We start from the raw sequence: 132026 nt of genomic DNA, 5'->3' as shown, positions 1-132026 counted from the left end.
TGAGTTCTGGGAGGGATCACCATCGTTTTAGTGCTTAATTTTACTTCATATATTCAGATATACAATTTAAAGAGTATTTAGACAAAATTGATGTGCCCACAATTACTGAACTGCTTCAAATTTGATTTTTTTTTAATTAATTGATTAATAAAATAAAATTAAAATTAATGGATATTTTTTTACTTGATTACATATGTAATACAGTTATCCCTTTTCAAATTAAGTCTCTATTTATTATATAATTATTTAGTGTAGTTATTATATATATAATCAATATAATTTTATTCATTATATTTAATGATCAAAATAAATTTATTATATATAATAATTATATTAAATATCAAATAACAAGCATATGATATTTCTCAAAGGAAAATATTACTTTTGAAAAGAAAATAAGCAAAATATGACACCTCTTTATCCTCCAAAACCTTTTTTTTGATATATTTGATTTTGATTGATATTTAAATTCAAAATTTTAAAATTTTAAAAATAATTTTAATATTATTGAAAAATTTTAATTTTAGAATTTAAAATAATTTTAATATATTTAATGTATATTTTGCAAAAAAAAATGTGATAATATGAAAATGACATCAAGAAAGGTAGAGTTAGGCAAGTGGAATCAACCAAACTAAATAAACAAATAAAGAAGCTGACTTTGTGGGGAGCATTACTTTCTATTCTTTTGCATATTCAGAAAAAGCTGGGAGCATTAAGCTCTATATAAAGCAGCATCCCTGCATAGTGCATACTCTGTCTAAGCATTACGTCTCATATCTGACACCCTTCACCCATCTACAGTGTAGCCGAGCAAGGCATGACACACTTGGTATCGAAGCACCCTATTTTATTTTATCTCAATTTATTACTTCTTAATTATCACATTCAATTTTCATTAAATTTCTGTAGAAAAACTAGCGGAGTTTCCCCTCATTTCTTAATAATTTGACGATTTCTTACCTGTGTGAAACAATTACAATTATCTTTATATATATTCTCAAATTCATTTTCTCATTCAGAACATCAATAAGTTTCACTCATATAAATACATAAGAAATTCAAATCATTTTCATACATACACAATTCAAATTTGAAATTTAAAACTGTATTAATTTACATCATGTGCATATTTAATGTACAAAAATACATAATTTACATTACATATCCAAAATTTAATTACAATGATAAAAAATAAAATACAAGCTTGTGGACACTACCAAAATATGCACTGCTGAGGAGGTGACACTCGGGACCTAAATGCAGATCAAAACTTATAATCTCCCAGTCTATGGTCTACTGAGTTCTTTGGCCAAATTTTCAGTACCTACGCGTTGCAAAAGTGATGCACTAAGCATAAAGTTTAGTGATGCCAATAATACAAAAAAATATAATATGCAAATAAAAGTAAAAATTTCCTAGTTATTGTGCATATAAGAAATAAATAATTACTAACTTATTGTTTAGTCGAAGGCTAACTACATCTTATGATATTAACTCTTCCTAGCATTTTATTAATATTTCTCATGATAATTTTGAGCCTCTTTTTATTGAAATTATTCTTGTTCTTTATCTTGATATTTAATTTCCTTACTTCCTTTAATAATCAATTCAATTACCTTTATACATTTTCATGCCCAAGTAACCTATACAAATTGACCGGATTGGATAAACGGGTAAACTAGTACTAGGTACTAGATACCTCGGGCCATCACACCATCGATCACAATGTGTCTCCCTGTGTGCAGACAGAATGGCTAATAAACCATAAAAGCAATAAGGCATAAAGCCAAGTATAATATCATAATCAGTATGGCCATAGGCTATCATATCATAGAATGGCATGAAGCCATACGCAGTGCTGCTATCAGAACCCTATTGGTATGCCAACCTATCCAAACCAATCAAACTAGGCCTACTAGGGCATATTAAAATTTTTAAATATGAAATTCTTTGCAATTGAAGTTCTATAGTTACTATTCATCCCATTAGTCCACTAAAATATTGACTTTTTCATAGACAATAGGTATATTGATCCTACTATCATCGATATACCACATTTTATATCCTAAAATTATTGGCATTGGTTCCCAATACCATTTCAAAGCTTATTGTTTGTTATTTGAAATTTTCAGATTTTATGTCTTAAGTTTATTGTTCCATTGGTCTAAGCTACTGTGATAATTTAGCTAACTTGTCTTCATCAAAGTTGTTCATTTATGTGTCTTCTTTAATTCTCTTTTTGAATCACTCCATTTAAAGTTTTGTAGCTCAAGTTATAGCCATTTTACCATAACTAGCCGGATTGACATGTACCCAAAATTTTTGGGCAATTCTGGTTATGCCAGATTTGGTAGGTCAACTTTGGCTAGCAATTTTATTTGGTTAAATTCAGAATTTGAGTTTGTGTTCTACATAAAAGTTGTTCTAAATTGTCTAAACTTTTTATTGATATAAATTTCAGATCAATTGGACTTTTCTACACTGAGTTATGACTAAATGAATAAATATTATTCCTTTGATCATTTTGCCCAGGCAGAATGTGTGTTACCTGGATTTGGTAAATTTTTAGGTCAGTCTATTGTGGTTTCCTGGACAGGGTTCCTTCATTAAAGTTGTGCCATTATGTATCTAATTTCATGTCCATTTGGCCTTGCACCAATTGAACCTACACAACTCTAGTTATAGCTGCCCAAATCTGCTAGACTCACACCCAGTACTGCATGTCACACTAGGCAGCATACCTAACTTCAATTCCCATGGCACAAATCACTTCACTTCCTAATTACACATAGCCAAATGGTCACTAATTGACCATTAGATCTTCCTTCACCAATACATGAGCAAATCTCAAATTTGTGTCCCAAACCCTATCTCCAACCATTTCAATTCTTCAAACATATACAATCAATGGATCAATTCATACTTCCAATGATGCATACACAAAGTTTAAAAGATTAATTTACACTAACCTTGACTTAGCCAATCTCCAAGACTTGAAAACTCCACTCTTTCTCTTTCTAATGGCTGCCTAGAGGTACTTTAAGGTGTGGGTTAAAGTTTTAATGACGAGAGATTAGGGTTTTGTGGTGAAATAAGGTGGGAACCAAGCTTGTGAAATGAGTTTCAATGGAGATTGAGAAAGAAGAGAGAGTGTAATGATCGAGCTCCAACCACTAAAGGAATTGTCCGCTTTGGCCATAAGCCTCACAGTTTTATCCCATAGGTGGAATGGAGAACTTCCCAGGAGGTCACCCATCCTAGGATTTCTCTCAAGCGAGCACGCTTGACCCTGGAGTTCTTCCAACTCTCCAGGCCATTCCACCAAAAGGCGCCTCTAGTGATTAGCTCCCCCATCTTATATATCATCACTCTTTGAACCCAAAACCATCTTCGTGCTTTTCCAATGTGAGATTTGCCTAAGGGACCTTTCTCCCCCCCTTTCGAGACTCAGTGTCCTCGCTGAGGTTTGCCCCACCATCGTCCAAGAGGACATGCGAGCGGCTCTGATACCAATTGTAACGATCGGGCTCCAACCACTAGAGGAATTGTCCGCTTTGGCCATAAACCTCATGTTTTTGTCTCATAGGTGGAATGGAGAACTTTCCAAGAGGTCACCCATCCTAGGATTTCTCTCAAGCGAGCACGCTTAACCCTGGAGTTCTTCCAACTCTCTAGGCCATTCCACCAAAAGGCGCCTCTAGGATGTTCCCCCATCTTATATATCATTACTCTTTGAACCCAAGGCCATCTCCGTGCTTTACCGATGTGGGATTTGCCTAAGGGACCTTTCACCCGTCTACAGTGTAGCCGAGCGATGAGTGCCACATTCGGTGCCGGAGCACTCTATCTTATCTTGTCATGTCTATTGTAAATTTTAATGTCATTTAAATCAGGTAATTTATGTGTAGAATTTTTTTTTATATATCTTATTTCTGTAGAGATCCGGATAGATCCTCCTCTGTTTTATTAGCATCTGGCTGGTTTCACTATCACCTGTTAACATATTCATAGTCATATCACATATTTCCATATCGTATTCTCTTTTATCGTATCATTCACAACTATTTATGAGATCTCAAAATGAAGTATCATCTATTGCATTCATATAGAAATTCATAGATAATAAATCACAAGTTTTCATTTCAATCTCAAAGTTTAATTACAAGTCCAAAATGAAATACATCATGACTAGACATAATGAACCAAAATACTAGTCTATACATGGGCCCTACCAAAATACAAAAGACCGGTGAGGTGACTCTGAACAGTGGCAGATCTGGTCAGAGCTATGTCAGTGCACTACTGGTGTTGCTGCTGCGGCTGATCTCTAGTACCTACGCGATGGAAAACCAACGCGCTAAGCATAACACTTAGTGGTACATAATTTATAATAAAAATAATTTAACAATTTAAATAATAATGGTAAATTCATAATTTTTGTGTCTTTTCCATTTTTATTTCACTTTGAGAACAATTTAATTTATCAAGATCTTTTCTATTTACTTATTGTATATTCAATCTTAATTAATCTTTTTCAATGCCTAAAAAACCTATAACAGATTATAAAAGCTAGATGCATGGGTGTATATTGGTTAGACAACCATATGTCTGTCCAGTGTACTTCTGTCAGACACGAGGCCAGTTGTCGGGCACAAGATCTGCTGTCAGGTTTGTAAAGCCAGAAATAAATTAGGCACAATGGCCAGTAAATAAGCATATAGCCTGTAGAACAATCATACCAGACATATATTGTTAGTTCATGATTTTCTCGGTAGGCAGTACTGCTATCTATAATCTTTAATTGATATACCAATTTATTCAAACTAAATAAATAAGTCTAGGTATACTATGGGCAATTAAACATTTTTAATTATTTTAGCACTATTCACTGTTACTATTTTCTGGTACTATTCATTGGTACCATTAATTTCATATTAATAGGACATTAGTCCCAATTTACATATTCATATCATTTTTAATATTTAATTATCCTTATGAGTATTTTAATTATCATATATAGCATTTTTCCCATGAACCTTTCTTTAGGTTCATTTTGATGTGTTATTTTTATCTAGAAATTTGACTAGGTTAGGATGTCTATTTGGTCACACTTCCTTCATAACAAATACTCCTCTATGTTTAAACTTAAATTTCAGTTTTTGAATCACTGAATTTGGGGTTATAGAACTCAAGTTATGGTCAAAATACCATAACTGGTCCCTTTGCCTCTAAGCTGTCCAGAATTTACAATTTCTGGTCAATAAAATTTGACCAGTCATTTGATCATTTTATTGTCATTTTTAGACTTAGGTTCCTTAACAAGATATATTCCTCTATGTCTTAGGGACTCCTAGGTACAATTTCATAATTTTTCAAGCTTGGTATAGTGAGTTATAGTCAGTGTATTAACCTAGACTTTCCGTCTTGTAAGGGTAATAACCAACTTCAGGGCAGTATATTTGACCCTTTTTTTAGGGTCTCTACACTTAGAATTTGGCAAAGGTGTCTAAATCAATGTTGTATCCCTAAGTATCATGTTTCTATTGATGTAATTTTAGGTTATTTGGACCAGTATAGAGAGAGTTATGACCAAATGTACATGTACTGTTCATTTGGTCATTTTCTGGGTTGGCAGTTTTAGTGACTCAACTTGTGCTAACAATTTGATTTGGTTAAAAGCAAAACTGGGTCAAGTGGTCTTCATGAAAGTGTAGCCCTATGTCTAAGCTTTCCATCAATGAAATTTTAGGTCATTTGGACTAGTATAGAGAGAGTTATGACCAAATGAACACGCATCATTTGGTCATTTTCTGGGTTGATAGTTTTAGTGACTCAACTTGTGCTAATAATTTGATTTTGTTAAAAGCAAAACTTGATCAAGTGGTCCTCATGAAAAGTGTAGCCCTATGTCTAAGCTTTCCATTGATGAAATTTTATGTCATTTGGACCAGTATAGAGAGAGTTATGACCAAATGAACATGTTGGTCATTTTCTGGGTTTTAGTGTTTGGTCATCCATATTTGGTCAGAGAATTGGTCGTGATTTTGATAGAATTTGGGCAGGGTTTCTTCTTGAAAAATGAAGGTTTGGATGTCCCAAAACACCTCCAATTAACCTCATACCAATTGGAGTCACACATTGTCAGTTAGGGTTCAACAAACACACTGGGCTCTTTGAGTCCCAACCTGCAGAAAATTTAACACTCTCAAAATTCAATCTCCTCCTTCTCCAAACTCCAAATAAGCATACATGTCACTTCTATTAGCATCAATCTCAACACAATTAGGTCAAATTCAAAAATGTCACAAAATCCTCAATTTCAAGTGCACAACCCTAATTTCAAACATCAAATTCATATATATAACTATGAAATCAATTCCCACGTATAATACCTTATTAATTAACTTCCCTAACTAAGCTAAAACCAACAAAATCCATCATTTTCATGGTTCCTCTAGGGCTGCTGAATTCAAGGGTTTCTTTCTCAAATTTTTTTTTTAATTTCATGTAAATCTTCACTTGGTTTAGCATGATTTTCATGCTTAAAGAAGAGATTAAGAGTTTTGAGCACTAAACTTTTTTTGTAACTTATTAAACTTCACTTTCCTTACTTCTTTTTGGTATCTATAGCTTCCTTAGGGTATGGGGAGTATTTTTTGTGAAGTGGGCTATGGGTTTTGAGTGGATTAAGCTTGAGAAATCAAGCTTGGAAGCTTGACAACAATGGAGGAAATGAGGGAAAGAGAGAGAGAAGAAACGGAGGAAGAAGATAGAAGTGGGTGGGAGTTTGTCCTCTAGTGCCTATTTATAATTTTTTTTGAATTTTCCTAAGCTTTTTCTTTTATTTTCTTTTCTCTTCTCATTTTCCTAATATATTTCATAAATTTTAATTAATGTTAATTATTTTATTCTCTAAATTTTTTTATTTTGACATTTAGGTCAAAATTCAATTTTGGGGGTGAAATAACCAAAATGCCCTTAGTAGTGCATATTGGGTTATTTTTATTATTTTTGTATCAATTTATAAATTCTCTAAACTTTAATTTATTTTTTTCTCTAAATTTTTTCTATATTTTTTTAATATTTATTTCATTAATTTATGCCTCCTCACTATAGTTTAAGTGTAGTTCCAGACATTTTGACTGTCCAAACAGACATTAGTCGTCGGAACAGTAAAATGTACGGACTATCTACGGTGAAGGTGTTACAGAGAGGCTGTCGATTCTTTTGGAGAAAAAGAACAGAATTTGTTTGATTTTTAACTCATTTTTCTTCCTTTTTAATTGATTTAAGTGTGGTTATTGAAAGGTGATTGGAGGAGCTCTTTTTAATGACATCATAATGATGTCATAATTCATGTTTTCCTTCATTTTCCTTTCTTTTCTTTTCTACTCAATTTCAATTTAATTTTTAGCAATATTTATTTATATTTTATGTCATATAAATTATTTATTTAACTGGACAAGTTGGCAAAAAATTATCTCTGAAGACGAAATGACCAAAATGTCCTCCGTTTAGCTTTTTGAGCCAAAATCGTATATACCGATCTAAAAATTTTTCTAAGCATTTTCTTGGTATTCTAATGCCATCGAAACGTCAATGACTCTTCTCTGGAGTCTCGAAACTTATTTCACAAATTTTCTCCCAATTTTAGAGCTTCTAGCTGTGAAGACAGAAATTTCCCGTTAGGTTACCTATCGCTAGCACTATAAGAATTTTCCAGAACAGAAACTGAAATTAGAAACGGATTTATATCGGTTTGTAATTTGAAACGGATTTTGAAACAGAAATTGAACAATATGAATCAAATATATTAGAAACCGATTAGCAACGGATTTAAAACCGAAATTAGAAACGGAAAATTATCTGTTTCTAAAGCATGCGCTGAAATTTGACGGTAAATTAAATGTCAGTTTAGAAATCGCTTAGAAACTGCTTTCTGAAACCGATTTTGGTCGGTTTCTAAGTCTTTACATTTAGAAACTGATTTCTTTCAGTTTCAAAATGTGAGTATACTATTTATTGAATTTAAAGACCAAATTAGAAACATATTTTTGTCGGTTTCAATTTATTTATATTTAGAAACTGATGATTTTCAGTTTCAAAAGTTAAGATATTTTACTTATTTAATTCTAATTCCTTATAATTAGAAACCGATTATAGTCAGTTTCTAATTCTTTATATTTAGAAACCAATTTATTTCGGTTTCAAAAATTAAGGTATTTTGTTTATTGAATTTTAAGTCAAATTAGAAACCGATTTTAGTCGGTTTCTAATTCCTTATCATTAGAAACCGATTGATTTCGGTTTCAAATATTAAGCTACTTTGTTTGTTGAATTTTAAGTCCATATTAGAAACCAATTTTTGTCCGTTTCTAATTCATTGTATTTAGAAACCGATTGCTTTCGGTTTCTAAAGTTAAGGTATTTTACTTATTAAATTTGAAGCTCAAATTAGAAACCGATTTTGGTCAGTTTCTAATTCCTTATATTTAGAAACCAATTTATTTCGGTTTCAAAAATTAAGGTATTTTGTTTATTGAATTTTAAGTCAAATTAGAAACCGATTTTATTCGGTTTCTAATTCCTTATAATTAGAAACCGATTTATTTCGGTTTCAAATATTAAGCTGAATATTAAGTCCATATTAAAAACCGATTTTTGTCGATTTCTAATTCATCGTATTTAGAAACCGATTACTTTCGGTTTCTAAAGTTAAGGTATTTTACTTACTATATTTGAAGCTCAAATTAGAAACCGATTTTGGTCAGTTTCTAATTCCTTATATTTAGAAACCAATATATTTTGGTTTCTAAAGTTAATATTTTACTTATTAAATTTGAAGGCCAAATTAGAAACCAACTTTGATCGGTTTCTAATTTCTTATATTTAGAAATTGATTGCTTTCGGTTTCAAAAGTTAGGATATTTACTTAATTCTAATATAATTTGTAATTTAATTTTATAATTTGAGTTTAATTTTTAACTTTACTTAATCTTATTTTTAATTGAATTTTAATTTTTATTTTAATTCCACTTTTATTTCAACTTTATAATTTCGATTTAATTTTAGTTAAAAAAAATGAAAAACGCAAAAGTTAATCTTAACCTTTAATTTTAGACTATTAAATCATAAAGCAATAAAAATTTCCAAATTAATCTAAACCTTTTCTTTTTATAAGTCTTTATTTTTATTTTTGTATAAGCTAATTAACAATATAAAAGTTAATATATTTTAAATAAAAATAATAAATTTCAATTATAATTAAATAAATTAATAATAAATATTTGTTAGCCCTAGCCACACAGTCGACAGTCCTCCCTTTCATCATTCATCCAGTTCTCCACTTCTTCTCCAATAGCTGTTCGGCCGCTTCTCTTCGGCCATTTCTACGGTGTTTCTTCGGTCGCTTCTTATTCGGTTTCATCAATCTCAACACAGAATCGTTCTCAGCAATCTAGCTCATTCTTAACAGATTTGGCTCGTTCTCAGCACATTCGACTCGCTCTCCAGCAGCTCATTCGCTCCAGAACTAAGGTGAGTTTATCTTGCTGCAGACTTATTTTTTTCATTTACTATGCATTTTGCACATTAGTGGGATTGAACAATTGCCGATGGAATGTGGGTTCATTACATGGTGTCATCTCTGAAGATCATTTCTTAAATTTGTCCAATTTGAAAGCCTTGTCTCTTTCCGGTAACTCCCTCGTATGGAATTTAAGTCTCGATTTGGTTCATCCATTTAGTCTAGATTACATATATCTTCAATCCTGCAATATGGGACCTCATTTTCCAAAATGGGTTCAGAGTCAGAAAAATTATTGTGAGCTTGATATTTCTGATGTTGGAATTTCTGATTCCGTCCCCAAGTGGTTCTAGGACTTTTCTTCTGCTTCGAACCATTTAAATATCTCCCACAACAATTTGAGTGGGACGGCGCCACATATTTCATTGCATCTTTATTATTTCCCTACCATTGATATGAGTTTGAATCGTTTGGAAGGTCCATTGCCATTGCATCCGTTTCCTTCAAAACTAGCATCCATCACAAGATATATGTCCTCTAAAGGTCAGAGAATAGTTAGGACATTGATACCTTGACCTCTCAAATAACCTATTTTCTGGAGAAATTCCTGATCATTTGATGCTTGTGAAAGATCTAGTGTTCTTGAATTTGGCTAATAACAATTTGTCTGGCAAAATTCCAAATTCCATAGGTTGGCTTTCGAAACTTGAAACACTAAAATTAGGAAACAATGCCTTATCGGGAGAGTTACCTTTGTCTTTGAAGAACTGTTCAAGGTTGAGATTCATTGACCTAAGTGGAAATAAATTGTCCGGAATCATACCCACTTGCATTGGGGAAAGCCTAACCCCTTTGCAATATCTGAGCCTGGAATCCAATAAGTTCCATGGAAACATACCGTTGCAATTGTGCCAATTAACAAATGTTCAAATCTTGGACCTCTCTGTAAACAATATCAATGGAACCATACCACACTGCATCAAGAATTTAAGAGCCATGGCTGATAGGACCAGGTTCATTGCTAATTCAACACTTTGTGATAATAATTTGTGTGCCCTTCTATGGATAAGCATTGGATTGCTTGTTAAATTTAGGTGTTTGAATAAATGCCAAAACCAATTTCCAAATATGCTCAACATAACAGGTTCTTAATTGGTTCTGTAAATATAGGTTGGATTAATTTTTTGCATCATTTGTCTGACTTTGCAAATGTGTATATTTGTATGATTTTGTAAGTTTACACAAAATTACAAAAGACCAATTCATTCAGAATTCAGATTTTGCAATTTGCATGGCTTCTTATTTTCAACAGATGGCCAAATTTACAACTGTTGACAATTTTTTGAAAATATAATATTATTCATCCCTCCATCCCCTCTCCTCTCTCTCTCTCTCCCTTTTTTCTTTCTTTTGACTTGTGAACTTCCTTATTTCTTTGCATTAATACTTTGATAGTCTTTTTCATCCGAGGAAATTGATTTTTCTGTTTAATGAAATTGGAGTGGGGTCAGTTCTTGTATTGTGAGTTATTGACTAATGCTTGATGTCAGTGATTCATCAAGAAAAGTGGATGATTTTCATTGCTTATGTTGTTTTTTAGTGCGTGTATATATATTGTTTGCAGGCTCAATTGCTCATAATAAATTGTTCACACTAGTAGATGTACATTTGTAACTTAGTTTTCTGGATGCCAGCTTAGAGAAAATTCTCCATTTTCTATGGCACCTCGCCACCTCCCAATAAATAGTGGTTTTAACAAAATCTAGAGTGGTCTTATTTGTGTATTTTGCTATATGTTTGCTTTGCTTATTCTTGAAATCTACCATTGCATTAATTGTAACAAGGACAATGGGAATGTGTAGGGAAAAGGAACAATACAAGAACCCAGAAAATGATAATGCTTGGAGATGTCCACCTATTGAAAAGGTCATAAGATATTACTGAATTAAAATTCATAGGATATTAAGAACTTTTTATATGGCTATATGCAGACCTTTTGAAGAAGCTGAGTTATTTTTATCTTCTGCTGGACTTTCCCTACAGGTCCTGGCAAAACTGACCACTCATTATTCCAGGGTACATCATAGGCATTGTAGAGATGAAGCTGAACTCGCTGAACATATTGTGGGTTTGACTTGCAGCCTGGCAACTTGCCAATATAGGTTCTTAATATTTATGTCTTACTGTCATAGCTTCATCTCAAATATTTTAAGAGTTAAAAATATCTTATCCATCTACTTTAGCTTATCAAATTTCTGAATCTATCTTATGTTTTATAATAATTGCAGAAATAAGTTAACGCGACTATCTGTGAACGCTAATGGTTCCCTTATCCCAAAGGACTCTATTAACAAGAATTTTATAAAAAAGAGTCCATGGTGAGTAACATTATTCCCAAGTATGTTTTTGCAGATTAGCACTATTGTAATATTTATTAAATACTCTTTATGGTAGCCATCAAGTTCTTTTCCTATTGTATCAATTGCTTTTCTAATTGAACATTAGTGGTAAGTTTAATGCCCTTCCAATTTGCATTTTCTGTTTGTCATGCAAACTATGTTATAAATCTTGACATGAATGTGCATATTGCTCATGTGCTGTTTTTTTTATGCATCCAGAAAAACTAATTTATGTATTTGAGAAAATTCAGATCATGCACACATTACTTTTGCTGTAATCCTCATCTTCCCTACTTTCCTTGACTTCCAAATTGCAAGAAAGTAATGAACCTTGCATTTGGGATATCTACCAGAAGTATTTTTTTTTTTTTAACAAAGAAAACCCAAATAGGGGAAGTGGGAAATTTAGGTGATGTAATGGAATAGAATTTCTTCAATTTCATAATATGATTAGATACAGATATGTACGCTCTACTTCTCCTACTTTTCCTATAATTCCTACTAAATACAAATACAATCCAAATAGAAGTAGGAATACACAAATATACTACACAAGTGTGTTTACTTTCAATAATAGGAGAGATCTGGAATATTTACAAGGAAAAAGAAAATGAATCCACTCTCTGAAGCTGAAGTATGGATATAATATCTCAAGTGTAGAGTTTTTTCATCTTTCATTTATTAAGACTCTAGTCTGTAGTAATTGTCTAATTTAAAAAATTAAGCTTGTAAATGGAGAAGGCTGCTCATTATATAACATTTTGGTATGCTTATGCAGAAGATTAGCCAGCTCTTGGTTCAGATTGCACAAATGAATGAGATGATATCTGCACTCAAGAAGATTCTGTTACGAGTTGGTTGATTAATCAGAGTTCTGCTTTGTGTGCTACTAGGTTCCCAACATCTTCCATTTTTATTCACAGAGAGAAAGAAAGACATGTATGTGTAGCTTTGTATTTAGACGCTTGTCTGTTAAATTGACGACTGCACCAGTTTTCATTTGCTCATCTTAATTTACTTTTTTCACACACACACCTAGGCCTTTCATAACCCCTTTTTAAGGATTAGGATTTCACTTATGAACCAAACCCTTTGTGGCTTCGTGTTCCGGATGAGATTTTCGTATGCTGTTGGCAACTTTCTTTCAATTGTTTTTGGCCACCTCCCAATAATCTGGGTTTATTTGATCAGCATAATAGCATAAAATAAAATAAATAAAAGCCTTTATTACAAAAATAATTTAGATCTTTGTGCGTTTTGATGGTCTAATTTAAAACTTTTTTTTCCTTAACATGTTAGGTGAGATTTTTAAATTTCGTAGAATTTTTATTCAAATTTTGAAGGAAAGTGTCTATCAACGTTAGGCCTGTTTGGTATTACTATTAAAATTATTGTTGAAAAAATAATAAGAGTGTTTAGTATGACACATGTGAATGAAATTTATTTATAAGTAGAATATTATAAGTAAATCCTTGTTTAATTTAAAAATTAAAAAATATAAAATTATATATATATATATATATATATATATATATTAAAATTTAACTAATATTTAAAAAACAATTTTAAGTTATTTTCTATGCTTTTTCTTTATAATAAAAGTCATATTTTTATTTGATTTACAAATAACTTTTTTTATAAATGAAATTATACTATATTTTTCATTATTAAAATTAAATAATTATTTGAAAATTTATTTAGTAGGCTATTAGTTGTGGATGAGTACACTCAAATAGTTCAGATGTAAATTAGCAACCAAACTTACATATTTAATTACAAATAAAAGATTGTATGTTTATTTTATTGCTATACTAATATCTATTTTTTCATGTCCTTTAATTTTAATGATTATTATGTTTTTTAATTTTATACTATTATGCCATATAGTGTAGTTATTTATTTATTTATTTACTTTTGGGTGTTAAATTTTATACAAGAATTTACTGACAGAATTTCTTTTTTTTTTTTTTTTGGAACTACAGTCTGTCTCACTCTCTTTTGGCCACTATCTCTCGTTATTTTGTCCTTTGCTTTCAGTATCACACAGGTAAGTAATATTTTAATATGGCGTTTTGATTTGTAGATGCATGCATATCAATTTTTGAGGTGATAATTTTTTCTATTGTTGGACACTATTCTAGATTTTCTATATATCTTAATAGTTTCTTTTTTTTTTTTTATCAAAGTTGTCACATAATAACCTTAGAAAACCCGTCCAATGTCCTACTGACAATTAATGTCAGTGGACAATGGATTGTCCTGTTGGACAAATTGGAATTGTATACTCTACATAGGAATAGGATGGATATAAATATGTATTATATATTTGTAGAAATTTCGTAACATCTCTCATTGTTCTCTGGGTGCAGACTTTATGTTGTGCACTTGGAGAACTAATGGGAGATGCTGCCGAAATTTTTACAAATATATGACATGTCATTATCTGTCTGTTATTGGTAGAAATGATACAATTCTAATTGGGTTAGGGCCTTACCTTTCAACGCATGATTGGGGATATGATGTAATTCTGATATCTGACATATCATTACTAATATTCACTTAATTATTACACAGCTATTAGCAAAATGGGATCAGATCGGAGATGGATGCATGATAGGTTAAAAGATGGCCTATTGACCTCAGAATTCATAGAAGGTATTGAACAATTTATAACATTTGCTAAGCAACATCCAGAGTGGATGGATGGGGATAAACTGAAGTGTCCATGTAATCATCGAAAGTGTCAGAATCGTAATTATGTTGATGAGAATACAATTCGATTACATTTGATGAAGCATGGATTCGTGCCATATTATTATAAATGGATTCTACATGGGGAACCCCGCACAAGTAATATTGATAGTCAAAACATAAATGTTATGATAGCGGATTATGTTCAAGAGGATGAAAATAGCACAAGCAATACATATGAGCAAATGGTAATGGATGCAGAGTCCTAATTTCTTTCAGATGTAATGGAGGAGCCTCCAAATCCATCACCAAAAATTGTATGACATGTTACAAGCTGCTAATCAAGAGGTGTGGCCAGGTTGCGAAAGCCATTCGCAGCTCTCAGTTGTTGCAAGGATGTTGAACATCAAGGCAGAACATCATTTGTCAGAAAGGTGTTTTGATGACATTTGTCAACTTATGAAAGAGGTGTTACCGGATGAAAATTTAATGACTGAAAACTTTTACAGTACAAAGAAGTTGGTCCAAGCATTGGGCCTACCTGTTGAGAAGATTCATTGTTGTACTAATGGATGTATGTTATATTGGGCTGAAGATAGTGAGTTAATGAATTGCAAATTTTGTGACCATCCACGGTTCAAACGACATAGTCGAGGCTCTTCTAATTTTCAAACCAATGTCCCACATAAGAAAATGTACTACTTTCCTCTCACACAGAGATTGCAAAGATTATATGCTTCGAATGCAACAGCGAAAGAAATGAGATGGCACGCTGAGCATGACCATGAAGATGGGGTAATGCGTCATTGTTCAGATGCAACTACATGGAAGCATTTTAATAAAACACATCCTTCATTTGCTGCTGAGGTTCGGAATGTAAGGCTAGGACTGTGCACCGATGGGTTTCAACCATTCGGTCAGTCTGGACAACAATATTCATCTTGGCCAGTCATTGTCACTCCTTACAATTTGCCTCCTTGGTTATGTATGAAGGAAGAGTATATGTTCCTAACGGTAATAGTTCCTGGTCCGAGAAACCCAAAAGACAAATTGGATGTGTACTTACAGCCCCTTATTGCAGAGTTGAAACAGTTGTGGGAAGTTGGAGTTGAGACATATGATGCATCAAAGAAGAATAATTTTAATATGAGGGTTGCGTTATTATGGACAATAAGTGATTTCCCTGCATATTCAATGTTATCCGGTTGGAGCACAGCAGGCAAGACTGCTTGTCCATATTGTAGGGGCGATTCAGATGCATTCACATTGACAAAGGGTGGTAAACAATCATGGTTTGACAATCACCGTAAATTCTTACTAGCTAACCATCCTTTCGCATTTTAATAAAATTGCTTTTAGAAAGAACAAGATACATAAAAAGTGCTCCCCCCATTCTATCTGGTGAGGAAATTTTAGAACAAATAGAACATCTAGGATTAATGTGTGTCACATATATGGGTACAGATGAGAATAACAGTTGCAAAGCAAAAAACACGGGTTGGAAGAGACGGAGCATTTTTTGGGATTTGCCATATTGGAGTACTAACATGCTTCGCCACAACCTGGATGTCATGCATATAGAGAAAAATGTATTTGAAAATATTTTTAATACTGTGATGAATGTTGAAGGGAAGACGAAGGACGATGCAAAATCAAGGGAAGATTTGAAAGAGTTTTGTCACCGACCTGAGTTAGAGAGGGATATGGCAACAGGAAAGTATCCTAAAGCATGTTACACATTAGACAAACAATCAAAAGCAGTATTGTGTGAATGGCTTAAAAATCTTAGATTCCCAGATGGTTATGTGTCAAACATGGGTAGGTGTATAGACATGCGAAAACTAAAGTTGATTGGGATGAAAAGCCATGATTGTCATGTCTTTATGCAAAGATTACTCCCAATAGCATTTAGGGAATTGCTTCAAAAAAATGTGTGGCAAGCATTGACCGAATTGAGCAATTTCTTTAGAGAGTTAACTTCAACAACACTTAGAGAAGAAGCCATGTTACAGTTCAATGAAGAGATTCCTATAATATTATGTAAACTTGAGCGTATATTCCCTCCAAGTTTCTTTGACTCCATGGAACATCTCCCAGTGCATTTGGCTTATGAAGCATGGATTGTTGGTCCTGTGCAATATCGGTGGATGTATCCATTTGAGAGGTAACTAGTTTAATGTATCGTTGTATACTATCATTACATGGAGAAATAAAAACTTTGTTGTGACTAAATAGTAAATGGTGTAGGTACCTTAGGAAGTTAAAAAATAATGTGAAAAATAAAGCCAAAGTGGAAGGTTCCATATGCAATGCATACTTAGTTGAAGAAGCATCGTCATTCTGTGCTCATTATTTTGAACCCCATGTCAACACAAGGCATCGAAAGGTTCCACGCAATGATGATACAGTCGAACATATGGATGAACATCCAGGGAATCTATCAATTTTCACTCATTCTGGTAGGCCACTAGGAAAAGGAAAGGTTAGATATCTCACAGAACAAGAATTTCAAGCAGCACAAATGTACATCTTGTTGAATTGTATAGAAGTAAAACTGTACATTGAGTAAGTTTTTCTAATATTCAATTATTATAATTGTTGCAATGCCATTATTGATTCCAAACATGTAATTAACTATTTTCATTGTGTGCAGCATTTTTGTTAATGAGTTACACATGGCCAATCCAAATATCAATGATAAACAAGTTGATGAGAAACTAGAGCGTGAATTTGATAAGTGGTTCAATAAATATGTTCACAATCCCTCCAAAAATATATCAAGCCAGTTTTTAAAGGATCTATCAAAGGGTCCATTAAGAAGTGTTATGTTCTACAATAGTTATGTAGTTAATGGTTATAAATTTCACACTAAAGGTTATGGTTCGCATAGGGCAACGATGAACAGTGAGGTATGTATCAAGGGGACTAATTACAGTACTAATGAAAGTGACTACTATGGATAATTAATTGAAGTGCTACGATTGGAGTATCCTGGATTACCAATCAAAAGAACTGTATTGTTTAAATGTGATTGGTTTGATCCAACACCAAATGTGGGAACAAAGATTCATCCAAAATATAAACTTGTGGATATTAATCATAAAAGATCCTTCAATAGGTATGAACCATTTGTTCTTGCTATCCAAGCTGCTCAGGTGAATTATTCCATATATCCAAGCTTAAAACGTGACAAGGATGATTGGTGGGCTGTGTTCAAAATCAAAGCGAGATCTGTTATTGATCTTCCTGAGCAAGTGAATGTCACAACCCCCCCTGCACGGGAAGAACCATTTCAAGAAGATGAAATGGAAGTCCCTTTGATTCAAATTAACGATGATGATGATCAACAACAATATTTGAATGATCAAAACGGTGTACTAGTTGAAATTAATGAAGAGGATGTTGAAGATGAAGAAGAGCTTGAATTGGACTCAGAAAGTGATGAGGAATGCGATGATCTATATGATAGTGATACTAATTAGAATTAGGTATTTCTCTTAATGAATTTATATTTCTAAACTTGAAGTATAAACTCTAACTAATTTCATCTGTATTATGTATCATAAGTTGAATGAAGCTAACTAATTAATACAATTATTTATGCAGGATGCGAGGCAACGGTCGCAGGGGAGGTTTGTTGGGTCATTCACAGTCAAGCGATTACATGCGGGATGAGCCCAATGATCAACTAGACCAATCTACACAGTCACCTCGGGTTCCTTCACGATCCATCGGGAGGTCGACACGGATCCGAGAGGGTCTCATCGCTTCAACACAGCATCGAGCTACACCTCCACCTCCACCTCCACCGCCACCACCTATTACCCCATCTTCTGAGCCTGCAATTGGATCAACCTCTGGTCATGAAGGTCATTCAGTTGGGGCAGCACCAATATCATCGATGGATGGCCTATCACTCACTACATTTGTTAGAAAGAAAAGAATAAAGCTCATTAATGGCACGTAAGTATTTAAAATTAATTAACTTTATCTATGATTTGGTATTATATATCATTAGCAATTGAAGTACCGTGTTTCTACATTTACATAAAATCAATATATTTGCTGTCTTTCTTTTGTACAGGTTACATCCATCTGAGGAATGTCCTAAGAAGATGAAGAATATCTTCAAGGAGAGGATGGACCCAGAGGGGCACTATTGGAAAACTATCACGCCTGAAACAAAAGAGTTTTACTGGGATGAATTTCAAGTAATAAAATAAATATTTAAATATAATTAGCTATCAGATAACTAATTTGCATAGTTTATGAAACCTCAAAAAAGAATGTTATGAACAAATATCATTTAAGTGATGAGAATTTGTGAATTAATGTCACACCTTACCCCTCTGTAAGGCATAACATGATCCCGTAGAATACCTAATGAACTACCGAACTTCACCTACCGATAACTCATTAAGTACCCTACAAGGGATTTTAAAACAATTTTCTTATCTTTGACAAGTGGTGAGCATTTCTAATAAGTATTTAAAACATTTAGTTAAAATTAAAACTAGTTAATATTTTTGGTCCATTTTAGTTTTCCGCAAATTCTGTAAAAATTTTGACAGAGTTTCCTCTGTATTTTGAGAAAACCGTTCTTCAAATACTGTAAAAGCACTTCTAAAAGTTTTCTCAACCCCTACTTCGGTTTCACAATCAAACTCAATCAATTTCTCAAAATACTGTCAATCAATATCATTCATATTTCATTAAAAACAAAATAATTTATACACAACCTTACAAATTTATATCAAAAGAAACACAAACTAAACTTTATTACAAACTTCATACAAATTTGTGTACAAGCTGCTCAAGACCCATTTTTACATGTCCATACATTTATGTGCAATATATACATCAAAAGAAGTATTTACAGTTAGGGTATAAATTATACCCGAAAACTTTAGGCTGGTAGCTTCTCACACCTCGTGACTCGATCTGCTGCTCCTCTAGTTTCAGATATCTGCGGCAAAGAATAAAGCTATCGCTGAGTACTAGGACTCAGTGGTGCACAATATACTAAAATAATCTTTATGCAAAGCTTAAAGCACATTCATTCAAAAATTTGGCTAAACCTGAAAATTAAATACAATCATGCATTGTGAGATTTTACATGTAAACCAAGTTCATTTCAAAGTATCAAAACACATTTCATAAAACCCACAGTTAGATCACGCCATTCGAAACAAATAGAATCTCAATAGCCAGAGGCTAAAGAGAACTCATATCACAGGCTAGCTAGCTCAAATATATGGATATCCATTCACATCCTCTTCTACTGGCACACCTCAACACTTCTCCAGAGAAGGAATCAAAATTCAAAACTAATTACCCCCACTAGTCGTGCTAGTGAGGTGTTCAAATATATGGTCATGACACTGTGGTTTCAAAACTTATCTTAACAATTTGCTAAACATTGTCTTTTCAAATATACAAAATAACTTTCAACAATTTAGATCAAACATCATAAGAATGCCATAATCCAATATTTCATATTATTCAAAACGATATGCAAAAGATGATTATAAAAGTATATGTTGTGCACAAACCTCAAACAGTCGCTGTTGGCCTTGACTCGACTCCTCGGGTTCTGTCCCGGTATTCTTTTCCACTGAAACACGAAATTTTCCAATGTTTCAGTACTAAAACTTAAAATAAATCCAAAATAAACTTAACTTCACATTTACCTAGCTCTAACGTGTTAAATTCGACGTTCTCGAAATTTTGTGTTTCGGGTTACTATTCACTGCACTATTCAAGTCAAATTATTGACTTTCTAAGGCTTAATGGGTATGGGAACTCCAACTTCACCCACATACCACATTTTGGTCACCAAACTTGTTGGTTTTGGTCATTTGTTTAAAGCTTAGGTCATTTTGGCAAAATTGCCAATTTTCGGTTTTGGTTCTCTGAAGTTGCACTGTTCCATTGGTCGATCTACTGTTGGAATTTGACAAAACTTCCTTCATAGAAAATGTTCCTTATTGTCTTAAGTATATTCTCATTTTTGGATCACCTCAATCGGAGTTTTGTAGCTCAAGTTATGGCCAAAATAAGTTTCTTGCTCACGATAATCGTTCATACTGAGATTTTGGTGCTGGCAGATTTTTGGTCCAACTTTGGTTAATAATTTGATCAAGTTAAGTTCATAATTTGGTCTCACTTTCTTCATATGAAATTTTGTACTATGTCTTAGGTTCCATCGGTTCAAGAATCGCCTAAATCCGAGTTTTCTAGATAGAGTTATAGCCATCCAAACATTGCTGCTCAATGAAAATTCTGCAGAATCTCAGTACAGTAAATTTAACTTTGCTCAATGATTTGAATGAGTTAATGGCCTAATTTGGGTTGGTGTTCTTCATGAAAGTTTTAGGTCTATATCATATCTAATTGCTGGTAAAATTTCAGGTCAATTTGACCTACCTAGCTCGAGTTATGACCAAATGAACAGTTACTATTCATTTGGTCAGTTTAGTGCAGTGGCAGCCTGCTATCAACTCACTTTGGTCAATTGTTTCACCAAGTTTTGGTCAGTTTTTGGCTATGGTTCCTTAATGAAAATTGTGCTCTTTTATGTCTATTTTCATCTCCAATTGGTGGCATATCAATTGGACTTGTAAAATTTGAGTTTTGGTCCTTCAAAGTGGGTTTGGTCATGCTGCCAGCAGCATGACCATTGACCTACGAATTTGGTTTAGTTTTCTATCATTCCCACACAAGTTATTTGGTCATAATTGACCATTATTTCACTTCACAATAGGTCCAAGATATCATTTATGCATTTCTCCAAAATTTTGCCTCAAAACCCTAACATTCAAACCCTAGCTCTTCCATCTCATGCATTAAATCACAACTAGTGCACTTAACCTTAACCATTCACTAATCAAAGCTTTTAAACTTATTCTAATGCATCAAATTCATGTAAATCATACTCCTCTCAAGCTGCCCAAATTTCAGTTTGGTCCTTCTCCCATGTTTTTATTTCATTTCATAACTTCTAAGCTCACTTTCAACCATCACATGTGCATTTGAATGGATAAATGAAGAGTTTAGCATACTAACCTTTGTGTAGCAATTTTCTTCCTCCTTTCCTTCAAATTTTCCTTCTTTCTTTCTTGCTCAATCCTCTTCTCAAGTTGCCTAGATAAGCTTTAACTATGGTGGCTAATTTTTCTATGGTGAAATCTTATGATTTTCAAGCTCAAAATTGAGCTTTAATGGAGGTTTTGGGTGAGGGAGAGGGTGAGGGAGAGAGAGTCACGTTTTTGATGAAGAAGATGACTTTATTATATATTTTTTTTCTTTTCTTTTCTTTTCTTTTATGTCTTAGGAAGACCAAAATTCCCAAATTAACAAAATAAATCAATTAAGCCTTTATGACATCATGCATGATGTCATCACTTTGACTTTTCCATCTTCTTTTTTTTTTTTCTATTAGTTCCTTAATTTAATTCTCGATTCCGAAATTTTCTTTTCTTCGATTTTATTTAACAGTTAGGTCAGGAGTCAGCTCTCAGGGTCAATTAACCAAATCGCCCCTCTCCAGTTCATCCCGGTTTGCAAATAATCCAATATTTCTTCCGGTTCCCTGACCTAATTATTTGACTGACTTAACAGCTCTTTTTCGTGATTTTCTCTTTTCCATTGTGTTCATAAGGGTCCTAAGGACCGCAGCGTCACTTTTTACGGTTCGAAATTTGAGTTTAAAATGACTTCGTGATGCGTTCCGAGGAGGTCACTCATCATTTGTGACTCTCGGCTCGTTTAACCTCTTATGTTCTGTTTTTCTTATTTGTAGTTAACTAATTAAACATTACTAATTATTTGTGTTTATGGCTTCTCATGTTGTCTTAAGTGTGGCCCTAATCCCATTAATTGTCCGGACCGACACCGGTCACCGGAACAGTGAAATATACCAGGCTATACAACGGGGGTGTTACAATTCTCCCCCCCTTAAATAAATTTTATCTCGAAATTTTACCTGGTATCAATCTCTGAATAGCTGTGGGTATTGTCTCCTCATGTCCTCCTCTCGTTCCCAAGTAGCTTCTTGGCCCGAATGATGGTTCCACAGCACTTTTACCAACAGTATCTGCTTATTCCGTAGCTGCTTCACCTCATAAGCCAAAATCTTTATGGGTTCTTCTTCATATGTGAGGTCTGGATTCACTTCAATTTCTTCTACTGGTAGTACATGAGATGGGTCTGATCGATACCTCCTCAACATAGACACATGGAAGACATTATGTATCTTCTCCAACTCTGGAGGTAGTGCCAACCGATATGCCAAAGGACCCACTCTTTCCAGAACCTCATATGGCCCGATAAAACGAGGACTCAGTTTCCCCTTTCTGCCGAATCTCATAATTCTCTTCCAAGGAGAAACTTTGAGGAAAACTTTCTCACCCACTGCATACTCAATATCCCTTCTTTTCAAATCAATATAGGACTTCTGACGGTCTGATGCAGTCTTAAGTCGATCTCGAATCACCCTGATTTTCTCTTCAGTTTGTTGAACAATTTCGGGTCCAATCATCTTTCTTTCACCCACGTCATCCCAACACAACGGGGTTCTACATTTCCTGCCATACAAAGCTTCATATGGAGGCATCCCAATGCTTGATTGGTAGCTGTTGTTGTAAGCAAACTCAATCAAAGGCAAGTGTGTATCCCAACTACCCTCGAACTCAATCACACAAGCCCGTAGCATGTCCTCCAATATCTGAATTACTCTCTCAGACTGGCCATCTGTCTGTGGGTGGAATGCAGTACTAAAGTTCAATCTAGTTCCTAGGGCTCTCTGAAGACTACCCCAGAATCTAGAAGTGAACCTAGGATCTCTGTCTGATACAATGGATACTGGCACTCCATGCAGTCTCACAATCTCATCGATGTATAACTTGGCCAATCTTTCTAAACTGTAGTCCATCCGGACTGGCAGAAAATGAGTAGATTTAGTCAGTCTATCAACAATGACCCAAACTGCATCATGACTCTTCTGTGTCCTCGGAAGTCCCATCACAAAATCCATCGTTATTCTCTCCCATTTCCACTGCATGCGGTAGTGGATGTAACAACCCAGTAGGTACTTGATGCTCTGCCTTCACTTGCTGACAAGTTAGGCATTTGGATACAAACTCTGCCACACCTCTTTTCATACCCATCCACCAGTAATGCTCCTTTAGCCCTCTATACATTTTTGTGCCACCAGGGTGCATGGCAAAAGGAGACTCATGTGCTTCTTTCAAAATGATCTTCCTCAATTCAACATCATTAGGAACACATATTCTGCCCTGGTGTAGCAGTAGACCATCATCTCTGATTGAGAATTCTGGTTTCTTGCCCTGCTGGACTTCTTCCAACAATTTCTGATACTTCGATCATTACGAGCGACCATTCTAATCGATCAATCAACACCGGCCGTACATGCCATGCAACCGCTGTCGCCCCCATCATCACTAATCCCTAAGGCATGCAATGATCTTAACTCATGTACCAAAGACAAAGGAGTAACGTAGACTTGCCATAGTCTTGCGACTTAAGGCATCACCACAACATTAGCTTTCCTGGTGATAGTCTATCAGACAATCATAGTCTTTTATCAACTCTAACCATCTCCTCTGTCTCAAATTCAGCTCTGTCTGGGTGCCCAAATACTTCAAACTCTTATGATCTGTGTAGATGTAACATTTCTCCCCATACAAATAATGTCTCCAGATCTTAAGAGCAAACACAATGGCTGCAAGCTCCAAATCATGTGTCGGATAATTCCTCTCATGCGGTTTTAGCTGGCGTGATGCATAGGCAATGACATTTCGATCTTGCATCAACACACAACCTAACCCATTGTGAGAAGCATCACTATATACAGTATATTCTTTACCCGGAGTAGGTAAAGTCAGGACTGGAGCCTCTGTCAAACATTTTTTCAACTCATCAAAACTTTGCTGGCATTTGTCCGTCCACTGAAATTTCTCATCTTTTCTAAGCAGCTTGGTCAATGGAGATGCCAACATGGAGAATCCCTTCACAAATCGACGGTAGTATCCAGCTAAACCCAGAAAACTACGAATTTCTGTGACATTTCTGGGTGGCCTCCAATTAAGGCGACTTCAATCTTACTTGGATCTACCTTGATGCCCTCTTCTGATACTACATGCCCCAAGAAAGATATTTCTTTCAGCCAAAATTCACACTTCGACAATTTGGCATATAACTGTTTCTCTCTCAAAGTCTGCAGTACAATCCGCAGATGTCTATCATGCTCTTCTGCATTCCTCGAATAGACCAATATATCATCTATGAATACCACAACAAACTGGTCGAGGTATGGTCTGAAAATAGTGTTCATCAGATCCATAAAAGCAGCCGGAGCATTAGTTAACCCAAATGGCATGACCAAGAACTCATAATGGCCATAGCGGGTTCTGAAGGCAGTTTTAGAAATACTCTGCTCTTGTACTTTCAGCTGATAATAACCTGATCTCAGGTCAATTTTGGAGAACACAGCTGCACCCCTCAACTGATCAAACAAGTCATCAATGCGGGGCAATGGATATCTATTCTTTATTGTCACCTTATTCAACTGTCGATAATCAATGCATAACCGAAGAGTGCCATCCTTCTTCTTTACAAACAATACTGGCGCTCCCCAAGGTGACACACTAGGGCGGATAAAGCCCTTGTCAAGCAACTCTTGCAATTATACTTTCAACTCTATTAATTCTGCAGGTGCCATTCCATATGGCGTTATGGAGATTGGGTCCACACCAGGCATAACATTAATCTCAAACTGCACCTCTCTTTCTGGAGGTAATCCTGGCAATTCATCAGGAAATACATCCGGAAAATCACATACAGTAGGGATGTCCCTTAGTGCTGGACTCCCCACTTGGGTGTCTATCACATGTGTCAAGTATGCTTCACACCCCTTTCTGGTCATCCTTCTGGCTAGTGCAGCTGAAATGATGTTTGATGGCAGTAAATGCCTCTCCCCATGTATTACCACATCACTGTACAAAGGAAGGCCAAAAGTGACTGTCTTCAGTCTACAGTCAATCATAGCGTGATGCCTGGCTAACCAATCCATGCCCAAGATGATATCATACTCTCTGAAGGGCATTTTAATCAAGTCTGACAGGAAAACATGTCCTTGGATCACCAAAGGACAGTCTCTATAGATTCTGTTGACCCGGACCTCTTGTCCAAACGGACTAGTTACTAGCACTTCAAAACCCATTTGCACACATGGAACAGCAAGTGAACCGACTATGCTAGCACTAACATATGAATGAGTTGAACCCGGATCAAACAATACAAATACTTCTTGATCAGAGATAGAGAATATACCAGCTACCACGTCAGAAGTCTCAGCCTCTTCTCGCTGTCTCATTGTATAAATTCTGGTTGAAGCACTTCCTTGTCCCGATGACCAATCGTGCCTCGCTCAAGTAGTGCCTCTACCTCTACCTCTTCCTCTGCCAACTGACTGTGAACCTCTGAGAGCAGGACTCTGAATAGATCCCTCGGTAGTAGTAGGAGCTGGACTATATCTCGGAGCACTAGTACAGTCTTTAGCTATATGGCCCTTGCCACCGCAGTTAAAGCAGGCTCCAGTGGCCCAGTAGCACTCCCCCCCATGAATCTTGCCACAAGTCTCACAGGGGCGGGCAGAATGTGAACCCCTGCTCGACTGCTGACCAGACCTAGGGGGTCTCTGTCCAGAGAATCGGCCCCTACCAAACCTTCCACCTCGACCCCTGCTGGGTCCACTAAACTTCTTTTTCTTTCCAGAGGTAGTACCAGAACTCTGTTCAACTGATTTTTCCCCCTTGTCTTTTTCTAATTTCTCAACTTTTTCCTTCACTGGGTTTCCTTCTGCTTCAACTCTCTCGAGTTCAAGTGCTTGGGACATAAGTTCTGAGAAGTTGCTGTGTCGAAATCCCACAACTTGCATCCTTATGCTGGGCTTCAAACCCGTCTCAAATCTCTTGCATCTTGCTTTGCTGGTAGTAAGGAGACTCTCCGCATAGTGACTCAGGCGGGGGTGTTACAATTAATGTAAAAGAACACAATTGAAGTATATTAATGCTTAAATGATCTATATGTACAGCTTGTGTGATATTGAAAATATGTATTGTTGTGAGTTGTTGTAGTTGGGGTGGATGTTATTTATTGTTGAGAATATATGAAGCGTTTTTAACAGGTGCAATTAATACCTAATAACTAGGCTGGATTGTCCAAAATTAAGGGGAAATGCTGTCAATTTTTTTCTAAAATATTATCATACTAATACAACTGTCTTAATTTTTATTTATTTTATACCAGAAATACTTTGATTGGCAAGAGGTGACTCCACTAGTAAAGGAAGCTTGGAGGCGTAAGGCTGCAGAGCGCTATAAGGCCCTAATGTGCAATGTCAGGAAAGGAAAATCCAAGGTCATCGTGCCTAATAGTACAATGCAAAAATGGAAGGAGGCATGGAGTAGCCCAGAGTTTAAAGCCAAGAGCCATCAGTTCACTGCTAACCGTTGTAGTGAGATAGGGGGAGTTGGGGCAGGCATCTCTAGACACACAGGGGGTTCAGTTTCACATGCTACTCACGCAGATAGAATGGTAATGATTTCATATTTACTATAGGATGGTAATGATTTCATATTTACTAGTTTTGTTATTGTCTGTCTACATATTAGTAGCAAATAATCGAACATTATTATAAACATCACTAAAATCATTATATCTTTTCAGGAAGCCCAGCTTGGCCGAAGACCTTTTCCTTATGAACTTTTCCATAAGACCCACACTAGGAAAGGCACCTCCGATATGGTTGATTCACGAGCGCAATCAATTAAGGTAAGTGAACAAGTATTTTATGTCTTTCAATTATATGAAAAAAATGAATAAGTGAGTTTGTTTATTCAATTGCCAAGAAAAATAAATTTAAAATATGTGTATTGACTTATGCAGGATGCATTTTTGGCGCTTAAGGAGCAGTCGTCTCAACCACAAGAGGGGTGCAGTGACCCTCCTATTGTAGATGAGGTCGCACTATATTATCAAGTTGTGGGGGGGGAGAAGAAGAACAGGGTTTATGGCATTGGATCTCAAGCATCAATTTTTTACCCTAGCTCATCACATGGATCATCTTCTACTGCATCCTATTGTGCTCAGTCAGAGGCAATGGAGGAAGAGATTCAACAATTGCATCAGACTATTGCAACGCTCAAGGATAGTTTGGTTGCAATGGAGGAGAGAGATCGACAACGCGAGTTGATGCTAGAGGAGAGATATAGAAAACGTGAGCAGACACTGGAGGAGCGCATGCAACAAATGATGCAAAACATGATGGCACAAATGATGCAGGGTACGCAGTTTACAGCCCCAACTCCACATGCGACTCATCAAGATGATGGTAGAGAAGCTGATAGTGGTGATGAGTGATTATCTTGTTGATGACAAGTAGCTTGTTTTTTTGTTATTATGATATTTTATTTTTCCATACAGTATATTATTATCATAACCCTTCACTGTCATATTTATATATAATATTGACTGATATTTGATATTTGATAGCCTGATATTATAAATATTATGATATTGAGCATTTAAAATTAATATTATATTATATGCTTCAATACAGGAAATAATATATTAAATAAAAAAATAAAAATTTTCTACTAGTAATTTGAAACGGATTAAAAACGAATTTTTCCGTTTCTAATCCAATAACACAAGGATCAGTTTCAAAATTTAGAAACCGATTTGAAACGGAATTTCTGTTTCAAAAAAATTGAAACCAAAATTTCAGTTTTTAAATTAAAACGGAATTTGAAACCGAACATATGTGGTTTCTAAATTTGAAACGGAATAGTGGTTTGAAAATAGCTTCAGAATTTGAAACGGATGCCATTTTCCGTTTCAAATTTATTTAGAAACTTGCGGATTTAAAACTGAATATTTCGGTTTCAAATCGGTTTCTAAATGTATTTAGAAACCGATTTTCACTGATTTGAAACCGAATATTCGGTTTCAAATCTCCTTTTTTCTTGTAGTGTAGGGTATCGGCTCATTTAACTTGTTTGTATTTTATTTTTAAAATTTTTCTTACTATTATTTGAGTTATTTTTGACTCCTCACTCTAATCTAAATACAATTTCAGACATTCTAACTGTCCAACAGACCTTGGTCACCGGAACAGTAGAACGTACGATAAGGCTTAAGTGAGGGTGTTACATATCATCATCTCTAGATCTCCATATATTGTCTTCTTTGATCAAATATCAAAAATGGTGGTAAGGGGTCTTCTCGCCATTAGACTACTTGTGGTTTTCTTCTGCAACCAGTGAGTCTCAAAATGAGTTCTTTGTGTATAAACATATGGTTTCAACTTTCTTTCTTTATTTTGTTTTGATGATTATGTCTCAGGTCAATAATTTTATTTGGTATGCAGGAAGCCTCAAATCAACTGAAGAAAACCCATCTTCTGTCCAAGATTTTCTAACTCAGGTAATAAAAAGATCAAGATTAGTAGGTCTTGTGATCGCCTATCCACTGGCATGCATGCCCATTCTTTCTTTATATTTTTAGTTACAGTTTCTTATTTTTCACTTTAAAAACATAATCCTGATGAAGTAGATTTATTAATTAATTTCAGGATGCGATCTGTTTGAAGAGTGGAGAGGAACTAGTTGATTTGGGAGAAGGATATTATATTAATGGAAGGATGTACTTGGAAAACACGTACAGATTATCAAGGAACTGGAGCAAACCCTCACCGCGATCCAAAAACTCCAGGAAGACCTTAAGGAAGTCCAAATTAATTAAGATTTGATTTGTATGTGCAAATTGATCAATAACCTAAAGAAGAAGCTGAAGATGAAGCTCTCTGGTTGATGGGTTTGGTTTGTATTTGTGAGCGATATTTAATTTGTTTGCCTCTGGACTTGGAATGGAATATATCAAAGTGATGTTTGTCTGTTTGCTGTTAATTAAGATTAATAATCTAACCTTACCAGGCTAATGTGATTTTTTTTTTAATTATTTTTTAATTCTTTGTTAGATTACTTGAGTCTTGAGTTACATGCATATCTGGCTACGTTCCAAGTTAAAAAATAAAATCAAATCAATTAAATTTGAGACTAAAATATAGTATACAATTTTCAATTTTAAATCGAATTAAGATCTAAAGATAAATAAATAAATTATAATTTTTAATGTATTATTAATTTTAGCTCATATTTTTAACTTTTATAAATTTATTTAATGGCTAACTTTATGTTTAGATGCGACAATTAGAAATTTGCGATTAAAATTTAATAAAAAATATATGTTTGTTCAACTGATTAGAGTCATGAATATATATTAGCGTTATAGATGTGGAGATCATGTTATTAATGTAACACCCCTGATTTTTTTATATATTATTATTGGGCTTCGTGTAGGTATCCTCAATTCAAGGAAATTCGACAGTTGTCCGGATCTGTGAATTTCCGGCGCATGCACTACTAGGAAAAGTCTCCGAATTGGATCGAGGTTTTGGCTACCCCACCATTGTCGTGCATCCCAGCGTTCAAGTCAGAATCGGCAAAGGTAAACCCGAACCTTGCTTTTTCGTAATTTTCTAGTGCTTAAATAGGATTAAAAATCCATAAAATATTCGTGGTAGCTTAGAAAATTACGATTCTTTTTGCAATAGCTTAGTAATATTTCTAAGGACCGCGGGGCAGAGTTTTATAATTTTTAGAGCTTATTTGAGCAGTTTTTGCAAAAATGATCAATTATAAGGACTAAATTGAAATTTTACATATTGTGATGAATGATTGATTTGATGGGCCCAGGAGGGGCTGTGTGATGTGATTGAGTTGTGGATATATGGATTGTGGATATAGAAGTGTGTTTTGAACCCTTTTGCAGGTTGGGTAAGTCCTAGGTATAGGGGAGACTCTGCCGGATTTTCGGCACGACTTAGGACGTATTGGTCTTTTTCTTTGTTTGTATTGAGTCAAATTTATTAAATGATTGTAATAAAATTGTCAGGTGAGCCGGGACAGCCTTCTTCCTCCGCCCAGCCGCCACAGTGATTGTCATCAAGTCTGTGAGTAAAATATTAATTTTAATTGTAATTTCGATATTATTATATGTTCAGCATGCCCATGCATCACTTATATGCATATATTTATGTAGTTAAACTCTAGGCACGATTTATGTTGCATTGATTAATGTAAAAGTGCCATGGATGTTGTTGTGGTAATTTGGAGCAGTGTGCGTGCGTTGGCGTGCGTGTGATGTGGTGTGGACTATGGATAGGACGGGTAGTCACGGCTTGAGTTCTTCGCTGGGACCCGATCCTTCGAGGGGTAGTCACGGCTTGAGTTCTTCACTGGGACCCTCGATTTGGTTTATTAAGCGAAAGTCCGGCTTGAGTTCTTCGCTGGCACCAGGTTGGATTTAAGAGAGTGTATAGGGATCGGCTCCATATGTTATGATTGATGCTACAGGGTGCGTGAGTGCTCCAAATTACCTTTTTGATGTTATGATGTGAAAATGTTGTTGATGTTGCATTTCACTCTACAGGGTGCATTAGTTTTAGATAGTTATAGAGATTATGGTTAAAATTGATATTTTACTCTCTGAGTCGAACGCTCACTCCTGTTCAATATTTTTCCAGGCCACAGGAGGATATTTTTGAGGTTAACCTGCTTTCTCCCTCGCAGGTCGATTACTAATGTTTGTATAAACTGGTTAAATCTTAGAATTTCCGCATGTGTTAGAATGTTTATTTGATTTGGGCCTGTAAACTAAATTATTATTTTGGACCTGTAAACTTAATATTCTATGCATGTTTGATGGATTGGATGAGGGAGCTGAGCTCCCATTTATTTTTATGTTGATGAGTATGTGGAGGGTGAGCTGAGCTCCCCAATTGAGTATTGACTGTGTTTACAGGTCGGGTGAGTCAAAAACTCCCCGTTGGTAGGTCCATTTTATGGCCGGACTCTGTCCGGTTGGTTTCTTGAAATTGGGCCCAAATGGGCCTTAGAGTTGGGTAAATGAACAGTTAGGCTTACTACGGGCCTCGGGGGCTTTAGGCTGGCCCAGGTCCTAGTGCCGGTCCGGCCCATAGGTTGGGTCGTGACAAATGTGGTATCAGAGCTTAGGCTCCAGATTCATAGGGAAAAATTATCTAAGTGTAGGGAAGAGTCTACTAGGAGTCACATGCGGAGTATAGGATTCTGTTTCGTCTTTTCTTGTAATTCTTTGTTTCTAGATTCTACGTTAGACCTCGGGAAATATAAGATTACCTCAGTTAGTGTCTTGATTTTTCGTGGAGTACATAGAAACATGGAATAGATTTAGCAAACTTATTGAGGTCTTCGTTGGAAACACGTACTCCAATAAATACTATATTTTCGTCAGTATGGGTTTAAATGGTGTGCCCATTTCGTGCAAGGCACGAGTACATAAAAGTGAGTCTTGAAAGTACAGTTGCTCTAGATAAGGATGAGGATACCATTGCTGGCAGTCATCAGTGGATGACCCAGACAGAATAAGTTTATGATAATAGAAGATTCAAGAGAGATAAGAGATTAAGAGACCTAGTCTGCCAGGACGTATCGTAGTAACTATACAATATTCTCGATGTCCTGCTCGTAGTCTGCAGATTACGATGCGACATGAGATTATTGTGTAGAGCTGCGTACTTCCCTGTAGTGCTTATGATGAGGATGTTTGCAGGCAGTCTCTGTTTTGGTACAGTAATACCATAACAGAGTTCTATATCTGCAGAGGAGTTGGGAACTCCTAGTTAGGGGTCTAGAGTTAGAATATTGAGAGGTCATAGTGGGGTGATAACTAGAGTCAGTGACTCAGTTACCCTAGCATGAGCTAGAGTTACAATAAGAATTGCCATCGGACCAGAGGTTTCGGATTAGTTGCAAAGTAAAGGTGACACCTATAGAGTGAGATTATCTAGTATTCAGTATGGAATTTTGGATGGTTTTTGCAGTATGACAAACATTTGGTTAGAACTTAGTGAGAATAGTATACCTTGTGTGTATCAGTATGAAATAAAGTACAACCCTACTACCTAGGGAAAGTCGAAACTATGAATTGATGATTCACAGAGCTATAATATGATAGGAGAGTCATTAATTTGACATGGTTTTGGGCAAGGTGGTAAATGTAGTATCTTTGTTACAGGAAGTTAGGGTATAGTCCTATCTTTTCAGAAGGGATCGAAAGTTATTACTAATAATGGTGACCAACAAAATAGTGCCCCAGATGGGACTGTAGAGTGTGGTAGAGAGAAGTTGGCTCAGGTATCCTGCGGAGGATGCAAGTTCTATTATAGGAATCATATATAATCAGATCACGATGGATGTAAATCCTTTGAATTGGATGACGGGTTTGGGTGCCCGGAACCTTAAGTTTTGGCTAATTGAGTAAACATGGATAATAATAATAATAATAACAAATAAATAAAATTACTACAGAATCAGTTCTCGAGGTGGTAAGGGTATTATGTAAGCTAAAGGATAAGAATAGAGATCATACAATAAAAGTATGACTGTAATTTGCTGAGTTCCTTTCTAATTTCAAATTATTCAAAACAATAGTATAATCTAATTATAATAGTGTTAAGAGTAATAAATTAGCGAAGATAAATCACAGAAGGCCAATGGATAAAGAAAGTGCAGAATGAAAGTTTGGACAATTGATTGCAGATGCAATATAATCTAAATGCTAGTGGAAGTACTAGCTAGAGTGGTCAAAGGACCAAATCTGAGTAGCACAGACATATGATAACGCGATAGAGACTCTGAAAGATATAGTTAGCAAGTACAGCTATTATGTTAGGAAGAAGAATGGAACCAGGGATAGAATAGTCAAGTTCTATTTTGGGTAAGACAAAGGAAATAAATGAAAGGACAACCTAAAGAGCGCATAATAAAAGGAACAAAGTTAAGATATAGGATAGGCTAAGTGTTATTCTTGGCAAGGAGAATGACAAGGATGGAAAATCCAAAATGGGACCACATTAGTGAGAAAAGTGATGGAGGTATGGAATACAATAATAATGAGTAAATGTTAGAAGGTGTGCGATGGTATTGCGGACTACCTAAATAGGTAGAGAAAGAGAAGTTAGTAAGCAGTAAGTTGAATAAAAGTCAGTCTAAGGGATCAAATAGGTATGATGAGAGGAACAGAATGATAGATAATGACACATAGGTTTTAGGTTAGACTTTTGAGATAGTGAGAAGGTAGTTAGAGGTTCGTTATGAATGTCAGGCAAACATTTTTAGTGTGATCAATAGAATCACTTTGCAGTGAAGCAATAACGACAGAGCAACAGTAGGGGTAGAATAAAAAGTGACAAGTATGGATGGTAATAAATCACTAGAAAGTTTAAGGATCAAATTAATGACCATAGATAAGGGTGGAATTAGTGTTGGAAGAATCTATTAGCGAGAGAAATCTTTCAGGATTCAACAAGGGTTAAGGGCACAATATAAACGATGATAGATATGAATCATAGGTCGAGTATAAGTAAAGTTAATAAATTATAAAATATTATGTCAGGAAGGACGATGGTACAGTAAAGGGTTCATGCAGATGATACCTTATAGGTAGAGCACAATTGTGCTAGGAGATGATGAAATTTGAAGAGAAAGACTAAGAAACATAGGTTAAACGTTATTATATGGACAATCGGGCGTAGTTGAATATAAAGGATATTTTTCTTTCTTTTCAAGTTTAGCTCGTGTTTTTGATTCCAGAGCGTTATATAAGTAGCAGAGACTGAGGCAAGGAGACCTAGTTATTTGAGATTTTGATAGGCACCAATTCATATACAATTTCCTGATATGAGAATGACAGTAAGTGCATACCTAGTGTTAAGTATGAAAGGACGATCAGAGTAATGACAGGAGTTAAATTGAGTTAGCTACTAAGGCTTGCGACTGTTTTAAACTATGAGCTAGATGAAGTACTATTTATGGATGAGTTTCAATAGATGAAATTGTTGCTGATGGGTAATTTGAGGTTGAAGTTTAGAAAGCTATGGGCAGTATATATGATTATATTAAGGAGAATGAACACGTGAAGTATCTTGTTTGGAATTAAGGCATGACACATATTTCCTACAGCCGTGTTAGTTCAGATGGAACTTATAGTTTATGGGGCTCATATTCATCCAGGATAAGCAATTTCCTACTAAGACTGGTAGGAAATGATAATGTTCTGATAGTTAAGTTGGAAAAAAAGGGGATACAAGAAAAATTTTCTATGGGTAATTATAAGTGTTACATAAGGTGAAGAATGTGCTGGTAGGAGTAAATCATAGGGTTAGAATTCTCGAAGTAATGAAACTAGTAATCAAGATAAGACTAAGAAATAAAAAGAAAGTTAAAGTTGATGATGGGATAGACATATTTGAAGGAAAAGGTGTAAGGATGAGATATGACTAAAATTAAGGAATAAGTACAGCAGGTTGAAAAGATACCAACAATACCAAAAATAGGAAAAGGGAAGTGGATAAGATGCAAAGGACAGGAAGAGAGCTAGATAGAGTCAGTTATAATGATGAGGATAAGGAGTGTCTAACCACTGCCCCTGTGTTAACACTACCTATGAGCGGTGAAGGATATACCGTGTACTGTGACGCCTTCAGAGTTGGCCTAGGGTGTGTTTTGATGCAGAATGAAAAAGTAGTGGCTTATGCTTCAAGGCAGCTGAAGAGGCATGGGCAGAACTATCCCACCCATGATTTGGAAATGGCGGCTGTAGTCTCTGCACTAAAAATCTGGAGACACTACTTGTATGGTGAAGTGTGCGAGATATATACCGACCATAAGAGTTTGAAGTACATCTTCCAACAGAGGGACTTAAACTTGAGACAGAGGAGATGGATGGAGCTTTTGAAAGATTATGATTGCACCATCCAGTACCACCCTGGGAAGGCCAATGTAGTAGCAGATGCTTTGAGCAGAAAATCTTCTGGCAGTTTGGCGCACATTTCAGCAGAGAAGAGACCGTTGATTCAGGAAATACATGAGTTGATGGATCAAGGTTTAATCCTAGATCTTTCAGATGAGGGGGTATTGTTGGCTCATTTTTCAGTGAGGCCAGATTTGCGGGACAGAGTTAGAGTTTCCCAGCACAGAGACCAACAATTGATGAAGATCATAGAAAGAGTACGGCAAGGTGAAGGTGGTGAGTTCAGATTTGCCAATGATGGCGCCCTAGTGCAAGGTTCTAGGATATGTGTGCCCGATGTGGACAACCTTAGGAATGAAATCATGCGAGAGGCACACTACACACTGTACAGTGTCCACCCAGGTTCCACCAAGATGTACCATGATGTGAAAGATAGCTATTGGTGGAATGGCATGAAGAGAGACATAGCAGACTTTGTGTCCAAGTGCTTGACTTGTCAGAAGGTGAAGTTTGAACACCAGAGACCGTCAGGGAAGCTGCAAGAGCTCCCTATCCTAGAATGGAAGTGGGAAATGATCACTATGGATTTTGTGACTGGGTTGCCTCGTACCATGCGAGGATATGATTCGATATGGGTAATTATAGACCGCTTGACCAAATCAGCTCACTTCTTGCCTGTGAAGACTACATATTCTGTGGCACAGTACGCCCGACTCTACATTCAAGAAATAGTCAGATTGCATGGAGTTTCAGCTTCCATAATATCTGACAGAGGGCCCCAGTTCACTTCTCGATTTTGGAGAAAGTTGCAGGAGGCACTTGGCACACAGTTGAACTTTAGTACGGCTTTCCACCCTCAGACAGACGGACAGTCTGAAAGGACAATCCAAACACTGGAAGATATGCTTTGCATGAGTGTCTTGGATTTTGGAGGTCAATGGGATGAGCAGCTAGCTTTGGTGGAGTTTGCCTACAACAACAGTTACCACTCCAGCATAGGGATGGCACCCTATGAGGCATTATATGGAAGAAACTGTAGGTCTCCTCTGTGTTGGACGGAAATGGGGGAAGCGAAGGTGCATGATGTAGACCTAGTGCAGTACACTTCAGAGATAGTTCCTTTAATCAGGGAACGACTGAAAACAACTTTCAGTAGGCAGAAGAGTTATGCAGACCCTAGACGGAGGGATGTGGAGTTTGCAGTGGGTGACTATGTATTCCTGAAGATTTCTCCAATGAAGGGAGTCATGAGATTTGGAAAGAAGGGCAAGTTGGCACCTCGGTATATTGGACCTTTTGAGGTTACTGATAGAGTTGGAGCAGTTGCCTACCAGTTGGAGCTACCACCCAACCTTTCTCATGTTCATCCTGTGTTTCACATCTCTATGCTCAGGAAATATATTCCCGATCATTCTCATGTACTACAGTCGGATGTAATAGAACTAAAGGAGAACTTGACATTTGAGGAGCAACCTGTAGTCATAGTGGACTACCAAGTGAGACAGCTAAGATCAAAACAGATCCCTATGGTTAAGGTTTTGTGGAGGAGCCAGTCAGTGGAAGAGTGCACCTGGGAGTCAGAACGGGACATGCGTAGCAAGTACCCTTATCTGTTCAATGTGTAATCATGTACTTTATTCTGCCTTGTGTAAAATTCGAGGACGAATTTTCTGTAAGGGGGAAAGAATGTAACACCCCTGATTTTTTTATATATTATTATTGGGCTTCGTGTAGGTATCCTCAATTCGAGGAAATTCGACAGTTGTCCGGATCTGTGAATTTCCGGCCAGACAGACCAGCTACCGGAAAAGTCTCCGAATTGGATCGAGGTTTTGGCTACCCCACCATTGTCAGGCATCCCGAGCGCGTTCCCGAAGTCAGAATCGGCAAAGGTAAACCCGAACCTTGCTTTTTCGTAATTTTCTAGTGCTTAAATAGGATTAAAAATCCATAAAATATTCGTGGTAGCTTAGAAAATTACGATTCTTTTTGCAATAGCTTAGTAATATTTCTAAGGACCGCGGGGCAGAGTTTTATAATTTTTAGAGCTTATTTGAGCAGTTTTTGCAAAAATGATCAATTATAAGGACTAAATTGAAATTTTACATATTGTGATGAATGATTGATTTGATGGGCCCAGGAGGGGCTGTGTGATGTGATTGAGTTGTGGATATATGGATTGTGGATATAGAAGTGTGTTTTGAACCCTTTTGCAGGTTGGGTAAGTCCTAGGTATAGGGGAGACTCTGCCGGATTTTCGGCACGACTTAGGACGTATTGGTCTTTTTCTTTGTTTGTATTGAGTCAAATTTATTAAATGATTGTAATAAAATTGTCAGGTGAGCCGATGCCTTCGTCCTCCGCCCAGCCGCCACAGTGATTGTCATCAAGTCTGTGAGTAAAATATTAATTTTAATTGTAATTTCGATATTATTATATGTTCAGCATGCCCATGCATCACTTATATGCATATATTTATGTAGTTAAACTCTAGGCACGATTTATGTTGCATTGATAACTGTTAAAGTGCCATGGATGTTGTTGTGGTAATTTGGAGCAGTGTGCGTGCGTTGGCGTGCGTGTGATGTGGTGTGGACTATGGATAGGACGGGTAGTCACGGCTTGAGTTCTTCGCTGGGACCCGATCCTTCGAGGGGTAGTCACGGCTTGAGTTCTTCATTTGGGACCCTCGATTTGGTTTATTGCGAAAGTCGGCTTGAGTTCTTGGCACTGAGTTGGATTTAAGAGAGCTGTATAGGGGATCAGCTCCCATATGTTATGATTGATGCTACAGGGTGCGTGAGTGCTCCAAATTGCCTTTTTGATGTTATGATGTGAAAATGTTGTTGATGTTGCATTTCACTCTACAGGGTGCATTAGTTTTAGATAGTTATAGAGATTATGATTAAAATTGATATTTTACTCTCTGAGTCGAACGCTCACTCCTGTTCAATATTTTTCCAAGCCACAGGAGGATATTTTTGAGGTTAACCTGCTTTCTCCCTCACAGGTCGATTACTAATGTTTGTATAAACTGGTTAAATCTTAGAATTTCCGCATGTGTTAGAATGTTTATTTGATTTGGGCCTGTAAACTAAATTATTATTTTGGACCTGTAAACTTAATATTCTATGCATGTTTGATGGATTGGATGAGGGAGCTGAGCTCCCATTTATTTTTATGTTGATGAGTATGTGGAGGGTGAGCTGAGCTCCCCAATTGAGTATTGACTGTGTTTACAGGTCGGGTGAGTCAAAAACTCCCCGTTGGTAGGTCCATTTTATGGCCGGACTCTGTCCGGTTGGTTTCTTGAAATTGGGCCCAAATGGGCCTTAGAGTTGGGTAAATGAACAGTTAGGCTTACTACGGGCCTCGGGGGCTTTAGGCTGGCCCAGGTCCTAGTGCCGGTCCGGCCCATAGGTTGGGTCGTGACATATTAGATTATAAATTTAAAATGATTTATAAAATGCTTATTTCAAATTAACCCTAAAAAGTTCTTACTTTTAAAATATATAATTTATCAATAATTTATACTAAAATTAAATTAAATCCCTCTATTTCAAATGATGATATCCAAGATAAAATAAAATCATGATATTAGGATGAATTAATAATATTTAGTCCCTTATTGCAATTATTAAAATTATAACAATCTTAATTATAATCAATGTTAAATTTATATTAAAATTTATTTTATTACTTATTAACTAAATTATCAAAATTCTAATAATCTAATTCTATATGTCTTTCCTCCTCTTTCTTTTTCTCATCCCTTTCCTAGCAACCTTTGATCCTCTCTTTCTCTCTCTCTCTCTAAACATGGATAATTTTACTGTTTTAATTCATAATAAAATAGTTATTTTAAATTAATTATATATTAAATAAAATAATTTTAATATAAAGTATAAATATAAATAATTGTATAAAATAACATTATCCTTTTTTGAATATTTTTAATACTAAAATAAACAATATATATACCATAATTTTATTCTTTTAATAATAAATATAAATATAAAAAATGCATATCATTAATAATAAATTAATCAAAATTTTAAAAACATTAAATTAATGACGTAATATTTTCTATATAACATATGTAATTGATATTTAAATTTTCTTTTTTGATCCACATCATTGTATATCTTAGGATCATGAGTCTGGTATGGACATGATATTAAATACCCATTCATTGGTTGATCCAATGCCTGCAAAATCAGAGAATAACCACACACTAATGGAGAATGCAAGGAAGAAACACAGATGCAACAGTTACTGTTAAAGGCATGCACTCTGAGCTTCCTAATGAAGAATACCACTAAACAAGAGCATTATTCTACCTGGTAAGGGGGGAAATTAAAAGTCCAGTTTTAGTTAGTTCTGAGCAGTAATTTTGGTATTCTAAATGATGATGATGATGATGATAGGACATTGAAATATTAAACAATCATTCTGTTTTCTGTTCATCGGACATATGATCAAACTAACATTTACAGTGGGATTGAAGAATTGGCTTCTTGTAAGTTTCGTTCTTGAACCATTAACTCTTGAAGATGGTTTTGGTCGGATTAAATCTTTTGGATTGTTAAGCATTGTTTTCTTGCCAATATCTTTACATTCTTGGAGGTGTTCTTGAACCTGTAAACTCAAGACTGAAGTTTTACTGCTAACAGCTTGGGAGAGGGCCTGCCATTGATGTGAAGTAATCATGTGGTTTTGGGTTCTATCTACATACATGACACCCACCCACAAACCCACAACACAATATGGCCACCCACCAACCATTAGGGGGCACCTGAAGGCTCAAACAAGTACATTTTTTGATCATTTCATCTTCGTTATAAAATGCACCATGGAGCCTTAATCAGCACCAATAATGAGCACTAATATTCTTATAAAATGCCAATTAGTTCAATCTAGCTAGTACTGACACATTTTTCAAAGAATCTAATAGAGAAATTTTGCCTTAGGGAAACCATATGGGAATTTAGATAAAAGTAATAGAGCAAAAAATGTTGGTTGAGTATTTTTCAGTGCATGAGGATAAGATTGGGAGGTTAAAAAATGTCTCTAATTAATTTTTTGTTATAAATTTTTATCTAGATATGATTTATTATGAATTTAAAATATAAATATGTGAGACTTTGTATTCAATAAACGAGTCTCATTATTTATCTTATATTTTAAATCTACATAAGCTAAATCTAATTAAGAAAAGAGGAGTCACCATCATTTTAGTGTCTAATTTTACTTAATGATTCAAATTTTTGTATGCAAGGTGGGCTCAAAACTCCCTACAATGCCATCGTCCTTGAATTTGTTTTGGAAATTTTCTATTGATACATAGGCCAAGACTTCATCACCTTCACAGGTCAATAGTACTTGTACCAAAAACTGTCTGCCAAGATGCCTGCAACATTCCATTAAACTAAAATATAGATCAAATTCTAAGATTTTTTATATATATAAATGCTCCACATAATTCATAAAACTATAACAATATTAATCTTATTTTTGGAATGCATAAAATATTTTTATTATTACCAAGGAAATGATACAGAAAAAGTTGCAAAGAATTTAATATACTGGTGTAACACATTATATGCACCATGTTGACATATTAAATTCACAATATATGTACCATCCATATTATATATATATATATATATATATATATATATATATATATATAAAGTTATTTTTTTATCAAATTAAGTCTCTATTTATTATATAATTATTTAGTGTAATTGTTATGTATATATATATTTTTCCATGGCAATTATTATGTATATAATAAATATATTCTTATACATTATAATTTATAATGATCAAAATAAATTATTATTTATATAGTGATTATATTAAATAATATATAATAAGCATGTGATATTTGTCAAAGGAAATATTAATTTTTGAAATAAAAAGAAGCAAAATATGAAACCCCTCTTATACCCTCCAAAACCTCTTTTTTTATTTAATTTGATTGATATTAAATTTAAGATTTCATAATTTTAAGACAATTTTAATGTAATTGAGCTAAAATTAATTGATAATAAATCCCATTATATTTAAAAAATAAATTGATAACATGATATTAAAATGACATCAAGAAAGATAGAGTTTGGCAAGTGGAATTAACCAAAATAAATAAATAAATAAATAAAGAAGCTGACTTTGTGGGGAGCATTGCTTTCTATTGTTTTGCATATTCAGAAAAAAGCTCAGAGTGTTAAGCTCTATATAAAGCAGCATTGCTGCATACTCTAAGCATCACTTCTCCTATAATCATCTCTAGATCTCTATATATTGTCTTCTTTGATCAAATATTAAAAGATGGTGGTAAGGGGTCTTCTCGCTATTAGGCTACTTGTGGTTCTCTCTCTTGTGCTTTCTTCTGCAACCAGTGAGTCTCAAAATGAATTCTTTGCACATAAATTTATGGTTTCAACTTTCTTTCTTTATTTTCTTTTGATGATTATGTCTCGGATTACTAAATTTATATGGTTTGCAGGAAGCCTGAAATCAACTGAAGAAAACCCATCTTCAGTCCAAGATTTTCTAACTCAGGTGATAAAAAGATCAAGATTAATTCACAAGAACTTGCACTCTCCGTGTCTTTCTTTTGCATATATAGTTCTCGTGATCACCTTCCCACTGGCATGCATGCCCTATTCTTTCTTTCTTTCTTTACTTTTAATCACAATTTCATATTTTTCTCTTTAAAAACATAACCTGATGAAGTGGATTTATTAATTAATTTCAGGATGCAATGGGTTTGAAGAGTGGAGAAGAACTAGTTGATTTAGGAGAAGGATATTATATGAATGGAAGGATGTATTTGGAAAACGCAGATTATCAAGGACCTGGAGCAAACACTCGTCATGATCCAAAAACTCCAGGAAAACCTTAACAAAGTCCAAGTAAAATAAGATTTGATTATATCTAGTTATGTGTGTGCCAATCGATCAAGAATTTTTCTTTTTCTGGTGGGAAAATTGATTAAGAACTTAAACAAGAAGTTGAATCTTGCTAGTTGTTTGTTTGGGTTTGTATTGTGAGGATATTTAATTTGTTTGCCTCTGGAACTTGGATTGCAATATGCCTTTTGTAAATTATCCTATCAAAGTTTGTTTGTTTGTTTGTTTGTTCGTTCATATTAATTAGTATTTAAGATTGATAATCTAACCTTTTAATTATATAATTATCGAATTAGGATTAAATCTTTCAAATAATAATAGATTCTTCCAACAATTTAATTCGGTTTAACTAAAAAAAAATTAAATTATAAATTTTGTGCCCTAAAAAAAATTAGATTTGATTATAATTTGGGTTCAATTAAGACCTGAAGATAAAAAAAAAAAAAAATTAAAGATCATTATTTTTGAATATATTATTTATTTTAGCTCCTATTTTCAATTCTTATGAGTTCAAAATATGATGAGATAAGCTATTATACTCTAAACAAGGATAATTTTAGTACTTTAATTCATAATAAAAATAATAATTTATAGTAATTATATATTAAATAAAAATAATTGGAACATAAGGTTTAAATATAACTAAATGTATAAAATAACATTATGTCCTATTTTGAATATTTTGAGTTTATTCGGTTCTATTAACTATTCTAATGGCTGATAGTTATTTTAATAGCAGTCACTATCCGTTAACCGTTAGATATTAGTTATTAATAATTAATTGTTTATATGGTAATTTAAAGCATAAATACTTAATAAAAATAACCGTTAAATTAGCTATTAAATATAAAAATATTGATATCTCTAATCAAAACATACTTTTAACCTATAAAAGTTAAAAGTTAAGGTGCATTACTTCCTTAATTTCTAAATATTAATATAAATATTATAACACCAAATAATATAAATAAGAAAGATAATGTTTTGATTAGGGTCAAAAACTAAACGGGAAAAGGGGAAAAAAAAGTTAAATCAGACCAAACGAATTAATTTTGATCCGATTCAAAATCAATTTTCGAGAAATCTGAATTTAACTAATTTTGATGCGATTTTAATCAAGAATTGAACTGTTTAGGCTGTGGCCATTGTGGTCGAGGCCCATTAAAAAAATAAGCCAAGCCCGTCAACATAAACAAAGCGACTAACGGCACAAAATAAAGCGGCTCATAACTTTTACTTACCGTTGCACTTCATGGTCCCACTTTCCCACCTCTAGAAATTAAAAAATATCAAAAAGCAGCAAAAACCTGTCTCTAACGGCTCCTGCCATTTCAAGAGCCACTACCAGCACCGGGAAACACTATCAAAAACCCTCTCTCAATCCCCTCATTTTCTCTCAATCAAAATCCCATTTTCAAGATTCAAGAATCCGCTCAAAATACTTGCGTTTTATAAGCTTCTCTGTAAGATCTTGATTGAAATCCCAAAAAATCTGTTATTGTAGCACACAAAGTGTTTACAAATGGATTCAACACCTTCTTCTTATAGATCAAATCTTAATTCTCAAACCAAATCAGCTTCTCGTTTAGCCCGAATCACCAATTCCATCGACAATGAAGAACCACCACATCTATCTCTTGACCTCATACCCTCACCAGCAAAGAAGACTCCATCAACACCTTTGAATTTGTCTCTCAAATCTTCCACCAATTCTCTTCCTTTCCGCGAACTACTTCTCCTCTCACCATCTCCTTCAAGAAAATCAAGAACCCGCCTAGCTGATCGCCTTGAGGTGGGCGAGGAGGCAGCTATGGAGCCAACTGGGTCTCGCAAGAGATGCAAAAGTAGGGCAGCTCAATTAGGTGCTCTTGGTTGTGCTTCACCAAGGCATAGCAGAAGGTCAAGGAGAAGGTCGGAGATGGAGAGTAGAGAAGAGAAAGATTTGATAGGCATGGTGGAGGAGATTGGCAAGGTGCGAAAAAGAAGGCATAGCGGCAGGTCTAAAAAGGAAAAGCTTTCTTTGGTCCCTTCATTACCTTCTTCAAATCCTTCTCCAAGTATGTTTAAACAACTTCTGTTTCTATTCTCTGGATACTCTTTTCGCTTTGATTTTCCATTTTAGGTTCTTCAATTGATTTGTGCTTTTTTTTTTCTTTTTGTTAATGGTGACTTGGGGAATTTAGAAGTTGATGATGGTGATGGAGGCAATTTGGATAGAATTGGGATGATTATTTATGATCTGATAATGTGGAAGGATGTTGCAAAATCGAGTCTTTGGTTTGGTTTGGGGTGTCTGTGTTTCCTGTCTTCTTGCTTTGCCAAAGGGATTAGCTTCAGGTGTGTACCTCTTCTTTGTGTTTGATTTTATTTTATATTTTTTCCAAGGTATCTAAATCTTTTCAATTTTACGTTTTAAGCATTTTCTCTGCCGTTTCCCAACTTGGTCTCTTGTTTTTGGGTGCTTCTTTCATCTCAAATTCGATATGTCCAAGGTATGGTTCCAATATTTCTGCAATACAATGTTGTTTTCAGGTTTGTCAAATCTGTTTTCTAAGATTTGGTAATTTAATCACAGAAATAATGTTGAGAAGAGATGTAACTTCAAGCTGAAAGAAGAGGACATCTTAAAACTGGGTAGATTAATACTACCACCTGCGAATCTCGCAATTTCAAAGACAATAGAGCTTTTCTCAGGAGAGCCATCCATGACCCTCAAAGTAATTACCATTCTCACTAAATACTTAAAACAAATTTCCATGTTTGATTCCATGAGTACTTAAAATGGGCATTTGTTTTCTGGCTGTAGGTCATTCCATTCTTGCTTCTTGGAGCTGAGTATGGCCACCTTGTAACTCTGTGGAGACTTTGTGCAATAGGTAAGACCACCAGAATAATTGCAGTCATTGTCAAATTGCTAACCTTTTAAGGCTGTGTACATTTTTACCCTCCTTTTTTATATGTTGAAATCTTTTATCTATGAATGGGTGGATGAGAATATAATTGTTTGTTTGTGAATTTGAGCAGGGTTTTTCATTGGTTTCACTATCCCCAAATTATATTCATGCTACTCCTATCAAATAAACCAGAAAGGTACATGGAACCCGCAAGTATAATTCAAATGTAAGGAGTTATTGTTGCTTTATTGGAATTTAACTTGTTGAGGGTTACAGTTCATTTCATGAAATGCCGGGTGATGGAAGCATGGGAAGCTTGTTCTCACAAGAAGATTGTGGCAGCATCGGCAGTCACAGCCTTCTGGAATATGTCCAGCATCAAAACACGCATTTTTGCTGGTAATTTATCAGGCCTGGAGATTGTTTCAATGATATCAATTTCCAAACTCCAGGCCCTGCAATACATAATTCTGCAGGACTTAGCTTAGTCCATTCCCTTACAAAGCCAATTATTCAATAGCACACATGAAACTACCCACAAATCTTGATTCTTACATGAGATATGGTACATGAGATATGGTATTGTTTTGCAGCATTTATATTTCTAGTGATCCTACGTTGCTGCCGGCAACGTCTGGTACCAAAACAAGAAGAGGAAGAAGGAGAAGGAGAAGGAGAAGGAGAAGGGGAAGGGGAGGAACAAGAACCTCAGCAGTCAAAGGCATTGGTGGCTGCAGAGGAAGTGACCGCCCAGAAATAATCATAAAAGTGACACATCTATGTTCTTCAACACGAACAAATAAAGGAGTGTTTGCATTTCTTCTGCTTTGAGTTCTTGTTTTTTCCTTCAACTATTATTCTGATCAGAAGTCCTTCCCATCTGAGGAAGTGACCGCAGAGGAGTGTTTGCATTTCTTCTGCTTTGAGTTCTTGTTTTTTCCTTCAACTATTATTCTGATCAGAAGTCCTTCTCCCATCTGAGATGAAAAAGCTTCTTGCCAACTTTGTATATTGTAACTTGAAAGTGATTGGAATGCAAAGACTACTAACGACAGTCAAATCAATGAGCTTTTTAACTATCTTAAATGCAATCAAATCTCGTAATTCAAACCCAAATTTGGATTTTGAGGAGGAAAACTGATGTGGGTTTTAGCTTACTAGATGAGAAATGTGCCTGTGGTTAGGCAGAGAGTATGTTTCTTGTCTTCACATATGGTTCGCACTTCGCAGTTCGCTTTATCGATGCCTTGCCTAACTATTTCGGTCATAGGGAGTATGTTTCTTGTCTTCACATATGGTTTTCCTTTTCTGTTGGTCTGCCAGGCTAAGGATGGTAAACAATTTATAATTTTTTAAAATATAAGATTAATATTTTATTAACAAAAATATAAAAAAATTATTTTATTTTATTTTATTTTATTTTTATAAAAAGGAATTTATTTAAACTTAAATACATAGATCTAAATTTATTAAAAAAAATGAAATTGAGCCTAAATAAGGATATTACATTAATTTGTCAGGATATTACTTCAGCCATGCCTACACTATTATCATTATTTATCATTTATTTTTATATTTTTATAATTACATTAATGTTTCAGGAATTTTATATTTTATCTACAACAAAAGTCTTTTCATTTAACTTTAAAGCCTTTTGTCCCTATTTAAATTAAATGAAGTCTTTTATTTTTTTTTTTAATCAGAATACTCATTTAATTTAACTAAAGCAAAGCGAGTATACACTAGAAATTTAACTAAAATATATTCAAACTTCCAAATAAATAGATTTTAGCATTCTTAATAGACTTAATATTTATATAGATTGAAAAAGAAAAATAAATCAGATTAGTGATACAATGAACCACCTAAAATTAGGTAAAAATACAAATTAAAGATCATCTGTGAGTCTCAAAAGGAGGTGAGGCATACAAAAAATCTCTAAATAGACTGAATCAACTTTCTGAGACTATTAGTAAACTAGTAGTCTAAGCCATTTGTATATTAAAAAAACATCAGTCACTATGATAGTAGATTGAACATCGAGTATATCGATTTAAAACACCATCCAATCTTACGTTCTTTCTCTTTCTAAACTCAAAAAGCTCCCTGTGTAGGCTAGAGTTGAACTAACAAAAGAGGTCATAAAGTCATCACTAAAATGGGTAAAATCCTTTTGAAAAATAAAGAGACAAGAGAAAGAAAGACAAAGGAAAAGGAGAAAGAAGAAGAAGATTAAAGGTGACGGAGGTGAGAAAGAAAGAGGAGTAAGAAAGGGAGGGAGGGCTTGTCACCAGGGGAAAAACCCTTCCCTAATACCATTTTTGTGTTAAGAGAATTTTTAGTGACAGAAAATCTAGAGAAAGGTTCTTGTGTGTGTGTGTGTGTGTTTTTTTTTAAGCCTTTTACCTTCACCTCTCCCTTAGGTCTCTCCTCTGCATCTCTCTACCATTTGTGTCTCTCTCTTTCTTTTCATTTGTGTCATCCTTTATCTTTTTCCTACATCTCACACTCTCTTTTACATTTTTGTCCTCCTCCTTTTTCCTCTGCATTTCTCTCTCTCTTTCTCTCTCTATTTTTGGCTTTCTCTCCTTTCTCATTTCTCTCTTTACCTGAAGACATACAAAATTAATACAAAATTTATAATTTTCTACCTCAAATCTAGACGATGGAGCAACTCTAGAAAAAATGATCTCCTCCCTACCTGCAAAAATTTGACTAGTTTTGTACTTATAAGATAGAAAAACATAGAGATACAACAAAAAGGAAGAGGAAGTCATATGTAAGAGTCTTAAATTTGATTATGTTGGAATTCATTAACCCATTACTAAACAAAGCATGTAAAGCCACCAATGTTACATGACCACAAACTTGAGCTATTTCTAGAGCAGGGGTGAGAGTATGGAGGAGTTATGTAAGGGTGAAGGGAGGGAGAAATTGGTTTTGTGATCATGGAGGCAATGACAAGAGAACATTCAATTTGGGGTCGTGTGTGAGAAGAGAGAGCAAAGGGCTAAAGAGAAGAAGAGGGTTGAGGAAGAAAAAGGACAAAGAAAAGATAGGGAACCTAAATAAGGTAATATAATCTTTTCATGATGGCCTATTGATAAAAACTTTAAAATGAGATCAAATGACTAAATAAAAAAATAAAAATATACTAATTTAATTACAAAAATATAAAGACGAATCAATATATAATGGTGGTGACGAACTAACGAAGAATGACATTTACCCTTTATTTGGATGATGAGGAGAAATAAAAAGAAAAAAAAAATAATTTTTTTTTCTATTATTTAGATATCTTATTGAAATAAAAGAAAAATAAAATTTATCTTTTAATAGAATTATTTAATTATCATGAATTATTATTTTATTACTATATAATATTAAAAATATATGAATAATTTTAATATAAATAATATTTAAATAACTTTCTGGCATTTCTCTCAAAACATAGACCTCATATTAAATCTTTATTGGTCCTCGGTCCTAACCCTTTTAGTCCCAGACCAACCAGAACTTCCAAATCAAAAACCCTAACCCCCATTTCATTTTCTTCTGCGAAGGGAGAAACTAGGGGCTGCTAGGGTTCAAGAAACCTCTTGATCTTGATAATGGCCACAGCAGAGAAGAGAAAGCCCGTTTTCGTCAAGGTAGAAGAACTAAAGCCGGGCACCACTGGCCACAATCTCACCGTCAAGGTAGTCAACTCCAAGGACGTCCCTGTCCCTAAGCCCCGCCGCGCCCCCATGTCTATCTCTCAGCGTCCTATACGCCCCTCTCGTATAGCTGAGTGCGTCGTCGGCGACGACACTGGCTCTATCGTCTTCACCGCCCGTAATGAACAAGGTGTTGCTTATGTCTCTCGCTTGTTCCTCTCTATCTATTTATTTGTTTTGTAGCTTCATTAGTCTACGTGGGAAACTAAACGAACAAGAATTTTTGAGATTTTTTTCCCTTTTCAATATCATGAAAGTGGAATTTATTTAATGCTTTGTTCGTAAGGTGTCTTCATGATTGGGTATTATGTCTCTGATCTGTTTGGTTTCTAAGTTGAACTGTTGAAGAGCTGGGAACTTGAGCCTTGTGCTGTTTCAATGGGTGTAAATGTAAAGTATCATTAGTTCATTTGTTCCTGTTTTGGTTGAAGTTTGTTGAGCTACTGTGGGTCTCTTTCTGTAGTGCAAGATCAAAACTGCATTATGGCCTTGTGAATTATATCGCTATTTTCTGTGTCCATGCATGCCCACATATTTGCAACTTCCACTTAATCATGTCTGAGCAGTTCCTCATGTTTTGCAGTGCATACTTACATTGCGTACTTGTAATTGTAAAATTTACAAATGCTAATTCATAGCCTGCTTTGATTTATCTGATAATGTAGGACAAAAATGAATAGTTCTTGTATTTGCTTTTCCTCCTTTCTTTCTGTGGCAATTGAAGGGGAGGCCTCAGCTTCCGAGTTCTGACTATTTGGGGGCACATAATTTTTTGTTTTCTTTTAAACTCAAAAACCACATGCACCTTGGATATAAGAAATCATAGGTTGGTTGATTTTCATCTGTTTCTCCATGATCCTGAAACATTGATTCTCACATAGAATGTTAATTTCACATGGTGTTGGGGCCTCTGGTTTGGTTTGGGTGGGTGTTGGGGTTGTGGGGGGTTTTTTTTTGGTTGGGGGTGGGGGGTTGGCGGGTTGGGGGGCGGGGGAGAGCAAGAGAGGGGAGATTTGGCGGGGTTTGGAGAATTGTTTTGTTTTGTACTAATGGACACTGGACTCATTTAATTGGTTTGAAGCTGGACGATTCCCTTTTGGAGTTTAGAGTTTAGACTGCCTCTACATCTAGCTAGGACTGGATCTTGTCCTGGCACTCTATACTGGGAAGATTGGCATCACTCTGTTTGTGCATAGATTTTAGCTATCTATCAGGTTTTTTTGGTAGTAAAGTCTTCTAGTTTGCAGGTCTGTGTCGATTATAAGGGTCTTGGTGAAACGATGTTTTACGGCATGTTGTGATACCAGTCCAATATTTTGCAGTTGATCTTATGAAGCCTGGCAGCACTGTTATTCTGCGAAATGCAAAGATTGACATGTTCAAGGGGTCTATGAGGCTTGCAGTGGACAAGTGGGGACGCATTGAAGTTACTGAACCTGCAAATTTTGTAGTTCAAGAAAATAACAATCTTTCTCTGGTTGAGTATGAACTGGTTACTGTTCAGGGATGATTAGTATCTTCAGGAAGTGAATATTGAAATATATTGAAGACATTATAATTTTTGTTTGTTGTTTGTGAACTGTTTGACTAAGAGACAGCTTTTAAATATGGTACAAAGTTTTGGTTCAGATGTAATTTTCATCTCAGTACGGGAATTGTTAATTGCAAAATTTGACTATCAGGTTGGGTATGAGATTTATCTGAATGTGGGTAGTTAATCCTGCCACTACATTTCTCAAGCTGGGTTAATTTGACAATCAAATTATTGTGAAATTTATGGGAATCCTTTTCAATTTGTTTCATGTGGGATTAATTCTGCGTATTCTCTTTGGCAAGAATGATTATTGGTCTTGAAATGGAATGGTTGTATTTGCTCAAGGTGGGAAATTTCTTGATGATTTAGTACTAGAAGATCATTGCTCCGTTTTGGAAGAAGCTTCTAAACTTTAGAGGCCGAGTTTTAGCTAGAGAATTTAAAAGTTTTGTTGAAAAAAAATTATGTTTCCCTTGTTATTTTCTTTTTGTTTTGTTAGAATATTTTTTAAATATAATTATAAAATTTATTTTCTTATTTCAGAGGACTAAGCCTAAACCTCCAAAATGAAACGAAAAGGGAGAAAGGAGTACCCAGCAAAACAAAATTCCATTGAAAACAAATTTTATTTTCAGAATCAAAATTGAAGAATTATATCAATAAAACAAATTTTAAGCTTAAGTTTTAGCTTAATAATATTTAAGTCGCATTCAGAATTGTGATATCTCACATTTCATAAAAACTAAAAAAATAGGGAACATTATAATGGAATCCATACTGAGATGGGTAATTCATTTCAATCGGGAATCTGCTTCAAAATTGTGTGCTTGGCTCATTTTGTGAAGCTCTGCCATGGTCACCAAACGGGTGGCAAGAAATCAGCAAGAATAGCTCAAGCATGAAGTAGACAAAGGAAGCTTGCGGTTGAACCTCCACATTCTAATCATAAGCTTTCAGTAAAAGATTAGCAGTAAGCATTAAGGTTCCAATTGAGATCATTCCCAGGAAAGAAGGAGATGTTCAAGGTAGTTGGTGAAGGGCGAATTGGGTAGAACAAGACCCATAAAATTTCTGTATTACAACCTTACAACCAAGAAAACACCTAGCCTGAAGGAAATATAAGCCATCCAACAGTCAACTATAACCCAGATTCTGTAGTTCAATTTTGAATTCTCTCCTAATCTAATCAAACTAAAGCTCAAATAGATAGCAGCCACCAGATTACATGGCAACAAGACTTGCAACCAGTGCATATCACCAGACAAACATAATCTCATCCATCTACAATACAGAAATAAACATGTATAAAATAAGTAAAATGCAAAAACAAGAGTAGAATAGGGACATGTAATTTATAAAATACTGGTACTGATACACTTTATTGATAAACAAAACATATTGCCATGCAATCAAGATAAAACAAGTTAAAGGAGGAAAGCTCAACAAATCCCTTCGCCAAGCCAGCCAATAATAGATTACAGCCCTAAACACACAAAAGATGAAGTCAGATACAAGTAGAAAACTCTCGAGGTTGAAATGCAACTGCCCAATATCCAGGGCACTGTGAATAATCTACTTGTCAATAAAGCATATAATCCTTGCTTTATGTGGAATCAAAAGTATCATTAATAATATTCAGCACAAAACTACGCAAGATATCATGCAGAAATAACTACCATGATGAAGTTAGTCAATGAATGATTCCATTCATGCACTCTGATAGCAAGCCTAAAAATTTTGATACAATCAAAACTTGTGCCAAAACCACACATACTAATCAACCTAACAGACAATGACACAACTCACACAAGGATTTGGGGTTTCAAAATATGACACAAATTCGCAATAGGATCTCCTCACTTCATCTGATTCACAATTGATTTCAAGGAAACAACTGCTCACAACTGATTGCTGATGATAAATACAAACATTTAAAACCCTGATTCACATGGTTCACAACCATCAAGGTGCATAAAGTACCTATGATGGCAAATGACACCAATCAAAATAATGTAGTTCCCAATTTTGTGTCCAATTCTGGCAGTCTTAGCTAATGCCAGATTTTTAAACAAATATATGTCAAACAAGAAAATAAATTTTTTTTGGAGAACTTTCTAATAATCAGGCCATTCAACAGTTCTAAATTGGCAGGCTGGAGGCATGCTTGATGAAAGCAAGGACTAAGGAACATAACTGTTCCCAAACTCATTGTACATCATTATTGAAGGCAGATTAAATACAAGATATTAGCAGGTGCTACTGGTCTTTTTCATATCACCAGGACAATGGTTTCGCAAAAGGAAGCAAATGAAAATATTAGTCAATCTAATATTAGTAATACATCTTCCAACTGATGTTTGAGAGATACAATTAAGCCTCCAAAGTCATGGAAAAAGAAAGGTGGTATGTCAGAAAAACCTAATAATTCTATGTTTGGAAGATCCATAAATACCAACTTGCTCCTCAGCAGCCCATTCAAAACTTCTAAAAGGCAGAATTTTGTACTAAAACTTGCTTGAATCCTCTGTTTCACACATCATCATTGCAAGCTGATTAAATGAAAATAATCAGTACATTCCCATAATAGTCAGGGTGATTCTTTGCTTAAATCAAAATTAATCAAGAAAAATGATTAAAGTCAACCATTTAAACATTGACTCACAAGACATTAACCATTTACAATCACACATTCATCACAACTCAATTATTGAAAGGACCCTTTATGCAATGAGAGGAAAATCATGGTAGCTATAAGGAACATGGAATGTTTCAAAATATGCTCAGTGAAAAAACAGCAACTTAAATGCATTATCTGCTGGTTACCAGACAATCCTAACTCAATCATAACACTTACAAACAATTTAGAGAGTTAAATTCCTTTCAAACAAATTCTAAATACAATTCATAAAAAAATCCATTTTTTGGAATTACCATTACTCCTAGCCTATCCAACCACATGCGACCATGCAACCACATGAAACTGTTAGGCAAACATAATAGTTGCCAAGTTGCCAATTAATCAACTTAGCAGTTTCTCCAATGAAACCAGTCCTATTTAGTAGCAAGATCTTTGAACTACAACCATAATAACTGAATTATTGGCCCACAATTAGCGTCCTGCACCGTGTGAGTCTTACATTATTCCAATTTGAAAGCATGCTCTCATATTTGCATAAATGTTCACGTATTTAAACCAGAAAATCAATTATGTTACATGTTTATTCAATGAGGAAATGGATAAGTAACAGCATACAACTATAACTTGATCCAGTTAGATATATAATGGACTCAAAGGGGAGCAAAATTGATATTACATTCAATAGAAATTCTTTCTAAAACGATATAAAACACAAAGATCACTGAATGAGATTTATTAAGAATCCTTGGGAAAAAAAATTTCCAAGGAATCATTTTCTAATGTTGCTGTCATTTTACATTAAGTCACAAAATTACTTCTAACAATAATCTTGCCTAGTCTATAAATGATGACACGCCTTAAATTACAAACTCAGAAATATAAATAAATCCAAGTCACTCCATCTTTGCTTCCTGATCTTCATCTAGTCTCATCTTGTCCTACAACAGGAAAAGAGAGGTACATGCACTTATTTAATATAAAGTAGGAAAAAAAATGGCATTCTTCCTATTCTTAAATACAAAAATGAAAAAGCAGATAAGGGTTTGAAGTTCTGCCATTTAAATGAACTATATGGCCTAAAATATTCATCCATGAATAAAGGACTCAAAGGTATAAAATAACTGTGCCATTTACGATATCCTGTAACCATAACAGCACAATATCAATATTATACAGTATCTCGCTTCCATCACAGATCTAATGGCCTAAATCCAGAAAACACTAACTCACGAAACTAAAAGCAAAACATGAACATCAACAAGGATTACAACCGCTGCTAAATACCCAATTCAAGAAGAAAAACTAACCAATTAGCCAACCAACCCACAGGCAGAACCACCCTTCTGACAAACACAATGAAACAGAAAAACCATAGTTACACTCCTACCCAAAAATTTTATTTCTCTATTCCAATAAGTTGCGTTTTGACAGCAGTTTCTTGAAAAATAACGCAGTCAATACTCATTAATACATTGAAATTTTACCTATTAAGAAACAACATTTGAAATACAAAATAAACCGAAATATCGCTCCCAAGGGAAAAAAGGGAACAATTCGAAACTGATGTATCACAGATCAATTATAATTCAATAATAAACTCATCAATTGTGATTCTATTCACAAACCAATAATTCAATATGAGAGAGAGAGAGAGAGAAAGAGAGAGAGAGAGAGAGCATTTTCAATACCTTCCGGAAGCCAACCATAGCTGCGTCGAGAGATGGAGAGCATCGAAGTCATCAATGCCGAAGCAGTGGCTGTGTGGTATGGCATCATCGATTCAACGCCGAAGCTCATTTCAACTGGACGCCTTTCATCAACAAAACAAAAGCCGACTCTTAAAAGCTTAATCCCAATACAAACGATACACACACAAACACAGGTATATATAGATTGACATGTAACCTGAAAATGGGTTGAGAGAGAGGCTTGTTGGCGGAAGCTCGAAAGGGAGAAGCCCGTGAGGATTTGGGTTTGGACGTGAACCGGGCAGCGGCGTTGCGAGCGGAGGAGGTTGATCGGAAAATGGATCTGGCGGCGGTGAAAGAGGCCATTTTAGGAAAATAGAGACTCAAGTGTATTGTAGGCGCTTTGTGATGGGAACTTAAACCCTGTCGGAGTCGAGGAGGGTTTGGATGTAAGGATAGCAAAGGCTGAATTTAGGATTATCATGCAATTTCACATTGATGTAATTGTAATTGGGAGCTGATACAGTTATTTTTTTTCTAAATAAAATAGCTTTATTTATAAAAATTATATATTTTATTTTATAAATTTTATGTAAAGTGATATTTATTTTTTTATAAATTAATTATTTTATATAAAAATATTAATTTAATAAAAAATATATGTTATAAAAAATAAAAATATAATATCTATTTTGAAGTTAATATAATGAAAAAATAATTTCAAATTATAACTAATAAATTTATTATTCACATATTTTATTATTAAGTGTAAATAATTTTTTATCATTATTAGTTTAAAATAATATATTTATTTATTTATATGAATTATAACTAAATTATTTAATAAAATTCTAAACTCAAAGAAAATATCTGATGAATAGAATAGGAGTATTTTAGTACCTATTATAACACCTCATTTGTATAGCCTGGTATATTTCACTGTTCCGGTGATCGGTGTCGGTCCGGACAATTAAGGGGATTAGAACCACACTTAAGACAACTAGATAAGCTACAAACACAAATAATTAGTAATGTTCAATTAGTTAAGTATAAATAAGAAAAGATAGGTGACCTTCGAAGGATCAAGTCGTTTTAAACTCAAATTTCAAACCGTAACCTTAGGACCCTTATGAACACAAGTGGAAAGAGAAAATCACGAAACAACTAATTGAAAGAAATATGGAATTATGTGCAAACCAGATGGAGGGCAATTTGGTCAATTGACCGAGAACTAACTCAAATAAAATCGGAGAAAAGAAAATTTCAGAATCGAGAATTAAATTAAAGAACTAATAGAAAAATAGAAAAAAAAAATGAAAAAGTAAAAAGGGTGATGACATCATGCATGACATCATGCATGATGCCATAAAAGGTATAACTAATAAATTAATTAATTAGGTTTTTGTGGTCTTCCATAAGCCAAAAAGCATAAAGAAAAGAAAGAAAAAAAATTAACTAGTTATCTTCTTCTTTTCCCAATTGCCGCCCCATCTTCCTCCATAAACTCCCATGGAAATCTTTCCTTTAAGCTTACACTTAAGCTTAATTTTTTCACATAATCTACATAACTCCCCTAAAAACCTCACTAGACCTTGCAATCTCAACTTAAGAACAAGAAAGAAAGAAGAAAGAAAGAGAACAATTGAAGATTTGGTGTTTAAGTTGAGGTTAGTATGTTAACTTGTCATTTTCCCATTTTAAATGCATATGTGATGGTTGAAATGAGCTTAGAATTAATGAAATGAAATGAAAATATGGGGGAATGACCATTATTGGATTTTCGGCCAACTTGAAGGGGGCCATGATTTGCATGAATTTAATGGGTTTGAATGAGTTATGGACCTCCCTTAGTTGAATGATTATAGTTGGGAACTTTGAAATTACTAATGGTAATTAAGTAGTGAGATTAGGGTTTAGAGGCCTAGGGTTTTGAGGCAAATTTTGGAGAAATGCATAAATGATGACTTTGACCTATTGTGAAGTGAAAAATGGTCAATAATGACCAAAGGAGATGTGTGGGAATTGTTAGAATGGAAGTCAAATTCGTAGGGTAAATGGTCATGCTGCAAGCCAACTTTGAAGGACCAAAACAGAAATTTTACAAGTCCAATTGATATGCCACCAATTGGGGATGAAAATAGACATAAAATGACACAATTTTTATTAAGCAACCATGCCCAAAAAGTGACCAAAACCTAGTGAACCAATTGACCAAAGTTGGTTAAGAGCAGTCTGCCACTGCACAAACTAACCAAATGAACAGTATTTGTTCATTTGGTCATAACTCGAGCTAGGAAGGTCAAAATAACCTGAAATTTTATCAGTAATTAGATAAGATATGGATCTAAAACTTTCATGAAGAACACCAACCCAAATTATGCCATTAACCCATTCAAATTATTGAGCAAAGTTAAGTTACTGAACCTGCAAAACTGCAAAATTGCCATTTGAGCAGTAATGTTTGAATGGCTATAACTCTCTCTAGAAAACTCCGATTTAGGTGATTCTTGAACCGATGGAAACCTAAGACATAGTAGAACATTTCATATGAAGAAAGTTAGACCAAATTATGGACTTAACTTGATCAAATTACTGAACGAAGTTGGACAAAAAATCTGCCAGAACCAAAATTGCATGAGCGATTATGCGTGAGCGATGGTGTATTGCGGCATGAGCGATGGTAATGAACAGGATTTAAGTTTTGAGAAAATGACCAAAACCAACAAATTTAATGACCAAAATGTGGCATGTGGATGAAGTTGGAGTTCCCATACCTATTAAGCCTTAGAAAGTCAATAATTTGACTTGAATAGTGCAGTGAATAGTAACCCGAAACACAAAATTTCAAGAACGTCGAATTTAACACGTTAGAACTAGGTAAATGTGAAGCTAAATTTATTTTGGATTTATGTTAAGTTCTAGTACTGAAACATTGTAAAATTGTGTGTTTCAGTTGAAAAGAATACCGGGAAAAAACCCGAGGAACCGAGTCAAGGCCAAGAGGCAACTCGCTTGAGGTTTGTGCACAACGTATACTTTTTATAATCATCTTTTACATACTGTTTTGAATAATGTGAAATATTGAATTATAGCATTCTTATGATATTTTGATTTAAATTGTTGAAAGTTATTATGTATATTGAAATGACAATGTTTAGCAAATTGTTAAGATAAGTTTTGAAACCACAGTGTCATGACCATATATTTGAACACCTCACTAGCACGACTAGTGGGGGTAATTAGTTTCGAATTTTGATTCCTTCTCTGGAGAAGTGTTGAGGTGTGCGAGAAGAGGATGTGAATGGATATCCATATATTTGAGCTAGCTAGCCTTGTGATGTGATTTCTCTTTAGCCTCTGGCTATTGAGATTCTATTTGTTTCGAATGGCATGATTTAACTGTGGGTTTTATGAAATGTGTTTTGATACTTTGAAATGAACTTGGTTTGCATTTAAAATCTCATAATTCGTGATTTGTATTTAATTCTCATGTTCAGCCAAATTTTTGAATAAATGTGATTTAAGTTTTGCATAAAGATTATTTTAGTATGTTGTGCACCACTGAGTCCTAGTACTCGTGATAGCTCTATTCTTCGCAGAGACTAGAGGAGAGGTGTGAGGAGCTAACAGCTTGAAGTCACCGGGTATAATTTATACCCGGATTGTAAATATTTATTTTGATGTATGTAATGCACAGAAATGTATGGACATGTTAAAATGGGTCTTGAGCCGCTTGTACAAAATCTGTATAAAATTCATAATAAATTTTAGTTTGGATTTTCTTAATGTAAATTTTTGTATGATGTATATATAAATTGTTTATCCTTAAAGAAATATCAATGTATGAAATTGATTGAAATGATTGTGGAATTGTTGAAATTAATTGAGTTTGATTGTGAAATTGAAGTAGTTGTTGAGAAAATTTTTAGAAGTGCTTTTTACAGGTATTTGAAGAACTGTTTTCTCAAAATACAGGGGAACTCTGTCAAAATTTTTATAAAATTTGCGGAAAAATAAAATGGACTAAAAATATTAACTAGATTTACTTTTAATCATATGTTTTAAATACCTATTAAAAAATGCTCACCACTTAACAAAAGTAAGAAAATTGTTTTAAAATCCCTTGTAGGGTACTTAATGAGTTATCGGTAGGTGAAGTGCGGTAGTTCATTAGGTATTCTACGGGATCATGTTATGCCTTACAGAGGGGTAAGGTGTGACACCTATTTTTTAAAATAAGGGAGACATACAAAGTTACTCAAATTATAGGAGAATTAAACTCATAAGCCATACTATTAAGTTATGGGAGAGAGTTGTAGAACATCGACTACGTCGTGATACTTCTATCTCTCCCAATCAATTTGGCTTAATGCCTAATCGTTCAACTATGAAAGCGACATTTCTCATTAGAAGTTTGATAGAGAAATACAGAGATGGGAATAAAGATCTGCACATAGTTTTTATCGATTTGGAGAAGGCTTATGATAGTGTTTCAAGAGATGTCTTATGGAGAGTATTAGAACAAAAGAAGGGAATTATTATGACATACTAGTGTTGAAAGATATGTATGATTGAGCAACTACTATTGTGCGCACAGTGGAAGGGGATACAAGAGATTTTCCTATTTCGGTTGGATTACACGAAGGTTTAGCTACAAGTCCTTACCTTTTTTACATTAGTTTTAGATGAATTGACGAATCATATATAAGAGAGTATCCCTTGGTGCATGATGTTTGCTAATGATATAATTCCAATAAATGAGACACGAGAAGGAGTTAATAGAAAGTTAGAGTTTTTAAAGTCAAAGAGCTTTAAGTTAAGTATAACGAAAACATAATACATGCATTGCAAGTTTAGTGAAGGCCGAACTGGTGATAGGGAAGGAGTTAGTTTGGATGGAGTGGTATTAAGCCAAAGTAATCACTTTAAATATCTCAGCTCAGTCCTTCAAAGTAGATGGGGGATATGAGGAGGATGTTAGTAATAGGATTAAAGCCGGATGATTGAAGTGGAGACGTGCCATGGAAGTTTTATGTGATTGCAAAATTTTCAATAAGTTGAAAGAAAAATTTTATCGTACAGCCATACGACCGACCATGTTATATGGTAATAAGTGTTAAATACTGAAGGAGTTGTATGTGTCTAAGATAAGAGTTGCGAATATGAGAATGTTAAGGTGGATGAGTAACTATACTAGATGAGATAAAATCCGTAATGAGAGTATTAGAGAAAAGGTACGAGTGGTATCAATTGAGTATAAGTTGAGAGAAGAAATATTAAAGTGATTTGATCATTTAAAGCGTAAATATACGGAGGCTCTAATTAGATAAATAGAGCATATTAGATTAGATGATAGAAAGAAAAGAATGGGTAGACTTAAACTGACTTTGAGGAGAGTAATATGACCCATAAGCATTACACATTTCTGATAATTTTACTCAAAATTATTTAGAGTGAAAAAAAAAGAATCAATATAATCGACCTCAAATTTTTAGGATAAAGGTTTAGTTGAGTTTAGTTAAATTTTATTTATATGAATTATAGTTTTTAAATAATTTAATATATTCTACATGAAGTGATTTCTTTGAAAATATAAACAATATTTTACATAAAAATTTGTGATAAGTATTTTACACTTTGTAAAGTTTGAACTTTATCAAAACAAAATAAATTTAATATTATTTTAAAATTAATTACTTTAATCATTATATTTTTTTGGTTAAAAAAATAATTTTTATATTATCAATAATAATAGAAAAAAGTTTAATTAGTGTCCAAAAAGTACACTCAATTAAGTAAATGTAGAAATTCAAAAAATTGATTTTATCAAATAAAATTGAAATTTATTTGAAAATCTAAAATTTTATTGGTTCATTTAATTTTTCAAAAAATATAAATATAAATATAAATATAAATAGAAATATAAATATGTTTTATTTTTATTTTCATGCCCCTGTACTATTACAATATTGCTAACGACCCCAATCTCCCTCCAGATAGCTAAAATCAGTGGATAAACCCTAGACCTCCATATCCATTTCTCCTTCTTCTACTTATCTGGTATGCTCTTTCTAAGGTTAATTTCCCCTATTTTGTTCTTCCACAATCTAATCACTGAGCTCAGCTCTGTATTGGGTTTTTCCTCCTCTCGTAATTAGTCTTGATTTTTGTGACTAAGCAGTAAGCAGTGATTTTCTCTTGCATGAACCCAAACTTCTGTGCCTGATTTTGGATTCTGATAACCGACGGCAATGGCTTCTCTCTTCAAGGTAATGTCTACTTCGAACCCTTAACTAGTCGATTTTCGATTTCGATTTCATCTTCATTTTCTCCTCTCTTTTGATTGCAGGATCCGTCTAAACTTTCTGCATATCGGGATAGAAAGTTTCCTGGAAATCAAGAGGAATTTGAACATGCGCTTCAGACCTCGATTACTGTTTACATTGGGAACATGTCCTTCTACACTACAGAAGAGCAAGTTTACGAACTTTTCTCCCGAGCTGGAGAAATTAAGAAGATAATTATGGGATTAGATAAGAACACGAAAACTCCTTGTGGTTTTTGCTTCGTCTTGTGAGTCACCTGTTTAAATATTAGAATGGCACTAGTTGTTGGTCATCACTAGTTTTGTGATTCAATACTGTATTTATATGTCTATCAGGTACTATTCTAGAGAAGATTGTGAGGATGCAGTAAAGTATATTAGTGGCACAATTCTTGATGATCGTCCTATTCGTGTGGATTTTGACTGGGGATTTCAGGAAGGAAGGCAATGGGGCCGTGGTCGAAGTGGTGGACAGGTGAACTTATTGTGCCAGCAATCTATTCCTGAACTTTTTACTCTTTTATATTCTCTATTTTTTTTTTCTCCCCTTTTTTGCAGGTTAGAGATGAGTATCGTACAGACTATGATCCTGATATCCTTTCGTTGTGTTATTTTTAAATGCTCTATTTCAATGTTTATGTTATTTTCTTTCACCATGATCTGGTTAAAATTGCATGTTATTTTCTGCGAGAATTGATGGTTTTGAAGCCCTTCGTTGTTCTTGCAATTTAACAGGGTTATTCTAGTGTTGACACTAGGAACTAGATCCCTGCTGGATCAGCAAGTGATAAGAATTACCCAGGCAAACAGCTTATCAGTATTACTGTCCTCAAATGGTTTTGGTTTCCTGTCAAGTTGTACACGGTTCCTTTGACTGAATCATCTATTGTCTTTTTAAATGATCCAAATTCAAACTGTGATTTCTTTGAAAGAAGGAACATCCATTTCCTGCCAGTGAAGAAATTGATTGTTTAAAGTGGCTGTTTATTTTACTACGGTTAGCCGGAATGACAGTTCTTGGGGAAAAAAAATCCACTTCTTTATGTGTCCTTAACATGATATACGCAGAGGTGGTTATGGGAAATTGGTTCAGCGAGAGCTGGAACAAAGACAGCTTGTGGATTATGGTGCTGGTTCATTGGGCGCTTTCCCTCCAGTCATGACACCTCATTGTAAGTTGTTGCAAACTAGTTCTTGAGGATCTCTTTATCTTAAGCTGAAATTATAATTTGTAATTTTCATTGCTGTTGGCTGGAGCAAGTTATTCCCTTTATGCGGCAGCAGTTATATGCTTTGAGCTTTCTGTGGATAAACTTGGCATGGCATGGCCCAGACTGGCTAATGCCAGTCCTAGAATTGAAGTTTAATTTCAAGTTTGTCCAAGCCTCTAATATCATAAAGTTATGTGCAATGAAATATGATGGAATGCCAATGGATGCACTATAATGTTCTTTTGTGAAGGTTTAACTCTAAAATTTATGGTTTACCCTCTGAGACTACATACAGGCTATTAGGAACTTCTATAAAAATTTGGGCCGTGATGATATGTTTAGACATGGTGTTTATAATATGGTGAAATATATGTGAATTTACCTTAAGTAACAGTTTACAGAAGTTGGAAAAACCTTCTTGCCTGCTAGATTGTGAATAGCTATTTGCTGGAGTTTCCATGCTGATTACAGGACACTGAATTGAATGCTGGTTTAAAGGATTCTCGTACTGCCCTTTTAGATTTTTGTCATAGGATTCGTTCGCAAATTGTGAAATATTAGGTTGTCATTACCAATACACTGCATCCAAAAATATCCTATTAAGGTCACTTAGAAACTTTTGGGGCACCAGATTACCTTTTCATTACTTGTGAAGTCAGTTCTTTAAGTTTGGAACCTTTTTTTTTTTTTTTTTTTCTTATTCTGCTTTCAAGATAGCCTTAATATTTACTTAAAACTAACACTATGTTACTATGTTTTGCCCAGCTTTTCTGTGTTAACATCCTTGGACTTTTTGTTTCTGCAGATGGCAGGCATGGTGGAAGCCATGGTCATGGTGGTTATCATCGGCATGGAAGAGGTATTTCTCTTTTTGAGTTATTTTCATTTGCCTTGGGTATTTTTCATTAGAAATTATTTTTATTCCATCTTTTTAGTATCAGTACTTCTAATTGAAAATTCAATTGCCTTAATGATAATTGATCTGCATTTAATTTGATCCTCTTTTGGGACAGCAGATTATCCCCGGAAGCGGCACCGAGATGATGACCGTCGTACACATGATTCCTCAAGGAGAATCTCAGATCATGAATCAAGGAGGAACTCTGATCCTGACTCCCGACCGGTAATTTTTAAATGCTTAATGGTCTTTGTCGCCTACAGCCATTTTTTACAATTAATGTTTTGCACTTGAAAAGAGGAAGGTCACTACCTGCTTTTCAGCTGATTGTGATTTGGAATTGCATGGATGATTGTAGAGAACCCAAAGTTTCCTATGTGCTTTCTGCCTCCTTAGGTTCTGAAGTATATTGCCATTCAGTTGCCTAATTCTGTGTTGCTTTGATGTCACAGGAAAAGAATCCGCGGTTTCGTGAGAGTGGCGACTCTGATGACGACGAGGAAGATGATCAGAAGCGACGATCTTAGCATATTCTTACTGCTGTATTTTGAGAGAGCAAAATAATATAATAGCATTTTGTATTAAGTCTAACGAAGTGCATTCTTTCCAGTTAAGGTACAAATTTGTGTTCGTGCAATGAACTGCCATGCTCTTTTTATTTATTTATTTTTTAATATTTGGGTTTCAGGTTAGCTTCTGCAGATTTTATAATGAAGATGTTCTATGGGACTTCATTGTTGTATGCATTTGGAACCAGTTAACATTCATTGTTCATTTTTGCATTTCTTCTGTTTGATTGATGTTACTTCTCGAACAACCAGAGTCCCACTAAATTTCTCTCGATGTTTGGATAACTTGTGTCGAGATCACATTGTGTTTGTATAGGTCATTTGATGAGTATCGTGATTTTCGAGCTAACATCATGAACTTCTGTTGTTAATTTTTCTCTAAGCCTTGAATCGATTATAGTGTTGGTGGAGGTTCTTGTCAGTTGTGAATGACTGACTGGTGGTGCTTGTCCTCGCAGGCTCTTCTCAAGTTACTTGTCTCCAAGAATTATATGGGCTAGCGCCTGCACAAGTTTGCAGAGAAATAGACGCTCACCTTTTGTGTGGACATTCATTGGGTTAGACTGGCCGCTGGGCCGGTCCGGTTCCAGATTGGAACTGCAGATCAGATCGTAGGGTCCTTTGCTTTTAATTTCAATTTCTGGTTCTAAAGCGATTATATATATATATATATATATATATATATATATATATATATATATATATATATATATATATATTTCAAATTTAAAGAATAAACGCTCATTTAAACTAGATCATATCAATTTGACTCGAAAAGAGAGAGAGATCAAATTTGAACTAGTACTCGGATTTGATTTTGATTTATAGTTGACCAATTCAATTCGAGTTCTGATCTAAACCAAACCAAGGCTGGATCTAAAATATTAGACCGTCTTAACAGCGGTACTACTCGTGCTTGGCTTCACAGACACCAGCTGACAAGACTAAGAGCTCTGGCTATGTTTTAAAATGGATAGATCGCAAGAGTAACATCTACGAGACAGTTGCCAAGGGGATGGGTTAAATGAAAACTCTTTGAGCTTCAAATTAGACGGAACATTATGGGCAATGATTCAATTCATCAGCACATTTTATTGCATCCTCTGTATTTCATGGTTTTGCCTTGTGATCACTATGGCATAAGGAAAATCATTGCCAATTATAAGGATTAAAATGCATTTTTTTTTCTTTGTAAACTGGCAAGTGGTTTCCAAGAAATTCCCCCAATGATACATCCAATCACAAGTAAATTTTTTCTTTTTTGTTAAAACAGAAAAATAAATCAAAGTTTTCTCGACCATTAGAAGGGGGAAAAAATTATTTGATCATGTAACACTAACATGGAAGAGCTTGGCCTATCAAAACTGTTAAATACAAAGAGCTTGTAATAATGATTCTCTAGAGCTTGCATGTTTAGTTCACTTTGGACCACATTGGGGAATGGCAACCAGGGAATGGCCAGACCTAGGGACCTTCACGCCGAGGACAGATGATCAAAGTAACTGATAATGCCATAACTCACTCAACTTCTTGGATGATTCTTCTTTTACGTAATGGTTCAGTGGCAACACTTCCTGGAGCACTATGAGCTTTCCTTCTTTCTTCTTTCCTCCTTTCAGCTTCAGTCATTGTACGTCTAAGAGAAGCAGCTTTGTATATGGGTTTCGGCAAGTGTCTATGCCTACAATCATCAATAAGAAAAATGAGGCACAACCACTAATTGATAATCCATTAATGCTTCCCTATAAAGTTTTCTCATGGCACTGAGACTGGTTAGCACCAATCTTTTGGATACTCTTCTACCTCCCAACTAAGCCCAAACATTTAAGAGGTTAGATTTGCTTACCTTACAATTCGCTTAACCTCAGGAAGGTGCTTATAGCGATTCTTGACAGCTTCATGATATTCATGCCTTTTTCTTTCCCTTGGAAGTAGCTGCAGCACAAAGATAGATATATTCATATTTACATTTAGTACACAATTAGAAAACAATCCACATAAGAATCAGCCAATGTGGCAGTGAAATCATGTGTCTAAATATTAATCACTATGATTCACAGTGGAAAAAGAGAATCTTACCACTCCCAATTGCTCTGATGCTTTAGCTTTCCATAGCCTAAGGTTGGTGTCATCACTTCCAGAAATAATATAACTAGCATCACAACTGAACTTGACACAAAACACCCTACATAGAGGAAAATAAAAAGGCACAAATTAAGTAAAAATTGCATTTTCATATAAAAATCTTGAAAAGGTGCAAGGTTTATCATGCAAGACCTTCATTCTTGAAGTTAACATGTTTATAAACAACTCAGATTCACCATAAAGGTTTGTCAAAAAAGTAAATTAAATCATTCAGCCAACCAACATGCGTCGATGATGAAAGCTATAGAACTGATCATACCTTTGCATTCTTTTTGTATGATAGATTTCCCGGCTGTGCCCACCATTGTACTGGAAAATTCTAACCTGTAGTAGATGTGTAGTTAAAAAAAAAGAAATGCCATTTTTGCTATTGAATGTAATTACAAGGAAAGAAAACAGAAAAGAAAAATGAATAAACAAGTAATTGCTGGATGGAACTCACTGTTCTATCATATGATCCTGTTACAAATTCTCGACCTGTAGGCGAGAAGTCAATATCCATCCTGAAAAGGAACAGAATATGTTAAGAATTTCATAGCAATAAAGGTCAAGATAGAAGGTGAAACATTAAACAGCAGCCATCTTACACTGCAGAAACATGATCTTTGTGTACACATTTGGCTTCATCTAATTTCCTAGCATCATAACTATAGCAGTTGCAATCCTCATTTGCCTGCATCATTACAGAATGCAACTAGTAAAGGGTCTTTATGGAATGCATGAATCATGACATCATAGTACAATTGATTTCCCACCCTTTTCTATGATTTTTTCTGAAAGTACTTCTCCCACATCATATTTGAGAGTATTTGACCCAAAAGGAAGCTACAGACTATCAGACAAAATATTTGAATGGTGATATTGAAGTTCCAAAAATCCAGATAATGATTCTCAAGAATAATCTCAAACCAAAATCTTATGTGGAAAAGTGTTATGTGTTAAAAATCCAAATTAAGCTTCAATCGATGTACTTACAGCTGTGAAGTTCATTGGCTCCATTGGGTTCCATGCGATGGAATTGGTTTTTGTCTGTAACAAAAAAACCCTCAAACTAAGACAACCAGTAAACTATCAGAGTTTGAGCTCTTGAAAATTACAAATATAAATAAATATTTGAGAATGTAACATTTATTAAAATTTCAAGCAGATGTTTGGTCAAAATTACCCTCATGATAAGTTTCCTTGCTGGAGATGATACACGCAAATCATACAATGTTATGCTTCGGTCGCTGCAATAGGGTTAAAAGAAGCTTTCACATAAGTACATGCTCTCTCTCTCTCTCTCTCTCTCTCTCTCTCTCTCTCTCTCTCACGTGAATGTGTGCGCATATCCATATGTATATTCACATTCAATATTCACCATAGAGTATAATAATATAATAGATTGATTATGAATTCCACAAGAAGGTAAGCATTCTACAGAAATCACAAATAAATCAACATGCTGCATGCATCTTACATCCATTTAAGGGTCTGACACCTATAACACCTTAAAAAGAATATAGTCATAAAGGAGAAGGAAAGGGTACAGGCAGCATATGCAGCATATATGCCTATTTATTTATTCATTTAACAATGAATATAGCTATGTTACCACGTGCATATGTATCAGGATGTCGCATTCAACTATGAACACCGGAAACAAAGTATCCTGAAAAATCCCCTTGATCAAACAGTAACCCACTGGCTGAAATAAGAAAGCCAAATTGTGAATGCATTGCGGCATTCAAAGTCAATTACTCATGACTAATAAAGCAACTAAATAAAGCTGACACGTCATATGGATTGAGAACTGCTGCACCTATAAGGGGTTATTTGAATACGTTAGTATGTTACCTAGTTGCTTAGTCTCTTAAATCAATCTTAAAGAACAAAAGATGGAAGAACAAAACATATCAGATCCTAGAAACAAGATCAGGGAAGAAACAAAAAGAACCTTGACAATTTTAAGAATACAATCCTCTGTTTCCCTGGCATCATTTGAGGAAGCTAATTTTCATCAACTCTAGCTGCACTGTAGCATGCCCTTATCCAAAAGTTGAACATGGATCAAAAGTCCTCTTTAGGAAGGAATATGTTCTTAGCAATCATCCTTCTTTTATTTATATCCAAAACTTCTCAAACAGCATATGAATTCTAGTTGGATCACTATTCCTATAGGTATACTACCTGAGACAGTTGCCACAATTGAGACAAGACAAGGTTCTCACTTTTCAAATTTCTGAAGTGGCCCAAATTTTACACATATAAAATGGATTTAGATGGCTTGACCATGATTGCACCAAATAATTAAAGTATACGCTATAATTGACTATGGCCCATAATAGCAAATGGGAAAAAAAATTCATGAAATTTTCGTGATCAATCCTTGCAAATATGGATAATAAGTACAGAATGAGAACATTATCTATATCACATGTGTATCTATCTGATCAAGCACATGATGATTGAACTATATGTCATTTATCCAGGCATACCTTGCTGATGTTGCTAAGAGGTTTGGTTCCCCGGGATTAAATCGAACAGATATAACTGTGTCTGTTCCCCATTCAAAACTGTTAATAGGCTGAGACCTAATCACAGATGGTACACTGTGAACATAATTGAAATAACTTCATACTCAGCGGAACAAATAAGCAAGTTTAGTAGAAACCTATTGTGATTCCAAATATCTACTTGAGCACCAGCTGTGGCAAAGAGCTCGCCATCCCATTGGTGATCAACATCCCTTAAAACATGAAGGTAGGTTCAGACTTCAGAATATAGGGAATAACACTTGCAATGCCACATATGCAATACAAAAATTCAGAACATATTTCCTGAGAAATAACTAATATCATTACCAAAATGCATTATTCCCAGAATAAACTGCCAATGGCTGCAAAAATATATATTTGATCAGCAGGTTAATAGAGAAGAATTGATTCAACAGACAACATATGACTAGATGAAGAAAGCAATACCTCTGCTGTACAGTTAGAAGAGTCATCTGATTCCACAATAGTAGCTACTGGAACATTCCAAAGTCTTACACTGAAAAAGGAGGCCACAGTTTGAAATGAATATTACAGGCAAATTATGTATGCTGAAATTAATTTTTGTTTGATGAGAAAAGATAGATAAAGATACACCAAATATTCAGCTTTGAAAAATCTCTTTTTCCTTTTATTTTATTTTATTTTATTTTTTTTCTGACGGCAGCTTTGAAAACCCAAAGTTTCATCCTAACTATAGAACTGTGCCTTACGTGCAATCGGTTCCACAAGATACCAGAGTGCGCCCATCTGTAGAGGCTGCCAAACCTCGTACAGCACCTTGATGACCAGGAAACTGACAGACTGTTCGCCTGTTGATCCATAATTCAATTCATAACATATAGGTTGATCACAAATGCAAAGCATCGACATGAAAAACAACACTCAGCTAAAAATAAATCCATGAAAACAAAGAGGAAAAGAACATTTCCATAAAAAAGTGAAAAATTCAGACAGTATCATGGATAAGAAACGTCCAACTGAATTCAGCATCAAATTACCTGGAAGCCATGTCCCAAAGGCGAATATCTGCAAAAAATAAAAGATAAAAAATTTAAGAAAGTTTCAAACTTATCTAGAAAAACAAACAATTTGGAAGCAACCAAGACAAACCAAAGCAAATTTTGCAAAGAAGGCATCAACTTAGCAATATATATACCTCCATCCATAGAACCAGAAAATATCCCTTTCAAGTAATTTGGATTTTTTGCCATACATGAAACAGCATCAATGTGCCCATCCATTGCTCCAATGAACGGTCTCGCAAATATCTAATAAAAAATCCAACGAAAATAAAATGATCCATTTAACCTATTTTAAAAATTACGAAAAAATCAAAGCAATAATTCCATTAAAAATTGCTCATATTACCTTCTCCAATTTGGCGGCGTTAAGTGCCCGAACATACTCGATAGCTTTCTCTTGGGGTCGAAGGTTCGGATCAAAATTTCGAAAAACTCTCTAATTGAAATCAAATTTCTTATTTACCTTTCTACAGGTACTGAATTTATGAAAAAAAAAAAAAAACGCAAGAGGCAGCTTTAAGGAGGTACCTGAAGATCTTGGCTTCGTTCTCGAGTGAATTCATCAGTGGAGCGTGATATTACTTTGACCTTCATAGCTTAGGGTTTTTTGTTTTAGGGTTTAACTTATTTTCAATGATATAAGAGTTACGAAATTTCTGAGCTATTGAGTTGCTACAGAAAAAGAGAAGGCAGCTAAATCCCTAATATGAACGTGACAGGGAAGCCCTGAGCTGTGGACCTGGACTTTTTTGAAGCCCATATTTGATTTCAACTGTTGGCCTTTTTTCCTCTTCCTTTTTTTTCTTATTAATTTTATTTTAAAAAAAATTCGTTTTATCTTATTTTTTAACCAAATTCATAATATTTGAGTTTGGGTGAACCTAATTAAAAGCTTATAAAAATTAGTTTATAAGTATTTAAAATTTTAAATAATTATATATTTATTTAAATGTTTATCGACTCGTTTGATAAAAAAAATTATGAAAAATATTTTTTATTTTTTAAAAAAAATTTTCAATAAAATACTTTTCGTTATGTTACAATGCTAAATTAATAGTATGTATTTCTGAGTGTCCTAAATGGTAGAAAATATCTGTGAAATAAATATATGTCTTTATTAAAATTATTAAAAAGAATATTAAATGAGATACGTAATGAAATTTCAAACTTAGATGAAAATAGCACGTTAAAATATTTGGTCAAACTAGTTTAAAAATACTAAAATAAAAAGCTAATTTTTCAGTTTATTTTTAGAGCTTATAAGTTGATTTGTTAAGACAAACACCTCTAATTTTAGTCTACTTTAAATAGAAAAGTAAGGTCTAGTTTGAACACATGGAGCTTTGGTTTGATTTTGATTCCATTCTGAGCCTGAAAGCATCTTCTAGTCGAGTTAGATAGGAATACTTGCAAGGATTTACAACAAATGGTTCATTCTTCTCCTTGCTAAGTAATCAACATATTATAATAATAATACATCCATCTTCATGCACAGAAACAAAAATCAAAATCATAGTGCTGATAATTCAATAAATACAACTCCAATATGAACACTCTTTGTTATCAATCACAGTCTTTTATTAAGCAAAATCATGGCTTACGCACAAATATGAACAGCATCAGAAGTAAGGCGTAGTTTGGTTCAAATGCCTACTTCTTAAAAAGTTCATTGGGTAAGTAAGTTAGTCAATAAGTCAAGGATAATGGCCAACCAAACAAGTTAAATTTTAGCACTTCCTTAACTTTCAACTTCTTGGTTGAGTTACCCTCAACCATACAAAACCTACGAGTGAAAATGGTGATCATGGCTTATATGGTCAAAGGTCTGGCCTTTTTTCCTTGTGCTAAGGAGACTGCAACTGAAAACGAACTGTTGAATGAAGAATTTGATGGAGAAACCTATGAGTATCAAATTAGTAACAATGTCTACTCTGGCAATTACAACTACAATATTGGCTACAAGCTTGCTAGTGAAAGCGAAAAAACAACTACAACGGTCACATTGGCAGCTAGTGGTTGCTATGAGACTGGCAATAACAAGAAGAATTCCTACACCAGCAACTATAACAACAATGGCTAAGTGACTGATCAGCGACAAGGAACAAGTGACACAAAATTTTTAGAAGGTGGCAAGTACTATTACCAAAAAAAAAAAAAAAAAAGAATTGACTTTGGCGTGTGACAGTGGATTTCCACTGTCACACTGTCAACTTTTTATTAAAAAAAAAAAATTTAAAAGAAAAATGGGAGGACCCCCCCCCCCCCCCCATTTCTCTTCTTTCCCTCTCATTCCCTCTCTTCTTCTTTCTTTCTTTCTCCGTTGACCGGCCGGCGACCTCCCAAGCAGCTTCCCACCCGGCCGACAACCCTCCGGCGACGGCCAGACACCAGAAACGGCGGCAAGAGAGGGAGAGGAGAGAGAAAACGCGCGCATAATGGGCAGCGGCTTTCCGGCACGATTCCGGCTTCATCCGACGTCCGATCGAGGCAATTCAGGTGGCGTTAGAAAGCTTGTTCCGAGAGCTTTCTTTTGATACCAATTTTGCAATAAATGGAGGTCGGATGAGTGAGATATGGAGGAGAGAAGTTTCGGGTTTTTCAAGCTTTTTCGTCAGATCTACGACGATCCGACCGTTGGATCGACGATCCGAGACCACCTATGGACTGAGGAAGAGGAGAGGAATGTGATGGTATGATCAGATCTAGCAAATGTCGCCGGCGACCGGCGGCCGACCACCGTACGCGGTGGTTCCGGCGGTGGCTCCGGTGGGCTATGGAGGTGATTCAACTTCCAGAGGCTTCCTCGTAAATTTTTGGAATTTTTGAGACATAGATAAACTTCGGGTAAGACAATTTTTATTATTTCTCTGTCTGTGGAGCATAAATACAGTGTTTCTTAAATAAGAAAAGTTGGAGAAAAATTCTAAGAAAAATATATGATGAAAGTAAAATTATTTGGAGATATTCTATGGTGTTAGTTGAATTTTTGAGTGATTGTAGAATATTTTTGAGAAATATAAATGGATTTTAGTTAGATTTTTAGCATATGGGCATATAAGATTATTTGAAATTAAGATAATTAAATTTTATATAATTGGTTGAAGCTTGAGGATGGAGGTTTAAATATGTGAATATTGAATTGGGTTGAATTAAGAATATATTAGATGTTGGAAACTTATGGAATGAAGTAAAATTCTTGGATAAAATATTCATGGGTGATTAGAAAATTACAATTCATTTTGCAATAGCCTTATAATATTATTAAGGACCACGGGACAAAATTTTAGAATTTTTAGAACTTGTTTGAGTGGATTTTTGAAAAATGTCAATTATAGGGACTATAATATAATTTTTAAGATTTTGAGTATTATCTGATTTGGAGGGCCCAGGAGAGGCTATGTGATATGAATGAGATGTGATTGTGGAAATTGAGAATTTAGAAGTGTTATTTGAGCCTTTTTGCAGGTTGGGTAGTCCCAGATATAGGGGAAACTCTGCCGGATTTCCGGCATGAATTAGGCTGTTTATTGCCTTTTTAGAGTTTTATCTTAACTTAGTACTAATAAATTTATAATTTAATTATTAGGTGATCGAGGTCAGCTATTTTTCTGCATCCGGCAGCCACAATAGTCATCGGTGTACTGTGAGTAAAATATTAATTTTAATTGTAATTTCACTATTATTATATGTTCAAGCATGCCCATGCATCACTTATATGCATATATCTATGTAGATAAACTTTAGGCACGATTTATGTTGCATTCATAACTGTGAAAGTGCCATGTATGTTGTTGTGGTAATTTGGAGCAGTGTGCATGCGTTGGCGTGCGTGTGATGTGGTGTGGACTATGAATAGGACGGGTAGACACGGCTTGAGATCTTCGCTGGGACCCGGTCCTTTGGGGTAGACACGACTTGAGTTCTTCGCTGGGACCCCGATTTAGTTATTAAGTGGAAGTCCGAGCTGAGTTCTTCGCTGGCACAGTTGGAATTAAGAGAGCTGTATAGGGGATCAGCTCCCATATATATTATGATTGATATTACAGGGTGCGTGAGTGCTCCAAATTACCTTTTTGATGTTATGATGTGAAAATGTTGTTGATGTTGCATTTCACTCCACAGGGTGCATTAGTTTTAGATAGTTATAGAGATTATGGTTAAAATTGATATTTTACTCTCTGAGTCGAACGCTCACTCTTATTCAATATTTTTTTTCCAGGCCACAGGAGGAGTTATTTTACAGAGCAACCTGTTTTCTTCCTCGCAGGTTTAACGTAGATTATTTAATTATTTTACTATCTTTTCAAAATTTAAAATCTAGAACTCCGCATGTGTTAGTAATAGTGTGGCCCTTAATAGAAATTGTGTTAATTTAAATTTTTGAAATTAATAAATAAAGATTTGTATGGTATTTAAACAGTTTGTAAATGAGGTAACAGGGTTGAGCTGGGCTCTCCCGAATCTTAGTTTCTGAAAATTTCTGGGTTAAGTTGGCTCAAAATATAATTAGAACAGTTTAATTTAAATTATTTTATATGCATATTGGGCCTGGTTATGGATTTGAGGAATAGTTAGGCTTACTACGGGCCTCAGGGGCTTTAAACTGGCCTAGATCCTAGTGCCGGTCCGGCCCATAGGTTGGGTCATGACAAAGTTGGTATCAGAGCTTAGGCTCTAGATTCATGGGAAATAATATAATTGGGAGTGTAAAAGGAGTCTTGTTAGGATGTTACATGCGGAGTATAGGATTCTGTTTCATCTTTTTCTGTAATTCCTTGTTTCTAGATTATGCGTTATACCTCGGGAACTATAAAAGTGCCTCAGTTAGTGTCTTGATTTTCGTGGAGTACATAGAAAGGTGAAATAGAGTTAGCAGACATGTTGAGGTTTATCATGAGGATATGTACTCCAATAAATACTATATTTTTGTCAGTATGGGTTTAAATGGTGTGCCCATTTCGTGCAAGGCACGAGTACATAATAGTGAGTCTTGAAAGTACAGTTGGCCTAGATAAGGATAAGGATACCACTGCTGGCAGTCATCAGTGGATGACCCAGCCAGAATAAGTTTATGATAATAGAAAATTCAAGAGATATAAGAAATTGGGAGACCTAGTCTGTCAGGACGTATCGTAGTAACTATACAATGTTCTCGATGTCTGCTCTGTAAGCTGCAGATTACAGTACCGACATGAGATTATTGTGTAAAGCTGCGTGCATCCCCGTGGCGCTCCATAATGAGGGTGTTTGCGGATGGCTTCTATTTTGGTATAGTTATGCCAGAACAAAGTTTTATATCTGCAGAGGAGTTGGGTGATAACTAAAGTCAGTGACTCAGTTACCCTAGCATGAGCTAGAGTTACATCAAGAGTTGCCATCAGACCAGAGGTTTCAGATTAGTTGCAAAGTAAACGTGACACTTATAGAGTGAGATCATCTAGTCTTCAATATGGAATTTTGGATCGTTTTTGTAGTACGATAGACGTTTTGCTTAGAGTTTAGTGAGAATAGTATACCTTGTATGTATCAGTAAGGAATAAAGTACAACTCTACTACCTAGAGAAGGTCGAAACTATGAATTAATGATTTATAGAGCTATGATATGATAAGAGAGACATTAATTTGACATGGTTTTGGGCAAGGTGGTAAATGTAGTACCTTTGTTACAGCAAGTTAGGGTATAGACCTATCTTTTCAGAAGGGATCGAAGGTTATTACTGATAATGATGACTTATAGAATAGTGTCCCAGATGGGACTGTAGAGTGTGGTAGAGAGTAGTTGGCTCGGGTATCCTGCAGAGGATACAAGTTTTATTATAGGAATTATATATAATCAGATCAAGATGGATGTAAATCCTTTGAATTGGATGACGGGTTTGGGTGCCCGGAATCTTAAGTTTTGGCTAATTGAGTAAACATGGAAAATAATAATAATAATAATAATAATAATAACAAATAAATAAAATTACTACAGAATCAGTTCTCGAGTTAGTAAGGGTATTATGTAAACTAAGGGATAAGAATAGAAATCATACGATAAAGGTATGACTGCAATTTCCTGAGTTCCTTTCTAAATTCATATTGTTTAAAATAATAGTATAATCTAATTATAATAGTGTTAAGAGAAATAATTAGCGAAGATAAGTTATAGAAGGCCAATGGATAGAGAAAGTGCAGAATGAAGGTTTGGACAATTGATTGTAAAGGCAATATAATCTAAATGCCAGTGGAAGTACTAGCTAGAATGGTCAAAGGACCAAATCTGAGTAGCACAGATATGTGATAACGCGGTAGAGACTCTGGAAGATATAGTTAGTCGGTACAGCTATCATGTTAGGAAGAATAATGGAACCAGGGATAGAATAGTCAAGTTCTATTTTGGGTAAGACAAAACAAATAAATGAAAGGACAACCTGAAGAGCGCATAATAAAAGGAACAAAGTTAAGATATAGGGTAGGCTAAATGTTATTCTTGGCAAGGTGAATGACAAGGACGGAGAATCCAAAATGGGACCACATTAGTGAGAATAATGATGGAGGTATGGAATACAATAATAAAATGTTAGAAGGTGTGCGATGGTATTGCGGACTACCTAATTAGGTAGAGAAAGAGAAGTTAGTAAGCGGTAAGTTGAATAAAAATTAATCTAAGGGATCGAATAGGTATGATGAGTGGAAAGAATTATAAGTAATGACACAGAGGCTTTAGGTTAGACTTTTGAGATAGTGAAAAGGTAGTTGAGGTTCATTATAAATGTCAGGCAAACATTTTTAGTGTGACAAACAGAATCACTTTGCAGTGAAGCAATAACGACAGAACAACAGTAGCGGTAGAATGAGAAGTGACAAGTCTAGGTGATTATAAATCATTAAAAAGTTCAAGGATCAAATTAATGACCATAGATAAGGGTGGAATCAGTGTTGGAAGAATCTATTAGTAAGAGAAATCTTTCAGGAATCAACAAAAGTTAAGGGCACAATATAAACGATGATAAATATGAATCATAGGTCGAGTATAAGTAAAGTTAATAAATTATAAAATATTATATCAGAAAGGACAATGGTATGGTAAAGGATTCATGCAGATGATGCATTATGGGTAGAGAACAATTGTGCTAAGAAATGATGAAATTTGAAGAGAAAGACCAAAAAAAAAAACATAGGTTAAACGTTATTATATGGACAATCGGTGTAGTTGAATATAAGAGGATATTTTTCTTTCTTTTCAAGTTTAGCTTGTGCTTTTGGTTCTAGAAGGTTATATAAGGAACAGAGACTGAGTCAAGGAAACCTAGTTATTTGAGAGTTTGGTAGGCACCAATTCATACATAATTTCCTGATATGAGAATGACAGTAAGTACGTACCTAGTGTTAAGTATGAAAGGACGATCAGAATAGTGACAGGAGTTAAATGGAGTTAGCTACCAAGGTTTGCAACCGTTTTAAACTATGAGCTAGAGGAAGTACTATTTATGGATGAGTTTCAATAGATGAAATTGTTTCTAATGAGAAAAGTTGAGCTTGAAGTTTAGAAAGCTTTGGGCAGTATATGTGGTTATATTAAGGAGAATGAACACGTGAAGTATCTTGTTTGAAATTAAGGCATGACACATATTTCCCACAGCCGTGTTAGTTCAGATGGAACTTATAGTTTATGGGGCTCCTATTCATCCAGGATAAGCAATTTCCTACTAAGGCTGGTAGGGAATAATAATGTTCTGATAGTTAAGTTGGAAAAAGGGGATACAAGAAAAATTTTCTATGGTTAACTACAAGTGTTACATAAGGTGAAGAATGTGCTGGTAGGAGTAAATCGTAAGGTTAGAATTCTCGGAGTAATAGAACTAGTAATCAAGATAAGACTCAGAAATAAGATGAAAGTTAAAGTTGATGATGGGATGGACATCCTTGAAGGATAAAGTATAAGAATGAGAGAAAACAAAGGTTAAAGAATAAGTACAGTAGGTTGAAAAGATATCAACAATAGTAGAAACAGGAAAAGGAAGTGGATAAGATCCAAAGGACAGGAAGAAAGCTCGGTAAAGCTAGTTATAATAATGAGGATAAGAAGGAATAGGTATGCTAGGAACACACCAAGAGATGTTTAAAATAAGTTATTATGAGGTGATAGATTAAAGGAGTAGTAGAGCCTCGATCTAAGTGCCAATGTGTCAGAAGTAGGCCACATACTAAGAAGTTTTAGGAAGAAGTCCAGATATTCTCATTCCAAAGGAGGAGTGAGAATTAATAAAGTCGCATAGATTGAGTTGTCAGGGAATATAAACACTTTGTTACTTAGAAGGAGAGACCTAGTTCACTTTCCAATGTTGATAAATGATACACTTGGCCCTTGGAGGAGACTCTACCTGACTAGTTACATAAGATGGATAGAGGTTGGTCTAAGTACCTTAGTAATGACACAAAAGAGATTAAAAATTTTGAAGTATCATGGGAGTGAGAAGATTTATAGGTATTGACCACTGAGGTCATAAAGAGAGTGAAGATCTCGAACAAGATGCCTAGATTAGGTGCTACATGAAAGCTACTCATAGGATGCCTTAAGATAAGGAACATAAGTCATGTTTTGGGGAAACAGAGATTATTGAAACAAAGGGATGAGGACTGAAGTCACTAAGAGACACGATAGAGCGTAATAAAAGTGAGGTAAGCGCCAAAGTTAATTAAAGTTATCAGAGATTAAGTCGAGAGTAATAGAGTTATAATGAATACCTGAGATGTTAAAAGAGTGATCAGTGAATAGCCAAGAGATAAGAGCATCTCTAGAAAGAGATGATGACAAATAGGATACTATAGTAGAATCAGAGAGCGGTAGAATATCATATATAATATACAAAGAGTTTGAAGAATAAATGTTTTACCAATCTCTGCATAGCTGAAGGAGTAATGATTGCACTAGTTCTAATAATCTTCTTTTCCTTATTTCTTTGTTATTCAAAAATTCGAGGACGAATTTTTCTTAAGGGGGGAAGAATGTAACAACCCAAAAAAAAAAAAAAAAAAGAATTGACTTTGGCATGTGACAGTGGATTTCCACTGTCACACTGTCAACTTTTTATTAAAAAAAAAAAAATTTAAAAGAAAAACGGGAGGACCCCCCCCCCTCCCCTCCCATTTCTCTTCTTTCCCTCTCCTTCCCTCTCTTCTTCTTTCTTTCTTTCTCCGACGACCGGCCGGCGACCTCCCAAGCAGCTTCCCACTCGGCCGGCGACCCTCCGGCGACGACCAGACACCAGAAACGGCGGCAAGAGAGGGAGAGGAGAGAGAAAACGCGCGCACAGTGGGCCGCTGCTTTCCGGCGCGATTCCGGCTTCATCCGACGTCCGATCGAGGCGATTCAGGTGGCGTTAGAAAGCTTGTTCCGAGAGCTTTCTTTTGATACTAATTTTGCAGCAAATGGAGGTCGGATGAGTGAGATATAGAGGAGAGAAGTTTCGGGTTTTTCAAGCTTTTTCGTCAGATCTACGACGATCCGACCGTTGGATCGACGATCCGAGACCACCTATGGACTGAGGAAGAGGAGAGGAATATGATGGTATGATCAGATCTGGCAAATGTCGCCGGCGACCGGCGGCCGACCACCGTGCTCGGTGGTTCTGGCGGTGGCTCCGGTGGGCTATGGAGGTGATTCAACTTCCAGAGGCTTCCTCGTAAATTTTTGGAATTTTTGAGACACAGATAAACTTCGGGTAAGACAATTTTTATTATTTCTCTGTCTGTGGAGCATAAATACAGTGTTTCTTAAATAGGAAAAGTTGGAGAAAAATTCTAAGAAAAATATATGATGAAAGTAAAATTATTTGGAGATATTCTATGGTGTTAGTTGAATTTTTGAGTGATTGTAGAATATTTTTGAGAAATATAAATGGATTTTAGTTAGATTTTTAGCATATGGGCATATAAGATTATTTGAAATTAAGATAATTAAATTTTATATAGTTGGTTAAAGCTTGAGGATGGAGGTTTAAATATGTGAATATTGAATTGGGTTGAATTAAGAATATATTAGATGTTGGAAACTTATGGAATGGAGTAAAATTCTTGGATAAAATATTCATGGGTGATTAGAAAATTACAATTCATTTTGCAATAGCCTTATAATATTATTAAGGACCACGGGACAAAATTTTAGAATTTTTAGAACTTGTTTGAGTGGATTTTTGAAAAATGTCAATTATAGGGACTAGAATATAATTTTTAAGATTTTGAGTATTGTCTGATTTGGAGGGCCCAGGAGGGGCCATGTGATATGGATGAGATGTGATTATGGAAATTGAGAATTTAGAAGTGTTATTTGAGCCTTTTTGCAGGTTGGGTAGTCCCAGATATAGAGAAAACTCTGACGGATTTCCGGCATGAATTAGGCTGTTTATTGCCTCTTTAGAGTTTTATCTTAACTTAGTACTAATAAATTTATAATTTAATTATTAGGTGATCGAGGTCAGCTATTTTTCTGCATTCAGCAGCCACAATAGTCATCGGTGTACTGTGAGTAAAATATTAATTTTAATTGTAATTTCACTATTATTATATGTTCAAGCATGCCCATGCATCACTTATATGCATATATCTATGTAGATAAACTTTAGGCACGATTTATGTTGCATTCATAACTGTGAAAGTGCCATGTATGTTGTTGTGGTAATTTGGAGCAGCAGCGTATGCGTTGGCGTGCGTGTGATGTGGTGTGGACTATGGATAGGACGGTAGACACGCTTGAGATCTTATTGGGACCCGGTCCTTCGGGGTAGACACGGCTTGAGTTCTTCGTTGGGACCCCGATTTGGTTATTAAGTGGAAGTCCGAGCTGAGTTCTTCGCTGGCACAGTTGGAATTAAGAGAGGTGTATAGGGGATCAGCTCCCATATATATTATGATTGATATTACCGGGTGCGTGAGTGCTCCAAATTACCTTTTTGATGTTATGATGTGAAAATGTTGTTGATGTTGCATTTCACTCAACAGGGTGCATTAGTTTTAGATAATTATAGAGATTATGGTTAAAATTGATATTTTACTCTCTGAGTCGAACGCTCACTCCTGTTCAATATTTTTTTTCCAGGCCACAGGAGGAGTTATTTTAGAGAGCAACCTGTTTTCTTCCTCGCAGGTTTAACGTAGATTATTTAATTATTTTACTATCTTTTCAAAATTTAAAATCTAGAACTCCGCATGTGTTAGTAATAGTGTGGCCCTTGATAGAAATTGTGTTAATTTAAAATTTTGAAATTAATAAATAAAAATTTGTATGGTATTTAAACAGTTTGTAAATGAGGTAACAGGGTTGAGCTGGGCTCTCCCGAATCTTAGTTTCTGAAAATTTCTGGGTTAAGTTGGCTCAAAATATAATTAGAACAGTTTAATTTAAATTATTTTATATGCATATTGGGCCTGGTTATGGATTTGAGGAATAGTTAGGCTTACTACGGGCCTCGGGGGCTTTAAGCTGACACAGGTCCTAGCGCCGGTCCGGCCCATAGGTTGGGTCGTGACAATTACCATGTGAAGATTGAGAATTATCATTATCCTGCTATAATGGGTATGAATCAAGGAAGGTAACTACTCAAAATCAAGGTTACTATGGAAATTCTGAGAACCCAAATGAGTTCATTTTTTTTGATTTTGTTTTGAATAATATATGTTTATGGTTTGAATTTCAAAAGGGATGGAGGTTTATATAGTTCTGCACTTGAGGAGAAATTTGTATTAAGGATATTCTGAATTGATCCACTGAGTTTACCCATTAATTAGCAAATTAATATACAAATTAATTAGTAGTATGATATATGCAGCTCAGGTATGGATCGTTTCCAACACGTGACCAATTAGCGTACACATTGGAACTCATTGGAAAAAACAATCCTCAACCCCATGATGATTATTTAACTTACCAATGAATTTACCATGCCGTTGAGAAAGTAAGATCATTATTAATGGTTTATATAGAATTTTTACTGAATTATTAACATAATTTTCACCATATATATATTTATATAAAACACTGAAATTGCAAGAATATACAAAATAATAAGTTAAAACGTCAAGCGTAAAACTAAAAATTAATGGCATTTCAAATTAATTTGAATTGAAGCCACAATCAATTTCATATTAAGACTTGATTGATACCAATTATACCACAATTCAATCGAGTTCTGCATCCAACAAGTTCAAACTAACAATTATCACTCCAAAGGAGAAGGCAGCTTAAGCTTAAGGGAAAGAAAATGAAAACTTCCAAATTAATAAACACAAATGCCAAAAATAAAAAGAACTTTCTAATTTAATGAAACCAGGTGACCAAGGGCCATCATGCCCAATATACATTCATTACAAAACTTGAAAGCAAGTGATAAATATCCCTCTCTCTTAACTGAGTGCCTAGTTTCACAATGGTCTGCTGTGTTTGGAACAACCAGGAGGGGAACAAAAAGATAGACCTAACCTGCATCCATCATAACCTTACCTAAAATCTCATACAAACTTTGATTTTCTGAGCTTGAAGCTATTAGGCAAGGGCATATTTGACACCAGCCAAATAAGTTCCATTTCATGCCCTGATTAACAATTAGTGATCTTCCCTGTACTCCGGGTTCTCCTTCAAGATGACAAAGCCTTCGAGAATGGGTGAAAGAGGAATATACCTGCATAAGAAGTTTGACAGTTAGTGTTCTGTCAACCAACAGGTGAAATGCTAATAACTAAAGAGGGATAATAAATCTCACTTCTCAGTAGCAAGCTCAGCTCTATCGCCTGCAGCCAGAAGCACGGGTGTTGAGTGTGTCTGGAAACCAGTAATAGTCTTGGGTCGACCTGCCTGACCAACAACATCAACAGCTTGTCCCACCCGAACAGGTACAGATAAAGGTTTGAGATTCTCATCCACAGTCATCAACATTCGTGGCTGTCACCCCAAAAATAACATGGCAGTGAGAAGCCAATTCATCTTAGATATAGGACCACATAAAACAGAATAAAGTGTACAAAACTGAAACAAACCTGCATTGCCAAAACAAGGAAATAGAGAACATAATGATATTTTCCCAAGATGATAGCTTTCATATCTAGACATGCATGAAGCATGGTTATTAAACCAGCAAGAGCCATCCTATAGGGAAACAGAAGATATTGATCCCATTAGTGATTGTAACAAATGCACATTGCATTCGCACAAGTGAAGGAGAAGCTAACCCTCACTTTTGCACTTTAACCATTCAAACCATAATGGCTAGGAGATTTAAGGAGCTAGTTTCTCTATAAGGGATTACTTACGGTGATAACAAGAAACGATCAGAATGATATGGATTCAGAGTCAATAAGCCCTTTCCCAAATGTACAAGACCTTGAGCAATTCGCACCTGAGACGACCAAGAAATGAAATCAATCACAAGCAAAACCCCACGCATAACTAGAAATATTGACATTATAAATAAAGTTATGAGAAGCATTACACAGAACAGAAGGCTAGCATCTTTGTAGTAATAGCTTGAAAGATTGCGAAGCATGCCAGCAATTCTGGCATTATTGGTTCCTGCACCTATCAAACCTAAGGAAATAACTGCAGCCTGCAGCATTTAAACAAATATTGCAGCATTTAGACAGTAAATGATGGTTAAAAAAAATAATAAAAAAGGAAAACATCCAAGCCAACTCCATCTTACCATTGCAACTTCTGAATCTGCATCATGGCTAAGTCTGCTTAATGTGTCCATAACATTAACCTGGCAAATTAAGTAAATAAATGAATACATATATAAATAAATAAATCATCAAGCAACAAAATCCATCATCTTATGTACTTAAAGCTTTAATTAAGATGAACTTGGAATTGTAACATAAACTTTGCTTACTCTTAGAAATGAAAAAAAAAAAATAGAATCAAACTAATTTTTATATCCAGCCCCATGTATAAATTGCAACAGTCAGTTAAAATGTTTGCTTGCACAGAATAGGCAGACTTTCAATAATTACAAAACGATTAATACCTTTGGATTTGATATGCAAAGGAGACCAAGTGCCAAAGGAACTGCCCGGCGGATATTTTGTTCCCCATACTGCAGAAGATGCTCCAACGAACGAATTGCCATTTCAAGCCCCAATTCCTCTGCCATTGCAACCATGGCAATCCCTAGCACAGCTGGTCCCTGGTGGGTTTCACCCTTCTCAAGATGCTGAGCACAATGACCCAGGAGGTTTTGAACCTGTATGACAAAAAAATAAGTGAATTAGGACAAGACTATAACATAATATTTGATTGCCATTGTGCAAATAGAATGACATTAACAGAATACCTTAAGAACATTCCCAGTCCCCGCAAAGGCACAAGAAAGCAGTGTCATATCACAGTATTTTCTGATTTTCTCATTAAATGTCTTTGAAACTTCTGCTGTGGCCTCCACACTTTCCTGTCACATACGGAAAATGGAACACAACCACCATGAAACTATAATTGATTGTATGATGTCTTTAGAAACTGTGAAACAAATAAACAAACAAACAAGAACATAGCGAAAGAGTAAACATGATTTAACTTCAAAGTCAAATGTACCTGCTTCCCGAGGTATAGAAGACCAAGGCCAAGAGGCAAGAACCGAGTAAGGGGCTCTTGTAATTCTGAGTCATTTCGATCCATTAATGCAAATATAATAGCCTGTGCAACTTCTTCATTGCAGGAACCCACACATATCAAGCCCAATGATATTGCAGTGAATGCAATTACATCAAGGGGAGCTTTTGCATCACTAAGAATGGGTGACAATTTATAGCGTATCTGTCAAATTATGTGGACAAATGAGCAAGTAGAGGAACCAAACATATCCTAATCAATGAAACCAACACTCTTAAGCAGTAATAATTCTAGCAACCAGCAAAGCCATTTCAATTATGCAACAACAACTAAGCCTTAATTCAATTATGCAATTACTTTAAATTTAAGTTACCAGGATGCCTATGAATAAAAAGTTGGATCAGTAAATGACTTATTATATATGAAATAGACAGCCCTTTCAACATGATGCAGAGCATTTTTAGGTAAAGAAGCCAATCAAACAACAATGGAAGCATGCCGGTGTGAAAAGGGGAAAAGTAACAATTTTTAGCAAGTTTGGGCAAAGTTGATTTTTTGAATCTCCAACAGTCCTAATTCACCTAGAACATCTTGTGAAGACTTCTTGCAATTGTAGAAATTATATTAGAATTAATTAAGAAGTTTCCTACTCTATTTAAGACTTACTACTGTTTTCCTATCTTATATGGGATTTAGATTTCTTCCAATCTAATTTAGGACTCTTACTGTATTTTAGGTTATCTAAAATTCTTATTTAGTAGTTTCATATTCCGATTAGGTTTAGGAGATTAATATCTATAAATACCTTAAATTTTATGTATTTTAGGGACAGATGGTGATCAATAAAAATACTGTAGAGAATTTTCTCTATTCTTTCACTCTTTTTTATGAAGCGTGTTTCTATTTGAACTTCACGTTGCGTCAGGTGGTATCAAAGCAGGGAAATCGCCCCAATCAAGATGACTTACCTTGAAAGAGGCGGCGATTACAGTGGTTCTTGCGATGGTGATCAAGGAACTAGAGTTCTTTACTATAGAGATAAAACGTTCCAATGATGAGAGCGACGTCCAGAGCAACAAATGGATTTGAGATTCGAACGTATTGAGAGACACCTTGAAGAAATTAGAGATCGTCTTGGTGCTTTGGGAACTAAAATAAATAGGAATTGGGTTGACAAAAGAAGGCTAGGAGATGGTGTAGCTCGTGATGACCTTATTTATCGATCAATTTCTGCATGTAGGCAATATGTCTACTATGATAATTCAGAGGAGGAAGATAACTATGAATCAATCAAGTTCAATAGACATCAATGGCATGGTGGTGATAAGAGAAGTGTGGGTTATCTTTATATTCCTAATTTCTATGGGGATCTCAATATAAAAGAATTTTTAGATTGAATCACGAATGTGGATAGATTCTTCAACCATGTGGATATAGCACCTGAAAAACAAATCCAATTGGTGACTTGTCGGTTGAAAGGTGGTGCTTCTACTTGGTGGAAATGGCTACAATCTAAAAGGAAGCGAGAAGAAAAAGGGCTAGTCGTACGTGGTTTATGATGAAGTATTTGTTGGAACAAGAATTTTTTACTCTAGATTATGAACAAATTTTATTCCAACAAAACAACCAAAGCCTTTCTTGCTTGTGAAATTCGACAATGCAACTTAAAGTGGATGAGCCAAAATTTAAAGAATTGAAACCTTAAACTTTAATTGAATTTCCTTTTACTATGGTTGAAGATGAAGATCTTGAAGAATATGTTCTAGGGAACAACGAAGAACAAGCCTTGGAAACTTCAACGGAAGTTGAGGAAAAGCAACAAATGGTGCCAATATTGGAGATTGGAGGAAAACAAGCAATGGAGATCGAAGACTCTCCTAATTCCTTAATTTCTATTGTTTCCTTTGATTTTATTTATCCAGGTATTCTTATAGAGAAAGGCGATGGTGAACTTGATCAATTCAATCTCGTTTGAATCTCAATTTTTTACCTCATCAAAGAAGGCTATATCGTGTACTTTCCCAAATGAGTTCTTCATTCTTTTCCACTTTGAAATTTGAAGGAGGATTTATTCCAAGTAAGGGAGAGTGATACTGGAGTTGTTATGGCTAAGTTTTTGGATCGTTGCAAGTAATTTCAACTCAATGATGAGTTTTTTTTCAAGTGGGGGAGTATGATGCGGAGCATTTTTTGGGTAAAGAAGCAAGTTAAACAACAATGGAAGCATGCTGGTGTGAAAAAGGGGAAAAGTAGCAATTTTAGCAAGTTTAGGCAAAATTTATTTTTTTAGGTAGCAAATTTCACCTACGACATCTTGTGAAGACTTCCAGCAACTGTAGAAATTAGATTAGAATTAATTAGAAAGTTTCCTATTCTATTCGGGATTTATTTGTTTCCTACTTTATCTAAGATTTAGTTTTCCTATTTAGTTTATATATTCTTATTGTGCTATAGTTTGTCTAAATTTCCTAGAAAGTAGATCTATATTTCTATTAGGTTTAGGAGGTCTAAAAACACTATAAATACCCTTATTTACATGCAATCGGGGGACAGATGGTTATCAATAAAAATACTGCAGAGAATCTTCTCTATTTTTCACTCTTATGCATGCAATGCATTTCTATTTGAGCTTCACGCTGTGTCACAACAGAAAATATAATTTCTGTAACATCTTATATTTTTCAAAATAAGGGTAGCCTACCACAAAATAAGAGACAAAGCAAGATATATTACCTGCTCATTCTGAGAACCAGCATATGCAATTCCGAGACCCATTATTGCCCCAATTCTGATGGATGAATCTTCTTTATCTGTATAATCACCTAGAAGAGCCAATGCCTGAGAAAAGAAGGCATGTATGAGATAAAAATACAATAAATGGCTACACATTTTGTCCTTCTGGCATAGAAAGAAAGAAAACTGACAGGATCACAATCATTCTTGATACCACAATTGACAATCCCAACTCCGAGTAGTGCACCGGCAATAACATGGTTGTCATTGCTATGGAAATATTTATCAATTTGAGCAAGTCCAGAGTCAACATCCCACAACAAGATCATACCCTGTTATGAATGACAGACATAAAAAATCTGCAAATAATCATTTCATGGATTACATAATAGTAAAGGAATGCATACCAGACTTGCAGCAGCACTGGCCTTTCCATGTTCTTTATTCTTGAAAAGCCAATTTCCTGAAGAACCACCACTTAAAGGGTCTGAAGGAACTGTCATTAACTTATCCTGCAACAAACATAACAACATATATCAACACAACCCACAAACACAGGCATTTCACATGCATTTTTGACAATATTTACCTGACCAAAGCCTGCATTTACAAACGCATTGACAAAAGTAGCAGCCAAATTTTGTCTAGCAGAATCAACACTAGCACCAGCACTAGCCCGCCCATCAAGCAAATGTGCCTAAGAAAAATCAAGCATGTTGTCATATTGGTGAAGTAAACAACAGAATTATTATTTGCTTATGTCTGCATATACAAAACGTAAACACTAGGAAATCCACAGCAAAATCTAGTGCCAGAAGCGTATTTCTTCAAAATCCATACCTTATAGATGTCTTCAGGAGATTTGGGCTCCATGACTTCTATATCCCGAGCAAGGGTTAGATAACCTTCGCTTAACTTGGTGTTGTTGATGATTTCCTGCAATGCTTCTCTGTCTTCATCGTCTGCAGCCACTTCATCATCAAGCTCAAAAGTAATACCCTGCATAAATTAAACAATATTCAGCCAACAACCACAACTTATGCTGCTGTAAATGCATGTTGTATGCATCTTTAATAAATTTAAAACTTACATGTCGAGCAACGATGTAACAGAATTGCTTCTTTCGGAGCATATCATCACAAACCGTAAAAACCTGCTTCACATACTGGCAACATATATTTTGTACTGTTAGAAATAACATTAACACCAATAGATTTAAAAAGATAGTCCAAATCTACTTGTAACAGCCATAAGATTGCTCAATGCTGGGAATTTAAAACTGTGAAATTTAAATTAATATTCAACAAGAAAAATTACACGCGCCTCTCTTTAAAATTTAGGTTATATACAAATGGGACTAAAGCAAAAGCTTCCTAAATTCATAAACATGATTGAACCTGCAAGTTATCAAGGAATAGAGCAATCTGGAGTGCATTTGAATATTCTTCATATTTGAGATATATCATATAAGCGATATCAAGAACTAGCATATCATCTGGTCCAGGAAGGTATCTGCATCACATTGAAATATGAAATGTCAATATCAGGGGGGAGGGGGAGAGTAGCCAAATACTCATACACGCCCCCATGCCCACATGGTACCCAGGAAGTTTGAAAAGCATTCTTGTTATTCATTCCAAATCAATTTTCATCTTGCAAACATCTTCTTTTTTTTTTTTTTAATTCTACATATCTATCTGCGGTTACCTTCAAGAATACAGATTGAAAAAGCCCAATTGATTAGCATATGACTCTTTAAGAACTTATGAAAGCATATTAATTAACTTCATCAAGTAGTACTGGAAATGAAGATTTTTTTTGGAATCAAGTGTTTCAAGTCACAAGTGATTTTCTGAAGCATTAATTGCTCAAATTGTATAAACAGGGTAAAGTGCAAAGATGAATTTAATAATTTATCATTATAACTCCCATCAAAGAGTAGTATTTCATCCACTATAAAGTTGGTTACCTACATATCTGAATACTAAAAATGCAAGTATCCAAAATTTCTTTTAAATAACAAGAGGAAACAAGTACTAGAGGCCAATGAGTCTGCCATAAATTTTTGCTCTCTGAATGCAGAAGAAAAAATGCTTTGTTATCTATTGATGATGTCCAATAAATCATAAGAAAAGTAATTTCAGTTACCTTGCAGCACTGGTGAGATATAGGCAGGTCCTCTTGAAATTTGTTTTGTCTACATGGTCAATCAAAAGATCAAGGTCTTCAACCTAAAATTAGTCAAATCACAAGATTTCAAGCTCAGAAAAGTAGAGAATGTTATTTGCATATATAAAACTGGACCAAAAAATATTGCAGGTACCTCCATTAAAAGGTCAACTGCTTCAGGTTCAGCATTGTGCTACCAAAAGAAAAATATATAAAAATATCAATTAAATACAGAAACCAACATTTTTCTCCAGAAATGACCACGTGTACAAGTTACCCAGCATTTGGAGATATTCAGAACAAACTTAGATAGTTTTGCATTTCATCAAGACTGAAGTGTGCATTCTTATTTCGTTCAGAGAAAGCAATTATAAAAAATTATAAAAAAAAAAAAATCTTATTAGACCTACCTTCATGTGAAAAGCAACAATTTGTGTTACAAGTTCCATTAGATCATCAATTGACGTTTCCTCACCCTGCAGCATTTTATAAGCAAGGAACGTAATCAGAATTTGACAAAATAAAATGTTATTCAAAATCAAGTATGAAATGCAATTGAGTATAATGCTCACAGATACTATATAATACATATATATGTGTGTGTGTGTGTGTGTGTGTGTACATCTGCAACCATCAGGGAAAAATCAATGAATCTGTAAATGAACAAAAACAGACATATTTGCAGTGCTAACAAGGATATATTCAACATTTGAATATCTTTTCCAAGATACAACAAAATGCATGGCATTGTTTACTATAAGTGCAAATCAAGAAGCGACCCATTACATTGCCTAATAAATAAACAGACCATGCAATAATCAACATAACTACTTTGAAAATGAAATTTCTATTTTCTTTTCTTTCATTGATAAGTAATTTCAATATCACTAATAAAGGATAGCTTTCTAACCTGTCGTTTTGCATATTCTTCAGCACATTCTCCAGCCAAGTTCCTGATAATAATTATATCAAAACATAGATGTCAAAAATTGACTCATATTAGCATCATAAATGATCCATTAGGATCCCTGAAAAAGTTAAAGGTACTTTAGAAAGTGGTTAGGCCAGCTATGTTCTATGGAAGTGATCATTGGGCATCTAAGGTACAACATATCCATAAGATGAGTGAGACAAAAATGCAGTCGTTAAGCAGGATGTCTAATATTAAGATTATGGATCAGATTAAAAATGACCAAATCCCCCCAGAGTGTGCATGTAGCACACATTAGGGATAAAATAAAAGTGGGTCAATTAGTATAATTTGATCATGTCTAACATAGAGCATCAAATGCCCCAATACAAAAATGAGATAAATTAGTAGCGGAATGAGTGAGAAGGGAATGTGGTGGAAGGATTGAGAAGGGAATGGGGGACCTAAAATGATGTGGCGGGAAGTAATATAAAAACATTTACAATTTTTGAATATTGATGCAGAATTAGTCTCAAATAGAGCTAAACGACGAAAAAGGATTCACATAACAACCCAAATAGTTTGGAATTAAGGCATAGTTGCTATTGTTGTTGTATTAGCATCATAAAGTATGAACAATAAAGTTGAAAAGAAAAGGATTAAATAGGATGCCGCAATGGCTATGGCAAAGCCCAAAAGCGTGCAATACAAAATGAGAACAATCAATGCAACTAGTAAATTTTCACAAAAAATTCATACGATACGACTCCTGCAACAAAAGTTCCAGAAGTATATCAGTAGATAGAAAATACAAGTCCATCTCTAATGCATCACCCAATTTTTAAACCAAGAGAACTATCATTGGAAAGAAGTAAATTCGCTAGTCCAAACCACAATGCATGAATGCAATTATGACAACAACTCAACAGCTTATAAATCAAACCTCTGTCATAATCTTAACAAAAACCATTCAGATCTTAACATTTACAGCATTAATAAGAACAACGTTCAAAGATTTGATTCACACCTGACATATTCATGGCCCCATGAACCAATATCACCTTCTGATCCCAACAATCGGTACTTTAAGCTCTCCTGAAAGCCTCATCAAATAAAAATGATTATTAGCCTACTGAGGTACTAACAAAACATCAGATTGGCATATACACAAAAAAAAAAAAAAAGAAATTAGAAAATTTACAAGTGTTTATCAATTATAACATGCATGAGAAAGATATGAATAGGACGAAAAGGAAAAGCGAAAAAAGTGAAGATGCACAAACCAAATACACCCCATTTTACATGCTTGCCAGCCAGATCACTCAAAACAGAAAATAACATAAAGTCCTAAAAAATTAGGCATACCCGTTCTCCCTCAGCAGACATGGTCAATGCCAAAACTGACAGTATATCTGCCAAGTATTTCTGCAATTAAAGAAAAGTAACTTGATTTAGCTACAACAGATAATACGATAAAGGGCAACATCCACTCACACAAAACATACCTTCAAATCTGAGTCAGCCATTGTTTCATAATATGACTTTAGAGTTCCATAATGTGGTCGAAGAAATTTCAATGGCTTTGGAACAGAGGTCATTGAGCTTGTTGATGTTCGAATTTCCTGCCTGAGAAAATATTTTATGAAACATCAAACCTAAATCCAATCCAAGTACAGTCATTCCGTATGCAATTATGAACCACAAGTTTGATATTTGAATATTCCCCTACAATTTAGGAGATATGAAAGATGAAAACACATCCATGTTCATCACAAATGTTATGTCAGTAAGAATCCAGGGCTCCTAACACCAACCCTGTTACAGATTGGTACAACTAAATCATTTTCCAAATGGCCTTTTGCAGCTGAAGCCAACACTTCCTTATAGCATAGGGCACGCCTACTCAATAAAAATGCAAAAGCATGTAAATTAACTATAGGCAAATTGGTAAAATTCCATAAATGTCAGATTCCAATTCAATTAATTCCTTCTTAAACAATAATAACATGGAAAATCAGTGTAGTCAAAAGCGCAAAAAGCGCTCACTAAAGCGCAAAAGTGCAGTGGCTAATAGGAAAGCGCTTTTACATATGCAAAGCGAAGCGCATTTAGTGAAGACTGAAGCAATGGCTTTTTGCACTTAAATTGTAAAAAAAAAAAATTAAAAAAAAGGCATAAAATGCAAAGAGCCTCAATCAAGGCCAATGTTTGAAGATGTTGAGACTGATTTAGATGAAGATACTTATGGAAATGGATCTTTTTGGGAATGAGGATGAAAGTGTTGAGGAATTTGATGCGAAATCCAATGAAAATTTCAAGGTTATGAATTTGAATGCTAAAAACTTTTCGATGTTCGATAATTTCTTAAGGGATTAAATTTTATATAGGGGATTGTATCTTCTTTGCATATTATATAATTAGTTAATTTTTTAATAATTTTGTTCTTCCTTCAATAAAGCGATCACTTGTTTTGCTCTTCGCGCTTTAAGCGATTGTCGATGCATCGCTTTGAGTCCACCTTAAGCTTTTAACTACCTTGTGGAAAATTCAAGTGTTTTTGCCTCTTTTCTTCTTTAGCGTGTGTGAATAATAAATCATAACACAAAGACACCATCTTAAGTTCTTTATAAGCATAAAAAAGGTTTTTCAGAAAAAAAATAAGAAACAGTTGAAAAAAGCAGTTCGGAATAAAATGTTTTGTTATTTTAGTGTTCTTATGGTCAGAACATATCAAATTTATTTATTTTTAATCAATTTTTAATATTCTATAACTAATATATTTAATAAAGCACTTTTCTCAACAACAGTTCAAGTAGCATTGCAAAACAGACCCTAAGATGGAAGTACACCAGATGCATTAATATAGCCCCATTGCAATAGAGAAGCTTTCTTCTTAAAGCTAACACTTGATGCTACAAACATCAGGAAAAAATGATTTCTGCAGCCAATACACACAACAACCAAAAAAAAAAAAAAGAAACTTCAAATCAGATTACCCTTCAATCATTCTGCAGCATTCAGAGTAGAAGGAATAGTTAATAATAATGCCATACTTTATGTTTGCATCTTTGAATTACCTCATACTCTCTAAGGCAACCTTCTGCAACCCAGGATCAGGATCCTGAACCCTTTCGACATACAACTCCAACTGCTGCTTCAATGCCAGGTCCTCATCTGACTGCATATAATTAACTCACAAGAGATTATGAGAAGCACACCACAATCCAAATTTCCTTCTTCTATTAAAGAACTGAGATGTCTAGAATATTGAAGCAATAGGAGAAGTTGAATTCCAGACAAAACATGAAAAACCCCAATTGAGCCTCTAACAAAACCACTTTATTTTATGCAAGATTGTCCATAGTATTAAGAGAATACTCCTGGACAAATCCAAATCTACCCAGCTGCGCATTAATAAAACACATAACTCAATTTTCTTTTCCACTCTTCACTAGCAAAACCCTAACCGAAACAATTCCAGTTAAATGTTGGCAAAAACCCCAATGCAAACAGGCAATCCTCTCCTACCTCCAACACATCTCCTCTAGACAAGAAGCAAAACATTATTGTGAACTAATTCAAAACTCACCAGATCCTCATCCTTCTTCTCGTCCCTCTTTTTGGGGTCCTTGGATGGCACCTTCACCGACGTCTCCTCTCTGGTGGTGCCGCTGCCACTGGCGCTGTTTGGGTCCGGAGCCATGTGAGAACAGAAGAATAATTGATTGCAGTGGTCACAGATCTTACGGATATTTAACAGAGAAAATAGCTAGCGAGACTCGACTGAGGTGCTCGATACCTAAAGCCTAGACGAAGCAAGCTGCGATATATCGCAAAGCGGCTCGGCGAAGGAGAAAATTTTTTGCTTTTTAATTATAAGCTAATTTATTTTTTATTTTTTTAGTTTTTTTCAACAAAATTAACGTTTCATTTGAATATTTTTTAAAATATATTATTTAATCTTCATATTTTATTTTTATTAAATCATTTAATTACTTTATTAATTTTTATTAATAAATATTAATTAAATTATTATTCAATTTTTTTATTTTAATAAAATTAATTAATTAATTTTTATATTTAAAAAAATAATATTAACTAATTTATATAATTTAATTTTATTAATTATTTGATTTAATAATTATTTTTATACTTAAATTACTCTAATTATCTCTATTTTATTTCTCTCTTACCCTTCTTTATTTCTCTCTTCATATTTATTATTTTATATATTCTCATACTTTTCTCTCTAATTATTTCTTTATTTTCATCTATTAATAAAAATAATATAAACTGTTTATACAAAAAATTAATTAATTTCAATAATTTTTAAATAATAAAAAATTTTATTTTTTAGGAGATAAAATATAAAAATAATATTTTTAAAAAAAATTTTATTTTTATTTAAGAATATATTTTTTAAAATACATAAATTAACTAATTAATTTTATTAAAATAAAAAATAAATAGTAATTTTTAAAAAATATATATATCAATTAATTAATTTTTAAAAATAAAAAAAATTAAATAACAATTTAAATAGTATAAATAAAATAAAATTTAACGAAAGGATAATAAAAATAAAATGTAGAAATTAAATAATATATTTTTTAAAATATAAAATTAAATAATTAATTTTATATATATATATACTTAGAATTTTAAAATTTGTATGAGGATGATTAAATACTATTATAATTTAACATATATTTTTTCATTTTATTTTAATTAAGTTGAAATTAAGGTATAATTTTTAATATTTATTATTAAAACAAATTCTGAGTGGAATATTGGAAATTTTTCAAAATTTTTTTACTAACATAATTTTATATCATTGACTTGAAAATTAAATTAGGACCTATTTAACATTACTTTTTAAATTGTGGTTGAGATAATTATTTTTTTAAATATATTAATTAAAAATATAAAAAATAATTTAAAATTAAATTTAATAAATTTTAGTCATAAATAAAATAATAAAATAATTTTTTTAAACTATTTTTTAACATATAAAATGATATTTTTATTTAAAAAAATAATTTAAACCCTCTAAACTCAATAATAAGCAGGAACGTCTAAATTTAATTGTTAATCTTGAATCTTGCAACCAGCAAGAATTCCATAAATTCTATGTGAAAGAAAAAGAAAATTAAAAAAAAAAAAAACTTTTTTCATTATTTATCTATTAAACTCTTTTTTAATCATACTATGTTTATGACAAGTTAAATACTTGTTTAATTTGCAATAAAACTTTTTTATTTTAATTGATAATAAAAAAAAATTTAATTTTATTAATACTTATAATTGAATCTCAATTTTCAAATGAAAATATTTTAGACATAATTTTTAAAAAAATAATAAAAAGAAAAATATTTCTTTTGATAATGAAGCTTTTAATTTTTTTTTCATTAATTTTCTTTTTTTTTATAGAAGTCTATTGAACAGAAAATTCACGTTTATAAAAATTTTAATTTTGAATCATATATTTTCAAATTTTAAAATGTAATTATAATTAAAAACCTCAAAATCAATTTGGAAGATTTTGAATTTTGTTCAGTGGTTATTAATAAGAAAACGAAATTAAAAAACAATTTATAGTCAATATTATATATAACCCTTCAAACGACAATATACTGATGATTAGAATCATATATAGTTGTGCAATGAGATGATCATATTCTACATGATAAACGATTGAAGAAAACAATGGCTATGCAATTGGGTGCCTCAGATTTTGCGAAGGAGAATTTGGGCACTGAACTGAGGTTGAAGAATAAGAGCAACATGAGGAGCATGTATGGAGGTAGGCGAAAGCCCAAATGAGAAGTGTTGCAAGATCATAGCTAGTGCTAGTTTAGCTTCCAACATTGCAAAGTTCTGTCCAATGCATAAGAAAATCTTTCAGGGTTGAGCTCTATTGCATCTTCTCCCATAGTTAAGGGTTCATCTTCATAAGGTATTAGGGTTGTGCACGGTTCTTGAGAGAACTGAATTAAACAAAAAAATTATACCAAATCAATAAAAATTATACCGAATTAAATTTATTTTGATACTTTGATTCGGTTTTAGTTATTCACTAAGAACCGAACTTGAATCATAACGAAACCATACCAAATCAAAACCGAACAAATAACAGAATTTATACATATATTTTTCTATTTTTTTTAAACGTATTATATATTTTCAATATTTTTATATGTGTATATATAATTATGAACTAAATACAACCTAATACTATATTTTATTTTTCTGTATTTTCTTAATAATTTTAGTTATAAATACATTAAATTACCTTATAATTCTTAATTATAAATATACTATTATCTTAAATATATATATATATATATTAATTCTTAATTATATTTTTATTTTATATTTAAGCATTATATTATTAATAAATAGTTAAAATGTATATTATATAATATATTTATGCTATTATATTATATAATATACTTAATCCTAAATTATATATACACCTTATAGTTAAAGATTATATATATTTAAGTATAGCTAAAAGATATATTATATGATATATTATGTATTAATAATCTAATTTAAAACTTAAATGTTAATTCAATAATGATTTTTTAAAGAAATAATTACATAAATTTGTTTTAAGAATCAAGAACCAAGAATCGAATTGGAATCATACCGAATCGAATTGGAAATCGTACAGAACCGAAACTAAAATAATGAAGAATCGAACTGAAACTGTACCAAAATTTTAATTTAGTTTCGATTTTTAACCAAACTGAAACTGAACACCCTGTAAGTTACATTGGGATCACCAAGTTCACTCCTGCAGAAAGAGAGTATTCTCCAAGTCGAGTCTCTTTGGATGTAGATCGAATAATGGATGTTGGTGGTGGGTATAACGTGAGAACCTCTAACAGGATCATTCTCACCTGAAAGAAAAAGTATCATTGTCAATGGAAATAATTAAGCAAGAAAGTAGATTGAGGTTATTGAGAACATCCCAGAAAAAATAAAAACTTACAATCTTCATGTGGTTCAATTTATCAAGAGTTGGTTTATTTTTACCAAGTTACATAACCTCTTGCCTAGCCTTTTTTCTTGCCAATTCAAATGCATACTCAATATAATCATCGTCCAAATGAGCAAATTTGCAGTGCTTTCGTGACCAGCAAAGGAGAATGGCTTGCACTCTTCTATCACATCTCCTCGTGACATCCCAAAATTTTTGCTCATTGAAATTAGACTTGAATAGCAGATTTGATCAGTTATCTCCTTTAAAATTCTTCTACATATTAATTTTATATTAATCATTAAAGCTATCAAATTTGATTAATAAATTATAAATACTAAAATCATCTTTATAACTATTAGGTTTTAAATTAAGAGTCAAAATAAAAAAAGAAAAAAGCTGGCAAATTTGAAGATTCTAATAACATTTCAATTTAGAAATTTTAACTCAAATGTCATGGTTGAAGAAATAAGAACAAGAATTATAAGATAGGAAAGCGTGCTAATTTATTATGATTTATGTGTAGAAATTATAAATGCACGTCTTGACTATACAAAGAGAATGGAAATTGATTATTGAAAGCAACTTTGAATTCAAACACCATGTGGTTGAAGGTAACAACATTAGACTGGAAAAACATGGTAATAAATTATAATTTTGATGTAGACATGGTAATAAATTATTAATGTTATTGTCAATTTTTATGTGGATATGGACCTATAAGATAAGAAATAAACGAATGAATTAGTCAACCACAACTTCAATACTTAAGCCAATATTGAAATGTAATTGTTAAAAAATGAAAATATAACCAGATTAGATATGCTTACCTAATGACCTTTATATAGACTTTTGGGCTTATCTCCGATTAGAATTAAGAGTTAACACATGTATAAGAGTCCTAAGGATGTAAGGACTGTGATCTCAACCAATATATCATAATCCTTGTCTATTAGTGACTGTTTGAGTAACTAGGGTGATTGTCCGACTAACTAGGATGATTGTCCAAGTAACTAGAGTAAGTATTGCTCTTGTTGGTCAATTACTCGTTACTCACTCATAAATATTATTTTTTTAGGGGCTTTAGTATCAATTATTAATGTAACCTGACCATAGAGAATAGAGATTTAAAAGTGACTGTACTTGGAGTAATTTCCCTTGTTGCCTTTGGAGAGAGAAAATCAACCTCCCTTCTTCAAGTTTTCTACCAAAAGCTGCTTTTGATATGATATCTCCAGTTAAGTTGTGCAACTCAACCAAAACATCCAATTCAGAAGTCTTTTAAGCCTATCAACTTACCCCATTTCTCAATCATTTCTTCACAAGATATCATGAAAGATGGCAACATCCCTTTTTTTTTTTTAAATAATATATATAAAAAAAAATTCTGAGAATTTAACCTAAAATCGTTCAGAGTGGAAAAAGCGAATTCATATAACCGACTCCAAATTTTTTGAATAAAAGGCTTAGTTGAATTGAGTTGAGTTATATATAAAAAAAGAAAAAAAAAACTTTACCTATAATTGCAAATAATTGCAGGTGAGAGTCATGAATTCACTAATCAAAACTTAGAAAATATTAAAAAAAGAGTGACTAATTTATTTGATTTTGAAAATAAAAGAATTAAATTATTTATTTACTAAATATTAAGACTAAATTATGAATTATCATAGAAAATATTAATTTTTAAAAAACAACCACTATACCCTTAAAAAGTTTTAAAATCTTATGGAGCCCCTTGCACCTTCCTCCATCCTTCCCTGATTCTAAATACGGTAGGAGATGGATGCCTTGCTTTCTTAGCATTTTTGGTTTCCACCATATTGCTTGCAGTTCCTCCAACACACCATCCTAACACACAACAGCAAAATCAAAGCCAAGAATGCCATCATTTTAGAAAAATTCTTATTTAAATAAAATTTGTTATAAATTTAAAATATAACATATATAGGGAAACATATAAAATAAATATATTTACTTTATTTTATTTTATTTTTTCGCTTTTCGTGGGGCGTAGAGTCAATGTTGATTTTGTCCACTATCGCAAATGCCAAGCTTCTAGTGTCGATCACTGCAAGAAAATCTGGCAAAATCACATTTTATCTTAAAGATCAATAAAAATAATAATTTCTAAATCTATTATTATATTAATTTTTAACATCAAGCAGTTAAAAAAGCCAATAAAAAAATAATATTATAATTAACAATTAAATTCCTATATTTTAAAAAATAAATAAAAATTTTTGTAAATTTTAATTTTATTATACACTTCTATCCATCCGTTCATTTTTCTTAATTTTATTATTAATTAATTATAAGTGAAAATAGCTTAATATCATTCAAGATAAATTATCATTTCATTCTTGAATTTTATCATTATGAGCATTTTTATCTCTGAAATTTTATTATTATTAATATTTGAATCCCTCATAGTGAAACTTGCACTAATTAATTGGGGTATAATCTGGAAGCACGATATATATAGAGTTTGAAAGTTACATGAGTCTAGTTTATAGGAGATGGCTAGAGTTTGCTGATCTATGAAAATTTCCGTAGACCTATATATAAGTGAATTTTTAATCTGAAATTTTTATAGGAGATAACTAGAGATGTCTATCTTGTCTTGCAGAAAGCACAACTCAATTTGGAGCAGTATTCTGATTAAAAAAAAATGGAGCAGTATTGAAGGATATAAGACTCTTGGTCAAAGCTGCATGGTACATGTTAGGTTTGCTGCCATGGTTTGTACATGGTCTTGTGCCATAATTGAACCTGGGATATTGTTCTTGATAGCGACCATGAGAGTATACAAGAACACGTTTCTTTTTTCAGGGTAATTTATAATTAAATCTTTTAAGCACAGTCAAATTCACAGATTAGAAGACAACCTATACCAAGTTGGCGCAACCAGTGTATTTTGATAATCAATAATTTAGTAGGGCAAGGAAATTATTAGAAGACAACAAAAGAATAGGTTTCACGGGCCAATAAAAGCCATAACCATCATCTTCAACATCATTTGACCACTTTCTCTCTTCATTTACACCTATAATCATCCATCTACGAGCTTTCTTCATCATTTTCGACAACTCCTACGAAATTGTTTTATTTAATTATTTTTCTTTTCGGTGATATGATCTTCAAGTCACCTTTTACTGTGTTTTTCTTAAACAGTCTAATTTTAAGAATATTTGTCTGTTGAAAATTAATCAATTAATATTATTTAGAATATTAATTTTGGTATGTGAGTCAGGATAATTATAAAGATATAATTATTGTTATATATGTTAGAAAGCTACGAGTTGTCTAGACTCCAAGAGTCCTAAAGAAAGAAGTAAAGCTTAGCCTTAGTGGAAAAATTATAACTTTTAAAATAGTGTTTAGTGTTTTTATTAGAGCAAAAGCGCTACCTTTTTTATTTATAATATTCTTATTTATACTGTTTGATTGCATAGTATTTATACTAGTGTTTGGAGTTTGAGAGAGTGGTTCACAAAAAACTACAATTCCTAACTTTTAAAAGTTAAGAGAACGTTTTAACTAGAGCCAACAAGATTATATCACTATTTTTACATTTAACAGCTAATCCAATTACTATTTTTATCAAATACTTCTGCTTTAACAGCTAATTACTAATGGCTAATATTTAACAGCTAATAATAATCGACAATTACTAGAACAGCTAACGGCTACTAGAACAGCTAATATTGCTGAACATGACCTGTATATTATGACTAAAAATAATTAGCTAACAAATTACAATTTTCTTAAGAGATATTTACCGAAGAAAGTTTTATGTTATATAATATGGGTAATTGTATGAAACAAGGCTTACTATAGGATTTGGTAACCTTAAATTTACTCAAATCTTAGTATTGATCTAGCTTCAAAAATGGTTTGTAACACTTTTAGTTCCTTTACTAACGGCTAAATTGATAAAAATGGAGGGAGGAACAAAAGTACCAAATTTTAAGGGCATTTTCATATTTCTAAAACACAGGGATTCAAGTGTTAATTATACCATAATGCAAGAAAAAAAATAATTTACCCATTATTTTATGTAATCACTAAAGCATTTTAAATTGGGAAAAATGAAAAAAAAAAATTAATGCATAAAATAAAGATGCAGAATACATGCGCTTGTTTTCTTCAAATCTTGTGTATGATAACTTGCGCACCAAACTGAGGTTGAAGAGTAAGAGCAACGTTAGGAGAATGTTTGTAGGTGGGGGATAGCTCAAATGAGAAGTGTTGCAAAATCAAAGCTAGTGCTAATTTAGCTTCAATCATAGCAAAGTTTTGTCCAATGCACGTTCTTGGTCCCCAACCGAACGAAAAGAATGGAGATTGAAGGTCCTTGGATGCCTTGGAAATCCCTTCAGAAAATCTTTCAGGATTAAACTCTGTCGCATCTTGTCCCCATAGTTCAGGATCCCTGTGGATGAGGTACAATGGGATCTGCAAGCTTACTCCTGCTGGAAGAGAGTATTCTCCTAGTTTTGTCTCTTCTTGAATAGATCGAACAAGGGAAGTTGGCGGATACAATCTCAGAACCTCAAGCAGGATCAAGTTCACCTGCAAAAAGAGTACGATTTAGTTCAGTGGCAATGGAGTTGTCCTCTAGACACATAAATTCCATGAGCTTGTGCCAAGTAAAAACTCAATGAAAGAAAAATAAGTTCTTTAAGAAAGAAAGCAGATGCAGAGTTCTTGAAACAACAAACTTACAAGCTTTAATTTGTTCAACTCATCAAAAGTTGGTTTATTTTTTCCAATGTGTTGCAGCACCTCTTGCCTAGCCTTTTCTTGCCAGTTTTGATGCATACTCAATACAATCATAGTCCAAGCTAGCAAATTGGCAGTAGTCTCATGACCAGCGAAGTAGAATAGCTTGCATTCTTCTATCACATCATCTCTTGACATCCCAACATTTTTGTTTTGTTGAATCTCATTGAAATTAGATTTGAGTAGCAGATTCAGTAAATCATCCTTGTGTTCATTTCCTGACAGTATAGCCTTCTCCCTATTCTCTATTAGGCCTCGAAGCAGGGTTTTAACTTCTTCGTGGATTTGCATCATTCGTTTGTTCAATTTTGAGGGGAAGAACCTACATAGAAACAAGAGAATAACCACCTGAGAAAAGGCTTATTCCTTCTTAAAAAAATATGAATGGCGCAAACTAATAATGATCATTTCTTTATTGCACCTTGACCAGAGAGAATTGAGATTGAAAAGTGACTGTAAAAGGAGTTGAGCTTGTTTCCTTTGGAGAGAGAAAATCAATCTCCCTTCTTCAAGATTGCTACTAAAAGCTGCCCTTGATATAATATCTCCTGTTAAGTTCTGAAACTCAGGGAAAACATCCAATTCACAGGATTTTGCAGATGAGTCCATCATATTGTCCCATTTCTCAATCATTTCTTCACAAGAAGCCATAAAAGATGGTAACATTCCCTGAAAAAGTTAAAAACATTTCGCAAACAAATGCAAAGAAATATAAATAATGATTAAGAAACATTATAATCAATATGATCATAACGGTAATTAATAGGATACCTTCAATTTTTCTATGTGGAAGGCAGGGTTGATTATCTTCCTGTGCTTTACCCATTTATCTCCATCAATATTTGCAAGGCCTTTCAAGAAAAACTTCATGGTTGGACTTACCTCTGGCTTTCGAAATTCAAATTTCCTTGTCAGAATCTCCCTTATTAGCTTCGGATCCATAATTGTCACACGAGGAACCATTCCATACCAAGCAGCAAATGGCTTTTCTGCGACACATAACCATATAATTTCAATCTACATATATTATTCGAATAATAATTCAATGATCGAGTGTCTGGCTGATAGTACAGAAACTTACTATGTATCATGGAGAGTTGCTGAAGGAAAGGATCGACGCGAGGCGCGATATCATGGGTTAGTTCCATTGGCTTAGACCTAGCCTCTGAGGCTAACTTGATCATCTCTTTAACATTCCCATAAATTAACTTGTAGGGCAGGACATGGATGCCTTGTTTTCTCAACTTCTTCTCCATCATTTTGGGTCTCATCCATACTGCATGCAACAGTTTCAGACTCCAAAATAAAAGACAACACAGCATCAAACCCAAAGCCAAAAGTGCCATTTCCTTTCTCTGAATTATGGTCTAAATCGAGTACATGTGAGGCTGCTGATTTGGTGGGTTTATATAGAAAAAAAAATTATCAATAAGCTTCTTGTGAGATCTCGAGTTTCGAGTCATAATCAAATCCAAATGAAATAAAAAATTGATGATGCCTCCATCATGTAGTTGGGAAGTTCATCAGATACTGCCCAACGATGTTGAGCACCACGTATGTTAAGACAATAATTTAGATTTTTTTTTTTAATTTAGTGATACTGTTGCGTGAATAATCAAAATTCCAGATTCGTAAGATGTGAAAACAGCTTCTGCTGGATAACAAATTTCTTGTTTTATCACATATATAAGCTTATGGATCGTTTAGTTCAAAATTCTCATTTGTCTGCTTGGTGGGATTCTTCCAAACGGCTGCATAGCTAGACGTTCGATTTTGATGGCTAGTAAGTATTTTATTCAAGCAGCCAGCCAATATAGCTTTCCATGAATTTTTTTTTTTCTGATTGAATTTTAAATCATAAATTTAAGACGTTTATATGCTGTCTTGAATTTATAATAAATCAGATCTAGATTAAAAAAATTCGAATTTAATACCTCAAAGTATCCTTAACTAAATTAAAATTTATTTATAATTTCATTTTGGTACTTAATTAAGACTCAAATTCAAGTTCTTTACTAACAAGAAAAATAATTTTTTTTAATTATATGTAAAATTAAAATATGTGTTGTTAGTGAAATGTTATTTCAAATTTTATTTATGAAGAAAACTTTCTTTTATAAGCTTTTTTTTTTCTTAAGTAAGCAATTAAATTTCTAATAATTAGCAAAGTATTCATCTCAACCAAATTTCATAATAATTAATTACCTTAATATTATTACTTATTAGTTAACATTAAATTAAATTAAATCTTAACGCTTGTTTATTTCACAAAAAATATTTTTCATGAAAAATATTTTTTTAAATGAAAATAATTTTCGTTATTTAGTTACAATGTTAAATTAATGATATGTGTTTATTTTATACTTATATAAGTATGTTCATATTTTAATAAGATTATAAAAAATGACATTCTCTTTTGAAAAATGAAAGTTATTTTCCTTAAAAATAATTTAATTTTTTTTATCAGAAAAATATTTTTCATTGATTAATTTTTTTAAATACTCCAAATACCAAAAAATACAAAAAGTATTTTCTGTCAAACAAACAGAACAAATAATACTTTAATTTAGCAATAAAATTGGAATTCATGAGTTTCAGAATTAAAATATGAAGAAGGAAAACAGAGTAAAACCAACATGAAACTTCAAAACTGAAAAAAAAAAAAAAAACCCTTCAAAATGATAATAAGAATAATAATTATAATAATAATATAATTGTGACCTGCCTGATAGGTTACTTAACCACACCTACTTTATCATGGACAACTTGCCGTGTATTCTGATATTGATAAAAAGATCAAACCAAGCGTCAGCAATTACATACAAACACATGTTCTCCAACTTAATTGGTAGATTTAATTGAAAATTATATGATTTCTTGGAGAAAATCTATAACAAGAAAGGGAAGTTTGGATCCCAATTCTCTATAAATTTCATTAGAATAAAGAAACTATAGTTTATAATAGCTAGAAATTTATCACTGGTCACCTAACTATGCAACTATATATATGATGGCGATGTCAACGGTTCAACATCTTCTACATTAATATTTTTTCTCTTAATTTTTTTTATATTGAAATGAAGGCTTAATTGATTGAATAATAACGAATAAATCCACGTAATGAGAGATAATTATCTTCCCTTCTCATCATAAAGGTAATAAATTTCAGAATTAATAAATAAAAAGGCTCGAACTTAAGATTAAAACAGAAAAAATCTAAGCCTTTAATAATTTATTACATAAATTAAGAAATAAATTGAGGATCTATTTGATATTAATATTTGAGTTTCTATTAAGAAAAATATTAATATTAAGTTAAATTTAACATATTTAATTATAAATTTTAAAATAATTTTTTCAGCAATAACTAAAACAATATTTAAAAAAAATTAAACCACAATATCAAATAGACTCATAATTATCATATAGATTAACTTCATTAATCATAGATGTGTTATTTATATGTTTTAATACTGTGCATTAGATGTAGAACCATGATTTTTTTCTCTTATTTATTTATTTATTTATTTATTTTTAAGTTCTTGATGATAGATCTGTTTTGATTGATTCCAGCAAGTTAATACCAAAATTTCAAAAGCTGACGGAAATACGAGTTTTCATTAGTTTAATTAGTTTAATCTGCTTTGTTCTTACTTCCAAGTTTAATTAATTTTATGTTTCTACGTTTCTAAATTTTAATTATTCAGATAAAGCATTAGAGATAAAATAATAATATTTAAAACCAAACCACTGAAGTGGAACCTGAATAATAATGTTAAATAATATTTAACATTGTTAAATAATATTTAAAATAAAACCAAACCATTATTATATTACTATATATAATAATGTTAAATAATATTCAAAATAATAATGCTAAATAATATTTACCTGAATATCATTATCAACCTGAACATGAAATATCACCTATATAAATAAAAAAAGTAATATTTAAAAACTTAAGTATAATCTTTTTTTTTGTTAATTAAAGATTAACATTAGTTTCTAAGGAGAATGTTATTTTTTGTTACTTGAATTTTAGATATGTTTTTCATGAATTCGAATTGTGACATAATTCGAAAGTTTCGCGCTGCAACCCAATTGGGATAAAAAGTGAGATCAGTGGTGGGTTTCGAGTTAATATTATAATATTCTATCATTTATGGTAGAGTTGTAAAATATTCAAGAAACACATTGGGGTTAAGGTTTGAGAGTTCTGAGTGATTGTATCGTACTTTTTTCATCATAGTGGAACTTTTTTTCTCTTATCTTGCCCGTGGACGTAGACCTTCTGATTGAACCACGTTAAATCCTGTGTTATTCTTCTTCTATTTTTATACTATGTGATTATGTGATTTGTGTGTATGCTTTAGATTTGCGTGTTGATCATAACAAACTGGTATCAGAGCTTTGTGCGCAAAACCTAGGGTTTACAGATGGCATCGTCTTGAATAAAGTATGAGATGGAGAAGTTTGATGGTGGATCGAGTTTCAGTCTATGAAAGATTAAAATCAAATCTTCCTTAATTCTGCAAGGTCTATGGAAAGCAATTGATGATAACTTTCCATAAGGTATGAAAGAGGCGAATAAGGTTGATCTGAAGGAGAGAGCCTTGAGTGCGATTTTTATGAGCGTAACTAATAATGTCCTACGCGAGATTACTGGAGAAAGCTCAGCGTTTGCAGTATGGAAGAAATTGGAGGAGTTATACTCTGCTAAATCGATGACTAACCACCTGTATTTGAAGAAAAGTCTTTACAATCTAAGAATGAACGAAAGTACGCCCATTAAAGAACATATGGATGAATTTAATTCGATCATTATGGACCTAAAGAATATTGATACTGAGATTGATAGTGAGGATCAGGCCCTTATTGTGTTATGTTCTTTGCCACCCTCTTATATAGACTTTTGTTGATACTCTGTTGTGTGGGAAAGATAGTATTTCACTAGACGATGTTAGTAATTCTCTAAAATCGAAAGAGTTGAAAAAGAATTTTCCCGATAATAGAGAAAGATTTGAGGGGGAAGGTTTGGTGAGTAGGGGAAGAACACAGTCAAGGAAGGGTTCTTCCAACTGTAGTGACCTTACTCCCCGCACTCAAAACAATTAGCTTTTTTCATTATTGACTTAGATCTTACCTTAGATTTCTTCCAGGCCAGATCTAAGTCAAGAATGAAAAAGGCTAATTGTTTTGAGCGCGAGGATTAAGGTCAGTACAGGAGAGACTATCCCAAGTTTAAAAATAAAAAGGGAAAGCAACCAGAAAGTTCTGGAATGTGGTTGATAGTTTTATCGATTCTGATGGTGATGACAGTGCTGGGGAAATTTTATCTGTGAGTTCATATCATGGAAAAAATTCTTGGATTCTTGACACTGGTACTACTTATAACATGTGTCCACACATAAACTGGTTTATCACTTACAAACAAATGAGTGGCAAGGTGTTTTTGGGCAATGATTGTGCATTATCTGTGGAAGGAATCGGTAACATCAGATTAAAGATGTTTGATAGCGTTGTCAAAACTATAGAGGGTTGGCATGTTCCAGAACTAAAGAGGAACCTGATTTCTCTTGGGACACTTGACTCTCATGGATTTAGATACTATGCAGAGAATGGAGTTCTAAAAGTGTGCAAGGGCTCTATGGTACTCACGAGGAGCCATTTGATTTCAGGATTGTAGTACAGTTTTAGGGGAAGCTGCAGTAGCATCCAAAAGCAATAATCATAATCAAACTCAATTGTAGCATCTGCGTCTTGGTCATATGAGTGAGAGAGGATTATCTGTGTTGAGCAAGCGAGATTTGTTGAACGGGTAGAAAACAAAATATGTGGACTTTTGTGAACACTGTGTGTTTGGCAAACAGACCAGGGTGAAGTTCGATAAAAATGTAGTGCACAAGACCAGAGGAATGGTGGATTATATCCACTCAGATCTATGGGGTCCTAACAGAATTCCTTCTACGAGTAGTGCCAGGTACTTCATGACTTTGATTGATAATTATTCTCTGATAGTGTGGGTGTATTTTCTGAAAACAAAAGATGAGGCATTTTCAACCTTTGTAAAGTGGAAGATGATAATTGAGAAACAGACAGAAAAGAAGGTCAAGCATCTTAGAACTAATAACGGGTTGGAATTTTGCAATCGTGAGTTCGATGCATTCTGCAGCAATGAAGGTATAGTGAGACACCGCACTTATGCAAGGACACCATAACAGAATGGTATTACAGAATGCTTTGTGACAAAACACGAAGCATGCTCTCACATTCAAGATTGGAAAAGGATTTCTAGGCTGAAGCAATTAATACAACCTATTTCTTGGTTAATAGATCTCCATCTACAACTATTGAGTGCAAAACTCCTTTTGAGATTTGGTCCAATTCACCTGCTGATTACTCTCAGCTGAGAGTGTTTGATTGCCCTGTTTATGCTCATGTGAGAGATGATAAGCTTGAGCCGAGGGCGAGAAAATGCATATTTCTAGGGTATGCATCTGGAGTGAAAGGCTACAGGTTGTGGTGCAATGATCCAAAGTCTCCAAGATTAATTATCAGCAGGGATGTGACATTTAATGAGTTTACTTCATTTGATAGTCAGAGGGAAAAGTCAATAGTAGAATCAGATCACGGTGTCAGAGAACAGGTGGAGCTTGATATTGATACTTTAGCAGTTCAGTTCAGTGATTCAGAGGATGAGGTGCAAGATCCTGATCAACAAGAGGATGCACTTGAGCAACAGCAACAGGAACTATATAGCATTACAACTAGTAGAGAGATAAGACAGATTATACCACCGCAGAGATATGCATATACAGATCTAGTTGCGTTTGCCTTATCAGTTACTGATACAGTTGATGTGCATGAACCTAGCAATTATAGAGAAGCTATTTCTTGTTCAGATGCAGATCAGTGGGTCGGTGCTATGAGTGAAGAAATTGAATCTCTTCACAAGAATTAGACTTGGAAGCTTGTAACATTGCCTAAGGGATAAAAAGTGGTAGGTTGTAAATGGGTGTTCAAGAAAAAGGAAGGCACTCTAGGGGTTGAAGCACCACGATATAATGCTCAGTTGATAGCAAAAGGCTTTACTCAGAGGGAGGGAATTGACTTTAATGAGGTGTTTTCTCTAGTTGTGAAGCACAGTTTTATCAGAGTCTTACTTGTTATGGTTGCTCTTAGTGATTTAGAGCTTGAGCAATTAGATGTGAAGATAGAATTTTTACATGGTGAGTTGGATGAGCAAATTTATATGAGTCAGCCTGAGTGATTTGTCGTTCCAGGTATGGAAAATCATGTTTGCTTGTTTAAGAAATCTTTATATGGTATAAAATAGTCCCCTAAGCAGTGGTACAAAAGATTTTATACATTCATTGTTCATAATAGCTTTAATCATAGTTCATATAACAGTTGTGTGTATCATAAGAAGCTTTCAGATGATTTCTTTATTTATTTGTTGTTGTATGTAGATGACATGCTTATTGCTGCTAAAAGCATGTCACAAATTAACATTATGAAAAAGTAGTTGAGTGATGAGTTTGAGATGAAAGATTTGGGTACTGCAAATAAGATATTGGGAATAGAAATTACTAGGGATAGAAGTGTTGTGAAGCTTTTCTTGTCTCAATAAGTCTATATTGAGAAAGTGCTTAAGCATTTCAACATGAATAATGCTAAGCCTGTGACTGTTCCGTTTGCTGCCCGTTTCAAGTTATCTGCAGATATGTCACCAAAAACAGATAAGGAGATGGAGCACATGTCCAGTGTTTCCTATTCGAGTGCTGTTGGTAGCATCATGTATGCTATATTATGCACCCGAGCTGACATTTCACATGCAGTTATTATTGTGAGTAGATACATGACGTTTCCTGGGAAAGAGCATTGGCAGGTAGTGAAATGGATTTTGGGGTATTTGAAGGGTACTACAGATGTTGGTCTGACATTTGACAGGGCCAAGATGAGTAATTCAGTTGTTGGCTCTGTGAATTTAGATTTTGCAGGGGACTTAAACAAGAGTATATTTAACAGGTTATTTGTTTACTCTTTTTGGAAGTGCTATCAGTTGGAAAGCAACATTGCAAGCTACAGTTACTTTGTCTACCACAGAGGCTGAATATATAGCCTTAGCAGAGGCAGTAAAGAAAGCTTTGTGGTTACAAGGTTTGGTGGGTGATCTTGGGTTGATACAAAACAAAGCAACAGTGTTTTGTGACAGCCAGAGTATAATACATTTCAAAAAAAATCAGATGTACCATGAACGAACTAAGCACATTGATGTCAGATATCACTTCATTTTGGACATTATATCTCAGGGGACTGTAGTTGTGCAGAAAGTCTCTACACATGATAATCCAACAAATATGATGACCAAGGGAGTCCAAGTCAGCAAGTTTAGACATTCCTAGACTTGGTGTTTATAGTACTCAGTAATGCCCTTACAAGGGCATATGGTAAATCAAAGTGTTTTGTGGTTATTTTATTGATAATTGAGGGAATTCAAGCCAATAGGAAGAATTGTTATTTTTTATAGCTTGAATTTTATATATATTTTTCATAGATCTGAATTGTGACTCGATCCGAAAGTTTTTCGAGCTGCGACCCGATTGGGATAACAAGTAAGATTTGTGGAGCCCCCGCTGTTTGAACCAGTATAAATATTATAATATTCTACCCTTTACGGTAGAGTTGTAAGATATTCAGGAAACACACTGGGGCTAGAGTTTGAGAGTTCTGAGTGATTGTATCTTACTCTTTTCATCATAGTGGAACTTTTTTTCTCTTGTCTTGCCTGTGTATGTAGATCTTATGGTTGAACCACGTTAAGTCCTGTATTATTCTTCTTCTCTTTTTATACTATGTAATTATGTAATTTATGCGTGTGCTTTAGATTTACGTGTTGGTCATAACAAGGAAGTTGTGACAATTTTTTTTTTTATCAAAGATTGAGTATAAAATTTTGATAACAACCGTTTTAAATTGGATCAAAATTAGATTTAATTGATTTTAGTTGGGTTGATTCAATTCTAAATTAAAAATGATGAACCTAATTGAACCAAATAAAATTGAAATTAAAATCAAAGAAATTGTTTGACTCAATCTCAAATCCCCAATCCTTAAGATTAGGTTCTATTAGTCCAATTTCAATTAAAACCAGGCCTACCCATATTTAATCTTCTCCATTATTGCTATTTTAGTACTTATTTGACATTGAGTTTTAAAGGTCAAAATTATTTTTTGAATAAAAGTATCATTTTAAATATTATTAAAAAAAATTATTTTATTATTTTAATATTCTTATAACTAAAATTTATTAAATATAATTTTAAATTATTTTTTAATACTCTATAATTAATATATTTAAAAAAATAATTTTTTCAATAACAATTTTAATAGTAATACCAAACAGGCCTTCATCTAAGTCTATGACATCAAAGTTGTTAAAACTAAAATCTTTAATCTCTTCCGGATTAAAATTGAGATTTAAAAAACAAAAAACAGAGAGATTTCCTTCAGTTTCACAGCTTCAGACCAGCGTGAAGAAGAAGAGCTCAAGTTATTTTATAAGACCCATTATGTCTTTTATTAATTAAATTATTATTTTATACTGTATAGAATTGTCTATACGGTTATAGGATATAGTTTCTCGTTTTGATGGGCCCATGCCAAAAAGCAAAGTACTGTGTCTGCCAATTGTTCTTGTTTTCGCACAATCAGTACAAACGTTCTACCTCGAGATCCGTGCTCAATTATTTCATATCTTATCAACTGTGGGCCCTTATGCACCAAATCAAAGCCTTCTATTGTACTGTCCACGTGTTGGTGATTCGCTGGTCCATTTGGCGGTGATTAGTCGCTGAGTCCCTTGTCTTGATCTGAATGGGACCACCAGATTTTAATGCTCCTGCCTCCGCGTCCCTGTCTGCCTATCAATTTCTTTTTTTCAAAAGTCTGATATTAATTCATTATTTTTAAAAAAATTAAAAACTTTCATTTAATAAAGAATTAATACAAATATAAAATATTCTTATAATATTAAATATGTATTAAAATTATCTTAATTTAAAAATAAAATTATGTTAATAAATTACTCTGCTCAGTTGTAATTTATAGTCAATATTTAATTTTATCATTTTTCTCACTAAAAATAGGCTTTAAGCAAAATAAAAAAAATAATACATAAGTAAAAAAATCACAATATACTTTATTTTAATATTGTATCATTTATATATATATTTATTTATAAATTTTATGTTTTAAATATTTATATTCAGAGAAAAAATAAAGTATTTAAATTTTAAATTTAATAAATTTTTATGTAAAAAAAAGAGTGTAATTTAGAATTCATTTTTAATTCTCCAATTTTAAAAATTTGAAATTATTTTAGGGGGAGAGATAGTTCCAATGGGGGTATATATGTCATTTTGACTGAATCTATGTTGTCTTGTGTTCACCCCAAACGCAGCCAAATGAGATAAATTATTATGAGAGATATTTTATTTTTGTTGTTTAGAATAATTTTTCAATTATCAGCAGCAACATGGCATGTCACCATTTTAGTTTCAGGTGAGGCCAGAATCACAGAAAATAAAACCAAAAGAAAAGAAAATTAATTTATTAAATTAAGATTAGAAAGTAAATTGTAGTAATTTACTATAATTATTTTCGAATGTTTTTATTTTGCAAGTATAAAAATGAATTCCATCAAACAATATATAAATAGATTCCTTTCCTTAACACAAATGGATTTCCATCCATAAATTTAATTTCAGTAATAATTATTTAATTTATTAACTATAATAGATGTTAGATTTAACATCAAAGATTTTTACTATTAAAAATATAAAATTTATTTCCCTAAATTTATGACAGTAATATATGAATTATATATTACTACTACAAAAGAAATATAATCATAGGTATTTTATAATAAAATTGTATTGCTAAACTATAAAAAATTTTCAGTTATAATAACAATTACTGTCGCGCGTGTGTATATATATATATATATATACTATTAGTTGTAGTTATTCATGCTCCTGCTGTATATTAACTTTATATATAGTAAAATTAATGTTCTTATAAATACTTTACTACTAATCTAATATTTGTTGTTGATGTTGCCCGGAATTCTTAAGTTGGAATCGGATTGGATTATATCTAAAATCAAAGAAAAAAAATAAGATCGATGGCCTGAGTTAGGCCACTCCGACGCTCAAGTCAGCTAATATTCAAATAGTAAATACTAATTAAAAAGAGTATATAGAATTACGTGTCTTGAATATCATTGTGACCTCTATTTACAAAATATAGAGTAGTGTCTTTTCTGGATTACATAGGATTTTATTTGCTTATACTAGCTCATTCCACTCTGCCTTTACGGATATGCTACCTAGCATGTCCTACATTTCTGGAGATAATATAGGACACACTTCTTCATGTAACTAACTTATGTCCGATCATTCTTTTACCTGTTACAACTGTCTTGACCGAATTAATATTTTATCCAAACTATCCAAACATCTAATATCACATCAGAACATTTTGTAGGTTGTCTATATGCCCAATGTCTCATCCAAACACTCAATGAACTTGTCTGAACATGTGATGTTTATTCGAACACATACTTAACAGAGCTTTTTACCATTTTAATGCAATGGGAAAAAGTATTAATTAGAGAGGAGTGAGTTTGAGAGAAATTACGAAAGGGAGGTGATTTGTGCTGATGTGTGAAGGCTAGCAATGGGACGCTAGTCATATTAGCATGTAAGGAGCTGGACGATTTTTTTAATAACGTTTTGACAATGAGACGCTTATTTTAATAGCATTTTGATGATTAGAAACAAGATTGGAATTCATTTTATATCCGGATGCCATTATTATTGGCCTTTTGATGATAGGACGCTAATAAAAATAGCGTTTTACTTTGCGTAACATTTTCCTGCCATGTAATGTGCAACTTTGCTATTATGAAACCCATGTATTAATGAGTACAAAATATTTGCTGTTCCTAAGTGTTTTCACCCCAGAGGAGAGAATTTAGCACTTGGTTATGATTCATCTATCAATGATTATAAGGTGATTAGAATTCCATCCTATTGGCTCAGTGAAGAAACTGGTCGAAGCCCTATAGCAGTTGAAGTATGTACTGTGAAATTGAATTCATGGGGAAGGATTTCCAACTATGAGTACCCATATTTAATGAGATGTCTAGAATAAGAACAGGCAATGGCTGCAACAGATGGGGGTTTGTATTGATTTGCACTCGTCGTATAGAAAGAATACACTATCCAAAATCTAGAAAAGCATTAATCTGCTTTGATTTAGCAGAGGAGACAACAAGTGAGGAGCAATGACTCTCAATGTGAAACTCCATGATCACTACCTTGGGTTGTGGGTTTCAGGATGTTGCATCTGTTTAGTTAGTGATAAGCAAGGCAGCAGTTTCTTCGATCTGGACTTATGGGTGATGAAGGAAAAAGCATATCCGGACGCCTATCAAACTAGCGTCTCTAGTCTCCAGACACCTATTAAAATAGCATCCCTTGTCTGGACGCTGATCCAACTAGCGATTGCACGACCTCCTCTACACGCTATTAAAACAAGCATTTGGGCTTCCTGCACGCTAACATGACTAGCATACCATTAATTGCCGTCCCACTTCCAACCTTCCCACGTCGGCACAAATCACCCCTTTTTTGTAATGTCTCTCAAACTCACCCCTCTCTGGTTAATACTCTTTCCCATTGTACTCTTACAATAAAAAGCTCTACTTAACAGGTGATCTATTTTTTTCTGAACTTAGGGATCCGAATTATTATCTTTCAAAAACTGGGTCGTACTATATCAGTTATAGTGATATTATGGACATAAATTATGTACAAATCAATTATTCACATGTCTAGGTCTCATAATTATGGAAGTTCAAATTTTTATAAATTTTATTCTTTTAAAAATTTTTAAATGCAAAAAAAAAAAAAAGTATATGTACATATATAATTACAAAATACACACAACCTTTTTACTGAGGCTTAAAAAAATTTTAAAAAATAGGATTGAAATTAATGTTGGATTCTTTTATTCTCAATAACCAATTTTATTATAAATAATATCAATTTATGCAGTTTAAAAAAAAATATTAGTTTATATTGCATTATTAATCTAAGATTGGGTTTCATTAAAAAAAATTAAAAAAAATGCATGGCGGATCATTTTATTTTAAATAATAGTTTTTCCATTTTTATCAAATATAAAGAAATTAATGATAATAAATTAAAAACTAATTAATATGAAAATTCTCTCTGTAAAATCTAAGTATGCAGCATATATATCATCATGAGCTATTTACTTTCTAAAAATGAATGGATAAATATGCTCGAAACATTGCATAAAATATATAGATCATATATAATGTTTCTTTAAATCAAAGATAAGAGTACAAGATATATTATAATCCTTAATAGTAATAAGTTGTATTCAAAATTATGATATTTTGAATCTAAATTATTATTAAAGTTAAAATGATCTTATTATAGTTAAAGTAAAATATAAGTAACGTAATATTAATGTATCTCATATATATATATATATATATATATAATACAAAATTAATATTTTACAAAAATTGAATCACATTTATATTTACAAGGTTAACAGACAAGTAATCAAATGATATGAAATATAATAATGGTGAAATTTGTCCATAAACTCAATATTTTATATTATGTCTAATTGTAGCACTAGCAAGGTTTAATATATTGATTGAATAATAACTGATGTGCTTTACAAACGGGAGGTAGTTATCTATCTTTTTTACTATAAAAGTGAATTATCGTAAAATAAGTAAATTAAAAAATTTAAACTCAAAACCTTCATATTTCTTTCATCTTAAAAATTAAGAAAGATGAATTAGAGTATCAAACTTCGCTAATAAAATAATTTTCTTTTATTAATAATTGCAGTTTACAAAACAGATCATCCCTCTCTCCTGTATCTCATACAACGTAGCTTTTCTTCTTCTTATTATTATTTAATACAATCCAGCTCCATCCATCTTCCCCTTATTCTGAAGTCCTAGCTGCGACCCCAACTGCTTCATTTCCATTGCCAAGAGCATACACATATAACAATCCAATCAATAGCTTCACTTCCATTTCCATTTATTAATAAGATTTTTTTTTATAATTAATATTTCATTTGATTATAAAAGGAATTATCCATATTACATTTTATCATAAAATATTTGTAAGACAATAATATTCTAGTTTTTTTTTTTCATTTAACATGCTACACCTATTGCTTATCTTGAAAAAGCCTGCTGGTTGGGGATTAATAGAATTATTTTGCTTATAAAAAATCTAGGGTGAACAATCTTCTACGTAGTAGATCATCCACGTCGAAATTAGAAGATTGGCAAAGGAATTATATAATTAATCTAAAATTCCCTGGAAAGATAAAACCTCATATAGACTCATATTCATACAAGGAAACATTACAAAAATGATTTTCTAAAAAGTACTTTATTACAACACTTAAGTAAGCTAATACACAATCCTGTCCTTGATGCAAGAACAAGAACAAGAAAATAATTCTCAGTCTGGAGAAAAGATAAGAAAAGAAAGAAAAATTTATGAAGAAAAACTCGTAGATTAGATGCACGCATGCGCCAAGCGCAGAGGAAATGTCGTCAAATTTAGGTTTTTTTTTTTTTGAAAACACCATTGATGATAACAACCGCCTTTAGAAGGATGTTATAGGATACTTCAAACAGAAGTGGGTGGTACCTTGGCCACTCCTTGCCGCTGCAGCTCCCCTAAAACACTGTCAAGAGACGGTGGTGCTAACCCAAGAGGAAGTGGCAGCCATGGCTTTGATAAAACATCTCCAATAGCTGCATCTATGCTCTCCTTCGACTGTTGTAACAATAACATATTAGGTGGGCTGTAAGGTTTTCGAGTTTCAAATTTAGTGGACTAAGAAAGGAAAAAGAAAGCATGGAGGCTCACCGGATGAAAGTCGAAGAGAGGATGGGGACCTGATGATGCTAATTGTCTAGTTGGGACTGCCATGCCAGGGTCTACTTTGTACATGGCATGGTGTGGGATACCAGTGACAGGAGGTGTGGCAAATCTCTGCAGATATGCATCCATTTGGTTTAGATATAAAAAAAGAGAAAGATAATAGCAGTGCTATACAAGGATCCAAAACTAAAGAAACAAACGCCATTAAAGAGTCCAAAAGAGTAAGGAATTATTATTTACCGCTGGTGCCAGTGGCTGTGGAAAGCAAGGCGTCCCTGAAATCAGTCCATTTGGAACCTACACGGACGACACAGAATAATGCCAGTTTAAAAACAGCTACTTTCTTCTGTTTCTTTTTTTGGTAGATCAGATGGAGAAGAAGGGCTTACCCGTTGCTGATTGTGGTGGTGCCAATATGAAGGGTCGAATGCTGGTGGTGGTGGTGGAGGAGGCCATGTAGGTGGCGGCGGCGATGGTGAGTGAGCTGGATGTTTAGGCCACATTTGCATTAAAGGTTGTTCCATGGGAGGATGACCCCACACATGCAAGGGTCTAAAGTGGTGGTGGTGCATAGGTGTTATTGGAGGAAACCCCATTGTGGGTGCATGCCAAGGGCTCATGTCCCTCTTGCCACCGCCTCCAGCCGCTCCGTACATTTGCCGTCTATGGCTCCATGTTGCTGCCTCAGCTTCTCTCGCTAGCAAATGTTTTCTGTGAGATCGATATTTCTGCACACATTCGACAAGATTTTATTTATCTTCAAATAAAGTTTCATATAATTAATGCTCATAAAGAAAAAAAAATCTACATAAGCCAATAGGTTAGTAAATTAATAATATTTTATTTGTCTAATAATGCAAGAGATTAAATTTTAAATTTTATAACTCACTACTAAATAGAGTTTAGTTTAATTTGTAATAATAAAATCTTTTCTTACCGATTAAAGATTAAAGTTTTAGAGATTATTAAAAGGTATCACATTATTATTTATTCTAAATATATCAAACTAATATAAAAAATATACTTTTAAAATCATTCAAAAAATTGATTTGATTTCAATATATGAAAATTAATTTTCTGTAATTAAAATAAAAGCTTACAGCTCAATCGTTTTTTAGAAATTTTCAATTTTTTTCCGATCTCTATATCTATTCAAATTCAAGTCCTGAATGCATTTTATTGCGGTTTAGTATATTTGCAAGATTCACACTTTGATTGCGGAATTTACCTATCTTTTCAACTCTAATAATAGCAATATGTCAAAGGGCATCTTCTAACAAAAACCATCTAATCTAAAAGCATTTTTATGTACAAGTATTAAAATCAAATGTTAACTTCTATATATTTGTCCATTTTTCTTGGAAATCAAATGCATATTAAAACAAGTAACAAGAAGACACCAATTCAGTCGTTAGCGATTTCTTCTGTTAGAAAGAAACGCCTCTCTGATATAAAAGAAACAAGGAATGAAAAATTGCATGCCAAAGAAAAACACAGTGCTAGAAGCATGTGCTAAGGAATATGTACTTGGAGATGGCTGGCGATATTATGCCGAGTGAGACAGTCAATACCCATAAGCTCTAAAATCCTCGAAGGCACTGCCTTATCCACCCCCAATTGTTCCACTGCTTGTACGAACCTCCTGTGCAGCTCTGGCGTCCAATCCACCTGCACACAATTCAAGAGTATCTCTCCATCATCACACTAAAAAACAAGCACTTGGAAACAAGAAATCATTGAATCCTCTCTGTGTATGGGCGTCTCTGCGTGCAAAAAAACTCAAATCAATCCTTTTTTTTTTTTTATTCACGTGTAGTTGAGATCCACAGCCCTAATCAGAGTCTTCTCTTCTGGATAATTCACATATTTACATGATTCTCGTGAACTCTTTGGTCCCCATTAAAATTGGTAAAGATTGATATATGTAGAGAGGGAGGTTGATTTTAAAGCTATTAATTTCTGTTAATTGAAACAGTTAACGACCTAACAATAATCTTGACTTAACAGTTTGTTGTTGACACTTAAACTAAGACAGAAAACCTAATAATAAACTGAAATTCTTATTACCTTCACTTTTCTCTTGCCTTGATTATTCTTGGCTTGTGTTGATTTTCTTCCCTTATCACTTTCTTTAGAAACTCGATTAACCACTACGGATTCATCTCTCTTGCTCACAATCTCCTCTCCCCTTGTACTCAAACTCGAATCCAACCCCGACCCAGAACCCGAAACCTTATCTTCCTCATCTTTTCTCGGATTATCCTCCACTTTTTCATTTGACACGGATATGTTCATCTCTGATTCCGAGCCGCTACCACTAACGGAGAAGTCAGCAAGAATTTCAGGATCCATCTCCAAATCTGGCAACATATCCCCATCATTGATGCCAGCAAAAAGATCGCCGAAATCGATGCTTTCAAGCAAGTCAGGGAAGTCTTCGTTGTTAAAACTCTCCGTCTGTTCTTGGCTCTCATCTTTGGTGGTGGCGGCGGTGGTGGTGGTGGTGTTTGGCAAGTTTGCCACAGCTAGCATCAATCCAAACAAAAATACCACTAAACAAGAAAAATCAAGAAGTGCACACTATATATATAGATATATCCACTAAGCAGACATATACTATATGGTGCAATTACACTATATATATTGCATGTAATATAGTGGAGGTATAGCAGAAAGGGTTAGATTTTTTTTTTTTATTTGTGTGTGTGCGGTGATATTCTTTCTCTCTTTCCTTCTTTCTTTCCTTTCTTTTTTCCGGTAAATCGGAGGAAGATGGAGGGGAGGCGACAACAAAGAGAGTTTTTTATATGTTAAAGTGGTTTTTGTTTTGCAGTGTGTAACAAGTAGGAGTGTGGTGAGATTGGATATCAACCACAACTTGTGTTGAGATCTCTAAGATTTGTTTGTTTTAATGCTTTTGTTTTGCTCTCACTTTGCTTCTCATGATCGTGTAATTTTGTGTTATTTTTGAATTTGTGGATGCCCTTTTTTTGCATTTTAAATTCTTGAAAGTGCTCGTGAACTTTATTTAATTTTCTATCTATTTTACATGCAATATATATATATATATATTGAAAAAAAAAGAAAGAAAAAGAAGGAAGGGGAAGAGAAAGAGGGTGAATTGAGAAATGGATTAGTAAGGGGTTGGTGATGTATATCTGTTTGTGCAGTGGAAAAAGAAAGCGATGGAATCATGTGAGTGAAGCAATTAATCAAAGCATACATATATATTATTGAATTTGAAAAGTATTCATTTCTGTGGTTAAAAATGATTTTGCAGTTCGTAGTTGTTCTTTGGATTATTAGGAAGGCCATCCCTTTCTCAATTAATAATCTCTGCATCTGCTACTGCCAGTTTTTTTTTTTTTTTCAATATTCCTCACTTTAAATAAAATTATAAATGATTAAAAATAAAGAAAATTACAATTAATTATATTTTTTAAAATTCAAAACCTTACTATAATTTTAGTATATTTATTTAATATTATAATGATTTTATTAAAGAAAAAAAGGGAAATAGGAAACATAAAAAATAAATTAATTAAAGCAGTGGGGGGACAGATCACTTTCAAGCTCGTCTGGTACTGCTTGTCCATTCCTATAATGGAAGTGACATCACTTTCACCCAAACCACCTCCTCTAATTTGTCACAATTAAACCATATACAATATATATGCAATAAATTTATGAATTACATTTGCTACTCATACTGTTCTCACTGTAAAATATCTTTCATGTCAGACATTTAATTACAAATTCACATCAATAAATCTATGTTTCATCAAGAACAATGACAATTGACAAAAAAAAAAAAAGAAATATTTTAGCTTATTTTCCTCTACACAAATTAAGTCCAAAACCATAAACCAATTCAAGAAATGACATATATGTGTGAAAAACACAGTACCTTTGATGAGGTGAAGCAAAAATTTTTTAATTTAGTGAAAAAACTATAGCCACATTTAATAGATACTCTTCTTCTTCTTCTTCTTCAACTTGGCTTGTCTGTTTCATTGGTTCATTCTCATTCCACCTTCAACATTGACAAAATCACACACACATATATATACACGCACACACCCCATCAAAACACCCCATCAAATTCTTTATGACAACAATATACATTTAGATAACCATTATTTCAACTTTTTCTTAATTTTAACACTCAAAATTTTATTAAAATTTAATTGGATTCAGAATTATGAAGAATTTAAAAAAAAGTAATAGTATAGTAATAAGCTTTAATTTGTATTATATTGAAATTATATGAAAAGGGAAAAAGAAGAGTATATATTAGCCTTTCTTTCTTTATTTCTTTTATAAGTTAGAAGTTAGGTTAGCAGGTTTAGCAATATTATGTGAGTTGCAAGAAATGATTAGCCTTAGTCATGAAGGAGATGGTAGTAAATAAGAATCTGAAAGGGCAAATTCCAAGTAAACGTTGGAGGGTCAATTAGTGGAGCCTGAATATGGATATATATCTGGACCATGAGGAAAGCAATATATATATATACACACACCGAAATGGAGATGTTTATACACTGATGAGGACAAAGAGATGTCATTATTATAATGGTCCTTATGATAGATGGAGACATACATGTTACACAAATGGGTCCTCAAAGCAGCAATAATTGCTGTTGCTGGTGATTATGTTGCTATTAGGAATCTAAGGATCATTATCAAAATGGTTCATTTTCCAAAAGAGAAAATCAAACCAAGTACCAAAAAGTATTAAAAATTAGGAATTTTCCAAAATGGTTCCAATTCGATTCTTAATGAAAAATTAGAATCAAACCAAGTCAAAATATCAAAATAACTTCAAATCGATACAGTTTCTATTGGTTTTCTATATAATTCTTCGCTTCAATTCAAAACATTTTAGAACCATGCACAACCCTACTTACCAGAGTTGTCGATCGATCACTACCCAAATCGAGTCCATCTCTTAGAAACCTATCATCATATTATGGTATGGCTTCTATTTTATATATATATAATATTTGAATTATAATTTGATTCGAAAAATTTAAGAAGCGATTTAACTAGGATATTTTATAAAATTATATATATGTTAATAGTGGAAGTATTAGGTCAATAGACATGTGACTAGTGGTACCACTGCCCTAATCCAATTACCATATTAAAATTATTAATTGTATCATATAGTTAAAAATAAGCTTACCTGTTTTTTCAAAATAAATAAGCTTAGCTGCTGATACTGTGTTGGCTAATTAAATGAACTTCTTTATCAACTATGGGATGAATTCTATATATTTTAATGATTAGATGGTATTCATAGATCAATTATTTTTTGGAATATATTAAATTTATATAAAAAAAATACTTTCTTACTATTTCATATTTTTATATGTATCACAACTAAAAGAAAAGGATTGAAGAATTGTGGAGCTAATGGATACCACAAATTAAACAAGCTAGTGATTATGACTAATTACAATAATTAATTTAAGATTTTTTTTATAGAATACTTAATTTTAAGCTTTACTAATATTTAATTAAGCCTCTAATCAATTTTTGAGCTTAGTTTCACACGTGGTTCCTAAATTATACTGCTTATATCACTACCATCCCTCTTCAATAATTTATCACTTCACACCCCCCAAAATTCTATTTAGCATATATGAAAATCCTTATTAATTGCTTTAACAAGTTGCTAGGTAATTTTCATTGATTATTCCTCAATTTAAGATTTTATTTTAATATCATACCTCAATTTCAATTACCCTCTTAAAAATTTTTCAATTTCAATTCGAGTAAACCTAAGATCTTGATGAAAGGTAATAGTAAGTTTAATACTGTTTAAAGAGTTAAATTTAATGATTAGTAAATTCCTAATTAAAAATTTTAATACTTTTTAAAGAGTTAAGAGTTAATGATTAAAAATTTTAATATTTAAAAATTAATTTAATAATTGTGTTTAATGATTAAAAATATAAATAATAAAAATAATTTTGTAATTAGTGGTGTTTAATATAAATATTAAAAATATACTAAATTTTGATTGAAAAAGGTGAAACTAGAAGACAGATTATGCGAGAAAAGAAATATTTTATTTTATTATTAATAATAATCTGTAAACCTATATTTACAAGTCATAAGAATTTTAAATTTATTTAAATTAAAATTAAAAAATAAAAAAAAATAAAATTAAAGAATGACATTAAAATAACAACTTAAATTGAGAGACATTGTGCGAAAATTATCCTCATATTATTTTAGTAATAAGCATTGGTATATAAAATTAAGAGGAGAATGCGTCATTAAAGATCTGAATATGATATTTTAAGAAGGAAAATGGCAGCAAAAGATGTGAAGCAAAGCTTTTTGTCTTTTCTCTCATGGGGTTTGTGGTGATAATTATTTTGTTTCTATGTGATTCTTACGTGTATGTACACTTTACACTCATAAATACATAAATAAATACGTAAGTATATATATATATATATATATATATATATATATATATATATATATATATATATATTATAGTGGTGAGTAATTATATTTTATATTTTGTATATTTTGCAATGAAAATTTATATAATTTTAACCTTATATTTTTATTATAATTTTTTTGTCAGAGATAAAATATATATACACGTTGATTAATGATAAAAATAAATTACTATAAAAATCATGACAATTTTAATAAAATATTTATCTATATTTTTTATTATAATAGACTAATATTAATTTATAAATATACACGCATTAACAATTTTAAGAATGAAAAATTAAAAAATAATATATATAAAAAAATTAAAATAAAATTAGCTAATAAGGTTAATAATATTATTAAAATATGTCAAATTTAATTTTAAATTAATTTTAATTAATGTATTTAAAATAATATTTAATCTTATTATAATTTAAATTATAATATAAAACAGACACCTAATATTTTTATGAAGTGGGGCTTTTAGAAAGATAAAATCAGGCCCATTAAATATAAAATCTCAAGAAAATGGGCCGGATCTCAGTTCAAAACTGGGCCATGAAATCGTGACTTTTTCATGAAAATTATTTGTTTTCTTTTATCTGCACACCTCTCAGGTGTAACAGAAATATTAAATTATACTTAATAAAAATATATTTATTTATTAAATATAATATAATATAAATATATTTAATATTTATATAATTTATTAATAAAATAATAAAAAAATTTTATAAATTTTTCAAAAAAAAAATTTATTCGTAGTAAAAAATAACCTCGACTATTATCAATTTTTAAGAATAATATGAAATTAATTTTAAATAGAGTAAATAAAATTATATAATAAATCTTAATTAGTTTAAAATTAAAATTTTATTTTATTTTTTTGATAAACTAAAATTAAAATATATTTTATTTATTAATAATTATATTAAAGAATCAAAAAATAAGAAAGAAATAAAAATATTAATTTATAAATATACATGCATTAACAATTTTAAGAATGAAAAGTTAACAAATAATATATATAAAAAAATTAAAATAAATTTAGCCAATAAGGTTAATAATATTATTAAGACATGTTAAATTTAATTTTAAATTAATTTTAATTAATATATTTAAAATAATATTTAATCTTAATTATTATTTAAATTATAATATAAAATAGATACTTAATATTTTTATGATTTGGGGCTTTTAGAAAGATAAAATCAGGCCCATAAAATATAAAATCTCAAGAAAATGGGCCGAATCTCAGTTCAAAACTGGGCCATGAAATCGTGACTTTTTCATGAAAATTATTTGTTTTCTTTTATCTGCACAGCTCTCACGTGTAACAGAAATATTAAATTATACTTAATAAAAATATATTTATTTATTAAATATAATATAATATAAATATATTTAATATTTATATAATTTATTAATAAAATAATAAAAAAATTTATAAATTTTTCAAAAAAAAAAATCTATTCGTAGTAAAAATTATTATCAATTTTTAAGAATAATATAAAATTAATTTTAAATAGAGTAAATAAAATTATATAATAAATCTTAATTAGTTTAAAATTAAAATTTAATTTTAATTATTTGATAAACTAAAATTTAAATATATTTTATTTATTAATAATTATATTAAAGAATCAAAAAATAAGAAAGAAATAAATTCTTAAGTCGAGGGTAAACAAGGAAATAAAAAATAGCGACTCAGTCATGTCCGCGTCGTCCATTCTGACTTGTCACCCTTGATAACAGGCACGAACTTTCAAAAATCCCCGCATGCCCAAAACACCCACAAGCTTTTACGAGAAAATTCAAATTTATGAGGCTACTTTGGTCAATACGTGAAAATTTTTTGTAGTAGTTGTATTCCGCTTCCGCGTCGCTGTACATTTAGGAATCTGCAGCGTAGCGTAGCTCGCCCGCTCTATATAAATTTCTTTCTTTCTTTCTTTCTTTCCTCTTCTTCCAAGAATCAAGTCTTCAAAACAGAGACGAAGAAGAAGAAGAAAGAGTTTGGAAGAAATGGGAGATTGCAGACCATTGGGGTTCTTGCTGGGCCTGCCATTTGCTTTGGTTGCTCTGCTTTTGTCTCTTGTTGGTGCTGTTGTCTGGATCATTGGGTATGTTCTCTTCCAAATCTGAAAATTTTTCTTTCCCCTTTTCCCTCTTCACTACTAATTTTGATCCTTTAGAAGAAAAACCCAGATCATAATCTTACAGATTTTCATAAATTTGTGTTTAAATAGCTTGATTGGGTGACTGATCTCCGATCTTTTCTTCTCCAATGGCAGGACTATATTGAGTTGCTTGTGCCCATGCTGTGTATGTTGTGCTGGTCTGGCGAATTTTGCAGTGGATCTCATAAAGCTACCTTTCAAAATACTTAAATGGTTCACTGATCAGATCCCTTGTTGATATCCAAGAAATTCATGATGATACTCATTTGCTTCTTTTCTTTCATTTTTTTTTTTTCTGGTTTTATAGATTTTATTAACTCTGTAATTTCATTAGTTTTTGTTATGGATTATATTGCTTTCTAGGATTGTGGGGGTGTTGGATTTTGGCTCTTATTTGTATTGGATTTTTTTATTATTGAAGAATTTGTTTTATTGATAAAATTATTTTTTTATTGTCTCAATTTGAAATTGCTTAATTCATAACAATTTATAATTTATTTTAATTTATATAAAATTACAAATATATAAAATCTAAATATTTCATAAAATTTAAAATTTGATTTGTATAATTTAATCCGGAGCTAAGTCTATTATTATATTGACTCGTATAATTTAAGTTTTATTTAAAAAAAATAATAACATTTTGATTGGAAACAATTCACTATTCATAAATTGATTGAAATTATTTTTGTATAATAATTTAATAGATAATTTGAATTAATCAATTATGGTGAGCTTGTTCCATCGAAAATATATACTCTGGAAAGAGAGACTTTTTAATGGCAATTTTATTAAGACGCACTAATTTTTATAAGTTCACACACGCTCAGTCATATATATATATATATATTAAATTTATGAGATATATCGAATTAAAATAAGACTTTTAATATAAATCAATTGATTCTTAGGTTTTATAAGTCTACAATATGTACTTATCTTAATTGCAATGACCATTAGGATTTGGGTTTTTTTTTTATAAAAAAAGAGTAAAATTAGGATTTAGAGGATTTGAAGTTTGTTTAGAGCATGTATACATTAACATTTTGATCTAACCATTTCAACCCTCTTGAAAGGTATTTGGTACCATAAAATATTCTGGCATCTATTAAAACTTTATATATTAATAAAATCAATTTTTTATAAGAATTTACTTTAATTAATTTTTATATTTAAATTTAAAGAATTTAATTTTTTTTAATTTCAAAAAATTCATTTAAAAAAAAGATAAAGATTATGTAAAAATTCAATTAAATAATTTTCTTATAAATATTTTATTCAAAACAAAGCCTAAATATTTCTCTTTCATGTAAGCATATTTTATATTGTCCTTTTTTATTTATTTAGTTTCAGACTAGAATTTAAATTTGATAATTTTATAAATCTCTTTCAGCATTATTATGTTAAAATTGGGTTAATTTTAAGCCTGTGTCTTTCATTTGTGCAGAAGTGAATAAATAATCCCATAAAAATCCTTTTTTTGGAAGCAAAGAGCAATGCTAAAATGTTCAACTAGACAATTTACTGTTTTAAGCGTTGGAGTGACGATTAAGTCGCTGATCTCATTTCTCTTGTCTATTGATTCCAAGCAATTGTTAGAGTCCCAATCAAGAAATCACGACAATAACTATTTATTTTTTTAAAAAATAAATAATTATTCTATTAAAATTTAGTATTTTTTTATAATTTTAATATTTATAATAATTTAATTTTTTTTAAATTTAAATTGAATCTTTTTGATAAATATTTGGCTAATAATAAAATTTTAATAGAAATATTATTCTCTTAATAAAAATAAAACTCAAAAATTAAAAACTTAAATCTTGTTAAAGATAAACGGAATATATTATAATATTACAACACTCAAAAATTAAATTAAGGGCTTATTTAACATCACATTTAGATATTCAAAATTACTTTTTTGAATAAATTTCAGCACAGCGAAGCTTGCCCGCTCTATATAAATTTCTTTCTTTCTTTCCTCTTCTTCCAAGAATCGAGTCTTCGAAACAGAGACGAAGAAGAAAGAGTTTGCAAGAAATGGGAGATTGCAGACCATTGGGGTTCTTGCTGGGCCTGCCATTTGCTTTGGTTGCTCTGCTTTTGTCTCTTGTTGGTGCTGTTCTCTGGATCATTGGGTGTGTTCTCTTCCAAATCTGAAAATTTTTCTTTCCCCTTTTCCCTTTTCACTACTAATTTTGATCCTTTAGAAGAAAAACCCCATATCATAATTTTACATATTTTCATAAATTTGTGTTTAAATAGCTTTATTGGGTGACTGATCTCTGTTCTTTTCTTCTCCAATGGCAGGACTATATTCAGTTGCTTGTGCCCATGTTGTGTATGTTGTGCTGGTCTGGTGAATTTTGCAGTGGATCTCATAAAGCTGCCTTTCAAAATACTTAAATGGTTCACTGATCATATCCCTTGTTGATATCCAAGAAATTCATGATAATACTCATTTGCTTCTTTTCTTTCTTTTTTTTTTTTTTTTTCTGGGTTTATGAATTTATCAACTCTGTAATTTTTTTTTATTATTATTCTCAGTGCATTAGTATTTCTTATTGATTATATTACTTTTTAGGATTGTGGGGTGTTGGATTTTGACTCTTATTTGTATTGGATTTGTTATTGAAGAATTTGCTTTATTAATAAAATTATTTTTTTATTGTCTCAATTTGAAATTTCTTAATTCAAAACAATTTATAATTTATTTTAATTTATATAAAATTTCAAATATTTAAAATCTAAATATTTCATAAAATTTAAAATTTGATTTGTATAATTTAATCCGGAGCTAACTCTATGGTGACCTTGTTCTATCGAAAATAAATATGCATGTATGCTCTGGGAAGAGACACTCTTTAATGGCAATTTTATTAAGATGAGCCAGCTTTTATAAGTCTATGCACACTCATTCATATATATATATATATATATATATATATATATATATATATATATATATATATATATATATAATTTTGATTGAGAATGAGCAAGTTAATTAAGAATGAACTTTATCTTTGGAAGCATATTTGATTTGACAATGAATATCTTATGTGGTAATGGTCTACTAGATGGGAAGTCTAATAAATGAAAGGAATCCATCATGAATTTAAGCATAAGTATATTTATACGAATCTCATCACATATATAATACATAATATATTGAATTTATGAGATATATCGAATCGAAAAAAGAATTTTCATATAAATGAATTAATTCTTAGTTTTTATAAGTCTACAATGTGCACTTATCTTAATTGGAATGAACATTAGGATTTGATTTTTTTTTTTTTTAAGTAACATTAGGATTTAGGATTTGAAGTTTGTGTTCATAGCATGTATGCATCAACATTTTGATCTAATCATTTTCAATTCTGTTGGTGTCATCCTGTAAGGCGGTATTGATATGGGGTTTGTACCCGGCACAACATCAATGCAGAACTCTATTTTCCTTCCTGGTGATAACCCTAAAAGCTCCTCAGGGAAGACATCTATGAATTCTCTGACAACAGGAACATTTTCCATGTTGACACCTTTTACAGATTTATCTCTCACCAATGCCAAATACCCTTGATGTAACACCTCTATGTTCGGTAGTGCGTTCTACTGTTCCGGTGACAGTGTCTGTCCGGACAATTAGGATGCTTGGAATTATATTTAAATATTAGTGTGGAGAGATAAGGTAATGAAATACAAGAAAAGAAAATACAAGAAAAATAAAGGAAAAATAATAGCAATGAAATGTAACCAAGTTAAACGAGTCGAAAACCTTAGCGATGGGTGATCACACCGAGAAATTGCTGCATGGACCGTTGACTAGCCCTAGACTACGAGGAATCCTGGAAAATATTTTTAAGACTTAAATGAACATCTATTGAAGTATAAATGTCATTAGAAATATCAAAGAAAAATTATTTAATTAGTATAAAGAGAAACAAGAAATCAAGAAAATGACAAAACTCGGTGTTACCAAAAAATCAGGAATATAACCCAAATAGGGGCATTATGGTCATTTGATACCTAAAGTTGACTTATGACCTACATGTCCATGAATAATAAGTAGTATTAAATTTTGGGAACCCCATGAAAAAGGAAATTAAATATGTAATGAAATTTAGGAAAAATGTGGGGGAGTAATTTGAATTATGAAAACTTTGGAACATTAAATACTTAATATAAGTTAATGGGACACTAAGTGAGACCATATAAGCATATGTGGACAAATGTGGACAGCCATTCATCACCTTCATCTCCTTCATCCTTTATTGTCGAATTCCAAATTCTCTCCCAAACTCCATTGCCGTCTCACATTTGAGCTTCCATTTCCCATGATCAAGCCATGATCCTTCAATACTCCCTTAACTAAAGTTATTCTCCACACCATGGGAAGCATGTAGAAAGCAAGAAAGAAAGGTTTTAGTTAAGATTTGGTCAAGCTTCAAAGGTGGTAAGTGTGTATTTTCCATTCTTGCTTCCTTAAACTTTGAGAGGATGTTGTGGGTAGTTGATTTATGGAAGAATTTTTGTTGTTGATGAATTATTGGAGTTGAGCCATTTAGGCAACCATGAAACCTCACTATGAACAACTTGTCCTTGCATGTAAATAGTTGTTTGGATGATGATTTAAATGTTTAATTGTATTGAAGTTGAATTCCATGTGTAAGGTTTGATTTGTAAGCTTGAAAAGTGAAAATGGAAGTTGATGGATATGTATAAACTTGTGGCAGCCTCATGAAGAAGATTGAAGTGTTTAAGTTCATGAAATATTGTTAAATTATGTTGCTTATGTTGGCAGCATGTGAATGTGAATAATTGTTTGGATTTGGACATGTGAATGAGGTATGTTCATGTGGTTAAATTATTATAATTGGACTTTGAAAATTCTGAGTTATAATGTGTATGTTGAGAGTGGTTACAAGCTGCCCAAAATAACCAAAATGTGATGTAAAGTGTGTTAATGTTATGGTACCAAATCAGAATTGGCATGAAAGGTAAACTTGGTAAGTATTGAATGTATAATTGGTAAGTGTTGAAGAATGTGTAGCAGGGCAGTGTGTGTTTTAGCTTAAAACCTTAAGTGTGTGACTCCAATTGGTATGAGACCAATTGGAAGTGAAACTAGGCACAAAATTTGCCAACTTTCATGAATGAAGCTTACCTAAATTCTGCCTAGAAGGTAACTTGAAAAATGACCAAATCCGGATTAGTGACTTGAAAGCCTGAAAATTAACCATTTGGGCAGTAGTTAGTGTTTTGACCATAACTTACTCAAAATAGGTCCAATTGACCTGAAATTTTTACCATGAATAGTTTAGACATAGATCTACAATTCTTATGAAGACACCAAAGCCCAAAAATGGCCAGAACCAAGCCAAATAGCTTGCACAAGTTCAGGTACCAAAACTGGCCGAAGTGAAAATGACCTAAAAATGACCTAAGCCTACCATTTTAGTGCATTATGTCCAGCATTGGTAAATTGATCATATCTTGGTCTACACAACTCAGAATGACCTGAAATTTTGCCCCGCGTGCAATAAGACATAGACCTACAAGTTTGTAGTTTTTCTGGAACTCGAAAACCTAGGGAACTAGGTCATCTAGCTAGGTCAAAATAGTATACCGAAATCCAATAAATTGCAATTAAATGCAATACACTTGGAAATGAAATTAGTGACATATACCAACACTAAAGGGCTATAAAATGTGACATATTAGTAACATTAGAATTGACTCACTTAGGGTGCATCAAAGGTCAACATTATAGGTTGACTAATGAAATGAATTGAAGGGAATAGTACCAAGAAAATTTAAATATTGGATTTTATTGTTAGAAACAAATTCATTGAGTACTGAAACACTTTAAATTGTGTGTTTCAGTTGAAAAGGATATTGAGAAGCGTAAGGAACACTGAGTCAGGGCCAAGGGGCATATATCAAAGGTCTGTGCATAATACTTTTTATATTCACTGCTTTTACCATAAAATTTATTTGGAGAAATGAGTTATGAATAATTTTTTATTGTTTTGGCTTTGGGAATATTATTTGGAAATTATTGTGTTGCCTACTTTGCAAATGAAAATTTTGAGATAAAATGTGATTTGTGATTTGTGATTTGTGATTTGTATGAAATATTGTGATTTGAAATTGTTTTGATTCACACTTGGCATGACAATGTTACTATGTTCATCCTCCATTTATGGGGTGAGTGTGATTATATTCCTCCCCCTTTGACTTGCCAGTCTGAGGTGAGTGTGGATGAGTTCTTATTATCTAGCTAGCTTCCTCCCTCATTGATTTCGATTAGTGGGGTGAGTGTGCCTTGTCGTGATGTACACATGGCATATTCGGAAAAGTTTGTGTCATGACCTAAATTGTGTTATCGATTGGCAACACTGTATTATTCAGTTATTTGATCAAATTGTGTTATTGATTGGCAAAACTGTGTTATTCAGTTATTTGATCAAATTGTGTTATTGATTGGCAAAACTGTGTTATTCAGTTATTTGATCAAATTTGTGTTATATGAGCTTTGAAAAATTGTGAATTGT

The 132026-nt window shown here is 33.2% G+C and overlaps 11 protein-coding genes, 1 long non-coding RNA gene and 1 pseudogene across 21 annotated transcripts; 8 read left to right on the top strand and 5 right to left on the bottom strand.

Annotated features, from left to right (window-relative positions):
• Positions 1 to 26830: 26830 nt before the first annotated feature.
• LOC110665425 (uncharacterized) lies at positions 26831 to 28077 on the top strand. The gene is made up of 3 exons (XM_058128749.1): positions 26831 to 27237; positions 27370 to 27474; positions 27589 to 28077. Exons 1-3 carry the CDS (start codon positions 27031 to 27033, stop codon positions 28060 to 28062), a joined length of 786 nt encoding a protein of 261 aa, XP_057984732.1. The 5' UTR covers positions 26831 to 27030; the 3' UTR covers positions 28063 to 28077.
• A 15714-nt stretch (positions 28078 to 43791) lies between these two features.
• LOC110665428 (reticulon-like protein B17) lies at positions 43792 to 46237 on the top strand. The gene is made up of 8 exons (XM_021825538.2): positions 43792 to 44530; positions 44657 to 44810; positions 44891 to 44965; positions 45049 to 45190; positions 45280 to 45349; positions 45498 to 45563; positions 45644 to 45766; positions 45961 to 46237. The coding sequence occupies exons 1-8, from the start codon at positions 43996 to 43998 to the stop codon at positions 46125 to 46127; spliced, it is 1332 nt and encodes a 443-aa protein (XP_021681230.2). The 5' UTR covers positions 43792 to 43995; the 3' UTR covers positions 46128 to 46237.
• Positions 46238 to 48831: 2594 nt separating this feature from the next.
• On the top strand, positions 48832 to 50718 carry LOC110665429 (uncharacterized protein At4g28440). Its single transcript, XM_021825541.2, has 2 exons — positions 48832 to 49213; positions 50406 to 50718. Exons 1-2 carry the CDS (start codon positions 48979 to 48981, stop codon positions 50591 to 50593), a joined length of 423 nt encoding a protein of 140 aa, XP_021681233.2. The 5' UTR covers positions 48832 to 48978; the 3' UTR covers positions 50594 to 50718.
• A 597-nt stretch (positions 50719 to 51315) lies between these two features.
• LOC110665430 (protein NUCLEAR FUSION DEFECTIVE 6, mitochondrial) lies at positions 51316 to 55424 on the bottom strand. Of its 7 annotated transcripts, none has more exons than XR_002496874.2 (4): positions 55161 to 55420; positions 54944 to 55065; positions 53040 to 53166; positions 51316 to 51898 (listed from the first exon to the last, which is right to left on the bottom strand). XR_002496874.2 is itself a non-coding variant. In XM_021825546.2 (3 exons), the coding sequence occupies exons 1-3, from the start codon at positions 55307 to 55309 to the stop codon at positions 51891 to 51893; spliced, it is 279 nt and encodes a 92-aa protein (XP_021681238.1). In that variant the 5' UTR covers positions 55310 to 55421; the 3' UTR covers positions 51316 to 51890. The 7 variants fall into 7 exon arrangements, 5 of the variants coding, with proteins under 5 accessions (XP_021681238.1, XP_021681237.1, XP_021681235.1 ...); XR_002496873.2 differs by lacking the exon at positions 51316 to 51898 and adding an exon at positions 51947 to 52100; XM_021825546.2 differs by lacking the exon at positions 53040 to 53166 and having other exon boundaries at positions 55161 to 55421.
• Positions 55425 to 60903: 5479 nt separating this feature from the next.
• Positions 60904 to 64159, top strand: LOC110665431 (nuclear cap-binding protein subunit 2). 4 transcript variants are annotated; one of them, XM_021825549.2, is made up of 9 exons: positions 60904 to 61003; positions 61125 to 61212; positions 61293 to 61516; positions 61605 to 61743; positions 61827 to 61860; positions 62333 to 62440; positions 63285 to 63338; positions 63493 to 63602; positions 63830 to 64159. In XM_021825549.2, the coding sequence occupies exons 2-9, from the start codon at positions 61195 to 61197 to the stop codon at positions 63902 to 63904; spliced, it is 762 nt and encodes a 253-aa protein (XP_021681241.2). In that variant the 5' UTR covers positions 60904 to 61003; positions 61125 to 61194; the 3' UTR covers positions 63905 to 64159. The 4 variants fall into 4 exon arrangements, 3 of the variants coding, with proteins under 3 accessions (XP_021681241.2, XP_021681242.2, XP_021681239.2); XR_002496875.2 differs by having other exon boundaries at positions 60913 to 61212; positions 63830 to 63992; positions 64066 to 64159; XM_021825550.2 differs by having other exon boundaries at positions 60913 to 61212; positions 63496 to 63602.
• A 1065-nt stretch (positions 64160 to 65224) lies between these two features.
• Positions 65225 to 70338, bottom strand: LOC110665432 (uncharacterized). Its single transcript, XM_058128379.1, has 17 exons — positions 70179 to 70338; positions 69997 to 70086; positions 69785 to 69896; positions 69627 to 69654; positions 69339 to 69437; positions 69055 to 69124; positions 68935 to 68969; positions 68745 to 68819; positions 68569 to 68664; positions 67257 to 67320; positions 67067 to 67120; positions 66679 to 66764; positions 66534 to 66594; positions 66351 to 66415; positions 66026 to 66131; positions 65793 to 65881; positions 65225 to 65627 (listed from the first exon to the last, which is right to left on the bottom strand). Exons 1-17 carry the CDS (start codon positions 70242 to 70244, stop codon positions 65465 to 65467), a joined length of 1359 nt encoding a protein of 452 aa, XP_057984362.1. The 5' UTR covers positions 70245 to 70338; the 3' UTR covers positions 65225 to 65464.
• A 921-nt stretch (positions 70339 to 71259) lies between these two features.
• On the top strand, positions 71260 to 81739 carry LOC131169435 (protein E6-like; annotated as a pseudogene).
• LOC131169268 (uncharacterized) lies at positions 78797 to 81102 on the top strand. The gene is made up of 3 exons (XR_009140393.1): positions 78797 to 79357; positions 80100 to 80156; positions 80731 to 81102. It is a non-coding gene; the product is annotated as an uncharacterized LOC131169268 (long non-coding RNA).
• Positions 81740 to 81921: 182 nt separating the features above from the next.
• On the bottom strand, positions 81922 to 93908 carry LOC110665433 (26S proteasome non-ATPase regulatory subunit 2 homolog A-like). The gene is made up of 25 exons (XM_021825552.2): positions 93633 to 93908; positions 93121 to 93221; positions 91549 to 91669; positions 91409 to 91468; positions 91071 to 91138; positions 90044 to 90086; positions 89544 to 89609; positions 89288 to 89326; positions 89113 to 89195; positions 88362 to 88476; positions 88055 to 88129; positions 87805 to 87963; positions 87554 to 87661; positions 87372 to 87476; positions 87156 to 87296; positions 86965 to 87069; positions 84214 to 84435; positions 83957 to 84070; positions 83651 to 83866; positions 83327 to 83386; positions 83117 to 83230; positions 82938 to 83023; positions 82665 to 82773; positions 82391 to 82569; positions 81922 to 82309 (listed from the first exon to the last, which is right to left on the bottom strand). Exons 1-25 carry the CDS (start codon positions 93744 to 93746, stop codon positions 82234 to 82236), a joined length of 2679 nt encoding a protein of 892 aa, XP_021681244.1. The 5' UTR covers positions 93747 to 93908; the 3' UTR covers positions 81922 to 82233.
• A 7146-nt stretch (positions 93909 to 101054) lies between these two features.
• Positions 101055 to 103445, bottom strand: LOC110665434 (cytochrome P450 CYP72A219). The gene is made up of 5 exons (XM_021825553.2): positions 102895 to 103445; positions 102585 to 102802; positions 102235 to 102482; positions 101757 to 102135; positions 101055 to 101603 (listed from the first exon to the last, which is right to left on the bottom strand). The coding sequence occupies exons 1-5, from the start codon at positions 103157 to 103159 to the stop codon at positions 101178 to 101180; spliced, it is 1536 nt and encodes a 511-aa protein (XP_021681245.2). The 5' UTR covers positions 103160 to 103445; the 3' UTR covers positions 101055 to 101177.
• A 12810-nt stretch (positions 103446 to 116255) lies between these two features.
• On the bottom strand, positions 116256 to 119855 carry LOC110665435 (transcription activator GLK1). Its single transcript, XM_021825554.2, has 6 exons — positions 118898 to 119855; positions 118358 to 118498; positions 117220 to 117558; positions 117071 to 117127; positions 116816 to 116941; positions 116256 to 116722 (listed from the first exon to the last, which is right to left on the bottom strand). The coding sequence occupies exons 1-6, from the start codon at positions 119360 to 119362 to the stop codon at positions 116573 to 116575; spliced, it is 1278 nt and encodes a 425-aa protein (XP_021681246.2). The 5' UTR covers positions 119363 to 119855; the 3' UTR covers positions 116256 to 116572.
• A 5369-nt stretch (positions 119856 to 125224) lies between these two features.
• On the top strand, positions 125225 to 125910 carry LOC131169562 (signaling peptide TAXIMIN 2). Its single transcript, XM_058128748.1, has 2 exons — positions 125225 to 125412; positions 125584 to 125910. Exons 1-2 carry the CDS (start codon positions 125315 to 125317, stop codon positions 125705 to 125707), a joined length of 222 nt encoding a protein of 73 aa, XP_057984731.1. The 5' UTR covers positions 125225 to 125314; the 3' UTR covers positions 125708 to 125910.
• Positions 125911 to 127457: 1547 nt separating this feature from the next.
• On the top strand, positions 127458 to 128094 carry LOC131169561 (signaling peptide TAXIMIN 2-like). Its single transcript, XM_058128747.1, has 2 exons — positions 127458 to 127607; positions 127780 to 128094. Exons 1-2 carry the CDS (start codon positions 127510 to 127512, stop codon positions 127901 to 127903), a joined length of 222 nt encoding a protein of 73 aa, XP_057984730.1. The 5' UTR covers positions 127458 to 127509; the 3' UTR covers positions 127904 to 128094.
• Positions 128095 to 132026: the final 3932 nt, after the last annotated feature.

The sequence above is a fragment of the Hevea brasiliensis genome, chromosome 10 (genome assembly GCF_030052815.1).
Source record: "Hevea brasiliensis isolate MT/VB/25A 57/8 chromosome 10, ASM3005281v1, whole genome shotgun sequence".
Classification (NCBI taxonomy): domain Eukaryota; kingdom Viridiplantae; phylum Streptophyta; class Magnoliopsida; order Malpighiales; family Euphorbiaceae; genus Hevea; species Hevea brasiliensis.
The sequence above is the reverse complement of the archived record's forward strand: the minus strand, read 5'-3'. Positions and strand labels throughout refer to the sequence as shown.

What these genes read in the sequence shown, in the direction of transcription:
- LOC110665425 (XM_058128749.1), top strand. Translation starts at nt 27,031, where the DNA reads ATGTGCAATGTCAGGAAAGGAAAATCCAAGGTCATCGTGCCTAATAGT. An exon ending in CTACTCACGCAGATAGAATG is followed by an intron (nt 27,238 to 27,369) that starts GTAATGATTTCA and finishes ATATCTTTTCAG; the next exon opens with GAAGCCCAGCTTGGCCGAAG. An exon ending in CACGAGCGCAATCAATTAAG is followed by an intron (nt 27,475 to 27,588) that starts GTAAGTGAACAA and finishes TGACTTATGCAG; the next exon opens with GATGCATTTTTGGCGCTTAA.
- LOC110665428 (XM_021825538.2), top strand. Translation starts at nt 43,996, where the DNA reads ATGGATTCAACACCTTCTTCTTATAGATCAAATCTTAATTCTCAAACC. An exon ending in TCAAATTCGATATGTCCAAG is followed by an intron (nt 44,966 to 45,048) that starts GTATGGTTCCAA and finishes ATTTAATCACAG; the next exon opens with AAATAATGTTGAGAAGAGAT. An exon ending in CTATCAAATAAACCAGAAAG is followed by an intron (nt 45,564 to 45,643) that starts GTACATGGAACC and finishes TGAGGGTTACAG; the next exon opens with TTCATTTCATGAAATGCCGG.
- LOC110665429 (XM_021825541.2), top strand. Translation starts at nt 48,979, where the DNA reads ATGGCCACAGCAGAGAAGAGAAAGCCCGTTTTCGTCAAGGTAGAAGAA. An exon ending in CACCGCCCGTAATGAACAAG is followed by an intron (nt 49,214 to 50,405) that starts GTGTTGCTTATG and finishes AATATTTTGCAG; the next exon opens with TTGATCTTATGAAGCCTGGC.
- LOC110665430 (XM_058128380.1), bottom strand. Translation starts at nt 55,309, where the DNA reads ATGGCCTCTTTCACCGCCGCCAGATCCATTTTCCGATCAACCTCCTCC. An exon ending in CTCTCTCAACCCATTTTCAG is followed by an intron (nt 55,066 to 55,160) that starts GTTACATGTCAA and finishes TGTTGATGAAAG; the next exon opens with GCGTCCAGTTGAAATGAGCT. An exon ending in CTATGGTTGGCTTCCGGAAG is followed by an intron (nt 54,599 to 54,943) that starts GTATTGAAAATG and finishes TGTGTTTGTCAG; the next exon opens with AAGGGTGGTTCTGCCTGTGG.
- LOC110665431 (XM_021825549.2), top strand. An exon ending in TGTGGTTTTTGCTTCGTCTT is followed by an intron (nt 61,517 to 61,604) that starts GTGAGTCACCTG and finishes TATGTCTATCAG; the next exon opens with GTACTATTCTAGAGAAGATT. An exon ending in TCCAGTCATGACACCTCATT is followed by an intron (nt 62,441 to 63,284) that starts GTAAGTTGTTGC and finishes TTGTTTCTGCAG; the next exon opens with ATGGCAGGCATGGTGGAAGC.
- LOC110665432 (XM_058128379.1), bottom strand. Translation starts at nt 70,244, where the DNA reads ATGAAGGTCAAAGTAATATCACGCTCCACTGATGAATTCACTCGAGAA. An exon ending in AAAGATCATGTTTCTGCAGT is followed by an intron (nt 66,595 to 66,678) that starts GTAAGATGGCTG and finishes GTTCCTTTTCAG; the next exon opens with GATGGATATTGACTTCTCGC. An exon ending in CAGGATCATATGATAGAACA is followed by an intron (nt 66,416 to 66,533) that starts GTGAGTTCCATC and finishes CATCTACTACAG; the next exon opens with GTTAGAATTTTCCAGTACAA.
- LOC110665433 (XM_021825552.2), bottom strand. Translation starts at nt 93,746, where the DNA reads ATGGCTCCGGACCCAAACAGCGCCAGTGGCAGCGGCACCACCAGAGAG. An exon ending in AGAAGAAGGATGAGGATCTG is followed by an intron (nt 93,222 to 93,632) that starts GTGAGTTTTGAA and finishes AATTATATGCAG; the next exon opens with TCAGATGAGGACCTGGCATT. An exon ending in CTCCTGAAGACATCTATAAG is followed by an intron (nt 87,662 to 87,804) that starts GTATGGATTTTG and finishes GATTTTTCTTAG; the next exon opens with GCACATTTGCTTGATGGGCG.
- LOC110665434 (XM_021825553.2), bottom strand. Translation starts at nt 103,159, where the DNA reads ATGGCACTTTTGGCTTTGGGTTTGATGCTGTGTTGTCTTTTATTTTGG. An exon ending in GCAACTCTCCATGATACATA is followed by an intron (nt 102,803 to 102,894) that starts GTAAGTTTCTGT and finishes TATGTGTCGCAG; the next exon opens with AAAAGCCATTTGCTGCTTGG. An exon ending in CTCAATTCTCTCTGGTCAAG is followed by an intron (nt 102,136 to 102,234) that starts GTGCAATAAAGA and finishes GTTTCTATGTAG; the next exon opens with GTTCTTCCCCTCAAAATTGA.
- LOC110665435 (XM_021825554.2), bottom strand. Translation starts at nt 119,362, where the DNA reads ATGCTAGCTGTGGCAAACTTGCCAAACACCACCACCACCACCGCCGCC. An exon ending in AAGGCAAGAGAAAAGTGAAG is followed by an intron (nt 118,499 to 118,897) that starts GTAATAAGAATT and finishes AATTGTGTGCAG; the next exon opens with GTGGATTGGACGCCAGAGCT. An exon ending in CTCTCTTCGACTTTCATCCG is followed by an intron (nt 116,723 to 116,815) that starts GTGAGCCTCCAT and finishes TTGTTACAACAG; the next exon opens with TCGAAGGAGAGCATAGATGC.
- LOC131169562 (XM_058128748.1), top strand. Translation starts at nt 125,315, where the DNA reads ATGGGAGATTGCAGACCATTGGGGTTCTTGCTGGGCCTGCCATTTGCT. An exon ending in GCTGTTGTCTGGATCATTGG is followed by an intron (nt 125,413 to 125,583) that starts GTATGTTCTCTT and finishes CTCCAATGGCAG; the next exon opens with GACTATATTGAGTTGCTTGT.
- LOC131169561 (XM_058128747.1), top strand. Translation starts at nt 127,510, where the DNA reads ATGGGAGATTGCAGACCATTGGGGTTCTTGCTGGGCCTGCCATTTGCT. An exon ending in GCTGTTCTCTGGATCATTGG is followed by an intron (nt 127,608 to 127,779) that starts GTGTGTTCTCTT and finishes CTCCAATGGCAG; the next exon opens with GACTATATTCAGTTGCTTGT.